The sequence below is a fragment of the Oncorhynchus gorbuscha genome, linkage group LG01 (assembly GCF_021184085.1).
Source record: "Oncorhynchus gorbuscha isolate QuinsamMale2020 ecotype Even-year linkage group LG01, OgorEven_v1.0, whole genome shotgun sequence".
NCBI classification, from domain to species: domain Eukaryota; kingdom Metazoa; phylum Chordata; class Actinopteri; order Salmoniformes; family Salmonidae; genus Oncorhynchus; species Oncorhynchus gorbuscha.
The window spans coordinates 23,089,511-23,218,899 of record NC_060173.1 but is presented as its reverse complement, the minus strand read 5'-3'; the positions used below and the strand labels follow the sequence as shown (position 1 = coordinate 23,218,899).

Sequence of the window (129,389 nt, the reverse complement as noted above, 5' to 3'; positions counted from 1 at the left end):
GCTGCAAATATTGTACTTGTTATAGGTCCCAAGAAACAAAGAGATCTTCTGTTGAATCTGACAATTAATCTTGATTGTTGTACAGTCGTCTCAAATAAAACTGTGAAGGACCTCAGCGTTACTCTGGGCCCTGATCTCTCTTTTGACGAACATATCAAGACTGTTTCAAGAACAGCTTTTTTTCCATCTACATTGCAAAAATCAGAAACTTTCTGTCCAAAATTTATGCAGAAAAATGAATCCATGCTTTTGTCACTTCTAGGTTAGACTACTGTAATGCTCTACTTTCCAGCTACCCGGATAAAGCACTTAATAAAATTCAGTTAGTGCTAAACACGGCTGCTAGAATCTTGACGAGAACCTAAGAATGTTATCATATTACTCCAGTTCTAGCCTTTCTAAACTGGCTTCCTGTTAAAGCAAGGGCTGATTTCAAGGTTTTACTGCTAACCTACAAAACATTACATGGACTTGCTCCTACCTATCTTTCTGATTTGGTCCTGCCGTACATACCTACACGTACACTATGGTCACAAGATGCAGGCCTCCAAACTGTCCCTAGAATTTCTAAGCAAACAGCTGGAGGCAGGGCTTTCTCCTATAGAGCTCTATTTTTATGGAATGGTCTGCCTACCCATGTGAGAGACGCAGACTCTGTCTCAACCTTTAAGTCTTTAATGAAGACTCATCTATTCAGTAGGTCCTATAATTGAGTGTAGTCTGTCCCAGGAGTGTGAAGGTGAACGGAAATGCACTGGAGCAACGAACCGCCCTTGCTGTCTCTGCCTGGCTGGTTTTCCTCTCTCCACTGGGATTCTCTGCCTCGAACCCTATTACAGGGGTTGAGTAACTGGCTTACTGGTGCTCTTCCATGCCATCCCTAGGAGCGGTGCATCACTTCAGTGGGTTGGCGCCCCCCTTGGGATGTGCCGGGGGGAGATCTTTGTGGGCTGTATTCGGCCTTGTCTCAGGATGGTAAGTTAGTGGTTGAAGATATCCCTCTAGTGGTGTGGGGGCTGTTTAGCCCTGTCTGGGGGTATTGTCGGTTGGGGCCACAGTGTCTCCCGACCCCTCCTGTCTCAGCCTACAGTATTTATGCTGCAGTGGTTTATGTGTCGGGGGGCTAGTGTCAGTCTGTTATATCTGGAGTATTTCTCTTGTCTTATCCAGTGTCCTGTGTGAATTTAAGTGTGCTCTCTCTAATTTTCTTTCTTTCTTTCTTTCTCTCTCTCTTCTCTTTCTCTTTTTCTCTCTCTTTCACTTTTTCTCTCTCTCTCTGTCTCTGTCTCTCTGTCTCTGTCTCTGTCTCTGTCTCTGTCTCTGTCTCTGTCTCTCTCTCTCTGGAGGAGGAGGACCTGAGACCTAGGACCATGCCTCAGGAATACCTGGCCTGATGACTCCTTGCTGTCCCCAGTCCACCTGGCCGTGCTGCTGCTCCAGTTTCAACTGTTCTGCCTGCGGCTATGGAACCCTGACATGTTCACCGGATGTGCTACCTGTTCCAGACCTGCTGTCTTCAACTGTCTAGAGACAGCAGGAGCGGTAGAGATTCTCTGAACGATGGGCTATGAAAAGCCAACTGACATTTACTCCTGAGGTGCTGACCTGTTGCACCCTCGACATCCACTGTGATTATTATTATTTGACCACCACAACAGGACTAAGCGGCGTGGTGAAAAGCAGCAGCAGCAACAAAAGCAAGAGAAGCAGAATCTGGACTATACAACTTGGGAAGAGATAGACAGGTGGGCGGTCGACCCAGGGAGAGTGCGGGAGCCCGCCTGGGATTCACTGGAGCAGTGCGAGGAGGGTTATAGGAGAATGGAGTTGGAGAAACGAGCACGGCGGCGCGATAGGAAGCCCGAGAGTCAGCCCCTAAACTGTCTTGGGGGGAGGAACACAGGAATTATGGTGAAGCCAGGTAGGAGACCTGTGCCAACTTCCTGTGCTTACCGGAGAGCGAGAGAGACCGGCAGGCACCGTGTTATGCTGTGGAGTGCACGGTGTCCCCAGTGCGGGTGCATAGCCCGGTGCGGTACATACCAGCTCCTTGTATCGGCCGGGCTAGAGTGGGCATCGAGCCAAGTGCCATGAAGCCGGCTCTACGCATCTGGTCTCCAGTGCGTCTCCTTGGGCCGGCGTACATGGCACCAGCCTTACGCATGGTGTCCCCGGTTCGCCTGCACAGCCCAGTGTGGGCTATTCCACCTCGCCGCACTGGCAGGGCGACCAGGAGCATTCAACCAGGTAAGGTTCGGCAGGCACGGTGCTCAAGAGCTCCAGTGCGCCTGCACGGTCCGGTCTATCCAGTGCCACCTCCACGCACCAGCCCTCCGGTGGCAGCCCCCCGCACCAGGCTTCCTGTGCGTGTCCAGAGCCCAGTACTCCCTGTTCCTCCTCCCCGCACTCACCCTGAGGTGCGTGTCCTCGGCCCAGTACCACCAGCGCCGGCACCACGCACCAGGCCTACAATGTGCCTCGTCTGTCCAGAGCCGCCAGAGTCTCCCGTCTGTCCAGAGCCGCCAGAGTCTCCCGTCTGTCCAGAGCCGCCAGAGTCTCCCGTCTGTCCAGAGCCGCCAGAGTCTCCCGTCTGTCCAGAGCCGCCAGAGTCTCCCGTCTGTCCAGAGCCGCCAGAGTCTCCCGTCTGTCCAGAGCCGCCAGAGTCTCCCGTCTGTCCAGAGCCGCCAGAGTCTCCCGTCTGTCCAGAGCCACCATTGGCAACCATATTTAGGCAGCCATATTCTTTGGGTATTTTGGGGGTGATTGTTTCCTGTCTTTGTGTTTTATGCACCAGTTAGGACTGTTTCGGTTTTCACTTTTATTGTTTTGTAGTTTGTTCATGTGAAGTGTCTCTTTATTAAAGAACCATGAACTTCAACCATAAATTATATTAAATTGGTAGGGAGACGGATGTGGGAAGGCTTGCGATACTGCCTTTGTACCAGGGTGGGAGAAGAGACGGGTTGGTACTGGAACTAATGACGTCATTTTCAGTTTATAACCTGTGGTAACCTGTATCGTGTTCAGTACTCTCGTGAATAAAGGCTGCTATTTGACTTTAAGACCGGGCTCTGTTGATCTCTATAAAATAAGGGTCATACAAATTCTTATGAATTGACAGAGTGTTTAATTTTAATTGGGATTTAAAACAGAGGAATTAAATTCCTGCAACAATTTCAAAAGAACAGAATAGCTTACTCTGTGTTGTCCTTATGTCAGGCCCTGATATGGCTATGCCAAGGATTTCGCTACACCACAAGCATTTTGCTACGCCCACAATAACATCTGCTAAATATGTGTACAGTATGTGACCAATAACATTTGATTTGATATGACTGTGAGCTACACTAGTTAATTAAGCAGACAATATTTGCTTAGAACTCCTTGGCATGATTTAAAAAGTATTTTATAGTATGAAGAATACAATTGAACATAGCTTAATAAAAGAGAAAGGATATTTTCTCCAAACAATTTCAAAGGAAGTGCGCACATGCGGCTATTCTGTGTTGAGCATTAACAAAGAAACAGGTCCTCCTAATAACTTAATTTTGAGTTATTTATGTAACTTCAGTTGTCATACAAACGTTGGTCTATATGTTTAGATTTTTACTACATTCTAAGGCTGCATGATGGTACTCTAATGATGATTTGAAAAAAGTTGCAAGCTGCACAAACTTCAGCAGTCTCTCATTCACAATTTGACAAGCACTTGGTAATATTCTAACCAGGCCTCACATTTTCCTAGTGGCATCCCCCTTGTGTGGCCGTAATGCACACTAAAAAATCCATGCCTTTTGTGGCCAAAGTGGCTGTTGTGCCCTTGGGTTGAATATAATAGGCTAATTATAATTCCCTTCTCCCAGCTGCCATGCTCCAAAACACCTCTCACTCATATGGCTCTCTCAGATGTAGCCAATGCTCATGAGGCGCTCACCTGGAATGCATTTCATTTAGCAGGTGTGCCTTGTTAAAAGTTAATTTGTGGAATTTCTTTCCTTCTTAATACTTTTGAGCCAATCAGTTGTTTTGTTACAAGGTAGGGTGGTATATTTGGTAAAATACCAAATCCATATTATGGCAAGAACAACTCAAATAAGCAAAGAGAAACGACAGTCCATCATTACTTTAAGACATGAAGGCAAGTCAATGCGGAAACATTTCAAGATCTTTGAAAGTTTCTTAAAGTGCAGTTGCAAAAACCATCAAGCGATGTGATGAAACTGGCTCTCATGAGGACCGCCACAGGAAAGGAAGACCCAGATTTACCTCTGCTGCAGATGATACATTCATTAGAGGTAACTGCACCTCAAATTGTAGCCCAAATAAATGCATCACAGAGTTCAATTAACAGACACATCTCAACATCAACTGTTCAGAGACTGTGGGAATCAGGCCTTCATGGTCGAATTGCTGCAAAGAAAAAAGTCCTAAAGGACACCAATAAGAAGAAGAGACTTTCTTGGGCCAAGAAACACAAGCAATGGACATTTGACTGATGGAAATATGTCCTTCGAGTCCAAATTTGAGAGTTTTGGTTCCAACCGCCATGTCTTTGTGAGATGCAGAGTATGTAAACTGATGATCTCTGCATGTGTGGTCCCCACCGTGATGCTTGGAGGAGGAGGTGTGGGGTGCTTTGCTGCAGACACTGTCTGTGATTTATTTAGAATTCAAGGCACACTTAACCAGCAGGGCTACCACAGCATTCTGCAGTGATACTCCATCCCATCTGGTTTGAGCTTAGTGGGACTATCATTTGCTTTTCAACAGGACAATGACCCAAAACACACCTCCAGGCTGTGTAAGGGCTATTTGACCAAGAAGGAGAGGGATGGAGTGCTGCATCAGATGACCTGGCCTCCACAATCACCCAGAACTCAACCCAATTGAGATGGTTTGGGATGAGTTGGACCACAAAGTGAAGGAAAAGCAGCCAACAAGTGCTCAGCATATATAGGAACTCATTCAAGACTGTTGGAAAAGACTGGTTCAAGACTGGTTCAAGACTGGTTGAGAGAATGCCAATAGTGTGCAAAGCTGTCATCAAGGCTATTTTGAAGAATCTGAAATATAAAATACATTTAGATTTGTTTAACACTTTTTTGGTACTACATGATTCCATGTGTGTTATTTAATAGTTTTGATGTCTTTACTATTATTCTACAATGTAGAAAATAGTCCAAATAAAGAAAAATGGTTGAATGAGCAGGTGTGCCCAACGTTTTGACTGGTACTGTATGTGCGAAATGAGTTTTGATTTCGAATGGACTATTAACCTACACCCGTCTAGGAACAGGGGCATGGGGGAAAAAATGTTGTCTACGCACTTAAATTGTGAATGGAGGACACTTTTCCCATTGTTCATTTTCATGACAGCCAGGTAGGCTATGTTCCTTTGTTAAAGCGAAGCAATGTGCTTAATGTTAGGAATGTTTATAAATAAAATGTAGTAGGCCCAGCCTATAGACAGCTGAGATCCTCTTATTTTTAATAGAGGCCATCAAAACTCTGTTTCATTTCGCCCATAGAAATATTGCGCAACATGAGCTCCTGGTGTGAACACCGGGGCCCGACTGCGGTGACGGTCTGCGTTTTCTTTTAAGGCGCAGCACAGCCCGCTGAAGGTGAACACGGGCAGCTTCCCATGTCTCCTCCACTCACCAGTCGTCCACTGCAGGAGCCTCGGTCTGACTCTGATGCCAAGGCGCCAGTACCGGTTGGTACCACAGTAAGCACTGGATGGGAGAGAGGTTAGTGGAGGAGTGGCGAAGCGAGTTATGTGCCATCTAGGCCCAGGGCACGAACACCGCCCACTCTCCCGGCCGGTCCTGGCAATAAGACCGCAGAAACCTGCCCACATCCTGGTTTCCTCTCTCCACTTGCCCATTACTGTCAGAGTGAAACCCCGAAGTAAGGCTGATCGAGACCCCCAGATGTTCCATGAACGCTTTCCAGACCCTAGACGTGAACTGGGGACCTCGATCATACACTATATCCTCAGGCACCCCATAGTGCCGGAAGACGTACATAAACAAGGCCTCCGTAGTCTGTAGGGCCGTAGGCAGACCGGGCAGAGGGAGGAAACGAAAGGACTTAGAGGACCAATCCCCAACGACCAGCTTCTTCGAGAAGAAGGAACAGGGGTGGAGCTTCGGTGGCGTACCAGAGCGCTGAGAGAGCACAGCTCCTATCCCAGCCTCGGTCGCATTCACCTCCACTATGAAGGCCAAAGAGGGGTCCGGATGGGCCAGCACGGGAGCTGAGGAAAACAGAGCACTCAGGTCTGCCTCAGCCGACCACTGCAAACGTACCGGGACCCCCTTCAGCAGTGAGGTAATGGGAGCCGCTACCTGACCAAAACCCTGGATAAATCTCCGGTAGTAGTTGGCAAACCCTAAGAACCGCTGCACCCCCTTGACCGTGGTGGGAGTCGGCCAATTACGTAAGGTTGAAATGCGGTCACTCTCCATCTCCACCCCTGAGGTGGAAATGCGTCAGCCTTGATGTACAGCTCATGCTCCAACAGGCAATCAAGCACCCTGTGCATCAGGGACACATGCTCGGCGTGTCTAGCGGAGTATATCAGAATGTCATCAATATACACCACTACACCCTGCCTGTGCAGGTCCCTGAAAATCTAATCTACAAAGGCTTGGAAGACTGATGGTGCATTCATCAACCTGTACGGCATGACGAGATACTCATAGTGCCCTGAGGTGGTACTGAAAGCCGTCTTCCACTCCTCTCCCTCCCGGATACGCACCAGGTTGTAAGCGCTCCTGAGATCTAGTTTGGTGAAGAAGCGCCCCATGCATTGACTCAATCGCTGTGGCTATGAGCGGTAATGGGTAACTATACCTCACAGTGATCTGGTTCAAACCTCGATAGTCAATACACGGGCGCAGACCTCCCTCCTTCTTCTTCACAAAAAAGAAACTTGAGGAGGCGGGTGAAGTGGAGGACCGAATGTACCCCTGACGCAGGGATACGGAGACATATGTTTCCAAAATTGGCGGGTAGTGGAGACCCTGGTTGTGCTGGTGGAGGCACTGGTAGAACTTCGCTGGAAGTCATGACACACTTCTGTGAAACCATTTAGCAAAATCTTCAATGGTAGCTGGGCAAAATGCCCCTTTCCTAAAAAATGTATTTGATTCATTAACAAAAACTCTGTAGCAATTTATTTTCCTTTATAGTTTGTTACCGTAAGCATGGCCATCATCCAACAATTTTTTTGATCCAAACTGCGTTTTTTTGTGTCAGCAATTAGACATTGATCTTAGATTTGATGACGGATTTCACAGAAGCGTCTTACCCCCATGTTACCCTACACACCCCCCCCCCTAATAATGGAAGTCATTGTCAGTAAAAAGCTGCCCTGCAGGTGGTCTAGCTCCCGCCTATCCTTTATTTGGATTGGTGGATACATCTCATTATTGTAAGCCTTTTTTGTATATTCAATGAGGGCTGTTGACATTAACCGCTTGTATTCAGCAGAGAGAGATGCTATGCTTACTAGCCTCATTTTATGAATTTGCATACTCATCTCTAGACAACTCCGCTACAAATTGTTTTTTTCTCAAAATTGTCGGTATGTCATGTGCCCTACTCATATCCGTAGACTCATAACATAATTTTCCCATGCGCTCTCATTGACATCCATACAAAAACTCTTTGCTTGGTAGGCAAAACAAAAAAGAACGCCACCTGCTGGAGGGGAGACAGATTTTCCTCCAGGTTGAGCCTCTCTCTTCCTCTCTGTTGGAGACAGCTTGTGTCAATTCCTATGACTTTCTGCCTGCAGTAAACCCAGTGTATAATGCTGGAAATAATGGTCAAAGCAAACCCCACAAAAAAACAACCATAATGTCTGACCCAAGTAATGGTAGATAAGATAGGTATGTTGTTTGTATAAAAACATTATGAATCTACCTGAAGTAATCTTTCAAAATAAGCAAAAGCCTAACATGTTAGTATGTGCCCAGGTATCCCCTACATCATTATCTCATTCCCACGTATCCCTTTTTATTTTTATGGGAGAAAACATCTTAGACTAGAGCTGATTAACTTTTTCATTCATTTTTATTGACTGAATCATCTCCCAGCTTCTCTGATAGTCGGGAATTAATTTAGTGATCTTATAAGTGGGTATGATTCTGTAAGTTATCCTTTAAATCAATGATTATTTGTGAGTGTAATCACTTAGCTAGCGCTCAAGCTCCTCTAATCAGGGGAATCATAATAGAGTCTCTCCTCTGAGCTTCACAAAAGGCCCTGATGGCGCTAGGCCTTGGATGTATTTGTTGGTTAGAACCACCCTATTAGGCAGACAATGCAGGTCTTATTTATAATTTCAATGACATAGCCCGATGCTATTTTCTGGGCTTCCTTCGTGAGTAATTGTGTCTGAGGGGGAGAACTGAGGAATATTATTCACACACACACACACACACACGCGCACACGCACACACACACACACACACACACACACACACACACACACACACACACACACACACACACACACACACACACACACACACACACACACACACACACACACACACACACACACACACACACACACACACACACACAAAGCACCCCCAACAATTACACATTCACTCCTCTCAATCTGTTTTCACTTTGATACTTTGTTACAGAAGATGATACTGTATATGACCCCCAAATGATAGTCGTCAAACATAAAATACTTAACTTGATTTTGAATATGGTGCTTGTTTCATTACTAATTAGTATATTTTATTTGTATTCATTTTTCTTTACAGTTCATTAATGCACAGTGATCGTTTCTATACCGTAACAGTATAGCTGAAGTAATTCAAAAGGTGGTCGCTTGAGGGAGGCTTACCGCTCTGGGCCATTTCGAGATAGTTGAAATAATACAGCTTATATGATGCTACAGTAGCTATGGAAGTTGCCAAAGGCTTTTGTTGAGGAATAATAGCTTGAACCACCACATGCACAGGAATACTACTCAGTGTGGCACCACATGCCTTGCTATAGTGGTGTAATAGTACCTCCCTGAGTGTGGCACTTCATGGGCGCTGCATGCTGTTCCCTTGAGGAGGGTGTGGGACAGAGCATCTATAAATGTGCATGAACTACATGAATAGTTCTGAGGTTTAGTCATTCACTTCGGGTTTCAATCATTCCTGGGTTTGTCTGTACCTCCAGGCTCTGATCAGGCCCTACACCCAAACAAGGGCACTGCGTTCATCCACCTCTGGCCTGCTCGCCTCCCTACCACTGAGGAAGTACAGCTCCCGCTCAGCCCAGTCAAAACTGTTCGCTGCCCTGGCCCCCCAATGGTGGAACAAACTCCCTCACGACGCCAGGACAGCGGAGTCAATCACCACCTTCCGGAGACACCTGAAACCCCACCTCTTTAAGGAATACCTAGGATAGGTTAAGTAATCCCTCTCACCCCACCCCCCTAAGTTTTAGATGCACTATTGTTAAGTGACTGTCCCACTGGATGTCATAAGGTGAATGCACCAATTTGTAAGTCGCTCTGGATAAGAGCGTCTGCTAAATGACTTAAATGTAAATGTAATGTAAATGTCTGTCCGTCCTTCCATTCATCCATCCATCCATCCAACCATTTTTTTCTGAATACAGTTAACATTAAGCACACAATGTCAGTAACCCATGGTTACCCTCTCTCTCCTCCGTTATTGTTCCAGACGTCCAAGAAAAGTGTGGTCATTCCCAGGTTGGTGGATTCCTCCTCCACCCCTCACTCCCTCTCTCTCGCCCTTTCTCTCTCTCGGTCTCTCTCGCCTTCTCGCTCTCTCTCACTCTCACTCTCTCTCTCACGCCGACTCTCTCTCTCTCTCTTTTCCCTCTCTCTCTCTCTCTCTCTCTCTCTCTCTCTCTCTCTCTCTCTCTCTCTCTCTCTCTCTCTCTCTCTCTCTCTCTCTCTCTCTCCCTCTCTCTCTCACACACACTCTCAGACACAGGCAGAGCACAGACACAGGTAAATATGCAACACCAGTTTCAACAAGTGGTGCTCCTGTAACATGCTTCGACATTTGCCTTTTTGAAGCTAAAACCGCTTCTATATGAGTGAAGGGAATGGATTTGGTCAATTATTCATTAAGTAAGCATAAAGCTAATGCTGGCTGTTGGCTGGGTATTACCCCTGGTACACTAGGGCTCTCTGTTATTTCTGTTGTGAGAGGGATGATGAAACGTTTTCTCACAGATTTCATATTCATTGCAGGTTTGTTGTTTTTCATGTGTGTGTCTTCAACCTGTTGGTTTTCCATCCCTGCAGGCAGAATCTCAGCCTCACCCCCCTGGGTGTGCCAGTTTGATCTTGTTCGAGTCATCTCTCACACTGACAGTCGCAGTAGTAAATTAATTATGTAATATACATTTTTATTTTAAGGACATTCAGATTTTTTTTTTTTTAACCAGTTGAATAAAGGAAAAATAATTTATTTTTTAAAATCATTCAAAATAAAAAGATTATCATTATGAATATGGAATGAATGTTTGTTATGTTCTCTCTTGCAACCAGTGGGTTAATATAGGAACAATATGCACTCATAAAGTATTCATCATTAATTGATGTAACTAACACAGTGGTAACCTCATAGATCTCATTAGGATGGAGAAGAATCCTAATGAGCCCCCATGTCTCTTCACAGTCCCTAAGACCAGAACAGACTGGGAAACACACAGTACTGCATGGAACTATCTTCCACATCAGGTAACTGAAGCTAGCAGCAAAATCATATTTCAAAAACAGATAAAACAACACCTCATGGCACAATGCGGGCTAGAAGAGACACAAAAATACACACGCATACGCACACACACTCTAACACACACACTTTACACAAACACACTCTAACACACACGCATACACACACACACGCATACGCACACACACTCTAACACACAAGCATACACACACACACTCTAACACACACGCATACGCACACACACTCTAACACACACGCTTTACACAAACACACTCCAACACACACGCATACACACACACACTCTAACACACACGCATACGCACACACACACACTAACACACACGCTTTACACAAACACAGATTGTAAGGTTGTGGTATTTTGGTATTGTGGATTTTATATTGTACATTTGTAATAAGTGACTAATAATGTAATAACATAATATTGTGTGATGTATTGTTTTATGATGTATGCTGTTGTTGTGTTTTGTTGGGATGTAATTGTTTTAACCTTGTTTGGACCCCAGGAAGAGTAGCTTCTGACTTGGCAGCAGCTAATGTGAATCCTAATAAAACCTAAGTACTAGATCCTCTTTTAAAATGTACTGGTCAGGGAGGAGCCCTTGACCCCTGTTCATAAATGTGCACTTGCACACTCCCGGTCATTTAACAATGTTGGAAACTCCATCCAGCCAATGCTTACACTAATCCAATGCTTTTCAATCTGTGACAAGAAATGCAACTTTGAAAGAAAGTGTAACCTATTGGTCAGGGAAGAGTCCTTGTTCCTAAATGTGCACTTGCACACTCCCCATCATGGATTTAACAATGTTGGAAACTCCCTCCAGACAATTCTTACACTAATCCAATGTTTTTCTGTGACAGGATATGTTATTTACAAAGGAAGTGTGGAGAATCGAGACTCACCTCAATAGACAGCGTCCACAACGTGCTGAATGACAACAAGGCATTCAGTTCCACTATACCTTTATCCTCTTATATATTTTGTGTCACTGAAAACACATTTTGCAACATGGAACAGGCCTATGCATAGTCCATATCCACATATTTAGCTATCGCCATGTACTGTAAGAATCAAGAGCCGTAACATTTCTGTGAGGATTTGTATGTGTGCAGATCATAATGTAGGGGTGTTCTGGATTGTGGGTGGGTACACTGGCAGGGGGTAAGGAGCAGTGACAGTGTTGATTGTTAACACTCTGCTGAACACAGCACACAGGCAGCACAGAGATACTGCACAGTTTGCAAATCCCTTTTCTCACTCTGATAATAGGGAACAGGGATATCTAGTCAGCTGCACAACTGATTGCATTCAACCGAACTGTGTCTTCTGCATTTAACCCAACCCCTCTGAATTAGAGAGGTGCAGGGGGCTGCCTTAATCTACATCCATGTCATCGGCGCCTGGGGAGTTGTTGTTTCAGGGTTAACTGCCTTGCTCAAGTGCATAATGGCAGATTTCTTCCACCTAGCCGGCTTGGGATTCAAACCAGCGACCTTTCGGTTATATCTCACAATGCATGTTTTTGTTGTTGCTTGAGGGCCCATTTACAGCAGCCTAACCTTGATTCCCCATTTGCTATTATGCTGTGTATTCATATTGTCTCTACCATTTGTCATATTCCTAGCTTTCCACATCAAATTTAATCTCTGAGTTGAAATGGACTTTGTGCTAGGTTTGTGCTAGGAGAGAGCTGCTTCACTGCTCAACTCCCACTAAGGCTTCGGACTGAAGAGTGGAGATCAATAACTGAGAGTGCTCAATGGTTCATGGTTGTACTTGTGGTTTGTTTATTGTCGCATACGTCTTGACCGCATTGGAACGGACTTGATCCCAGCGGACTTGATCTAAGCATCCTCCAGGCGGTCACATGGGGTGCGAGGATTCTGTCCCCGTGCGCCACGCCCCCGCGCTTGGCGCTGTCCAGCACGCCAGGGCTGAAAGCTGCTGGTAGCGAGCAGCCAGTAACTGCCTGCAGCGGTGGACTGCACGTAGTGCTGAATTGAACCAGCGACAGACAGTCGACAGATCTCACTGGATACTAAGGTGAAAGTTCAGTAGACAAAGATCAATTCATGGAGGAGACATCGTACAAATATGTGACAGCTTTTAGATTTTACCAGACCGGGACATTTTTATTTTGCCTTTCAATGATTTGCTGTCACAATTGAAACTCCTGAACCACTTGGTGGTAGGCTAAAACTTGTTACCACCATGATGTGGGTTATTTTACTGTCTTATTGCCTGACGTTTGTTTTTGGATATAAATCGGATGATCGACTGCCTTTCTTTTATGGGCATGCATTTGAGAACTCGCCGACGGCATCAAAAGTGAACGGACTAAGCATTCCTGTTAAACGCATCAACCCACAAAAATGGTGTCCAGAATCGGGAATGCACTTTAAACTGTATGGAAATGGCAGCGAGGATTTCCACGTCTTTGCCCACCACAAACGGGGAAATATATTACTTAAAACTTCCAAGGTTTTGGACAGGGAAGAGCGTTCCGAATACCTACTGAGAATATGTTTATGTTGCCAAACATGCGTGTCAGCGGACCATGTTGTCTTTGAGGTTGCGTCGGTGAAAGTGGACGTTTTGGACACCAACGACCACGAACCCACTTTTCGCAGTACAGACTTGAAATTAACTTTGAATGACGCGACTCCACTCCGGTCTGTGGTTCACACGGTAAATGCACTTGATGCAGACAGTGGAAAGAACGCAGAGTTGACATACTTCTCCGTTCCCAAAAACGGCAGATTCTACGTGGTACCACGAACGGGTGAAGTTTTACTGGTGGACTCCATACTGGGGCTTCCATCTACAGTCAAGTTCTATGTTTTTGCAAAAGACCACGGTTGGCCCAGCAGAATCAGTAAGGGGGTTGAGGTCACGGTTACCCCACGACAGTGGTGCCCACTGCGCCCAGGCCAGACAGGGGAGTTAGGCCGCCTGGGCAGGGCAGGGCGGATGCAGAGGGCATTGTTGGACTCTGGTACGGTCTTCCTCAATGTATCCGAAGATGTAAGTATCGGTTCAGTCGTTATGAACCTGAGCCCAGCCAGGTTTCAGGCAGCCTCATTTGAGCTGGTTTACCCGGAGACAGATATCACCCCAATCAACGTGGACAAGGAGAGTGGACATATCGCGGTAGCCAGGCGCCTGGACAGGGAGACTGAACCGTTCGTGGAATTTACTGTCAAAATACAAGATCAACAAGGTGTGTACTAAATCTGCACTTTACTGGGTGCTTGTCTTCAGTGCGATATGTGCGGAGTGGTAATGCCCTTATTTAATTGGCAAACGTCTATTACGCATGCATGATGTCACTTTAATAGCGCAGTATTTTACGACTATCTGGGTGGCTGAAATAAAAGTCCCCCTGCAGTCACTATTCCTCAGTAATGCCCCAAAAGAGCATAATGTACATTGGGATAAATAGCCAGGTCAGAAAAAGCTATTAGCGCAGGCTAGCTACAATACATCCAACAGGTACACAAGGTATCCCTTTACCTGCTTCAGTGGGAAAACAACAACAACATGATTTGTAATTATGACATGCTCATACAATAATATGATGTATCTCATGTTTATGGATAACTCTAGCAGCTATTACTTTTTAAAATTAGGGCCAAATAATTATGGTTATTTTAATTAGGGCCAAATATTCTTCTTCTTAAATAGACTCAATTTATGGCTACCATAGACTCTGCTGTAGACTCGGCTGTGAAGTTGTTTCCAACATGAACCATTTCGGAGTGGAGATCCAGTGTGACCCCAATGCTGTCTGCTTCCTTGAGGGCTGGTCTTTTGAGTTTTATTTTCATCACACATCACCCTTTTTGTGTTTAAACACATATTCTGCTGGGTTTTTATTTTGAGTCTGTTTTGCACCAACAATCTTTCACTTATTAGTATGCTATACTGCATGTGGTTTGCTTGTGTTCCATTTTATCCATTTGGCTGTGTGGTGAAGCAGGTAGCTATAGCATGTGGGTCCACAAGGATATTAGTGTGACTTGTGTCACTAAAGCTGTGTGCATGTGGCCCAGTGGCCACTTGTCTACACCCCCAGGCTGTCCTCATTGGGGAACTCTTTGAAGAACCCTTTTTGATTCCAGGTAGAACTCCTTTGGTTCCAGGTAGAACCCTTTTTGGTTACATGTTGAACCATTTCCACAGAAGGTTCTACATGGAACCAAAAAGGGTTCTCCTATTGGGACATCCGAGGAACACTTTTTGAACCCTTTTTTCTACGAGTGTATGTGTAGTCTCTCTCTGTCACCTCTACACCAGTAGCTGGGGAATCGGCATGGGGAGACAGAAGGAGAAGCCAGTGAATTAGGTCATCATGATAGACACTAGTAAGGTGTCATGTTGGAGAGAGGTAGAGAGAACTCTACATTAGTCCTGTGTAAAGATTTAGTTTCCACAAAGGCCATCAGCTTAATAGCTTAGTTTTATTGGAACAGAATGTAAAGTATAAGCTGTTTCTCTTCGACTGTGACTTTTTCCTGCCCCTGTGCTTGAATCAGTTAATGGTATTGGAAGGGGCAGGAGACTGGAGAAGTATTGAGCAAATGGGATAGTCCTCGGTGAGGTGGAAGAGAGGGGATGAGATTGGACTGGAGTGATTCCCTTGTTGGCAGGGTGGTGGTTTTGAGTGGAGCCGTGTCTCAGCTTGTGGTAATCACCAAGGGTCATATGTATTATATCTTCTAACTGTAGGAGTGCTGAATTAAGATCAGTTTTTCCTTCAAGATCAAAATGAATAAGATTACCTGACGAAGATCCATTTTGGATGGAAACATTGTCAATAAAGGAGTGAATTGGGAGCTTTAACAGTGTGCGGGCCTTCTTGTTCTTTACTGGGATCTGATTCTATATTAGCTCTCCATTATCCATATAGCACCTAAGCACAGCCTGCTTTGTCAGAGAACTTCAGCTCTCTAATTCTAGTCAGCCTCTTGTATAGTTGCAAACACATTTGCATGTTCATAATGTGATATGAAATTAATTGGGATGAGACCTGATCTTAATTCCTGTGTAATGTGTGACTCTGGGGCTGTATATTTAATACAGAAAACTATTTCACAATGTCATGCCATCTGCATTTATTACATTTGTAAAGAAATTCAAGATGTGTGTGTGTGCGTCCATGCATGCATGCGGATTTGTGTGTATGCGCACGCCCATGTGTGTGTGTTTGTGTGTGTGTGTGTATGTTTACCTCCCTGTGGTGGGACATAGCTCCTTTCTGCTTGAAGTACATTGTCAATACATTTACAAGCAGTTGCATGTTAGTTTCCACCCAATATATTTCTGCTCTATGTTCTGCTTGGATATTGTCTTTGTCCCAAGTGGCACTCTATTCCTTACATAGAGCTCTATTGGCCTTGGTCCAAAGTAGTGCACACTATAGGGAATAGGGTGCCATTTGGGGCGCACATTTGTCTGTCTGGCTGTGTCAGAGGAACATGCTTCCCTGCAATGCTGTCTCCTCCAATGTACAGCACCACAGCTGCTCCACTGCTCATCTGATGGCCAGGAGAAAGGAGAGGTGTAGCCTAGTTCCATGAGGATGGGTCCAGGGCAGAGGGTTTATTAGACCGAGAAGTTGCATTATTTATGTCCATTATTACAGAAATTGTCAGGCCCAAGACATGGCAGCCAGGGAGGAAGAGAATAGTGACAGTCAGGGGCAAATGCCTCTCTCCTCCTCCTCCTCCTTGGAGGAGTATTCCTAAGGCACAGATTCCCTGCTATGTGCCCATGCACCATGCTGAGTGATAAATGACTACAGTGGTCCTTACAGTAGCCCCAGTCACCACCAGCTGAGGTGGTGTTATGCAAATGACAGGTTTTACCGATGGTGCAGCAGTACAGATCCAGAAGGGCGGGTGGGGGTGTTTGTGCGAGGAGATCCTCTCTGTTGTTTTATTTGTCTAACATTCTAGCTGGCCTTCTGTTCTTTTGGAATGCAGTTGACACCTAAACATAGTTGTTAAGTTAAGGTAGACTCAACGTTATAATGTTGCCACGAGCAGCTCTGTAGATATTGCGATGTGCTTGAACACAGTCACACAGAGTGTCTGGGCATGTGCACGGGTTTGCTTCACCCTGCTACAACGTGGTAGCTACGGGACCATAAAGCAGAAAAGTTTAGCCTCGCGCTTCAATGCGCTTAGTTGTCGCGTAAATCTCGCCGGCCGGCCAGCGATATTCCGGATAAAGATTTTGAAGGGCCACAACCCCTGTCTGTCAATCCAGAAACATCTTTGTTTACTGAGTTTTGTTTTGCCTCAGCTCCACATCCTCGCTGTTGGCATTTCCCCTCTGGGCCAGAATCGATTTGCTGCTATTGATTAAGCAAGCAGGCTTCTGTTCCAGTCACAAAACATTGCTTTAAACACAATTTATGTGTCAGAGAAGGCCTGCCATAGACTGCTACTAATATTTTGCAAACTGGTAAAGAGTTAGGACTGTGATTGAGCGGACCACAGATGTAACTTTCTGGGACCATTTAATGAATCAGAGCCAGGCGTTTCAGACCAGACGAGCCAAGACCAGACTGAGCATAGAAAATTGGTGTTGGCACTCAGACCTACCAAAGGAATCGTCTGGTCTGTGTTTATTTATCTATATTGTGTTGAGTTTCTTTACCTTTTTCCCCCTGAGGTCCAATTAACTGAGTAAAACAATGGTTGCGGCTCAACTTTCAGCCCACGAGAAGAGCTGTTAATTAAAACCTAAATACAGGGTGTATAGACAGCTCTGAAAATTTTTGTTTTGTGAACAAAGAGATTTTGCTGCAGAAAAATTACATGTCTGGCAGAGTTGCTTGGTACAGTATTTCGATAGGAATTTCCGTAAGAGAAAATACATGTAATTGCCATAATGGCATAACATGTTGTAAGGGACTTCTGTCAAAAGATGAACTGGCAGTTTGATTAAAGATTGAAGGAAGAAATTTGAAGCTGGCTCGTGATCAAAACAAAGCAAGGCTGACATGAGTCATCAGTATGCACAGTATTGGCCAGCTTGTTGGTGTGTGTGTGTTTGCAGTTGTTAGAGCATGGCGCTTGTAACGCCAGGGTAGTGGGTTCGTTTCCCGGGACCACCCATACGTAGAATGTATGCACACATGACTGTAAGTCGCTTTGGATAAAAGCGTCCGCTAAATGGCATATATTATTATTATTATTATTATATTAGAAAGAGAGAGAGAGAAGGGGAGAGCCCATGGTGATGTAGCATACCCACAACCCAAGCTGATGTGTGAACAACTCTGTGTCTACTGCTGACTGCTTAGCATTCCATTTGTTGTATTCCCATTACAGTTGGAACATATACTGTATCCTATGTATCCTATCCTATACACCCCCGTGTGTGCTTTAATCCAAGGTTGACAGTATGTCTGTGCATTGTTCTCATCGTGTGGTTCAACATATTGTTCTCTATGGAACAAATTAATGTGGTCCTCCTCTCCATATCGTCAGTGTGGGGGTCCGGCTTCATGCTGTGGACTAATAAGAACATATGGTCTCCACAGTCTTATGATGGTCTGAGAAGGAGGATGGGACAGTAGTGATGGTGGTGGAGTCATTAGTAGTGCTTCCAGTGGACACGCACACACAGACACACACACACACACCAAGCATAATGATCCAGATCTGGGTGTAACTTCCATCTTAGGCTTCTGCAATACAGTACTGTACTTAGAGTTCCTGTGTCACGAATCCCGTTTCCTGAGTCTGTTTTTTTGCCTGTGTTCTGTCCTGGAGTGTTTTTTCCGGCGTCCTGGAACGCACCCTGTCTGGTTGCCGGGCAATGTAGCCAGTTGGGAGTTCTGATTACCCGCACCTGTATCCCATCAGCTATCTGCACACCTGGTCCTGATCATCATCTCTCCTCTTCATAAGCCCGGATCTGACATCCATTCCCTGCCGGATCGTTAGCCATGAACAGTATGTTGTGCCATAGTATCAGCCTCAAGTTGGATAGAATTTGTTTTGTTGTTTTTTACGTATTGCTTGCCTTAAACTTACCTCCGTTTGTTCTGTCTTCAGTTACTCACCCGGATCATTTACCCCATTCCTGCCTGGTCATCGGAGGATTCCGCTACCCCATTGGATCCACCTATTTACTCCCATCAACTCACCACCGCTGCCCGCTATGCCACCTGGATATATCTACCCATTCACATTCACTTGTAAATAAATAATCACCTTCTTCCTACTCTCCTTGTCCTGGTCTGCTTCTGGGTTTGATTTTGAAAGAACGTGACAGAACGATCCGGCCAAGGATGAACCAAGCGGACCTGGACTCCATTTGCCATGCCATTACCCAGCAGGGGAAGACATTGGGACAACACAAGACGGCGCTACAGGAGATATCGGGTTCAATCCAGAACTTCTCTGCTAGCTTGACAAAAATCCAGGATCAGCTCAGTTTGCCGGCGATTCATTCACCACCTGTTTCACCCATCTCACCTGCCGTGTCTGGTGCGGTTTCCTTCCGTGAACCCAAGGTACCGACGCCTGATAAATATGAAGGGGATTTGGGAAGATGTGGTTCGTTTCTTATGCAGTGTGGGTTAGTGTTTGATCTGCAGCCCCTTTCTTACGCCACTGACAAGGCTAGGATAGCCTTTGTTATTGAACTGCTGCGTGGAAGAGCTCTGGAATGGGCTTCAGCCGTTTGGGAACGACAGGAGACCTGCATGGCTTCATACCAGGAGTTCACGGGAGAGATGAGAAAGCTTTTTGACCATCCAGTCCGAGGTAAGGACGCAGCTAAACGTTTGTTCACTCTTCGCCAAGGAGCTCGCAGTGTGGCAGACTTTATGATCGAGTTCAGGACATTGTCTGTGGAGAGTGGTTGGAATGAGGAGTCACTTCAAGCGGCTTTTTTACCAGGGGTTGTCGGAGCAACTCAAGGACGAGCTGATATCCTATCCAGAGCCTAGTGACCTAGACAGCGTGGTCACTTTATCTATTCGGGTAGATAATAGAGTCCGAGAGAGAAGGAGGGAGAATCAGTGGGGCCCATCCAACCAATCAGCAACTCGGTTACCATTCGGTTCAGGAAGTGAACCAGAACGTATTGATCGTTATTCCCCACACGGGGTTAGTGGAGGGGTCCTGCCACCAGATCCTGAACCAATGCAAGTGGGGCGACACGGGCTAACTAAGGAGGAGCGCCAACGTAGACGTGAGACCAACAGTCTCTAATGTGGTAGCTCGGGACATTACATCTCCGCTTGTCCACAGCGCCTGTTAAACTGCCCGGCTCGCTAGTTTTGGGAGGAATTTTAGCGAACCAGTTTCAACCTCTCAAAGATCCTGTCAGACCCCGTTTTCCTGCGACCCTTATGAATGAGGATCAGAGCTTAGAGATGAACGCTTTTATCGATTCAGGTGCCAATGGCAGCTTTATTGATGCCGACTTGGTGGAACAGCTGGGGCTTTCCAAGGAGCAATTGCCGGAAGCCATTGAAGCAACCACTCTGAACGGCAGTAGTCTGGCACGGATCACTATGAGGACTGAACCGGTTAAGATGTTGTTGTCGGGGAATCATTCAGAGTTGATCTCCTTCTTCATTCTGTCCTTGCCCCATGTTCCTATGGTTCTTGGTTACCCCTGGCTGAAGGAACACAATCCCTCGTTTGATTGAGTGACGGGTAAGGTAACTAGTTGGAGCATTGATTGTCATGCTAACTGCCTTAGGACTGCCTGTTCTCCTGCCGTTTCCAGTCAGGTCAGTGACTCTGCTCCTCCTGATTTGTCCCTGGTTCCAGAAACATATCACGAGTTGGGTGAAGTATTCAGTAAACAGAAGGCTCTGTCCCTTCCTCCCCACCGACCTTATGACTGTGCGATTAATCTGTTTCCTGGAGCTGCCTTTCCCAAGGGACGGTTATACAGTATCTCTCGACCTGAACGTGAGGCCTTGGAGACCTACATCAAGGAGTCTCTAGCTGCAGGTCTCATTCGGCCCTCGTCATCACCTCTGGGAGCAGGATTTTTTTTGTGAGCAAGAAGGATGGCTCTCTTTGACCGTGTATTGATTATCGGGGTTTGAATGATATTACGGTCAAGAACAAGTATCCCCTGCCCTTGATGAGCTCGGCTTTTGATTCTTTACAGGGTGCTACAGTTTTTACGAAGCTTGATTTACGTAATGCTTATCATTTGGTTTGGATCAAAGAGGTGGACGAGTGGTTGACTGGGTTCAATACTCCGATGGGACATTTCGAGTACCAGGTGATGCCGTTTGGACTGACCAACGCTCCTGCTGTGTTCCAAAGTATAGTGAATGACGTTCTGAGAGATATGATTGGTATTTTTGTGTTCGTTTACCTGGATGATATCCTCATCTTCACGAAGGAGCTTTCTAGCCACGTTCAGCATGTCAAGTAGGTCCTGCAGCGGTTATTGGAGAACCGTCTGTTCGTGAAGGCTGAGAAGTGCGATTTTTTTTTTTTCTCACACCCACACGACATCCATCCTCGGGTACATCATCTCCAGGGGAGAGATCAAGATGGACCAAGAGAAGGTTCGGGCGGTTCGTGATTGGGTCCAGCCCGGTACGAGATTGCAGCTCCAGAGATTCCTGGGGTTTGCAAATTTTTATCAGAGGTTTATCCGTGATTACAGCCGGGTGGCCGCCCCTTTAACTGTACTGACGTCTTGCACCAGAAAGTTCTGTTGGTCTCCTGAGGCAGACCGAGCATTTCTAGATTTGAAGAGCCGATTCACCAACGCCCGATTCTCTCTCAACCTGACACTTCCCGTCAGTTCGTTGTGGAGGTGGATGCGTCTGATGTGGGGGTGGGCGCCATCCTGTCCCAGCGTAGCTCCACTGACGGTAAACTCCATCCCTGCGCCTTATACTCTTGTCGTCTTTCTCCGGCTGAAAGAAACTATGATGTGGGTAACTGGGAGCTTCTCGCTGTGAAGCTTGCCTTGGAGGAGTGGCGTCACTGGTTGGAGGGAGCAGAGCAACCGTTTGTGGTCTGGACTGACCACAAGAATCTGGCTTACGTGCAATCGGCTAAACGTCTCAACTCCCGTCAGGCCCGGTGGGCTTTGTTTTTTGGACGCTTCAATTTTTCCCTGACGTTCCGACACCAGCATGGCCAGGTGGACTGGGGACAGCAAGGAGTCATCATGTCAGGTCGTCCTGGGGCACGGTCCTTGGGCTCAGGTCCTCCGAGAGAGAGAAAGAAAGAGAGAATTAGAGAGAGCATATGTGGGGTGGCCAGTCCTCTTCGGGCTGTGCCGGGTGGAGATTATAACAGAACATGGCCAAGATGTTCAAATGTTCATAAATGACCAGCATGGTCAAATAATAGTAAGGCAGAACAGTTGAAACTGGAGCAGCAGCATGGCCAGGTGGACTGGGGACAGCAAGGAGTCATCATGTCAGGTAGTCCTGGGGCATGGTCCTAGGGCTCAGGTCAGTTGAAACTGGAGCAGCAGCATGGTCAGGTGGACTGGGGACAGCAAGGAGTCATCATGTCAGGTAGTCCTGGGGCATGGTCCTAGGGCTCAGGTCCTCCGAGAGAGAAAGAAAGAAGGAGAGAATTAGAGAACGCACACTTAGATTCACACAGGACACCGAATAGGACAGGAGAAGTACTCCAGATATAACAAACTGACCGTATTCCTGCCCCCGCTTAAACCGTCGGAGATAGGGTTTGGTTGGCTACAGGGATCTTCCTCTACGGACTGAGTCGAGGAAACTGTCACCGAAGTTCATTGGTCCGTTTGTAGTGGAGAGGATCATTAATCCTGTTGTAGGCCGACTCAAGTTGCCTGCTACACTAAGAGTACATCCCACCTTTCATGTCTCCTGCCTCAAGCCGGTTCTCCTCAGTCCTCTGTTGCCCCCTCGTCCTCCTCCTCCTCGGATGATCGGAGGTGGTCCTGTCTACACCGTGCGCCGCATCATGGACTCCAGGCGGCGGGGTCGAGGGTTCCAGTATTTAGTGGATTGGGAAGGATATGGTCCTGAGGAGAGGAGTTGGATTCCTCGGCGTCAGATCCTTGACGATGACCATGCTTCGTGACTTTTACCGCCTCCACCCTGGCGCTCCGGGTAGTCCGCCCGGTGGCGTTCATCGGAGGGGGGGTACTGTCACAAATCCCGTTTCCTGAGTCTGTTTTTTGCCTGTGTTCTGTCCTGGAGTGTTTGTTCCGCCGTCCTGGAACGCACCCTGTCTGGTTGCCGGGCAATGTAGCCAGTTGGGAGTTCTGATTATCCGCACCTGTATCCCATCAGCTATCTGCACACCTGGTCCTGATCATCATCTCTCCTCTTCATAAGCCCGGACCTGACATCCATTCCCTGCCGGATCGTTAGCCATGAACAGTATGTTGTGCCATAGTATCAGCCTCAAGTTGGATAGAATTTGTTTTGTTGTTTTTTACGTATTGCTTGCCTTAAACTTACCTCCGTTTGTTCTGTCTTCAGTTACTCACCCGGATCATTTACCCCATTCCCGTCTTGTCGGAGGATGATTCTGCTACCCCATTGGATCCACCTATTTACTCCCATCAACATACCACCGCTACGCCACCTGGATATATCTACCCATTCACATTCACTTGTAAATAAATACTCACCTTCTTCCTACTCTCCTTGTCCTGGTCTGCTTCTGCGTTCGATTTTGAAAGAACGTGACATCCTGGTCTTAAGCTCAACACATAATACACTACAGAGATGCTCAGGATAGAAACCATGAGAAATAATTTAAATCAAGTTTTTTCTGTGTCAACGCTTTCGAGAGGTTCAAATTGTTTCACATTGTGACTATTGCACAATATGTGTGGCGTCTAATTACTTGTGCTCTTTGTGCCCCAGGAGGCCAGAGCGATAGCATTTTAATCATTCAATTTTAATCATTAATTGCATGAATGTGTGTTAAGTTGCTTATGGTGGATCTCTTGGGTGCATAACATTCACTGCATCTGTCAAATCCTTAATTTAGTCCCTAAGAATTGTATGGTACTTAATAAAATAATCATACATTTGTCATAATTAAGTCATACTTTTATCACGTTGATATTAAACATTTAATACCAGAAAGTCATGCATTTAAATTGTAAAAAATTAAACACCCCTGATAATGCATTAGTATTGTACTATGAGATATAGGATAATCAAAGATTTGGGGAATTAAGTCCCCTTAATAGTCCTATTTACCATGTAAATCATCATAGATTTCTGTTTTTAATATGTCACTTCTGTCACACTAATATAATCATCCAAGTTAGTGATCAGGGGTGTTAAACGTTGGGTGTTGATACCTCCTCTACTCTCCCGCTGTGTGATGAGCATTGATCTGGTTTAATCACGCTGGCTTCCTACTAATGCAGATTAGGATGTGTGTGGGGAGATGATGGTATACAGCACAGGCTGTTCACTGGATTACATTCAGAAAATGAGGGGTTTATTCCTCACTCCTGTCCCCATTAACAACACTTCTAAACACGCTGCTGTCTTAATGTGTGTGTGTGTGTGTGTGTGTGTAGGGGAGAGGTGTAGAGAGTGTATGTGTCAAATCAAATTTGATTTGCCACATGCTTTGTAAACAACAGGTGAGACTAACAGTGAAATGCTTACTTACGGGCCCTTCCCAACAATGCAGAGAGAAAAATATAAATATCATAGAAAGATAATAACAAAGAAATAAATAAACAATGAGTAACGATAACTTGACTATATACACGGGGTACCAGTACCGAGTTGATGTGCAGGGGGATGTGGTTATTGAGGTAGATATAGGTAGTGATAAAGAGCCTAGGAAACAGAATAGATTATAAATAGTAGCAGCAGCATATGTGATGAGTCAAAATAGAGGCAGTATGCTAGCTAACACCTGTTGTCTTGGTTTGGTAGAGGCAGTATGCAGGCTAACACTTGTTCTCTTGGTTTGGTAGAGGCAGCATGCTAGCTAACACCTGTTGTCTTGGTTTGGTAAAGGCAGCATGCTGGCTAACACCTGTTGTCTTGGTTTGGCAGAGGCAGTATGCTAGCTAACACCTGTTGTCTTGGTTTGGTAGAGGCAGTATGCTAGCTAACGACCCATTATGTTCATTAGGTAGAAGCAGTATGCTAGCTAACACCTGTTGTCTTGGTTTGGTAGAGGCAGCAGGCAAGCTAACACCCGTTGTGTTGTGTCGATTTGTTAGAGGCCTCTCAGTGACTTAGTGTTGGAGTCGGTCGGAGGGTGAGAGAGTTCCAGAGAGGCCACGTCCACTTTTAGAGCAGCCCCATTATTCTCCATTACAATCCCATTCTAGACCTGAGAACACCACTGAGAGTGGATCCTCCAAATTGGCCCCACACTTATCATTACACTCCTATAGCTACCATCACCATCATAACACAAACATGACCCCTCCCTCCAGCACAGCATAGAGCGTGAGCTTTCTGAAGCCTCGAACATAAACAGATAGCCACAGATAGAGGTGAATGGACAAAATAATTCTGCTTTATGAACAACACCCCCAGTTCTGGTTACACAGAGAGAGAGAGAGAGAGAGAGAGAGAGAGAGAGAGAGAGAGAGAGAGAGAGAGAGAGAGAGAGGATGGAGCATGAGACGGAGGGGGATGCTCCCGACCTGGGAATGTCCACACTTTTCCTGGAAGAGAGATGACTATCCTTTTAGCCACAACCCTCTTCTGGCTCTCTGTTGTGAAGTGGCTTTTACAGAGTCTTTTCTTAGAGTTGTATAGTGTTTCTATGAACTCCCCACTGTTCCCAATCCACTTCAGGCCCAATGTGGTGATAACAGCTGGAGGGACGAAAAAGCCTGAAGTGTACAACTATCTCCTTACTGCTAGTGTCCTTTCTCCTCGCAACACACAACAGAAGACAATAAGGAGAGCCCCACAAGGAAAGCAGGATAAGGCTAAAGAATATTTGACGTAACATTAGATTCTGTTATAGAGGATATTGTATATATATATTCCATGTGTGAAGCCATTTAGATTCACTTCTGTGTCACCTAGTCAGCAATGCATTGCATTTAAATGGTGTGTTAGATTGTGTGTGTGCATGCGTGCACACGATTACAGTTAGTGAGTGTGCCTGTGGAGCTCTGTGTGTGTCCGAACTTTGGAAGCCTTGAGCCACTACAGTACAGAGTGCAGAGGACGGATCTTAATAGATTTCAGTCCTCTGAGCTTTCAGTGTGTTGATCCTATGCTGACTGGTCCAGACTCACAGTGCTTTAGGCTCACAGTGGGGGGATTTACAATAGGGTCCCTTTAACACGGCAAACATTTGGTTAATATGTCTTAATTCTTCCCTGCTGCGCTGAAATTCACTTTATACCCACAGACTGCTAAAAAGCACGCCTAAAAGGTCTCTGATGCACCATCGGGTATTTATGTTTGCAGATGCAATTTCTATTAATTTGGTTCCCAATTGATATATTTGTTGCATGTTTTATTTTCCTGCAACGGGCTCGAAGAAGAAGCAGTAGGCAAATCAGTGTGGGGTCCATATTATGTGGAGCCTTTGAAATGACAGAAATTAGATGGTATATCGCAATACAATTCTCTCCTGTGCTGTGTTCGAGTGCTGTCCTGTATTATGTACTATACACAGATCATGTTCACTTGTGTGTGTTCACATGTAGTGTTTTGTTTAGCTGTTCGTGTAGTGCCATAGACTACTTAGGCTGCTCAGTTTCCTTTGTACTGTCCTCTTATACTACTCTGTTCTCTTAGACTTCTCTGCCGTGCATTGCACTCCACATATGAACACACACACACACACACACACACACACACACACACACACACACACACACACACACACACACACACACACACACACACACACACACACACACACACACACACACACACACACACACACACACACACACACACACACACACACACACACACACACACACACATATATCCCTCCTTGTACCGTGGGCAGTCTATGAGAGGAGCACTTGAGAAAACTTTTTTATACCAGCAAGCCACTTAGCAGCTTTATATAGCTACTGCCCAAGGAGAGGATTACCAGCAGGCAGCAACAACACAACATCCCTGCAGGGAGACAGTGGAGGGAACAGCACACTGTGACACTCCCAATGTGTTATACCTGCTATCCAATTTATCACGTTACATTTCATTACAGCCATTTAGCAGATGCTATTTTTCGTTAGATACTGAACAGTAGACCTTATTCATCCGATTGACCTTCAGTTAATACTTTGTATGGGCTTTGTAAATTCAGAGGAGACTTAAATCTGATTAGTCTTACATTCATTTGATTATAGCACTTGGTCTCAATCAGGTGAGATGCTGTGAGGCGAGTTCCAGCCTGAGTGTTTTTATCACTGCTCTTTTTGTGGCTCTATAGATCATAGGAGCCTCATGCACACGTGCACACACACACACACACACACACGACGGCTTTGACACACTCTTCATTATCATTCTAGTCCGGATGGTCTGTAATTATGTGGCTTGGCACTGATTAGACGCTCCATAACAAGCTTATTAAGCCAGCCTTGTAAAATCATCACCACCATTAGCTATAAGAGACATGGCTGGGAAAGGCAGAAACTTGCAAAAGCACTGCACTTTCTCCCCCCGCTTGTCACAACATAATGATATTTAACCAAATGTAAAGTGATTTGTCCTTGATAGAGTGCCTCTTAGACCTTCCAGATCTGAAAAAAATACATATCTATGATCATTGCTCAGCATAAATGGATTCTGGAATTCTTTTTTTACAGTTCTTTAGCTGGCGTAAACTGCCTCTGTCGACATTTCCACAGATACTATCTGAACATTGATGAGTTTCTCTGCCCCCATGATACTGTTCTATTTATCCAAATGAGCTATCGCCTGATCCGCAAGAACTTTTCTCCACAAACAGACTTCAAAGCGCCGGTAGCAAAACTAGATTAATTATCTCCTCTAGCCTCTGCCTTTTAGTTATTATCCCTCTAACAGGGATTTTTCTGCCACTGAAATCCTTGGGTGGGCCGTCTGAGTGTTTTCCTAAGTACAAACAGTGAAAATAAAAGAACGTATAAAAGATAATGGACCTCTATATATATATACTAGCCATCACCGAAAATAAAAGCTAGAGAGTCAGGGAGAATTGAAAATTCCCAAAACAATGAATTTGGCAGTGTAGATAGAACATAGCATTAGCTATTGCAAAATGCATAAAATTGCAAGAACTTAGCTTTAAAATTGCAAAATGTCCTCTCAGCTCCATGGCAGAGGATGTACTGTAGAATCCAGGACATGTTCTTTAAAACGTGGCAACATGACATAATTTGTAGAATTGCAGTAAATTAGCTTAAAAACTCCTAAAATGTCTCTCAGCTTCATTTAGAAATTTGTACAACTGCAGGAAATTTGATTAAAAATGCTAACATTTCTTTACACTGGCAAGACGTGAGCCGTCCGCGCCTTATTTTTATTTGACCTTCATTTAACTAGGCAAGTCAGTTAAGAACAAATTCTTATTTACACTAACGGCCTACCCCGGGCCAAACCCAGACGATGCTGGGCCCATTGTGCGCCGCCCTATGGTACTCACGGCCGGTCGTGATACAGCCTGGGTTCGAACCAGGAACTGTAGTGACGCCTCTGCGCCACTCAGAGCCTGCATTGTTTAAACTCTGCATCGTTGGGAAGGGCTCGTGAGCAAGCATTTCACAGTAAAGTCTACACCAGTCATATTGGCACGTGACAAATAAAATTAGATTTGACTTGCCACACCCTCTTCCACCCCCCCACCACGCCCACTAGCTAAGCCCCTTTTTTTATCCAGATTTTTGTAGTGCTCTAACAATTAAATGACAGATCATACAAACTCATACAGTATACAGTATAATACAGTATAGCACAATGATGTGCCAGGTAACTGTGAGTGACGGAGGGTCAGAGTCAGGTTAGAGCAGACATACAGCTCTTTCTCCTTGGTAAACAACAGCTGTCATGGAAACCAGTAAAGGTGAAAGTCAGTAGCTACTTCCTGCAACAGGAGACCCGTTTATAGCCTGTAGTCAGACAGAGGAGGTTTAAGACAAATCCTCTGTTACCTTTGACCCCGGGATAACGTGCGTGGGAATCTAGCTACCTAACCTTGCTAAGGTGAAACAAAGAACAACTGAGGAGAGTGTGATCGTCCCATAGAGGTGGATTTAATTGATGGCATTTGATGAGTCAATATGTCTATGTCCTAGTCTTAATCTCTCAATATCTGTAAAACGTGCTTAGCATTCAAACTGTTTAATTTCCTGACAATGCCATAACATTCTTGATTATATATTTAGCATACCCATTGTTTGAATGTGCTTTTCTGTCTAGTCCTTCAGTTTCAGCTCTGTGGACCATATCCACATCTCAGACCTTGCATTCTTTCTCTCTCTCTCTCTCTCTCTCTCTCTCTCTTTTTTTCACACTCCCGGCTCCTCCCTGCAGATTGATAATTGGATTGTAGGAATTTTCTTATTCATTCCAGCATGGAAGAAGCATGGCAGTAGCAGTGTTCAGGTGACAAAGAGTCTGTGGACGTAAGGCATTATCGCCAAGCTCCTGGGGGATCACATAGGCTTTGCTGGGTCAGGGCAGATCAGCTCGTGGCTGGGCCAATCTCCCAGGGGAGTCAGGGTTTCAAGAAGTCTGCTGGGCTGGCAGCTGTCCTGAAGTGAAGAACCATCTCCTCACCCTTGTGACATTGTGACATCCATCCTGCAATCCCAGAAAGGCCTTTAATCATGTAGCGCAAGAATCATTCAGAGAACTATATCGGTGATACTGTTGTTATGTAGCCCTAGACTGCACTCATTTTGATGAGCAGTTTACTATGTGTAGCTCATAGAAACAGAATGATTAGAATGGAAATCCCCATCAATTTTCTTTGATGGGTAGACTGGCTTGGGTATTGAGTGTACCCATAAAAAGGCAGTAAAGCGCCTCCCGGGTGGCGCAGTGGTTAAGGGCGCTGTACTGCAGCGCCAGCTGTGCCATCAGAGTCCCTGGGTTCGCGCCCAGGCTCTGTCGTAACTGGCCGCGACTGGGAGGTCTGTGGGGCGACGCACAATTGGCCTAGCGTCGTGCGGGTTAGGGAGGGCTTGGTCGGTCGGGATGTCCTTGTCTCATCGTGCACCAGCGACTCCTGTGGCGGGCCGGGCGCAGTGAGCGCTAACCAAGGTTGCCAGGTACACGGTGTTTCCTCCGGCACATTGGTGCGGCTGGCTTCCGGGTTGGATGTGCGCTGTGTTAAGAACAGTACGGCTGGTTGGCTTGTGTATCGGAGGACGCATGACTTTCAACCTTCGTCTCTCCCGAGCCCGTACGGGAGTTGTAGCGATGAGACAAGATAGTAGCTACTACAACAATTGGATACCACAAAATTGGGGAGAAAAAGAGGTAAAAAAATAAAAATAAAAAGCAGTAAAGCAGGAAGTACAGGATTCTATTTATATGGTCTAGTCTCTTCAGTTGACTCAATATCTCTCTCCTTTCCTGTCCTCAAGGGCCTGACTGGTACCTGACCAAGGTGAAGCTGATGGTGACAGATGTCAACGACAATGTCCCCGAGTGGGCTATGGAGCCATACCCCTACCTGGCCGTGGTGTCCTCCGAGGCCCCCTTGGGGTGCTGGTTTACCTGCTCCATGCCCGCGACGGGGATGAGGGCAGCAATGGCGAGGTGGAGTACTTTCTGGCCGATGGTACGGAAAGCACACATAGACACACACGCGGTGGGCCAAGCCCATCACTTAATGATTCATTAGTATTGTACATAACAAACCAAATATAATAGCATAGTATAACGATAGGCTCTACTGTTAGACCAAAAACACCACGTAATTAGGCTATTTGTTACATTTTTCTCCTTATGAGACCAGAACTCAACTAGGCTAAATATGCTTTGATAGAAACAAAATATGCAACTTACATCATTCAAGAAGAATAAAATCAAAATGCATAAATCCCATGAAAGTGATTGGGATCAAATGGTTGGCATGCAGATGGCTCATGGACGTTTCACCTGTAAAACGTGAACATATTTCTTTCATGATTGACAGTGATGAAAGCCTAATTTATAATAAGGTAGGCCCTTTATGACATGTTATTTGAGCCACTATGTGCATAGACCGTCATTACATTTGCATAATGCATTATAGTATATGTATATTCTAAAATTATATCATACAGTAGACTAATAAAAAGGAAAATGTGCTCTTGTGGCTAATAAAATAGCACTACACCACTGGGTCCAGTCAAGAAATCTGTGGAGCCCCTGCGGGCTGAGGAGGGGGTTCTGGAGTGGGGGGTGGGTTTATCCATCTGCCACTCTTCTCTGACCTGCATGAACTCAGTGTAGATAAAACCCTCACCAAATGACCAGTCAAACCCACCAGTACCACTTTTTGAGGGGATTGACCCACTTCTCTTTCCTCATTCTACTCAAACAGATGTTGAAGATGAATTGTAACTAAGCACTGACATCAGATGAGCCCCAAGTGGTACAATCTAAATGGAAACCAGCAACCACCCGCTTAGAATTTTTAAATCTGATTTAACAATGATTTATATGACTTAATCCTCCAAACATTCCGTGGGTTTAACTCTTCATCTAAAGAGGATGACAGCACTGATCTTGCGCAGCAGCAAAGTCTACTGGCTTACATTTGACCTCGTTCTATACAGTGTGATTGTTGGTAGCCTTGCTGTATGTTACTCTAATGTACTGTCTGTGCATGGATCTACAGCAAGACTAGGATTAGGATGTTGCTACTGTATATGAATACATTAATATGGAAATATTACCCTCAGTCTATTTGTCTAGTCAAGTCAAATCACGTCAAGTCAGGTGAAATATGCCTTTCACATCAATGCCACAACACACAAGAGCTTTACAAATACATCTGCCTGATTGATTCATTAATATATGTATTGCCTGATTGATGTACCTAACAGGTGGTGATGGCTGCTTTGCAGTGGACAAGAAGAGTGGTCACGTCCTGACCACGGGTCTCCCCCTGCAGAGAGACAGGGAGTATCTGCTGAGTGTGGTGGCCTTTGACAGGCTGGGAAGCCGCAGTGCTGGGGCCATGGTGTCGGTCATAGCAGGACCCAGAGCACCACAGTTCACCAACGCGTCCTACGTTATCTCCATACCAGAGAACACCCCAGAGGGACAGTCGTGAGTACTGGGAGTGTATAGGTTTATACACATATGACATAGATATACACTAGCCTGAGTGTCTCACACACACACACACACACACACACACACACACACACACACACACACACACACACACACACACACACACACACACACACACACACACACACACACACACACACACACACACACACACACACACACACACACACACACACACACACACACACACACACACACACACACACACACACACACACACACACACACACACACATTGCAATTAAACTCTGTATGGGGATTAGGGATTTAATTAGAATATCACACATTGCGACATCAGTGAAAACAGCAGGCACAACTTCACTTATTCTGGTCCAGAACTGTAGCCCTATACTATTAGTATAGGGCTATACTATTACTATTACTGTTAATGACATATTTCTGTTTCCTCTAAGCTTCCTGGTGGTGTTGGCCATCTCCTTCCAGAAGCAGCCAATCAGCTACAGCCTGCTGATCAACCCCAGCAGCCTGTTCAGCATGCAGCAGGAGACGGGGGAGATCAGCCTGACCCGCACGCTGGACTATGAGAATGACCAGAGACGATACCTCCTCATGGTCAGGGCCAGTGAGGGTCCAGGGGGCCTCAACAGCGCCATCGAAGTTAGTGATGGAGTGTGTGTGCAATTGGTGTCTGTGGGGTTAAAGGAGGGATGTATGTGTATGTGTGTGCATTTAGCCTCGATTTCCAGACTTCCTCACATTCGATCCAGTGAAGAACGGGACTTGGAAGGAAGGCATTGTGAAACTAGGGATGGTCTGGGCACCTAAATCTCAAATTTGTCACACTACTTTCTTATCTATGTCTCAGTGTAAGTGTTGTATGTACAGTAAAGACTGTCACGAGGTGTCGAGCAAATCTATAGCAACCATGAAGTTGACTCAACCAGACAGCCATCTCCCTATAGAATTCAGCCTGGAAGTCAGTTTGCTTACCAGAATTTATTTAAACCTTCTCAATGATTTAGTAAATGATTTTGTCATCCAATTATCATGTCAGATATTTATTCCACACTCCCCATTTCAGGTAGAAAACAGAACTTTATATCTGACTTGGTCTGTTGGACGTAGAGTGTTGGCTTATAGGAAACCTTTCCAGCTATTTTCAGTGCTATTACTCAGCTGTCACTTCACGCTTTACACTCTGACAGTGAGAGAGAGAGAGAGAGAGAGAGAGAGAGAGAGAGAGAGAGAGAGAGAGAGAGAGAGAGAGAGAGAGAGAGAGAGAGAGAGAGAGAGAGAGAGAGAGAGAGAGAGAGAGAGAGAGAGAGAGAGAGAGAGAGAGAGAGAGAGAGAGAGAGAGAGAGAGAGAGAGAGAGAGAGAGACAGAGAGAGAGAGACAGAGAGAGAGACAGAGAGAGAGAGAGAGAGAGAGAGAGAGAGAGAGAGAGAGAGAGAGAGAGAGAGAGAGAGAGAGAGAGAGAGAGAGAGAGAGAGAGAGAGAGAGAGAGAGAGAGAGAGAGAGAGAGAGAGAGAGAGAGACAGAGAGAGAGAGAGAGAATGGAGCGAGGGACAGAGCGAGTGAGTGAGTACGGGTGCAGCGCTAAGGGCCTAGTTCTGCCAAAAAGACATGTCGGGAACATTTCCATTTTAGAAGCAGAGTTCATGAGCTGGAAGATAAAGGAAATGTTGAGGTGGCAACTTTTAGAAACTAAAGTGCCATTTAGTTTTTCTCCTCCCAGTATGATATTTCAGTAACAATTGACTTATTGTTTACGGGAGACTTGCTAATTTTCCATTTATTTCCCTCTCTTCTCTGTCACCTGTCCCCCTCTTATCTCTCTCTCATTTCCCCATCTCCTCTCCGTCTTGGCTCCCTCCCTTCCAACTCTCCCCATATTATTTTCCTCCTCATCCCCCTCTTCTCTCTCATTTCCCCATCTCCTCTCCCTCTTGGCTCCCTCCCTTCCAACTTTACCCATATTATTTTCCTCCTCATCCCCCTCTTCTCTCTCTCATTTCCCCATCTCCTCTCCCGCTTGGCTCCCTCCCTTACAACTTTCCCCATATTATTTTCCTCCTCATCCCCCTCTTCTCTCTCTCGTTTCCCCTGAACAGGTCCAGGTGGTGATAACGGATGAGAACGACTGTGTCCCAGAATTTCTCCAGTCCATTTACAGTGTTGATGGAGTCTCTGAGACAGTCACCACAGCAACCTCTCTCCTCCAAGGTAAGATGAGAATGCAGCTCTGTCTTCCTAGTGTGTGTTGTGTGCTGTGTGTGTGTGTTTTACTATACCAGAAGTCCTCACAAGAATAGTAAAGAATAGTAAAGGGGAATTCAGACAAGTGAGGACATTTGGCCGGTCCTAAAAAGGACATTTTGGGCTTAGTGGTTAGTTTAGGGTTAGGGTTACAATTAGGGTTAGGGTTGGTAGTTTGGAGTTAGGGTAAGGGTTAGAGTTAGGTTTAAGGTTAGAGAAAATAGGATTTTGAATAGGAATCAATGGTTGCTCCCCAAGAGGTCCTCAAAAGTATACAATGGCGCCGGAAGGGATGGCTGCCGTTTTAAGGACTCCTAACCAATTATGTTATTGTGTGTGTTTTCTTTAACGAGTTTAATTTACAGTGGAGGTCTGTGTCTATTTGTCAGTAACAGCTGGTGCACGAAATCTACAATTAATGAAGTCTCCAATTTTTGCTCGCCTGACGTAGAGTATCTCATGATAAGCTGTTGACCACACTATTTAAAGAGAGTTTTCATCTATATTTTTCGTAGCTGTCTATTTACCACCACACACTGCTGCTGGCACTAAGACCGTACTCAACGAGCTGTATAAGACCTTAAGCAAACAAGAAAATGCCTATCCAGAGGCAGCGCTCCTAGTGGCCGGGGACTTTAATGCAAGGAAACTTAAATCTGTTTACCTAATTTCTACCAGCATGTTACATGTACATCCAGAGGAAAAAAAGACCAGCTTTACTTCACACACAGAGACGCGTACAAAGCTCACCCTCCATTTTGCAAATCTGACCATAACTATCCTCCTGATTCCTGCTTACAAGCAAAAATGAAAGCAGGAAGTACCAGTAACTTGCTCAATACCGAAGTGGTCTGATAACGCAGATGCTAAGGTACAGTGCTGTTTTGCTAGCAAAGACTGGAATATGTTCTGGGATTCTTCCGATGGCATTGAGGACTACACCAAATCAGTCACTTGCTTCATCAGTAAGTGCATCTATGACGTCGTCCCCACAGTGACTGTACATACATACCCAAACCAGAAGCCATGGATTACAGGCAACATCCGCACTGATCTAAAGGCTAGAGCTGCTTCTTTCAAGGAGCGGGACTCTAACCCGGACACATATAAGAAATCCCGCTATGCCCTCAGACGAACCATCAAATAGGCAAAGCATCAATACAGGACTAAGATTGAATTGTACTACTCGTCAGATGTGGCAGGATTTGCAAACTATTACGGACTACAAAGGGAAGCACAGCTGTGAGCTGCCCAGTGACACAAACCTACCAGTAGAGCTAAATTACTTCTATGCTCTTTTCGAGGCAAGCAACACTGAAGCGTGCATGAGAGCACCAGCTGGTCTGGACAACTGTGTGATCACGCTTTTAGTCGTAGCCGATGTGAGTAAGACCTTTAAACAGGTCAACATTCACAAGGCCGCGGGGCCAGATGGATTACCAGGATGTGTACTCCAAACATGCGCTGACCAACTGGCAAGTTTTTTCACTGACATTTTCAACGTGTCCCTGACCGAGACTGTAATACCAACATGTTTCAAGCAGACCACCATAGCCCCTGTGCCCAAGAACACCAAGGTAAGTGCTTTGAAAGTCTGGTCATGGCTCACATCAACACTATTATCTCCAATGTGCATACCGCCCCAACAGATCCACAGCTGATGCAATCTCTGTTGCCCTTTCCCACCTGGACAAAAGGAACACATATGTGAGAATGCTATCCATTGACTACAGCTCAACACCACAGTGCCCACAAAGCGAATCACTAAGCTAAGGACCCTGGGAGAAACAACTCCCTCTGCAACTGGATCCTGGACCTCCTGATGAGCCTCTCCCAGGTGGTAAGGGTAGGTAACATCACATCTGCCATGCTGATACTCAACACGGGGGCCCCTCAGGGGTGCATGCTCAGCCAAGCACGACTCCAACACCACCATCAAGTTTGCCGATGACACAACAGTGGTAGGCCTGATCACCGACAACGATGAGACAGCCTATAGAGAGGAGGTTGGAGACCTGGCAGTGTGGTGCCAGGATTACAACCTCTCCCTCAACGTGATCAAGACAAAGGAGCTGATTGTGAACTACAGGAAAAGGAGGGCCGAGCACGCCCCCACTCTCATCGACGGGACTGTAGTGGAGCAGGTTGAGAGCTTCAAGTTCGTTGGTGTCCACATCACTGACAAACTGTCATGGTCCAAACACACCAAGACAGTTGTGATGAGGGCACCACAATGCCTTTTCCCCCTCAGGAGACTGAAACGATTTGGCATGGGTCCTCAGATCCTCAAAAAGTTATACAGCTGCACAATTGAGAGCATCCTGACTGGTTGCATCACCGCCTGCTATGGCAACTGCTCGGCTTCTGACCGCAAGGCACTACAGAGGGTAGTACGTACGGCCCAGTACGTCACTGGGGCCTAGCTTCCTGCCATCCAGGACCTCTATACCAGGCGGTGTTAGAGGAAGGCCTTAAAAATATGCCAAAACTCCAGCCACCCTAGTCATACCCTGTTCACTCTGCTACTGCACGGCAAGCGGTACCGAAGCGCCAAGTCTAGGTCCAAGAGGCTTCTAAACAGCTTCAACCCCCAAGACTTCTGAACAGCTAACCAAAAGGCTACCCAGACTATTTTTACACTGCTGCTACTCTCTGTTTATTATCTATGCATTATCTATGCATAGTCACTTTTACTCTACCTACATGTACATATTACCCTAATTACCTTGACTAACCTGTGGAGCCGCACATTGACTCTGTACCAGTACCCCCTGTATATAGCCTCCACATTGACTCTGTACCAGTACCCCCTGTATATAGCCTCCACATTGACTCTGTACCAGTACCCCCTGTATATAGCCTCCACATTGACTCTGTACCAGTACCCCTGTATATAGCCTCCACATTGACTCTGTACCAGTACCCCTGTATATAGCCTCCACATTGACTCTGTACCAGTACCCCTGTATATAGCCTCCACATTGACTCTGTACCAGTACCCCCTGTATATAGCCTCCACATTGACTCTGTACCAGTACCCCCTGTATATAGCCTCCACATTGACTCTGTACCAGTACCCCCTGTATATAGCCTCCACATTGACTCTGTACCAGTACCCCCTGTATATAGCCTCCACATTGACTCTGTACCAGTACCCCCTGTATATAGCCTCCACATTGACTCTGTACCAGTACCCCTGTATATAGCCTCCACATTGACTCTGTACCAGTACCCCCTGTATATAGCCTCCACATTGACTCTGTACCAGTACCCCCTGTATATAGCCTACACATTGACTCTGTACCAGTACCCCCTGTATATAGCCTCCACATTGACTCTGTACCAGTACCCCCTGTATATAGCCTACACATTGACTCTGTACCAGTACCCCCTGTATATAGCCTCCACATTGACTCTGTACCAGTACCCCCTGTATATAGCCTCCACATTGACTCTGTACCAGTACCCCCTGTATATAGCCTCCACATTGACTCTGTACCAGTACCCCTGTATATAGCCTCCACATTGACTCTGTACCAGTACCCCCTGTATATAGCCTCCACATTGACTCTGTACCAGTACCCCTGTATATAGCCTCCACATTGACTCTGTACCAGTACCCCCTGTATATAGCCTCCACATTGACTCTGTACCAGTACCCCTGTATATAGCCTCCACATTGACTCTGTACCAGTACCCCTGTATATAGCCTCCACATTGACTCTGTACCAGTACCCCTGTATATAGCCTCCACATTGACTCTGTACCAGTACCCCCTGTATATAGCCTCCACATTGACTCTGTACCAGTACCCCCTGTATATAGCCTCCACATTGACTCTGTACCAGTACCCCCTGTATATAGCCTCCACATTGACTCTGTACCAGTACCCCCTGTATATAGCCTCCACATTGACTCTGTACCAGTACCCCCTGTATATAGCCTCCACATTGACTCTGTACCAGTACCCCTGTATATAGCCTCCACATTGACTCTGTACCAGTACCCCTGTATATAGCCTCCACATTGACTCTGTACCAGTACCCCTGTATATAGCCTCCACATTGACTCTGTACCAGTACCCCCTGTATATAGCCTCCACATTGACTCTGTACCAGTACCCCTGTATATAGCCTCCACATTGACTCTGTACCAGTACCCCCTGTATATAGCCTCCACATTGACTCTGTACCAGTACCCCCTGTATATAGCCTCCACATTGACTCTGTACCAGTACCCCTGTATATAGCCTCCACATTGACTCTGTACCAGTACCCCCTGTATATAGCCTCCACATTGACTCTGTACCAGTACCCCCTGTATATAGCCTCCACATTGACTCTGTACCAGTACCCCTGTATATAGCCTACACATTGACTCTGTACCAGTACCCCCTGTATATAGCCTCCACATTGACTCTGTACCAGTACCCCCTGTATATAGCCTCCACATTGACTCTGTACCAGTACCCCCTGTATATAGCCTCCACATTGACTCTGTACCAGTACCCCCTGTATATAGCCTCCACATTGACTCTGTACCAGTACCCCCTGTATATAGCCTCCACATTGACTCTGTACCAGTACCCCTGTATATAGCCTCCACATTGACTCTGTACCAGTACCCCTGTATATAGCCTCCACATTGACTCTGTACCAGTACCCCCTGTATATAGCCTCCACATTGACTCTGTACCAGTACCCCCTGTATATAGCCTCCACATTGACTCTGTACCAGTACCCCCTGTATATAGCCTCCACATTGACTCTGTACCAGTACCCCCTGTATATAGCCTCCACATTGACTCTGTACCAGTACCCCTGTATATAGCCTCCACATTGACTCTGTACCAGTACCCCCTGTATATAGCCTCCACATTGACTCTGTACCAGTACCCCCTGTATATAGCCTCCACATTGACTCTGTACCAGTACCCCCTGTATATAGCCTCCACATTGACTCTGTACCAGTACCCCTGTATATAGCCTCCACATTGACTCTGTACCAGTACCCCCTGTATATAGCCTCCACATTGACTCTGTACCAGTACCCCTGTATATAGCCTCCACATTGACTCTGTACCAGTACCCCCTGTATATAGCCTCCACATTGACTCTGTACCAGTACCCCTGTATATAGCCTCCACATTGACTCTGTACCAGTACCCCCTGTATATAGCCTCCACATTGACTCTGTACCAGTACCCCCTGTATATAGCCTCCACATTGACTCTGTACCAGTACCCCCTGTATATAGCCTCCACATTGACTCTGTACCAGTACCCCCTGTATATAGCCTCCACATTGACTCTGTACCAGTACCCCCTGTATATAGCCTCCACATTGACTCTGTACCAGTACCCCCTGTATATAGCCTCCACATTGACTCTGTACCAGTACCCCCTGTATATAGCCTCCACATTGACTCTGTACCAGTACCCCCTGTATATAGCCTAGCTACTGTTATTTTATTGTCGCTCTTTAATTATTAGTAATTTTTCCGATTGTTTCCCCCCCTCATTTTTGAATTGTTTTTCTTTTTTTCTTCATTTATTGTTTACTTCAATTTAACTAGTAAATACTTTCTTATCACTTATTTTTTTCTTAAACCTGCATTGTTGGTAAGCATTTCTATAACATGTGCGCTGGGACTCGAGAAGCAAGTTCAGGGAGTGAGTGTTTTAATAAATAAATGCAACATGAAACAAAACAAGAAACGCTAACAACGCACAGACATGACACAGGAACAGAAACAATAATGCCTGGGGAAGGAACCAAAGGGAGTGACATATATAGGGAAGGTAATCAGGGAGGTGATGGAGTCCAGGTGAGTGTCATTATGCGCAGATGTGCGTAACAATGGTGACAGGTGTATGCCATAACGAGCAGCCTGGTGACCTAAACACCTGTTGTAGACCTTACAATTAATTATTCTGAAATGATTCTGTTGTTACAGTAATAAATAGATGCTAGCATGCAGCTCTGCCGACATATGCCAACAGATTCATCAGATTTCTGTTCCAGACTGTGACCTTAGAGACCAGGGTCATGTTCATTTGGGCACACCATAGAAAAACATATTGCAACGGAAACCGAAATGTGTGTTTCTTATTGGAAATGTTCAGCTAGTGCACTCTTGTTTTCAGTACTTTTTCTCAGATTTGGTGCCAAATAAATACAACACTTCTGTACCTCTGCCGCAGTGTTAGCCAGTGACTGTGACTCTGGGTTGAATGCGGAGCTCACCTACTACACTCTAAGCCCAGACTTCAGCATTTCTCCCCACGGAACCATCTTCCCTGCGGGCCGTCTGGACTACGAGAGGCCCAACCACCTGTATGAGTTTGTGGTGATGGCTGTGGATAATGGGGAGGAGCCTCACTCGGGCACCGCCACCATCCGCATCCGCATGGCCAACATCAACGACCAGGCCCCAGAGTTCTCCCAGACTGTGTGAGTGAATATGCAGGTCTACTGTACACTACAAACCCCATAACCTCTTCCCCCTACATCAGTAGACCATACTATACTTTAAGATTTCATTAGATTCCCCATCATCTGTTGCAAAAGCATTAGCTACCCTCCCTAAAGCATAACAAAATACAGAATAACAATTGAACTACAACCCCCCTCCTCCTCCATCAGGCTTGAACTACAACCCCCTCCTCCTCCATCAGTATTGAAATAACCCCCCCCCTCCGCTCCATCAGTAGTCCAGTTTAGCAGGATAATCCCTCTCCCATCCTCTCATTTTAGCTGTATGGTGAAGAGTTCTTCTGTAATATAGTAGTAACGACAGATTTAAAAGATCAGTTGATACACTTGTTACTAATATTTTATGTTGAACCTTTATTTGACTAGGTAAGTCAGTTAAGAACAGATTCTAATTTACAATGACAGCCTACCTGGGAACAGTGGGTTAACTGCCTTTTTCAGGGGCTGAATGACAGATTTTTACCTTGTCAGCTAGGGGGATTCGATCCAGCAACCTTTCGGTTACTGGCCAAAATGCTCTAACCACTAGGTTACCTGCCGCACCAATATACTGCACATAATTATACCTAACAAACATCACACAGTGTAACGGGATTCTCCCTGTGAAGGAGAGGCGGACCAAAAGGCAGCGTGGTTATAATTCATGGTTCTTTAATAATGAAACTATACATGAATAAACTACAAAACAAGAAACGTGAAAACCCCAAACAGTCCCATATGGTACAAACACTGACACAGGAGACAACCACCCACAACACCCAACACAAAACAGGCTACCTAAATATGGCTCCCAATCAGAGACAATGACTAACACCTGCTTCTGATTGAGAACCATATCAGGCCCAAACACAGAAACAGACAAACAAGACATTCAACATAGAATGCCCACTCAGATCACACCCTGACCAAACAAAACATAGAAACATACAAAGCAAACTGGTCAGGGTGTGACACACAGATTACACCCTACCCAATTGAGAGGTAATACCATACAGGTATCTTAGAATCAAAATGAGCGAACCATGTGTAAAGTGGGTGAAGGTGTTTTTGGAAAGCTGACAGGGAGGAGGGTGACAGTTTTTGACGATTTTCATATCTGTTGGCTGCATTAACTCTTCTGAGTGACTCAGGTCTTGTACTGTCAGTCATGTGCCAGAGAACTTCGCTAGAGCGCCAGCACATCTAAGATGCCCTCTCATGTCTAAGTGTTAGGTATCAGACTGAACCGACAGACAGGGTAAGTTTTGTGTGGTATCGTCTCCTTAGATCAGCGAGAAAGAGGAAGAAATACATTGAGGATAGGAGGAGTGATACTCAGCGGAGAAATGCTTGAGCAGTCCCGTCTAGAGGCGCGTGAAGTGCCCTTTGAGCCGGATGACAGATTACAGGTCACTCATGTTGCCACGGCGACTGTCACAACTGGCGGAGATGAATCGCCCATCAGCGTTCTTCTGAAAACCATCAATCACATCGGAGACACACAAACAAACACACACACAGGTTCTGCTGACGAGTCAACTTAAACTCACTCAAACTCTGCCACTCTTCTTACATTCTTACATTATACTCCTGTCTATTATTTCTCTCTCTCTCTCTCCCTCCATCTCTCTCCCCCTCTCTCTCTCTCTCTCTCTCTTTCTATACCTCTGTACCTCTCTCTCTTCCACATATCACTGCCCATGTCATTTAACTTTTACGTTTTTTCTCCTCCTCTTAAGCATGGCTTTCCCACCAACCCCCTCTCCACCCTCTCTCCAATCCTCTACCAAACAAGTGAACAAGCCTCTCTACCCAAACATCCCACTTCACCAGTCTATTAGTCTCTTGTTCCTGGCTTGGCTATCCCAGTTTCCAACACCACACAGCAAGCAAATCACTGTTGACATTTTAAAAGGCACTGATCAAATGTCACAGAGCGGGCTGGCACTGTGAAAAGGATGAGTTAAACATCCCAGCAAACATGATAATTTGTCTTTGGCCGGCTCATAGTAGGGGTTAAATCAAAGTGGCAGGTGAAGCCAGGCTCATAACTCTGCTGATTCTTTGACTATGTGCTTGATACAGTCTGTACAGTACACGGCGTGTGTGTGTGTGTGTGTGTGTGTGCATGCGTGAATCTCCACACACAGACAGACATCTTTAAGATTATCCTCCAACGGGACATTTAAAACTGTAATATCTTATGTTTCACTGAGTTGTGGCTGAATGACGACACGGATAATATAGAACTGCCAGGGTTTCCCGTGCATCAGCAGGATAGAACAGCTAAGTCTGGTGTGCCTAACAGCTGATGCGCGATGTCTAATATTTAAAAAATCTTGAGGTATTGCTCGCCTGAGGTAGACTATCTCATGATAAGCTGTAGACCATGCTATCTACCAAGAGTGTTTTCATCTATATAGCCGTCTATTTACCACCACAGACGGATGCTGGCACTAAGACCTCACTCAACGAGATGTATAAGGTCATAAGCAAACAAGAACATGCTCACCCAGAAGAGGTGCGCCTAGTGACCGGGGACCTTAATGCAGGGAAACTTCAATCCGATTTACCTCGTTTCTATGAGCATGTCACATGTGCAACCAGAGGGGAAAAAAACTCTCGATCATCTTTACTCCACACACAGAGATGCATACAATGCTCTCCCTCGCCCTCCATTTGGCAAATCTGACCATAATTCTATCCTCCTGATTCCTACTTACAAGCAAAAACTAAAGCAGGAAGTACCAGTGACACGCTCAATAGGGAAGTGGTCCGATGACGTGGATGCTAAGCTACAGGACTGTTTTGCTAGCACAGACTGGAATATGTTCCGGCATTCATACAATGGCAGTGAGGAGTATACCACCTCAGTTACTGGCTTCATCAGTAAGTTCATCGACGACTTCGTCCCCATAGTGACCGTGCGTGCATATCCTAACCAGAAGCCATGGTTACTGGCAACATCCACACTGAGCGAAAGGGGAGAGGAGTGGGACACTAATTCAGACGCTTATAAGAAATCCCACCATGCCCTCAAGGGCTCGGACACTCATCGGATGTGGCAGGGCTCACAAACTATTACGGACTACAAAGGGAAACCCAGCCGTGAGCTGCTCAGTGACGTGAGCCTAGTGTACCAGACGAGCTAAATGCCTATTATGCACGCTTCGAGGCAAGCAACACTGAAACATGCATGAGAGCACCAGCTGTTCTGGACAACTGTGAGATCACGCTCTCCATAGCTGATGTGAGTAAGACCTTTAAACAGGTCAACATTCACAAGACCGTGGCGCCAGATGGATTATCAGGACATGTACTCAGAACAAGCGCTGACCAACTGGCAAGTGTCTCCACTGACATTTTCAACCTCTCCCTGACCGAGTCTGTAATACGTACATGTTTCAAGCAGACAACCATTATCCCTGTGCCCAAGAAAGCGAAGGTAACCTGCCTAAATGACTACCGTTGCGTAGCACTCACGTCGGTAGCCATGAAATGCTTTGAAAGACTGGCCAGGACTCATATCAACCATATCATCACGGAAACCCTAGACCCACTCCAATTTGCATACCGCCCAACAGATTGACAGTTGACTCAATCTCAATCTCAGTCCACACTGCCCTTTCCCACCTAGACAAAAGGAACACCTATGTGAGAATGCCGTTCATTGACTACAGCTCAGCGTTCAACATCATAGTGCCCACCAAGCTCATCACTAAGCTAAGGACACTGGGACTGAACACCTCAGTCTGTAACTGGATCCTGGACTTCCTGACGGGCCGCCCCCAGGTGGTAAGGGTAGGCAACAACACATCTGCAACGCAGATCCTCAACACAGGGGCCCCTCAAGGGGGCATTCTTTGTCCCCTCCTGTACTCCTTGTTCACACACGACTGCGTGGCCAAGCACGACTCCAGAACCATCATTAAGTTTGCTGATGACACAACAGTCGTAGGCAACTATGAGACAGCCTATAGGGAGGAGGTCAGAGACCTGGCAGTGTGGGGCCAGGACAACAACCTCTCCCTCAATGTGAATAAGACAAAGGAGCTGATCATGGACTACAAGAAAAGGAGGGCAGAACAGGTTGCCATTAACATCCACAGGGCTGGATTGAGGCAGGTCGAGAGTTTCAGGTTCCCTGCTGTCCACATCACCAACAAACTATCATGGTCCAAACACACCAAGACAGTCGTGATGAGGGCACGACAACACCTTTTCCCCCCCAGAAGACTGAAAAGATTTGGCATGGGTCCCTAGATCCTCAAAAAGTTCTACAGCTGCACCATGGAGAAAATCCTTACCGGTTGCATCACTGCCTGGTATGGCAACTGCTCGGCATCTGACAGTAAGGCGCTACAGATGGTAGAGCGTACAGCCCAGTACATCACTGGGGCAAAGCTTCCTGACATCCAGGACCTACAGTGCATACTAGGCGGTGTCAGAGGCCCAAATAATTGACCCCTCCCCCCGCCCTTTGTTTTTATACTGCTGCTACTCGCGGTTTACTATCTACGTATTGTCACTTTCCCCTACCTACATGTACAAATTTTTACTTTAGTTTATTTAGTAAATATTTTCTATTACTCTATTTCTTGAACTGCATTGTTGGTTAAGGGTATGTAAGTAAGCATTTCATGGTATGGTCTACACCTGTTGTATTTGGTGCATGTGACAAACCTATTTGATTTGATATGATGTATGTGTTCAATCAGGCCTGTTTGCTATTGTCTGTATTGTTGTTGTACAAATAATGATTTTCTCCTATCCCTCACCAGCTATCGGACCTTTGTCTCTGAGGATGCAGGCCCCAACACTCTCGTTGCCACGGTACTGGCTAAGGACCCAGATGGTGATGGAATAGTGTACTCAATTACAGCTGGCAACGAGGAGGGTAACTTTGTCATCGACAGCCAGAAAGGTGACACTTATTTGTTACTTTATAATTTACATTTAAAATGTTCTCCTTGGGCTTTCATAGCATTCCTAATATACAGGTATAACTCTTGCCCATACGTGTCCTTGCTTATTAACAGAATGAGCCCTATGTTGTATGTGGAAAGATTTGTACTTATTTTATGCTGTGTCAATACTTTTGGCACTCAAGGTTGATGAAAATGCAGCAATTTCAATAGAAGCGCAGTCTGTTTGTTATTGAAGTCATAAATATAAAGAACTACATTACTGTATTTACCAACATATACTGAACATAAATATAAACACAATATGTAAAGTGCTGGTCCCATGTTTCATGAGCTATATAAAAGATCACACACATTTTCCATATGCACAAAAAGCTAATTTCTTTCAAATGTTGTGCACAAATTTGTTAACATCCCTGTTAGTGGGCATTTCTCCATTGCCAAGATAATCCATCAAGCTGACAGGTGTGGTATATCAAGAAGCTGATTAAACAGCATCATCATTACACAGGTGCACCATGTGCTGTGGAAAATAAAAGGCCACTAAAATGTGCCATTTTTGTCACACAACACAATGAGCTGTTGCCAGATAATTTAATGTAAATTTCTCTACCATAAGCCTCCTCCAATGTCATTTTAGAGAATTTGGCATTACGCCCAACCGGTGACAATACAATTTATTTGATTTGATGTTGCGTTAATATTTTTGTTCAGGGTAGTTTATTCTCTCATATAGAAAATAGTTCTCTGCTGAGTACTCTGTATTTTGTGGCTGTGCAATCTGTCAGTCTTTATTCACCCTCTGATCCGTAACCAGCAGGACATTTGTCAGACTGGGTGACATTTGTCAACCAACCCTTTCAATTCAATTTCACATGAGTTGCTCAATCATAGCTCACAATCTACAGCTTCTACACTGCCAGCCCCCATCTTCGAGTTTACCCCTCTTTTCTCCTCTCCTCTGTCCTCCCTTTCTCACTGATCTTAAAGATTATGCCAAAGGCAGGCAGCTGTAGGTTAATAGGAGAACAGATAGCCAGGGAGCCACCACAGTTGTGTCTTATTGAAATTATACATTACATGTTATTTCAAGTGAGCACTTTAAATAGGGTAGACCAGAACATCAATGTGTCTTTTTTTGTCTTATTTTTCTTATTTTCTTTGTTGTTGAATTTATAACAGCTTTTTGGTGGAAACATACAGTATGGGAAAAAAACAACATGAGACCGGAGAAATATATTATATCATTAATAGTTTTGTATCTAGACATTTTCGATTAACATTCATTGTCTGTATAAGCAGAGACCTCTTTCTCCACAGACAATGAGAGAGAAATAAGTAGACTACAGTCAGAACGAGTGGAGTGAAAGAACACCTGTCCCATTTGGGTGCATGCTTGTTGTCTTTAATCAGGAGGAACAGTGAGAGATGAATGATACCACAACAAGAGCAAAAAGTCCTGTCCTGTTCTCTCTCTCTCTCTCTCTCTCTCTCTCTCTCTCTCTCTCTTACCTCAGTGAGATTTCCCCAGATCACAAGTAGCTCATCTTGCACCCATTGATGTTGGTGTTGACAGAGAGAACAGTTGACTCAGATGCTGTTCTCCTTTAATCTGTTATTTCATATAATATATATTATATATAAATATATATATATATATGCCATTTAGCAGACGCTTTTATCCAAAGCGACTTACAGTCATGTGTGCATACATTCTACGTATGGGTGGTCCCGGGGATCGAACCCACTACCCTGGCGTTACAAGCGCCATGCTCTACCAACTGAGCTACAGAAGGACCACTGAAGGATCATCCTTCCTGTTATGCAAAAGCAAGACAAGGGGAGAATAATCAAACGTGCATTCGTGCTGCCTGGTTTCTAGCCTTGGGAATGAGAACCTTTTCCCAGCTGAGCAGGGTGACAGTACAGTTGGGGGCATTCAAATCAAATCAAATCAAATCAAATTTATTTATATAGCCCTTCGTACGTCAGCTGATATCTCAAAGTGCTGTACAGAAACCCAGCCTAAAACCCCAAACAGCAAACAATGCAGGTGTAAAAGCACGGTGGCTAGGAAAAACTCCCTAGAAAGGCCAAAACCTAGGAAGAAACCTAGAGAGGAACCGGGCTATGTGGGGTGGCCAGTCCTCTTCTGGCTGTGCCGGGTAGAGATTATAACAGAACATGACCAAGATGTTCAAATGTTCATAAATGACCAGCATGGTCAAATAATAATAAGGCAGAACAGTTGAAACTGGAGCAGCAGCACAGTCAGGTGGACTGGGGACAGCAAGGAGCCATCATGTCAGGTAGTCCTGGGGCACGGTCCTAGGGCTCAGGTCCTCCGAGAGAGAGAAAGAAAGAGAGAATTAGAGAGAGCATATGTGGGGTGGCCAGTCCTCTTCCGGCTGTGCCGGGTGGAGATTATAACAGAACGTGGCCAAGATGTTCAAATGTTCATAAATGACCAGCATGGTTGAATAATAGTAAGGCAGAACAGTTGAAACTGGAGCAGGAGCATGGCCAGGTGGACTGGGGACAGCAAGGAGTCCTCATGTCAGGTAGTCCTGGGACATGGTCCTAGGGCCCAGGCCAGTTGAAACTGGAGCAGCAGCATGGCCAGGTGGACTGGGGACAGCAAGGAGTCATCATGTCAGGTAGTCCTGGGGCATGGTTCTAGGGCTCAGGTCCTCCGAGAGAGAGAAAGAAAGAGAGAAGGAGAGAATTAGAGAACGCACACTTAGATTTACACAGGACACCGAATAGGACAGGAGAAGTACTCCAGATAAACAAACTGACCCTAGCCCCCGACACATAAACTACTGCAGCATAAATACTGGAGGCTGAGACAGGAGGGGTCAGGAGACACTGTGGCCCCATCCGAGGACACCCCGGACAGGGCCAAACAGGAAGGATATAACCCCACCCACTTTGCCAAAGCACAGCCCCCACACCACTAGAGGGAAATCTTCAACCACCAACTTACCATCCTGAGACAAGGCCGAGTATAGCCCACAAAGATCTCCGACACGGTACAACCCAAGGGGGGAACCCAGACAGGCCGACCACAACAGTGAATCAACCCACCCAGGTGACGCACCCCCCCCAGGGACGGCACGAGAGAGCCCCAGCAAGCCAGTGACTCAGCCCCCGTAACAGGGCTAGAGGCAGAGAATCCCAGTGGAAAAAGGGGAACCGGCCAGGCAGAGACAGCAAGGGCGGTTCGTTGCTCCAGAGCCTTTCCGTTCACCTTCCCACTCCTGGGCCAGACTACACTCAATCATATGACCCACTGAAGAGATGAGTCTTCAGTAAAGACTTAAAGGTTGAGACCGAGTTTGCGTCTCTGACATGGGTAGGCAGACCGTTCCATAAAAATGGAGCTCTATAGGAGAAAGCCCTGCCTCCAGCTGTTTGCTTAGAAATTCTAGGGACAATTAGGAGGCCTGCGTCTTGTGACAGTAGCGTACGTATAGGTATGTACGGCAGGACCAAATCAGAGAGGTAGGTAGGAGCAAGCCCATGTAATGCTTTGTAGGTTAGCAGTAAAACCTTGAAATCAGCCCTTGCTTTGACAGGAAGCCAGTGTAGAGAGGCTAGCACTGGAGTAATATGATCAAATTTTTTGGTTCTAGTCAGGATTCTAGCTGTTTAGCACTAACTGAAGTTTATTTAGTGCTTTATCCGGGTAGCCGGAAAATAGAGCATTGCAGTAGTCTAACCTAGAAGTGACAAAAGCATGGATTAATTTTTCTGCATCATTTTTGGACAGAAAGTTTCTGATTTTTGCAATGTTACGTAGATGGAAAAAAGCTGTCCTCGAAATGGTCTTGATGTGTTCTTCAAAAGAGAGATCAGGGTCCAGAGTAACGCCGAGGTCCTTCACAGTTTTATTTGAGACGACTGTACAACCATTAAGATTAATTGTCAGATTCAACAGAAGATCTCTTTGTTTCTTGGGACCTAGAACAAGCATCTCTGTTTTGTCCGAGTTTAATAGTAGAAAGTTTGCAGCCATCCACTTCCTTATGTCTGAAACACATGCTTCTAGCGAGGGCAATTTTGGTGCTTCACCATGTTTCATTGAAATGTACAGCTGTGTGTCATCCGCATAGCAGTGAAAGTTTACATTATGTTTTCGAATAACATCCCCAAGAGGTAAAATATATAGTGAAAACAATAGTGGTCCTAAAACAGAACCTTGAGGAACACCGAAATGTACAGTTGATTTGTCAGAGGACAAACCATTCACAGAGACAAACTGATATCTTTCCGACAGATAAGACCTAAACCAGGCCAGAACATGTCCGTGTAGACCAATTTGGGTTTCCAATCTCTCCAAAAGAATGTGGTGATCGATGGTATCAAAAGCAGCACTAAGGTCTAGGAGCACGAGGACAGATGCAGAGCCTCGGTCAGTGCTATGATGGGGTCTAAAACCAGACTGAAGCATTTCGTATACATTGTTTGTCTTCAGGAAGGCAGTGAGTTGCTGCGCAACAGCCTTCTCTAAAATCTTTGAGAGGAATGGAAGATTCGATATAGGCCGATAGTTTTTTATATTTTCTGGGTCAAGTTGATCTGTTCTGAAATGCAATAGAAAAACATGTGGTTAAAAAATGGATGTAACTGCACCATCAGGGGTATATTTAACCTCTCTGGGATATGTGGGATGCTAGCATCCCACCTGGCCAAAAGCCAGGGAAAATGCAGAGTGCCAAATTCAAATAAATTACTATAAAAATCAAACTGTCATGAAATCACACATGTAAGATACAAATTAAAGCTACACTTGTTGTGAATCCAGCCATCATGTCAGATTTCAAAAAGGCTTTTTGGCGAAAGCAAACGATGCTATTATCTAAGGATAGCACCTCAGTAAACAAAGAGAGAAAAGCATATTTCAACCTTGCAGGCGCGACACAAAACTCAGAATAAAATATATAATTAATTCCTTACCTTGGATGAGCTTCTTTTGTTGGCAATATGTCCTATAAGCATCACAAATGGTCCTTTTGTTTGATTAATTCCGTCGATATATATCCAAAATGTCCATTTATTTGGCGTGTTTGATCCAGAAAAACACCGGTTCCAACTTGCGCAACGTGACTACAAAATATCTCAAAAGTTACCTGTAAACTTGGCCAGAACTACTTTTGTAATACAACTTTAGGTATTTTTTAAAAGTAAATAATCGATCAAATTTAAGACAGGATGATCTGTGTTCAATACAGGAGGAAAACAAACTGTAGCTAGCTATCTGGTCACGTGCCTCTATCTAACAGTACACTACAAGTGACCCTCGTTCTGAACAGGGCTACTTTCATCACACCAAGGAAAAACCTCGACCAATTTCCAAAGACTGGTGACATCCAGTGGAAGCGGTAGGAACTGCAAGAAGGTCCCTTAGAAATCTGGATTCCCAATGAAAAACCATTGAAAGGAGAGTGACCTAAAAAAAACCCATCTGAATGGTTGGTCCTCGGGATTTCGCCTGCTAAATAAGTTCTGTTATACTCACAGACATGATTCAAACAGTCTTAGAAACCTCAGAGTGTTTTCCATCCAAATATACTAATAATATGCATATATTATCTTCTCGGGATGAGTAGCAGGCAGTTTAATTTGTGCATGCATTTCATCCGGATGTGAAAATACTGCCCCCTGTCACCAAGAAGTTAAGAGATGTATTTCATGCAGCAAAACTAAAAAGTAACTTTTTAATACCATCAACAGTAGGTGGGGGGTCCTTTGCAAAGGTTGTAATGGTACTCTGGTCTCTCATCTTTTTAGGGTTGATCCGTCTGCGCTTCACCCCCGCTCCCAAGCTGCAGGGCCTGGAGTACGTCCTCAATATAACAGCTACAGACGACAATGCCTCCGGGGGGCCACACCCACTCTCTGCCACTGCCTGGGTCATAGTGGGCGTTGATGATGTCAACAACAACAAACCCGTCTTTGAGATGGTGAGAAAAAAGCCTTGTGGATGAATCCTTTACATGGCGCAACAGCAGTAGTAAAATAATTGTCTTCTAGGTAGCCTTCGATGTCTTAGTCTGTCTGTCTGTCTGACCGCCTCTCTCTCACTCTCTCTCACTTCCCTCGTCTCCCTACAGTATCCCCTTATGTTTCCCCCAGAGCTCTGATTAGTGTGTCCAGCCGTCCACCCATGCTATCTTTAGGTATTCCACAGGGATTTGAATTCATTGATGAAAAAAGTACTGTATCATCATGATATACTATACGTGTCAAATTAACTTCCTCCTTAATTAGGTCTGCGACGTGTTCATAAAGTCCATGAAGTTATGCAGTCCAGCGGCTGGCTGGAAGGTGTCGAGTTGAGAGGTCTCTCTCTCTCTCTCTCTCTCTCTCTCTCTCTCTCTCTCTCTCTCTCATTCTCTGTGGGGTGTCTGTGCTTTTCTTTGGGCAATGTAACTATTGGTCCAATAACGGTACTCTGAGAGAGTATTTGGCTTGTATGTGTGTTAATTAAGCAGAGGTCTCTCTGGGGCAGACTGATCAAGGGATAAAGTAAACAGGATACCAGGGAAAGACAGGGTGGGCGTTGCAATGTTTAGCTGAGGTTTGATGCGGTGGTGGACCTTCAAACAAAGGAATATCATTGCTCTATTCTCCATCCTATCAAGTGTACTGTACAAATGTAGACATAGACTACATTGAGTAGTTTAGAACTATCAGTTTTAACTTATTATTCCCCCTTTCTCTCTCTCTCTCTCTCTCTCTCTCTCTCTCTCTCTCTCTCTCTCTCTCTCTCTCACACACACACACACACACACACACACACACACACACACACACACACACACACACACACACACACACACACACACACACACACACACACACACACACACACACACACACACACACACACACACACCCTTCCTCCCTCTCTCAGTGTCAGCAATACAGGGAGCAGGCGTCCGTGTTGGAGAACCAGCCCACAGGAACCTTCGTATTACAAGTGCACGCGGTGGATGCAGACGAGGGGGCCAATGGGAAGGTCAAGTACGGCCTGATGCACAGAGACAGCGCCATACCTGCCTTCAGAGTCCACCCTGACACAGGTAGGTACAGTCGGCAAGGATCCCACAGTCCAGTTAGCCGTGGTGGTACTTTTAAAAAAACAAAATTTTACCCCCTTTTCTCCCCAATTTCGTGGTATCCAATTGTTAGTAGCTACTATCTTATCTCGTCGCTACAACTCCCGTACGGGCTCGGGAGAGACGAAGGTCGAAAGTCATGCACAGCGCGCATCCAACCCGGAAGCCAGCCGCACCAATGTGTTGGAGGCGCCCGGACCGCCACAGGAGTCGCTGGTGCGCGATGAGTCAAGGATATCCCTACCGGCCAAACCCTCCCTAACCCAGACGACGCTAGGCCAATTGTGCATCGCCCCACGGACCTCGCGGTCGGTTGCGACAGAGCCTGGGCGCGAACCCAGAGTTTCTGGTGGCACAGCCCTTAACCACTGCGCCACCCAGGAGGCCACCGTGGTGGTATTTGTTGAGATAGCCATAGACCCATAGCCACAGCCCCATAGACCCATAGTCACAGCCCCATAGACCCCGTAGTCACAGCCCCATAGACATAGCCGTAGCCATAGTCAAGCAGGATGTGAGCATACGTATTGGGATTACAACATGACAGCTGAAACTGACCTGAAAAAGAACTGGTAAAAATGTATCAGAATCTACAATTCCCATGCAGTCTTCACACTCTTCATTAAAGAATAATGCTAGCGTCCGATAACTGACCTCTTATACCTGTACAGGAATCCAAAGAGCCCCATTGAAATGAAGTGTAACACCTCATACTTTATTTATGTCCTACAACCATGTTTTGTATAATACTGTGTTAATTATAAATCATTTCAGGATAAGTATAACAATATGTTAATCAATAATGTCATGACAAATAGAGCTATTATATTAACAAGCCACTCTACGACCTTGAGTTTTTCCTGACCACATGAGCTGACCATGAAAAATCAAACTTAAGGACTGAAATTGTTGTCTAAAACTAGTGCCCAGACTTTTTCCTCAATTTCATGGCCACATAGTTACCACAGGAAAACTCAAGGGGTCTAGTCATGACCTTTGGCCTCTGACCTCAGGTGTGATCGTGACAGCACGGCGGTTCGACCGGGAGCGTCAGAGAGAGTACTCCATCACGGTGACGGCTACAGACTGGGCTGAGGAGCCCCTTATAGGGATCTGTCAGCTCAACGTCATCATCCTGGACCAGAATGACAACAGCCCCAAGTTTGAGAACCTACGCTACGAGTGTGAGTGTCGTAGTAAGCATATGATAATACATAATATGATTATAATATTAATAATACATATGGTTTATGGCAGACTAATCATTCATTTTAATGATATAGACTATTAACCAAAGCTATTCGAAAAGGGTTTATGTACGTTATGCGTAGTTCCTTTTTACTTTTCATCATAATGTTGCCATTATGTCTTTAACTGTATTGCCATACATAAAGATGTAAACATACATAAACACACTTAAGTATGTAAACAATTGATTTGTGGTCTATTGATTCAGTCTGTGACCGACCGTGACCTTGCTCCAGAGTGTTGAGCATATTATTTTGTCTGTTACTGTCTCTCATAGATTTTCTGAGAGAGGACACAATGATCGGCACCAGTTTCCTGCGTGTGGCGGCACATGACGACGACTTTGGTACCAACGCTGCCGTCACCTACTCCATATCCCAGGAGCAGCCTGAGTACCTGAGGGTCAACCCTGTTACCGGATGGGTGTACGTCAACCAGCCCATATCACAGGTCAGTCAATCAGATGTCAACCATTCAGTCAACCAGCCCATATCACAGGAGCAGCCTGAGTACCTGAGGGTCAACCCTGTTACCGGCTGGGTGTACGTCAACCAGCCCATATCACAGGTCAGTCAATCAGATGTCAACCATTCAGTCAACCAGCCCATATCCCAGGAGCGGCCTGAGTACCTGAGGGTCAACCCTGTTACCGGCTGGGTGTACATCAACCAGCCCATATCACAGGTCAGTCAATCAGATGTCAACCATTCAGTCAACCAGCCCATATCCCAGGAGCAGCCTGAGTACCTGAGGGTCAACCCTGTTACCGGCTGGGTGTACGTCAACCAGCCCATATCACAGGTCAGTCAATCAGATGTCAACCATTCAGTCAACCAGCCCATATCCCAGGAGCGGCCTGGGTACCTGAGGGTCAACCCTGTTACCGGCTGGGTGTACGTCAACCAGCCCATATCACAGGTCAGTCAATCAGATGTCAACCATTCAGTCAACCAGCCCATATCCCAGGAGCAGCCTGAGTACCTGAGGGTCAACCCTGTTACCGGCTGGGTGTACGTCAACCAGCCCATATCACAGGTCAGTCAATCAGATGTCAACCATTCAGTCAACCAGCCCATATCCCAGGAGCGGCCTGAGTACCTGAGGGTCAACCCTGTTACCGGCTGGGTGTACGTCAACCAGCCCATATCACAGGTCAGTCAATCAGATGTCAACCATTCAGTCAACCAGCCCATATCCCAGGAGCAGCCTGAGTACCTGAGGGTCAACCCTGTTACCGGCTGGGTGTACGTCAACCAGCCCATATCACAGGTCAGTCAATCAGATGTCAACCATTCAGTCAATCAGCCCATATCCCAGGAGCGGCCTGAGTACCTGAGGGTCAACCCTGTTACCGGCTGGGTGTACGTCAACCAGCCCATATCACAGGTCAGTCAATCAGATGTCAACCATTCAGTCAACCAGCCCATATCCCAGGAGCAGCCTGAGTACCTGAGGGTCAACCCTGTTACCGGCTGGGTGTACGTCAACCAGCCCATATCACAGGTCAGCCAATCAGATGTCAACCATTCAGTCAACCAGCCCATATCCCAGGAGCAGCCTGAGTACCTGAGGGTCAACCCTGTTACCGGCTGGGTGTACGTCAACCAGCCCATATCACAGGTCAGTCAATCAGATGTCAACCATTCAGTCAACCAGCCCATATCACAGGTCAGTCATTCAGCCGGTCAACCAGCATCTTGCTCAAGCACAGTAAAATTGATCAGTGCAGGTGATACAGCTATATAGCAGTATAAAATACAGTGCCATAAACTTACTGGACCATGTCAGGCCTAATGAACTAAATTAACCCTATTTCAGACAGCATCATATTTCCTTGGTATTGTTTTGACTTCAGAGGTCCCACATTACCCGGGAGATTATGGCCACGGACGGGGGGAACCGCAGCACATCTGTAGAGATGTCTGTGACCATTACCAATGTGAAGAACCAGCCCCCGCAGTGGGAAAAGGACAGCTACAGCGTGGTCATCCCAGAGAACACTGCCAGGGATACTCCCATTGTGGTGCGTGGAACAGTCCGGGTACCAGCCTGGGTGGCATGGGAAGCCAATCTCATTATGGCATATGGGGGTACCTTTTTTTAGCTATTTGGTTTGCTGGCTGCATACACGTTAGTACATTTTTTGCAGAAATGTTCATTACTTTTTTTAGTTGATTACATTTTCGGTTGCACGCTCTGATTGAATCAATAAGCACTAATTGACTTGACAATGAGCGCTAATTGTTGCTCCACAAACAAATTACCTCAATATTATACCGAAGTGTATAAGATTGTATAACATTGAATGTGTTTGTCATATTTACCCCCCCAAAAAGATTGTTTGCCTTCTGTTTTTGTCAGACGATCAAAGCAACCTCGTTGCTAGGCGACCCCAGGGTGACCTATAACCTGGAGGAGGGTGTGGTCCCGGAGACTAACATGCCCGTGCGCTTCTACCTGTCGCCCAATCGCGAGGATGGCTCAGCCTCCATCCTGGTTTCGGAGCCGCTGGACTACGAGACCACGCCCAGTTTCTCCCTGAGGGTGCGGGCTCAGAACTTAGCAGCGGTACCACTGGCTGCATTCACCACCATCTATGTCAACGTCACAGGTAGGTCTCAACTCAGACAACCTGCAAATGCCCCATCACCAGGGGGCAAATCCTAACTTCCACTTAACGTAATTGATCATGAATTGATGTCACTGGGAGACTAAGTGAAAATGTCACTTCAGAGGAAGTTAAAGCAGCCCCTGGGTGAATTGTAAGCATTCATTATTGTCTTCTGTTGACATTGATCCATGACTCATACGTTATTTTTTTCTCAGCTATAATTATATAACATTATTCTTTGAAATCTGTAATTGTATACATCCATTAGCACAAAGTCAGTGAAAAGCTTAAATACCGAACAGAGTTTAATGGCTGTGATAGTACAAAACTGAGGATGGATCAACAACATTGTAGTTACTCCACAATACTAACCTAATTGACAGTATAAAAAGAAAGAAGCTTGTACAGAATACTAATATTCCAAAAGATGCATCCTGTTTGCAACAGGGCACTGAAGTAATATTGCAAAACATGGCAAAGCAATGAACTGTTTGTCCTGAATACAACGTGTTATGTTTGTGCAAATACAATACAACACGTTACTGAGTACCCACTCTCCATATTTTCAAGTGTAGTGGTGGCTGCATCATGTTATGGGCACGCTTGGAAATGTTATGGACGGTGGAGTTTTGGGGATAAAAAATAAATGGAATGGAGCTAAGCACAGGCAAATTCTATAAGAAAACCTGGTTCAGTCTGCTTTTCACCAGACACTGGGAGATTAATTCACATTTCATCAGGACGGTAACATGAAACACAAGGCCAAAACTACACTGGGGTTGCTTACCAAGAAGACAGTGAATGTTCCGAGTTATAGTTCCGAGTTATAGTTTTGGCTTAAATCTGCTTGAAAATCTATGGCAAGACTTGAAAATGGTTGTCTAGCAATGATCAACAAGCAATTTGACAGTTTGAAAATAATATTGGCCAAAAATTGTACAATCTAGGTGTGCCAAGCTCTTAGAGACTTATCAAGAAAGACTCAGCTATAATCACTGCCAAATATGATTCTAACATGTATTAACTCTGTGGTCACTTATATTAATGAGATATTTCTGTATTAAATTTCAATAAATGTGTAAACATTTCTAAAAACATGTTTTCATTTTGTCATTATGGGGTATTTTGTGTAGATGAGTGAGAATTATAACACAACAAAATGTGCAATATGTCAAGGGATGTACATTATTTCTGAAGACACTGTAAGTCATATTGGAATGTAATGTTCAGTCAATTGAGTTATATTTGTAGGCTACACTGTCTGTAATTGTTGCCTCAATATATTTCATGATGTGTAACAACATGTGCGCAATGATGTGCCAAATGAGTCTGTGATTAAGTGCATTATTAATTGGGTAAGCATTAGAATAAGCCGCCTCAATATTTGCAGCCCCTCTATGAGCTGATCCATCATCAGTGTTGTGAAATAATTGCAATGTTCAGGTAAGATTTGAATGGAGAAAGCTGATCAGAGACCAGCGCTGCCTTTCTTTCGATCCTATCAGTATTGGCACATGTTTTGGGAAATGCATGTTACACCTTCAGCCTTTATAGGAAATTTGCATTGTTAAAACACTCAAAAGCCTAAATTCCATTGCTATCGGGAAACCGGGCCCTGGTAACTTCACCAGTATATCCAAACATTTGGGGGTACAGAAAGAAAGGAAAAGTGATGGCTTCATCTTCAGGAGATCAATGATCATAGCAATGAATGAATGACAGATATCTTGCACATAGTCAAAACCAACCTGACATTTTTAAAGAGACAATGTACAATTATCAATGTAATGCGTCTCAGTAGGAAAATAGTGCTTTTACACAATGTAGAAACCTGATATTCCACAAATGACTTTGTAAGTTCAATGACAGGTACAGTACAGTATCAACATTTTAGCCATAATAATTGAATGTATTTACAGTGTTACATATTAGGTTCTAGGGCACAACATGTGATTAGCTAGAATTCATATAGGGCCAATATAGACTGTATCTCTATCAATTAAAACAATCATATTTTCTGGGGCTCCTAAATTCCGTGGTGTTCCTAACTTATTTAAGTTGGGAGCACTGGCTACCAAATAATTCTGTTTTCAATCTTGTCTCTTAGATGTGAACGACAATGTTCCATTCTTCACCTCCTCCATCTATGAGGCTTCAGTGACGGAGGGAGCCAAGGTGGGGACCATGGTCCTCCAGGTGTCTGCTCAAGACAAGGACCTGGCTTTCAATGGACAGGTGAGTTGCACATCTGCAACATCTAACACAGCACAACACAACATCCATTGACCCATCCATAACTTAATATCACATAGCTGTGGTGGTCAAGTAGTTGGGACTGTGTGTTATTCTGCCTGTGTGGCTTTGACCATACGACTGTGAAGGAGAACTTATATAAGGATTATGTTGCAGTGACTCTAGTTTCTATGAACAGTCGTGTGCCTCATGGGTAGAACAATTACTCTCCCGCACTCATGATTACTACAGTACGGTTTATCGTTGGCGTTTCCATCGGTTGCAGTGACTACAAGGATGTGATAGAATGCTATAAGGCATCCATATCAGGAACTCATCAGATTTCTGTAATGTGTTCACTTCATCATTAATTGTACTCTGTCGTGCCCCTATAGATCACTTACTCCCTCTTGAGTGACAGTAGTGGAGACCACCGTCTATTTCGTGTAGATCCAGAGCTGGGCTCCATTTATACAGAGGCTGTGTTTGACCGCGAGGCGCAGGGATCCTACCTACTGGAGGTTCAGTCTGAAGACGGCATGGAGTCAGCAAGGCCTGGGAGGAACAAACAGCCCAACTCTGGTGAGGGCTGGTAGTAAGAGGAGGAAGGGAAGCGCTACTAAGGTACACAATAGTACATTTTGGTCGATAGAAGGTGCTCTTTGGTAAAAGGGGTAAATTGGTCATCAAAAAGAAAGGAGGACCAAGGCACTCTTTTCTGGTGAGGGCTGGGTTGTATTTATTAGGCCACAACGTAGCAAAAAGGTTTGCAACGGTTAACAAAAATGAGTTTCTACGTTCACTTACTCCCTCCCTGTTTCAGTCAGTTTTTTCCAGTTTGGTATACAGTATGTGACCGACCTGCTGAGACAGCAAGGGCAGTTCGTTGCTCCAGTGCCTTTCCGTTCACCTTCACACTGGGACAGACTACATTCAATCAAAGGACCTACTGAAGAGATGAGTCTTCAATAAAGACTTAAAGGTTGAGACTTAGTCTGCGTCTCTCACATGGGTAGGCAGACCATTCCGTGGTTGTTTGCTTAGAAATTCTAGGGACAGTTAGGAGGCCTGCGTCTTGTGACCATAGCGTATGTGTAGGTATGTACGGCAGGACCAAATCGAAAATATAGGTAGGAGCAAGCCCATGTAATGCTTTGTAGGTTAGCAGTGAAACCTTGAAATCAGCCCTTGACTTAACAGGAAGCCAGTGTAGAGAGGCTAGAACTGGAGTAATATGATCAAGTTCTTAGGTTCTCGTCAAGATTCTAGCAGCCGTGTTTAGCACTAACTGAAGTTAATTTAGTGCTTTATCCGGTTAGCCGGGAAGTAGAGCATTGCAGTTGTCTAACCTCGGCGTGATAGAAGCATGGATTAATTTTCTGCATAATATTTGGACAGAATTTTCTGATTTTTGCAATGTTATGTAGATGGAAAAAAGCTGTTCTTGAAATAGTCTTTATATGTTTGTCAAAAGAGAGATCAGGGTCCAGACTAACGCCGAGGTCCTTCACAGTTTAATTTGAGACGACTGTACAACCATCAATATTAATTGTCAGATTCAACAGAAGATCTCTTTGTTTCTTGGGACCTATGGCAAGTATCTCTGTTTTTTCCTATTTTAAAAGTAGAAAATTTGCTGCCATCCACTTCCTTATGTCTGAAACACAGGCTTCCAGCGAGGGGAATTTTGGGGCTTCACCATGTTTCATCGAAATGTAAAGCTGTGTGTCGTCCACATAGCAGTGAAAGTTAACATTATGTTTCAGAATGACATCACCAAGAGGTAAAATATATAATGAAAACAATAGTCGTCCTAAAATGGGACCTTGAGGAACACTGAACGTTACAGTTGATTTGTCAGAGGACAAACCATCCACAGAGACAACCTGATATATTTCCGACAGAGAAGATCTAAACCAGGCCAGAACGTGTCCGTGTAGACCAATTTGGGTTTCCAATCTCTCCAAAAGAATGTGGTGCCATCAAAAGCAGTACTAAGGTCTAGGAGCACAAGGACAGATGCAGAGCCTCGATCTGACGCCATTAAAAGGTCATTTACCACCTTCACAAGTGCAGTCTCAGTGCTATGATGGGGTCTAAAACCATACTGAAGCATTTCGTATACATTGTCTGTCTTCAGGAAGGCAGGTGATTTGCCGTGCAACAGCTTTTTTTTCAGAGGAATGGGAAATTCGATATAGGCCGATAGTTTTTTATATATTCTGAGTCAATGTTTGGCTTTTTCAAGAGAGGCTTTATTACTGCCACTTTTAGTGAGTTTGGTACACATCCGGTGGATAGAGAGCCGTTTATTATGTTCAACATAGGAGGGCCAAGCACAGGAAGCAGCTCTTTCAGTAGGTTAGTTGGAATAGGGTACAGTATGCAGATTGATGAAAATAATCATTGCCTCTAAATCTTTATTGTGTCAAGAGATATAGTACTAATACACTTGAGTGTCTCCCTTGATCCTAAGTCCTGGCAGAGTTGTGCAGACTCAGGACAACTGAGCTTTGGAGGAATACGCAAATTTAAAGAGGAGTCTGTAATTTGCTTTCTAATAATCATGATATATAGCCTTCATTTGTCAGAACAAGAATAGACTGACGAGTTTCAGAAGAAAGTTCTTTGTTTCTGGACATTTTGAGCCTGTAATTGAACCCACTAATGCTGATGCTCCAGATACTCAACTAGTCTAAAGAAGGCCAGTTTTATTGCTTCATTAATCAGCACAACAGTTTTCAGCTGTGCTAACATAATTGCAAAAGGGTTTTCTAATGATCAAAGAACCTTTTACAATGATAAATATGGATTTACTAACACAACGTGCCATTGGAACACAGGAGTGATGGTTGCTGATAATGGGCCTCTGTACGCCTACGTAGATATTCCATAAAAGCTGTTTCCAGCTACAATAGTCATTTACAACATTATCAATGTCTACACTGTCTTTCTGATCGATTTGATGTTATTTTAATGGACAAAAAAATGCTTTTCTTTCAAAAACAGGGACATTTCTAAATGATCCCAAACTTTTGAATGGTAGTGTATATTATTTTATTTTGTACTTTCCCCCCTTTTTCTCCCCAATTTCATAATATCCAATTGGTAGTTACAGTTTTGTCCTATCGCTGCAACTCCCATATGGACTCGGGAGAGGTGAAGGTTGAGAGCCATGCGTCTTCCGAAACACGACCCTGTCAAGCCACACTGCTTCTTGACACTCTGCTTGCTTAACCTGGAACCCAGCCGCACCAATGTGTTGGAGGAAACACCGTATAACTGGTGACGGAAGTCAGCTTGCAGGCACCCGGACCACCACAAGGAGTCGCTAGAGCGCGTTGGGACAAGGACATCCCGTCCGGCCAAACCCTTGCCTATCGTGGATGACGCTGGCCCAATTGTGCGTCGCCTCATGGGTCTCCCAGTCATGGCCGGCTGTGATACAAAAGCAGGGTGTTCTACCTGAGAATTTTAGAACTTGGACACTGTGTCATTGGCCTAACGTTATATCCTAATTTGACATTGGTGCAGGTCATGTTGTTCTTCACATCTCTGATAAACACAAACTATATCAAATGAAATAAATGTTTATTTGTTACATGCACAGGATACAGAAGGTGTAAACGGTACCGTGAAATGGTTACTTGCATAGTGGAGTCTTTTTTTTTGACATGTAACTAGCTAAACAATTAACCATAATCCCAACTCATAATGTTACTACCCTGCATGAATGTACACATACAGCAGCTAAAGCTAACCAACTACTAGGTTCAATGTTAGCTAGCTAGCTAACATTAGGCTATAACTAGCAATGCAAATGGCTCTGAGATACAAATAATATTACGACACAGATCATACACATAACGTTAGCTAGCAAGCCAGCCAGCTAAGGTTAGCTAGCTACTTAACAGTACGCTTTAACTTGCAATGAAATTGACTGTCTGACAAAATTAGAATGCATAATATAATATCTAGCTAGACTCTCTTACCGTATACACGTTTGGAACGCTTTTCCCTCCCTGTCAGAGATGCCATGGTTGCCCGTAGTTTAATGTTGAAATCCGTAGATAGATGTTTCATTCAACACAGCCTTCTGTGTTCTCATTTTCTACATCTCCTTAGCGATCATACTTTGCTTCCACTGGGTAATCCACTGATTTCAAAACTTGATCCTCCAGAAGGCGGAGCGCCTTAGCAACACATTTGCTGTTGTTAGTGATACCTTTCAGAAATGCAACGGTAGAAAGGATTACCCACACATACTGAGCAGCTGATGTTAGCTATAGACAGAAGTGTACTACATGGCAGACCAATTTGAACAAGATGGAGGGAAAGTTGAAGCATACCTAATGAATTTACAGTTAACTAAAATGTACACTTAATCCAGAGTAAACTAATATATATATTGAATTTATTATACAAGAGACAAAATCCACAAATTCTGCAGCACAACGGCAGAGCCATGTCCTAGGTGTAAAATGAATATATGACTTAATAATCTATGCTTTCTGGGAATGCTATAAGGTCCAGAAGTTTTGGGTAGCTCAGTTGGTAGAGCATGGCGCTTGTAACGCCAGGGTAGTGGGTTCGATCCCCGGGACCACCCATACGTAGAACACATGACTGTAAGTCGCTTTGGATAAAAGCGTCTGCTAAATGGCATATATAGAAAATTGGCTGTCAGAAGTATTACAATGTAACATACTTTTAATCTGTCTCTGCATATTTCAAGACATGGCACATGGGGGTATAGTGAGATACCCAATGGGCTGGAGGATTCTCTTCTCATCCCTCATCTGGAAAAAAACGTAAATCAATCAAAACTAAAAATGAATTCATGCATTATGCACATTGTTTTACAAAGACAAGAATTGCCTAGTGCATTCTATTCATTTGACTCCTGCAAGAACAAGCGTAATCAGACAGCCTCTTGTCTCTTCCCTATAGAAAAATATACTGTGAGCGTTGTGGTACATCGTTTTACAAAATATTTTTGAATTTCTCAATTGACTATTCAGAAATCAGAATTTCTGTTTGGCTTGGTCCTACATGATGACAGAATGCATTCTGTTTTGGTATCGCAGGTAATGTTATAAGAAGGTTTGCGTTACGGGTGAGGGGTTTTTAACAAATGTTTGTGGAGAAGGTATTAGGGGTAAGGGTGAACAGCAAAGCCTTCTCTTTAGGGGATGTGAGGGGGCTGCTTAGCATTTCCAAATGAACCTTAGCGCTGTGTTAGCGCTGTCTTCTACCACATATCTGCACCAGCAGAAGGGCTCATCTCCTTAGTAAATACTACCTGTCTGTCGTGTTTACCCCCGGAAGGAGGGAGGGAGGGAGAGAGTGCAGGGGAATGCAGACAGAAAAATAGCAGTACATGGCCATGTTCCTACCTACTGAGCCTACCACATCTGCCAAACACGTCACAAAATGTATTTAGCTAAATATATCTATGTACGACTTAAAAAGAAGGAATGTTGTGAAAAGGGAACCAGACAGACAGAGATGTAAACACTTGCCATCCCAGAGGAGAAGTGGATAGGTTCTTCAACTTTTTTTTATTTCAGAAAAGTCTGTTCCTCGGGGAAGTTTTTTGCTGCCAAAATGTTGGCTAAAACAGTGAACCATCTACCCTGGTTGAATAATTTCTGTAATCCCGAACACCTTGTTGACAATAACATTATTTCTGATTTGCATGTCAAGTAAGGCACATTACATTAGGTTAAGTGCTTCGCTCCCCACAAGAGTGTAATTGGCTCACACTGACTGACAACATCCTCTGATGAAAAGAGGGATTGGAAGAGATGGAAAGAGAAGTGTAAGGACGAGATGAGAGAGAGGAGGATGACAGAGCGAGTTGTAGCTGTATGGTGTTTAATCTCTCTCTTGCTTGTCATTCTTCTTGCAGACACCGCATATGTGCGGGTTTTCATCAGCGACGTGAACGATAACAAACCTGTCTTTGCTCAGCGCCTCTATGAAGTTGGGGTTGACGAGGATGCAGATGTCGGCCTGGCTGTTGTCTCTGTCAGTGCTAATGACGAAGATGAAGGTATGGAAGGAAGGATGAGGAAGAAAGAGAGAGAGCAGCGAAGCCCAAGAATTTCCACCCGTGATGGCACATTTGCACTAATGGCAGTGAAATTAGTGAATGTGTAACATGTATTTTTTCTCAGGAGTGCATGTTAAGCCAGTGAGGCAGGTAACCTGGCACAGATATAACATTTCATGAGAAACCTGAGGGAAAAGTAAAATATTCACATTCTGTGCATGTCTAAAACTGTCATTGGTAAGACATTAGACTTTGGGCAGAGGTAACTGTCAATCACAGAATTACATTTTTCCCAAACCTGTGGGCAGTGAAGGGTTAAAATGTTCCAAAATGACACACCACAAGTGCCATCACCCCATCTGGATGTAGCTCTGCTGGAATCATGCTGAGACGAGATAAGCTGAGCACCATGCTACATTAAGACGCAGTCATTTAATAGTCAAGTAATGCAACACTACATATGTTCTAAAAAGACAGACACACTTCTCCTGCACAGTACAGTAGGTGGGTGGGATTTCTTGTGATAAACCAGTTTATCCCCTGTACAGCGGCAACACTGTGTAATATCAGCTATGTTTTGGGTTGTTAATCAAGTATTTATCGCAAGCGGGGGTTGGTGCTGCTTAGTTTATAGGGTAGCCTATTTAGCACTAGCTGCAACCAAGCCAAGATGAACAACCAGACAACACCAGCCCCCAGCATTTAAAGGAGCCTAAACCCAATCTGTCTTTTTTTTATCCACACATGGGCTCAACTGCAGTAGAAGCTTATAGGAAAGCCCTGGGGGAGCGCTTTGTCTGCTGATTTATGTTAATAGCAGAGATTAGACTAGTATTTTCATTGGGCTTGTAGCTCCTTTAACACAACAGACTGGTTTAAAGGGGAGTCATGAAATATCCATGGGACTATTTTATCTGGCTAAATTAGCCCACAGGACAGTCTCCATGGACACACACTGGAGATCTACTTCCTCATTGATTTCTCAACCCTCATAGTGACATACAGATGTAGGATCTTAATTTGACCTATATTGTTCCAGCAAAATAATCTGTCAGCAACAGGATTTTAACGTTTAGTCCATAATGTTGCTTGATCGGTGGTTAGCTGGCCAAAACTAGGCTACATGAAAAGTGCTATACTGTAGTACTCAACCTGTCTCGAGTCTGGTCTCAAGACCACATTTTGAGTGTCTTGGTCTTGTCTCAGTGTCAGATACTTTTGTACTTGGTCTTGACTCGGTCTCGGACAGTGAGGACTCGTCATTTCTTCCAGAGACCACCCGAGACCAGCAGAGTAAAAAACGTGTAATTATCAACTTCCATTCAGTAAGCGCATAAAACCGCTTTACCAGGCCAAATATATACAATTCTTTCTTGAAACATTAATACCTGCAGTCTTTATATCTAGTATAGACATGTTTGCTCAGTGGCGAACCTATTGGACCTAGGCCTTCAGTGGCGAACCTATTGGACCTAGGCCTTCAGTGGCGAACCTATTGGACCTAGGCCTTCAGTGGCGAACCCATTGGACCTAGGCCTTCAGTGGCAAACCTATTGGACCTAGGCCTTCAGTGGCGAACCTATTGGACCTAGGCCTTCAGTGGCAAACCTATTGGACCTAGGCCTTCAGTGCGTGACAGGTTTGTGATGCTGAAAGGACAGCAACGGTAATACCAGCGTACTCATTTCAGAAAGTGCACTTTTTATAAAACACAGTGCTAGTGGCATAGTGGAGGCTATACGCAGGTATAAACCCTATACCCTATTTTTTTATGGGTATTGCTTGTAGTCACTTAATCCCCACTAATTAGTTATCAAAGTAGTGTAGTGGAGGTTTATGACTTATCAATTATGTAGTACAACATAGAAATCATGCACAAAGCAGCCTACACAATTGCAAACCATGTAAAATATATTCACATGCACACCGCACACAGCCTAGTTTCAACTGACTATCATCTGCAGGCAGCAAGAGCACACAGTTCTCAACTGGTTTTGACATGGAGCAGCTCACAGAAGAATGACATCGGTAGCCTGCAGGGTAGGTAGGAAAGATGTTTCAACTCATGATATCTACCAGTAAATACTAACTAATGTAACAATGGGTATGTAAACCAGGTATTGAAAACGTTTGATCTTAAGTCTTGGTTGGTGCTGTAGGCTTTTTGTGATGCGCAATTCAGTCATCATGCCCTGTTTGCATCAGGGGCGTAGGCATAGGTGGGCCTGGGTGGACACAGACCCACCCACTGGGGAGCCAGGTCTAACAAATCTGATTGAGAAAAAACAAAAAAGAATACATTATTATTACAAAAATACTCAATTTTCCCAGACCTCCAAATGGTTCCATGACGTGGTTTAAGCATTGTTGTGGACTTCAAACATCAAATTACAATAAAAAAATATATAAAAAATCTTTAGAAAGTGTGATTTTGAGAGTGCAAATCTGAAAAATATTTAAGAAAACTAATAAAAAAACAGGAACTTTTCACAAAATGTGCCTTTCTTTCGTTGGGCATGCTTTTTGGGAAATTTTGTCATGTGCTGCATTTGCTATAGGGCAATTGTTTACCTTTTGTTCGTGACACTTTGATATCTTGATAATATGCAGCTGTTTAAAAGGCAAATATACAAATGTAACAACAACAAAATGGGCACCCCGCCACTGTTATGGTTAAAATCTGAGGGGTGGGACTAGAGAAATATAACCATTCTCAGTTTAGTAGACAGAGCTACAGTATGGATGCAAGGACTGATCATCCATGATATGAAAATTATTGTTTTAACCATGTTATGAAGCTATAAAGTGTTTGTTTACATTTACAATGATTACAAACATTGGAGTAAAACAAGCTATATATTTTGGGTTCGCATGGATTGTGACAGTTGAACTAAGCTCATGAGGCATTTATAAGTTATATTCTTCAAGAATCAATGGATATAAAGTACCAGTCAAAAGTTTAGACACAACCAGGGTTTTTCTTTATTTTTTAAAACTATTTTCTACATTGTAGAATAACAGTGAAGACATCAACACTATGAAATAACACTGGCTCTCATTAGGACCACCACAGGAAAGGAAGACCCAGAGTTATCTCTGCTGCAGAGGATAAATTAATTACCAGTCTCAGAAATTGCAGCCCAAATAAATGCTTCACTGAGTTCAAGTAACAGCAGCATCTCAACACCAACTGTTCAGAGGCTGCGTGAATCAGGATCATGATCAAATTGCTGCAAAGAAACCACTATTAAAGGACACCAATAATAAGACTGGTGGAAATCTGTCCTTTGGTCTGATGAGTCCAATTTTGAGATTTTTGGTTCCAACCGCTGTGTTTTTGTGAGACGCATAGTATGTGAATGGATGATCTCCGCATGTGTGGTTTCCACCGTGAAGCATGGAGGAGGTGGTGAGATGGTGTGGGGGTGCTTTGCTGGTGACTCTGTCAGTGATTTATTTAGAATTCAAGGCACACTTAACCAGCATGGCTACCACAGCATCCGCAGTGAAACACCATTCCATCTGGTTTGCTCTTAGTAGGTCTATCATTTGTTTTTCAACAGGACAATGACCCAACACACCTCTAAACTGTGTAATGGCTATTTGACCAAGAAGAAGAGTGATGGAGAGCTGCATCAGATGACCTGGCCCCCAAAATCACCTAACCTCAACTCAATTCAGATGGTTTGGGATGAGTTGGACAGCAGAATGAAGGAAAAGCACCCAAAATGTGCTCAGCATATGTGGGAACTCCTTCAAGACTGCTGGAAAAGCATTCCAGGTGAAGCTGGTTAAGAGAATGCCGAGAGAGCGCAATGCTGTCATCAATGCAAAGGGTGGCTACTTTGAAGAATCTAAAATATATATTTCTTTGTTTACTAAATGATTCCATATGTGCTATGTCAGTGTTGATGTCTTCACTATTATTCTACAATGTAGAAAATAGTAAAAAATTAAGAAAAACCCTTGAGTAGGTGTGTCCAAACTTTTGACTGGTACTGTATATACAGTTGAATTCGGATGTTTACAAACACCTTAGCCAAATACATTTATACTCAGTTTTTCACAATTCCTGACATTTAATCCTAGTAAAAATTCCCTCTCTTAAGTCAGTTAGGATCACCACTTTATTTTAAGAATGTGAAATGCCAGAATAATAGTAGAGAATGATTTAGGTAGGTAGAAAGGTAGAATGGTGGTGATGTGGACGCCAAGGAACTTTAAATAAAATGTATTTATAAAGCCCTTAGCTGATATCTCAAAGTGCTGTACAGAAACACAGCCTAAAACCTCACACAGCAAGCAATGCAGGTGTAGAAGCACAGTGGCTAGGAAAAACTCCCTAGAAAGGCCAGAACCTAGGAAGAAACCTAGAGAGGAACCAGGCTATGAGGGGTGGCCAGTCCTCTTCTGTCTGTGCCGGGTGGAGATTATAACAGAACATGGCCAAGATGTTCAAATGTTCATAGATGTTCATTTATTTCAGCTTTTATTTCTTTCATCACATTCCCAGTGGGTCAGAAGTTTACATACACTCAATTAGTATTTGGTAGCATTGCCTTTAAATTGTTTAACTTGGGTCAAACGTTTCGGGTAGCCTTCCATAAGCTTCCCACTATAAGTTGGGTGAATTTTGGCCCATTCCTCCTGACAGAGCTGGTGGAGTCAGGTTGATAGGCCTTCTTGCTCTCACACACTTTTTCAGTACTGCCCACAAATGTTCTATAGGCTTGAGGTCAGGGCTTTGTGATGGCCACTCCAATACCTTGACTTTGTTGTCCTTAAGCCTTTATGCCACAACATTGGAAGTATGCTTGGGGTCATTGTCCATTTGGAAGACCCATTTGCGACCAAGCTTTAAGTTCCCGACTGATGTCTTGAGATGTTGCTTCAATATATCCACATATTTTTCCGTCCTCATGATTCCATCTATTTTGTGATGTGCACCAGTCCCTCTTGCAGCAAAGCACCCCCACAACGTGATGCAACGAGTTTTAATGACTCCAAGTGTATGTGAACTTCTGACTTCAACTGTATGTACTGAGGCTGCATATGAAAGATGTTCCTTGTATGAAGCACTGCTTTTGGACAGAGCACTATGGTGCAAACAAGTATTGTACTAAGTAAGGAATAGGGCGCCATAGGGCGCCATTTCAGACTTGCCCAATGTCTCAGTACAGCATCTAAAACTCCATCCCCCAGAATCCCCTCTTAAATTCCCTGGTCCCTCCCCAGGTGCCAATGCCAAGTTGCGCTACCAGATAACTTCGGGCAACACAGGGGGGGTGTTTGACATGGAGCCTGAGGTGGGAACCATCTTTGTCGCCCAGCCTCTGGACTACGAGCAGCAGAAGAGGTACAAGCTGCTGGTGCTGGCATCGGACGGGAAGTGGGAGGACTATGCCGCCGTGGTGGTCAACGTGGTCAACAAGAATGACGAGGCGCCCGTCTTCTCCATGAATGAGTACTATGGCTCAGTGACAGAGGAGCTAGATGGCTCACCGGTCTTTGTGCTCCAGGTGTGTGTTCTTTCTCTAACCTGGGTGCCAGTCTGTTTCTGTTTGAGCGGTCAGGTACCGAGGCTCAATCAACCATGTCAAATGCATGCTTCTGTATACTAACTTTATATATGCTAGCTATAGCTAATAACTACATGTCACTCTACAAGTTATTTCTGTCTCTAGCCTGGGTGTCTTTCTGTTTCTGCTTGAATCAAAACATAGTTTTGTTCATGGACAAGGCAGGGATTCATTTTGAATGCACAAACAGTCAGCTAGCCAGGATAATCTTTATCAAGCATAAATATCAAATACTGGCTTCTGTATGTCATGCATGTACATGACAAGTCTGCTATCCATTACATAAACAATGGATGTAAAGATAGATTGATGGGATGCTTGCTTAGAAAGACAGGCACACGGATGCACACACACACACACACACACACACACACACACACACACACACACACACACACACACACACACACACACACACACACACACACACACACACACACACACACACACACACACACACACACACACACACACACACACACACACACACACACACACACACACACACACACACACACACACACACTCTTAGATGGGGATTGCTGATGAGTTGTGTGTCTCACCAGGTGACGGCCATGGACCCAGACAAGGATGCAGACCAGGACGCCGTCCGCTACTCTCTCCATGGTCAGGGGGCGGACTCTCAGTTTATGATTAATGAGAACACGGGGGAGATGTATGCCCAGAAGACGCTGGACCGCGAGGAGCGGGCTGTGTGGCGCTTCGTGGTCCTGGCCACGGACGAGAAAGGGGAGGGTCTCACCGGCTTCACTGACGTCATCATCAACGTATGGGACATCAATGACAACGAGCCCACTTTCACCTGCGCACCCGATGGCTGCCACGGCAACGTAGCCGAGAACTCACCCCCAGGAACTTTTGTCATGGAGATGACGGCGGAAGACCTTGACGACACGGCAGTGGGTCAGAACGCCATCCTCACCTATCGTATCATCAAGAACGCCCGTGACACGGATTCTGAGGAACTATTTACAATCGACACTAGTACGGGCACCATCTCCGTGGTGACCGGCGGGCTGGACAGGGAGGTGGCAGAGCGGCACCAGCTGGTGGTCGAAGCCAGGGATGGAGGGGGCATGGTGGGTACAGCTACCGCCACTATCATCATCATGGACCTGAACGACCATACCCCCCGTTTCAAAGATGAGTGGTGTGGGGCTCGTGTGTCTGAGAGCAGTCCTCCAGACTCAACCGTGCTGGAGCTGGAAGCTGTGGACCCAGACTCTGGCCCTCACGGCCTGCTGGGCTTCAGTGTGGTGGCGGGGGACCAGTGGGAGAGGTTCTACATGGTGAGCCACAGAGCAGAGCAGTCTGGGAGTCTGAAGCTGAGGAAGGGGCTGGACTATGAGAGGCCCGGAGAGCAGCGCTTCAACCTCACCATCCAGGTGGAGGACTCTGAATTTCCAGCCTCATCCACTGCATCATCCAGGTGCTGGATGAGAACGACCACATCCCTGAGTTCACCACCACCTTCTACCCCCTCGCTCCTCTAGTGGAGGATGTTGCCGTGGGAACCAGCATCACCCAGGTGATGGCCAATGACTCAGACTCTGACCTGAATGGGGAAATAGTCTACAGCATCTCCCCGGAGTCAGACCCGTACGATAATTTTATAGTGGACCGAGACGGCATTGTGACCGTGACCCGTCCGCTGGACAGAGAGACAATGCCCGAGTACCAGCTGGTTGTCATGGCGACAGACCGCGGGAGTCTGCCGTTGACAGGGAGCGCCACGATCCAGCTGAGCCTGCTCGATGTTAATGACAATGGGCCAGAGCTGGAGGTGGCCTACACCCCTGTCCTCTGGGAGAACAGCCCTGCTCCACAGCTGGTGTGGCTCAACCAGACCTCCACGCTGCTCCACGTTATCGACAGGGACTCCCCAGAGAATGGGCCTCCCTTCTCCCTCGCCCTTCCCAGTCTTTACGCCCCCGACTTCCACCTACAGGACCATGGCAATGGCACGGCAACGCTCACCGCACTGCGCCGCTTCGACCGTGAGCGCCAGAGGGAGTTCCTCCTGCCCGTGGTCATGACGGACAGCGGCCGTCCGCCAATGACGGTCACCAACACGCTCACCATCACCGTGGGCGACCAGAATGACAACGCCCACCAGGAGGGAGAGAAGGAGATTTACTTTCACAGCCGGAGGGGTGAGTCCCAACTTTCCATCAACTTTTAGACATTCGTATTCACGAAGCCTCTAAGAGTAGGTGTGCTGATCTAGGATAAAGTCCCCCCTTTTATTCTTCATGATTTAAAAGGCAACACTAAGATTCTTTGTGAATATGGACCCAGGCCTTTCCCCAAGTTAGCACAGCATGGCGGTGCTCTTTCTGTCTTTCTGTGTACCTATTCTGTATTGTCTGAATTAGTAATTGATACACCCAGGGCAAATATTCGGGCTTAAGAACATTCGACCCCCACACACTCTCTCCACTCTGCTAATTGTATCTGGCCCTGATGTTAACTTGACCATTATAAGATCTGTGGTGTTCCTCAGGTGTGATTGTTAGGCCCATTAAAGTTCTGATCATAGACCTGGATTTTTTAGTTTTCAGTAATTGTATGAGACACTGCAGCAGCTTGACTCATACAGGCCCTGGTTGTTTACCCAGCTGCAGTACGCTGGCACTGGGGCTCGATAATAACATAATCCATAGAGAGATAGCCCTGACTTCCTTAAGCTCTCAGCGCTCCTTGCATCTCAAGTACTGGAAGCCTATTCAACCCAGACAGTGGGACTTCACACTCATGAACAGAATAGGAAGAACAGAAACAGCAGAATCACCGAACAGCAGATAAGAAAACGGCTGAAGATTAGCGGCCTGGGGCCTCTATCACTTTCGGTTTGGGAACCATTGTTTTCAGACAAAATCAAAGTCTTTGTGTGCGCTGGACAGGAAGGATGCAGACTACTTCGCTGGGCAAGGTCTATGCCCCTGATCAAGATGATTGGGACAACAAGACCTACACCTTAGACGCAGGAGGAATGAGGTAGGTGTTATGTTTGTCTGTAACCAGCGTGAGTCATAACAGGACAGTTAATCAGTTAAACAGTTAACATATGACAGATGCAAATATGTATCCCTATAAATATGACCTTCAGCTACTTTTACTCAAAGTCTCAGAGTCAAATCAAATGAAATGTGATTTGTCAGATGCTTGGTAAAGAACAGGTGTAGACTAACAGTGAAATGCTTACTTATGAGCCCTTCCCAACGATGCAGAGAGAAAAATAAAGAAATAATAGAAATATAGAAAGATAATAGCATGAGGAATAAATACACAATGTGTAACAATATCTTGGCTATATACACAGGGTACCAGTACCGAGTTGATGTGCAGGGGTACGAGGTAATTTAGATAGATATATACATATAAATAGGGATAAAGTGACTAGGCTGCAAGAGAGACAATAAACAGTAACAGTCAAAGAAAGTCAAAGAAATGGAAAGGATGGAGGATATTACCACATTTCCTACTTGACCAACAAGTGCCTCTTGTTCAACATGCACTTAACTCTAATTGCTCCTGTAAGTCGCTCTGGATAAGAGCATTTGCTAAATGACAAAAATGTCAAATGTTAATGTAATCAGAGCAATCAGTGGATGCATTTGTATCATGTCAACTGGTGGACTCTCTGGGGAACAAGGTTCAAGAATATTTACACCAAGATTGTTTGCAATTTTGCATCTAACACTGTCAGGGAACAGAAGAAAAAAAATCCCAATTGCGTATTTTACACATTCCTGTTTTATTCATATGCCAATCCTGACCTGTTTCTATGACTACCGAGCTCCTTTGGTGGAGATGTAAACAAAATAGCATTTACCTCCCAGCAGAAACAAAACAGTTGTTATTTCCGTTAATTTCCTTTGGTAGTCCAATCAGGTTGTAAGACTAAATGATTGATTAGGGGAATAGGAACACAAAATGGAATAAAACATGGAATAAACACTTAAATCGCTTGTCCATGTCCAATAAGAAACATTTATTTCCATTTCCTGTTGTATTTTTAAATATTTTCCATTGCATGCCCTTAATGAATACTACCCAGTCTTTTCCACCACATTTATGTCCTCCCCTACAGGTATTTCACTCTAAACAGGAGTTCAGGCCACCTGGCCATCAGACAGAACACCCTAGCAGGGAGCTACTATCTCAGAGTGGGAGTGTCGGACGGGGTGTGGCCAGACGTGGTGTCTGGGGTCACAGTTCACGTCCGGGAGCTAGAGGACATGGCCATCCACTCGTCAGCCTCCCTGCGTCTGACCGGTAAGCTACTGCAGCATGACATCTTACTTATCTATTCTACAGTTTATGTCATGATTCGTGATTACACTCTTAGAAAAAAAGGTGCTGTCTAGAACCGAAAAGGGTTCTTCATTGTCCCAATAAGGTTCCTAGTAAAACCCTTTTTGGTTCCAGGTGGAACACTTTTGGATTCTATGTAGAACCCTTTCAACACATCGTTCAGCAATTAGAGTCATGCTTCTTCAGCTGCTGTTACTCCACAGCAGGGATGCTCTATATGAGATGATGAGTCTGAACCTGTCAACATGAATAACTTTTTCCATTTGTTTTCCTTTCTCTTGCACTCTATCGCTCATCTTTCCGCCCACACCAACCGTCAGGCTTTTTATTTTACTTCGTTGTGTTGTTGGAGAGATAGACAATGTAGCTTTCGAGACATATAACAGGTTGTGATATTAATTCATGGTAATCAGCTGCTGCTCTCTGGATTAAAATAGAAGAAAGAAGAATGAGTAAAAAATGTTTTTAAATGAATGAATTAAAAAACATACAGAACCCTGTAGACTTACAGTATACACCTTAAAATAGAGAGTATCTCTGGATCTAGAACTGGTACTTTTAAATCTGAGGCTAAACTGTGAGTCAGTAAATTCAATGGATTGGATTTATGTTAATCTTTAACAAAAGATCCAAGCGATTTATGTCGAATTGGGGGAGCTCACCTTTTCACCTTTACAAGCTGTGAGGTATGCAAATTTATTAGCATAACCTATAGTCGCTATCACTTCAAGCAGCAGTGTGTATCACACCTCAGGTGCTTTTTTTCACAAACATATGAAGTTTAATGTCTTGGTCTTTTGGCTCTCTGGGCAAATCCTAAATGTAAAGGTCAATTTCAAAACTGCCAGGTTAGTCCTTGACATTTGAAAATCCATTTTATGAATAGACTGCAAGGCTATTAGGCATGCCAGGGCATCAATTTCACTTTGTAGAGATTAAAGAGGACTTTTTCCATCCTCTCCGATATTATTAGAAGAGACGCATTGCATTGCTAATGCTTCAACCTCTAAATCTATTTGACAGTGAGGCCGTCAATGTTTTATACTGGAGCCAAGAATCGGTCTCAGTGGAAATAATAATAAAGTTAAATAGTTTCATTACATGGGTGAGTGAATCAATGTGAGGCCAGTATAGATCAATTCTATTTGCTAATTGAACCAAAACTGAGTTCACTTTGATCAACTTCTCCTGTCAGTAAATAGTGAATGTTCTTGAGGTTCTAATGCCTGAGGTGTGTTTCTGTCTTTGTGTGTGTGTGCCTGTGTGTGTGTGCATATGTGTGTGTTTTTCCGCCTTCTGCAGGCATCACTGCCAGAGAGTTTATTGAGTCCCGGGTGGACGAGAGGAGTCGACAGGATATGTTCAGGAGCTTCCTGTCTGAACACCTGTCCATCAGATCAGGCACAATCAACGTCTTCAGCCTGACAGACGTTAGACCGAAGACGCTGGACGTGCGCTTCTCTGTGCACAGCGATGGCTACCTGCGTCCAGAGAAACTGCACGGATACCTGGCGGCGCATAGAAAGAAGGTACACGCCTCAATGTTTTCCCATCTTGAAGATAGGGATCTTAGCTCATACATCTCTGGGTGCAGAGCTTGGTGTTGTCGATATTGTTTCTTTATCAGCTAAGAGGTGCAATGTACATTCATATTTTTTTCAATAATGTTGTTCACACCAACTCTCCCTGTTCTGTGTTCATAACTGCTTCCTTACTCATTCTCTCTCTCCCTCACCTCATTCCCTATATCTCTCCATCCCTCTTTCACTCTCTCGCCGACCCTCCTTTCTCTGTCTATCTCATTTCTCATTCATTTATTGAAAATAAATCTGCCATTTTGGAGATGTACTCATTTCTTTATAAGTAAATATTTGTATGCGTGAGGAGTATCAGCCAGGCTCATCCCTCTCTGTCCTCCCTTACTTCCCTTACCCTCTTCTATCTATCTATCTATCTATCTATCTATCTATCTATCTATCTATCTATCTATCTATCTATCTATCTATCTATCTATCTATCTATCTATCTATCTATCTATCTATCTACTCCTCCCCTCTCTCTCCCTATTTCACTCTCCCGCTCTCTCTCTCTTTCCATCTCTCTCTCCCTCTCCCCCTCTCTCTCTCTTTCCATCTCTCTCTCCCTCTCCCCCCTCTCTCTCGCTCTCTCCAACTCTCTCTCCCTTTCTCTTTCTCTCTCCCTCTCTCTCCTTCCCTCTCTCTCTTTCTCTCCATCTCTCTCTATCCCCCTCTTTTTCTTCCCACCAACCCCTCTCTCTGTCCCTCTCCTCAGCTGCAGTCTCTGCTGCGGGTGAACGTGTCCCAAGTAGAGGTGGATGAGTGTGTGTACACAGACTGCAGGCCGGGTGGCGGCTGCTCCACACAGCTCAGCGTCAGTGACATACCCACCCTGGTCGATGCCGGGAACATAGCACTGGTGTCTGTTACGATGATGTCCTCTGCACGGTGTGGCTGCTCTGCCAGGGACCGGATCCATCAAGCTTGTTCCTCCTACCTCACAAACCCCTGCTTCAATGGAGGCACCTGCATGGATACCCTCAGTGGGTACAGGTGAGCAGAGAGCAGGGACCAAAGCAATACCATTACCTGAGGACTATGTGAACTGGGTTTTGTTCATTAGGGCACATCGCAGCAGAAAACACAAATAACAGTGTCTTATTGGACACGTGCAGATAGTTCCTAATTTTTTCACTCTATTTCGGACCCTTTTCTTCCACTTTAACTCTACCGAACACGATCGTATCCTGTCTTTATTGTAATTAATTTATTACACAAGATAAAGATCCTTCCATCAGAGACAATTGAGAGATAATTAAGAGAAGGTGATAGAAATAGTCAGGAGGAAATCTAGACACAGATGGTGATGTGGAGAAAATTATACCATAATCAGAAATAACACCAATCTGAATAAATTAGAGTAGAAGAATGACAATAAATTCAGGGTAAAAAAATCTATAGTTTGATGATAAATTGCCTCATAATTATATACTAGAGCCTTGAATGCTAAGCATATAAAGCAGTCAGAAATCCATTTATAGAAAGTACAAGGCCCCATGTGGGTGTATCACAGAGGAAATAGCATGGAGCTAATTTGATGATGAGAATTGGTAGGATTTAAGAAATGTGGGCCAGTGAAATTACAACAAGCACTACACACCCCTCTCCCAAGTGCTGACAACTTTTCAGAATCCCACTTAATACCATTTACATGAGCATGTAAAGTTAAATAAGGCAAACAGACGTCTGCCTTAAGACCTTAGAACATGACCATCACACTCATGGGGTGTGTCCCAGAGCCCTATGGCACTAGTCAAAAGCATGCTGCAGTCTGCAGTCTTGTGAGAGAGCCCTTGTCAGAATATAGATGCTGCTATATAACCCAATGTGTATTCAGAATGTGTGTGAAAAATCAAATTTTAGGCCAATCCCATGTCGAGAGAGCTTAATAGCCAGTCTGAGACATTGGCCTTATCAGATCGTGTCAGCCAGAGGAAGAAACACGCCCTGTGCTCTGGAGTCTGGATTGGCATTGCTCTCTGGAGTCACATGGAGAATGCCTGGGAAGATCTGTTATGTGTGTGTGTGTGTGTATGTGTGTGTGTACGTGTATGTATGTGCAGGCACAAACATGTGTGCATGCTTTCTCCATGTATGTATGTGTGTGTACATACATCACAGAATCATCCCCTGTCTCTCTCTGTATGGATCAGTATTCCTGACATGTCTTGGCCCTCTGCAGAATAAACAGAGTTGGAGATGCTGACAGAAAGAGAAAACAGCCCCTAACTGTACATAGCAGAGCCATCCACTCAGATACAACGCCACATGAAAATAGATGGCTCTGACATTATCTACCAAGCCCAGTTAGTCACACATCACGTTTCGCCAGGGGTCTGAGAATATTCTGTCCTGTGTATTTCTCGGTATATCAAGGCATTTATTTGATTACTGTTTACGGCTAGTAGGTATGCAGATTCACTAGAGGAGGCATATACAATAAAGAAGTGGCGGAATAACGTGAAGAAGTGGAGGAATAGCATGAAGAAGTGGAGGAATAACATGAAGAAGTGGAGGAATAACATGAAGTGGAGGAATAACATGAAGAAGTGGAGGAATAACATGAAGTGGAGGAATAACATGAAGAAGTGGAGGAATAACATGAAAGTGGAGGAATAACGTGAAGAAGTGGAGGAATAACATGAAGAAGTGGAGGAATAACATGAAGTGGAGGAATAACGTGAAGAAGTGGAGGAATAACATGAAGAAGTGGAGGAATAACATGAAGTGGAGGAATAACATGAAGTGGAGGAATAGCATGAAGAAGTGGAGGAATAGCATGAAGAAGTGGAGGAATAACATGAAGTGGAGGAATAACATGAAGTGGAGGAATAGCATGAAGTGGAGGAATAGCATGAAGAAGTGGAGGAATAACATGAAGTGGAGGAATAACATGAAGTGGAGGAATAGCATGAAGAAGTGGAGGAATAGCATGAAGGGGAGGAATAGCATGAAGAAGTGGAGGAATAGCATGAAGAAGTGGAGGAATAACATGAAGACGTGGAGGAATAGCATGAAGAAGTGGAGGAATAACATGAATAAGTGGAGGAATAACATGAAGAAGTGGAGGAATAGCATGAAGTGGAGGAATAGCATGAAGTGGAGGAATAACATGAAGAAGTGGAGGAATAGCATAAAGAAGTGGAGGAATAACATGAAGAAGTGGAGGAATAACATGAAGAAGTGGAGGAATAACATGAAGAAGTGGAGGAATAACATGAAGAAGTGGAGGAATAGCATGAAGTGGAGGAATAGCATGAAGTGGAGGAATAACATGAAGTGGAGGAATAACATGAAGTGGAGGAATAGCATGAAGAAGTGGAGGAATAACATGAAGTGGAGGAATAACATGAAGTGGAGGAATAACATGAAAGTGGAGGAATAATGTGAAGAAGTGGAGGAATAACATGAAGAAGTGGAGGAATAACATGAAGTGGAGGAATAACGTGAAGAAGTGGAGGAATAACATGAAGAAGTGGAGGAATAACATGAAGTGGAGGAATAACATGAAGTGGAGGAATAGCATGAAGAAGTGGAGGAATAGCATGAAGAAGTGGAGGAATAACATGAAGAAGTGGAGGAATAACATGAAGTGGAGGAATAACATGAAGTGGAGGAATAACATGAAGTGGAGGAATAGCATGAAGAAGTGGAGGAATAGCATGAAGGGGAGGAATAGCATGAAGAAGTGGAGGAATAACATGAAGAAGTGGAGGAATAACATGAAGAAGTGGAGGAATAACATGAAGAAGTGGAGGAATAGCATGAAGTGGAGGAATAGCATGAAGAAGTGGAGGAATAGCATGAAGTGGAGGAATAGCATGAAGAAGTGGAGGAATAGCATGAAGAAGTGGAGGAATAACATGAAGAAGTGGAGGAATAACATGGAGGAAGTGGAGGAAAAACATGAAGAAGTGGAGGAATAACATGAAGAAGTGGAGGAATAGCATGAAGAAGTGGAGGAATAGCATGAAGAAGTGGAGGAATAGCATGAAGAAATAGCATGAAGAAGTGAAGCATGAAGAAGTGGAGGAATAGCATGAAGAAGTGGAGGAATAGCATGAAGAAGTGGAGGAATAACATGAAGAAGTGGAGGAATAGCATGAAGAAGTGGAGGAATAGCATGAAGAAGTGGAGGAATAGCATGAAGAAGTGGAGGAATAGCATGAAGAAGTGGAGGAATAGCATGAAGAAGTGGAGGAATAACATGAAGAAGTGGAGGAATAACATGAAGAAGTGGAGGAATAGCATGAAGAAGTGGAGGAATAACATGAAGAAGTGGAGGAATAACATGAAGAAGTGGAGGAATAACATGAAGAAGTGGAGGAATAACATGAAGAAGTGGAGGAATAACATGAAGAAGTGGAGGAATAACATGAAGAAATGGAGGAATAGCATGAAGAAGTGGAGGAATAACATGAAGAAGTGGAGGAATAACATGAAGAAGTGGAGGAATAGCATGAAGTGGAGGAATAGCATGAAGAAGTGGAGGAATAGCATGAAGTGGAGGAATAGCATGAAGAAGTGGAGGAATAGCATGAAGTGGAGGAATAACATGAAGAAGTGGAGGAATAACATGGAGAAGTGGAGGAAAAACATGAAGTGGAGGAATAGCATGAAGAAGTGGAGGAATAGCATGAAGAAGTGGAGGAATAGCATGAAGAAGTGGAGGAATAGCATGAAGAAGTGGAGGAATAGCATGAAGAAGTGGAGGAATAGCATGAAGAAGTGGAGGAATAGCATGAAGAAGTGGAGGAATAGCATGAAGAAGTGGAGGAATATCGTGAAGAAGTGGAGGAATAGCGTGAAGAAGTGGAGGAATAACATGAAGAAGTGGAGGAATAGCGTGAAGAAGTGGAGGAATATCGTGAAGAAGTGGAGGAATATTGTGAAGAAGTGGAGGAATAGCGTGAAGAAATGGAGGAATAGCATGAAGAAATGGTCAGAACCGGTGAAACGCGGAAACAGAACTTGAGAAAGTAGGGAGACGGGAAAACACTCTGGTAAAGACCTGCCAAGACAAGAACTGGCAACAGACAAACACAGGTATAAATACACTGGGGATAATGAGGAAGATTGGCGACACCTGGAGGGGTGTGGAGACAAGTACAAAGACAGGTGAAACAGATCTGGGTGTGACAGGCGGTCCAACTCATCACAAATCATCTCAATTGGGTTGAGGTCGGGTGATTGTGAAGGCCAGGTCATCTGATGCAGCACTCCATCACTCTCCTTCTTGGTTAGCGTTTACACAGCCTGGAGGTGTTGGGTCATTGTCCTGTTAAAAAACAAATGATAGTCCTAATAAGCACAAACCAGATGGGATGGCATATAGCTACAGAATGCTGTGGTAGCCATGCTGGTTTCATAGTTTTGATGTCTTCACTATTATTCTACAATGTGGTAAATAGTAAAAATAAAGTAGAAAACTCGAATGAGTAGGTGTGTCCAAACCTTTGACTGGTACATGTTATTCAATCATTGCACCAACACTGTTCGAGTGCGTCAATGAGTGTTTGTGTAGCCAGGCGCTAAAATAGAACTTGGTTCTATTTGTGACGCTTGAACACTGCAAGTCCCGCCTCTCCCATCTCCTCATTGGTTTTTAGGAGCATATACCCACTTGCCATCTCCCCATTGGTTTTTAGGAGCACATACCCATTGGTGATTTAAAAAGGAACTTAGGTCCACACTCCAGGCCAGTTGGTAGTGGTAATGCACCTTAAAGTTGGTTGCCAACCACCATATAAAGTCCAAAGTATAAGAAGAAGCCTGAAACGAATTTGATGCACCCTTTTATCAGTGGAATAATCACCCTTTTATCTGTGGATTAATTGTCGGAGTAGAGGACCTTACCTTCATTTCAGGTCAAATAAAAAACCAATGTTTATATCCCAAGACAAATTAGCTAGCGACAGCTAGCTAGCTAGCTAAATTACCATAAATGTTTAATGTTTTTCGACCTGTCCCCAAATTAATATAGTTGGCTCACTTAAACATTTGGAGCTAAACATTAAACACTTCGAAATTTAAAGTTTGCAAACAACTTCTAAATTTGATGTTTGAGAAAAAATGTATGAACGTCTAATTCTAGAGCTAGTTGGGAGGAATACCATGAAGAAGTGGAGGAATAACATGAAGAAGCACTCTAGCTGATTTATCTGTGATTACTTCTCCTTTCCCTTCCTTTGCCTTGATTACAGACTCTTCTGTGGACCACTGCTAGCTTAACACACACATACACTTCACCATGCCAGGGAATCTGCACAGCAGAGTAATGGGTCGGAAACAAGGAGATATTGAGAATCAGTGATACTGTAGGGTACCTAGAAAAGTATTAATCATGTTCGAACAAAACGATCGGATGTGCTGCTGAGCGGTTGTTTTTCAGCAACAAAGCCTGTGTTGAGGCTCACAGGCTGAACAATGTGATAAGGATATCTAATGTATTAAATGCAGTATTTTCATATGTACTTGATGTGTTTCATGCCTAATGCACTAGCAGCTACTGTATGTGGTGTGTTTTATTAGTCCTATTCTCCTGTCTGTTGTCATTTATAAACATAGTCACATCCCACAGCACTTTACACAGAGATATATGACAGTAGAGACAGCCCCATCATAATGTTTCAATAGGGAAAAAATCACTGTTAATGTTCTCTGGGCTGCTTTTGTTTCATGCCACCACAGGTGCCAGTGCCCACCGCAGCATGAGGGTCCTGAATGCCAGCAGACGAGGCGAAGTTTCCTTGGCAACGGCTATGCCTGGTTTCCTCCCATAAGGCCGTGCTTTGATAGCCATCTTTCCCTGGAGTTCATCACAGAGGCTGAGGACGGCCTGCTACTCTACAGCGGGCCCCTGGCCACCCTGCAGCCTGGAGACCCAGAAGACTACATGGCTATAGGTAGGGTAATGTGTTACCCACCCAGGATTTGAACACTGGTCATGGAGATCACAAAAGCCCTTTGAGCTAAATCCTAGGAATTAACTGGAAGCTACTGTAACTCTGGATTTTAGGTCTCAGGCAAGGTTACTCATCATTTTAGGATTTGAACTTGGGTCGTCTGCGTGCCTCAATATGACACGTTAGCCCGCTGAGCTAAGCGATGGGCATTAGCTTACTTGTTTTTTCGGGGGGATATAAGCAAGGTTATTCATCAGGCTAGTATTGTTTAACAAACCACCTCTGTTGCACAATGGCAAATGTATACTGTCGCTGCCTCCCAGTCCAACCAAGGTGCATGAATTGAATAACAAACTGGATGTCTGGGAGATATTCAGCATGATTTGCATTTATTGGGTTGCTTAGTCATACAGTTTGAGTCAAGCCACTCAAACTAAAACAATGTAGCCTTGTTTATTGATTGACTTTTTCATCATTGTAGACCAAAATAATGGTCCATACCTTTGGAATGAACTGTATATATACAGTTTCATGTAATGTATGTACATTTGTATGAATGTACTATTTGACACTGAACAACATCCCTCTAAGAGTATCAGAAGAGCATCCTACACCACTGTTGAACTTTGACCCTTTAAGTCTGTAGGTGGAATGGCATGTTGATGATGCTGATATTGATGACCTCTCTTTTCCCTTCAGAGCTGATTGGTGGAACACCCAGTCTGAAGATCAACCACGGGTCTGGGACCCTGGTCCTGCAGTTGCAGGGCAATATGGTTGTGTCTGACAGACGCTGGCACCGACTGAGTATGTGTTGGGTTGGAGAGAAAGTACAATCTCACAGAGGAGCGGCACTCAGTGGGCTGCCCGGAGTCAGAAACCCCTAGGTTCTGGGCTCGAGGCAGGTGGCGACTCTGGAACTTAACAGAAACAGAGTTTAGATCTCGAACAGGGAATAACAGAAAATCCGAAACAGAGTTTATTCAAGAAACGGGAATAACAGTCTGTAGAGGGAATAACAAGAAGCGGCCACAGACTGCAGGTCGCCCGGGTGAGGCGCAGGCCGTAGTTGACAGAGACACCTGCTCACAGCATCTGATGAAGGCAAAACACGACAGGACAGGCGATACACAATCACAGCAAAAACACGACAGGACAGGGTGAAAGGACAGCATGGTGAATACAAGGAACCGACGGGACAGGAACGGAACACAAAGGAATAAATAGGGACTCTAATCAGGGAAAGGATCGGGAACAGGTGTTAGAAGCAACAGTAAAGTAAATGGACTATTAGATGTATTCAACACATTCTTTCATGTTTGTGTGTGTGTGTGTGTGTGTGTGTGTGTGTGTGTGTGTGTGTGTGTGTGTGTGTGTGTGTGTGTGTGTGTGTGTGTGTGTGTGTGTGTGTGTGTGTGTGTGTGTGTGTGTGTGTGTGTGTGTGTGTGTGTGTGTGTGTGTGTGTGTGTGTGTGTGTGTGTGTGTGTGTGAGTACGCGCAGACACAGAAACACACACACAGACACATGTTCTTAACCTTGCTCCTGTTTTCAGGATGTGCATTTCACCTTGGACCGCTGCTCCAGTGCTATTGTTATGGAAACTGAGGGTGTGGACAGTTGGGCCATGACTGAGGACCGCTCCTCCTGTGAGGTCAGAGGAGTCACGCCTAATAGGGACAGGTAATGTCCTCCACAGAACCCCGCCCCTTGGGACGTCGCACCAATCACACCTGCTAGCCAGCCAAGGCATTGTGGATGGACACAATGATTCCTCTGAAAAGCATAACAAAAACGAATAACCTCTATCCATCCATGATTATCTGTGATCACGCTAGCATCCACATTCATGTAGAAGTGTTCAGAAACATATTATATTCTTATATACAGTAAAAGTGATTTCAAAATGACACATTACAATATTTACAATTCATTTATATTGGGCACAACATAATCTAAAACAAACCAAAATAAACTGCAAATACATCCAACAAGTGTGTAGTCACCAGTTTGATGGAATCATTCTCTCAACCAGCTTCACCTGAAATGCTTTTCCGATGGCCTTGAATGAGTTTCCACATGCTTTTCTTTCACTCTGCTATCCAACTCACCCAAACAATCTCAATTGGGTTGAGGATGGGTGATTGTGGAGGCCAGGTCATCTGATGCAGCTCTCCATCACTCTCCTTCTTGGTCAATTAGCCCTTACACAGCCTGGAGGTGTGTTGGGTCATTGTCCTGTTGACCAACAAATTATAGTCCTACTAAGCGCAAACCAGATGGAATGGTGTATCACTAACCCTGCTGGTTAAATGTGCCTTGAACTCAAAATAAATCACAGACGGTGTCACCAGCAAAGCACCCCACACCATCATACCTCTTCCTCCATGCTTCACAGTGGGAACCACACATTCAGAGATCATCCATTCACCTGCTCTGCGTCTCACAAAGACACAGCGGTTGGAACCAAAAATCTCAAATTTGGACTCATCAGACCAAATTACAGTTTTCCACCAGTCTAATGTTCATTGCTCGTGTTTCTTATCCCAAGCAAGTCTCTTCTTATTTTTGGTGTCCGCTAGTAGTGGTTTCTTTGCAGCAATTTGACCATGAAGGCCTGATTCACACAGTCTCCTCTGAACAGTTGATGTTGATATGTTTCTGTTACTTGAATTCTGTGAAGCATTTATTTGGGCTGCAATCTGAGATGCAGTTAACTCTAATGCACTTATCCTCTGCAGCAGAGGTGACTCTGCGTCTTCCTTTCCTGTGGCGGTCCTCATGAGAGCCAGTTTCATCACGGGTCTTGATGGTTTTTGCAACTGCACTTGAAGAAAGTTTCAAAGTTATTGACATTTTCTGGATTGACCGAATTTCATGTCTTAAAGTAATGATGGACTGTCATTTCTCTTTGCTTATTTGAGCTGTTCTTGTCATAATATGGACTTGGTGTTTTACCAAATAGGGCTATCTTCTGTATACCACCCCTACCTTGTCACAACACAACTGATAGGCTCAAGCGCATTAAGAAGGAAAGAAATTACACAAATGAACTTTTAACAAGGCACACCTGTTAAATAAAATGCATTCCAGGTGACTACCTCATGAAGCTGGTTGAGAGAATGCCAAGAGTGTGCAAAGCTGTCAAGGCAAAGGGTGGCTACTTTGAAGAATCTCAAATATAAAATATATTTTGATTTGTTTAACACTTTTTGGGTTATTACATGATTCCATGTGTGTTATTTCATAGTTTTGATGTCTTGATGAGTAGGTGTGTCCAAACTTTTGACTGGTACTGTAAGTTCATTTGCCGAATAGTTATGGCACATTCAAATATGGGGACAAGAACATAAAGTGCTTTCATTTCTAAACGGTAAAACAGATATGTATGAAAATACCCTCAAACAAAAAGTGACATTCTGTACTTTCGCCTCATATGAAACATTTGATCTCAAAATCTAAAATGCTGAGTATAGAGCCCAAAAAAACATTTTAGCTTCACTGTCCAAATAAATACGCAGGTGAGTGTATACCATATGTATATTGCGAATAAACAAACTTAAACTTGAAGGATAGATAGCTGGATGGACGGATGGAATGGTCAGACATTGACAGTGAAATGTGTCCTCCACAGGTACCTGAATGTGAGTCAGGTGTTGCAGCTAGGTGGGGTCAACGAGAACATGTCCTATGAGTATCCCCAGCTACAGCAAAAGCACTTCAATGGTTGTCTGCGCAACCTGGTTGTAGACAGTAAGGTAAGACACAAAAGACTACAGCTCTGCCCTAACACCCTAACAAGAAAATAGTCTACCTCTCTAACTCCATCTTGGCTCTAAACATTGCAGTTTTATTTATTTTCTCACACCTTGGTCTGTTTGGTTGACTCGCTGGAAGATGTTTTTAAAAACGGGAGTTCAAGAGGAATGTAAATGTGAGCTCAAGGCTAAACTGGGAGTATCTTCTGAATGCTGATGTCTCTGTCATCACATTCCACTTTAGTCAGACTATATCACTGCTGTCAGACAGGTTACATGTACTGGTGCAAGATATTCTCCTTCAAGTTCTTTCTCTCATTTATGCCCATGATCTTTGCACCTCTCTACTTTAGGCTTCAGAAAAGGATGTATTATGCATTATTGAAGATACACCTAAAATATCATGCCATCTCTCTCTCCCTTATTCTTTTCTCTCTCTCGCCCTCAATTTGTATTTTTTTACTCTTCCTCTCTCTTCCTCTCTCTCCCTCCACATATCTCTCTCGCCTTCCCTCATTGCTCCCCCCCTCTCTCTTCCCTCTGCTCCAGATCTATGACCTTGGCTCTCCCTCGGCATCCTCCAGCACTGCCCCAGGCTGCTCTCTGACTGATGGGAACTGTATGAACATGGGTGTACCAGTCTGTGGCTCCAGGGGGCACTGTAATGGGCAGTGGGACTCCTTCAGCTGCCAGTGTGGGCCCGGGTACACAGGGATCCACTGTGAAGATGGTATGTCTTTAGAGAATTAACAGTCAGATTATAACAGGTGTTGTTTCTGGGTATCATGAGGTGGAGTGGACTGCATTGCATAGCAGAGTCCTAATATGATCTAAACGACATACAGTTGAAGTTGGATGTTTACATACTCTTAAGTCGGTTAGGACATCTACTGTGTGCATGACACAAGTCATTTTTCTAACAATTGTTTACAGATAGTGAATTATTAGTGAAATAATCTATCACAATTCCAGTGGGTCAGAGGTTTACATACACTAAATTGACTGTGCCTTTAAACAGCTTTGAAAATATATATATTTTTAAATGTACCCCTTTTTCTCCCCAATTTCGTAGTATCCAATTATTAGTAGTTACTATTTTGTCTCATCGCTACAACTACTGTACGGGCTCGGGAGAGACGCAGGTCGAAAGTCATGCGTCCTCCGAAACACAACCCAACCAAGCCGCAATGCTTCTTAACACAGCGCGCATCCAACCCGGAAGCCACAGAAGTCACTGGTGCGTGATGAGACAAGGATATCCCTACCGGCCAAACCCTCCCTAACCTGGACAACGCTAGGCCAATTGTGCAACGCCCCACGGACCTCCCGGTCGCGGCCGGCTGCGACAGAGCCGAACCAAGAGTCTCTGGTGGCACAGCTAGTGCTGCGATGCAGTGCCCTAGATCACTGCACTACCTGGTAGGCCCTTAATTGACATCATTTGAGTCAATTGGAGGTGTACCTGTGGAAGGCCTACCTTCAAACTCAGTGCCTCTTTGCTTGACATCATGGGAAAATCTTTAAAAAATCAGCCAAGCCCTCAGAAAACAAATTGTAGACCTCCACAAGTCTGATTCAAACTTGGGAGCAATTTCCAAATGCCTGAAGGTACCACGTACAGATGAACGAATGTAAACACCATGGGACCACACTGCTATCATACCACTCAGGAAGGAGATGCGTTCTTTCTCCTAGAGATGAACGTACTTTGGTGCAAATAAATCCCAGAACGACAGCAAAGGACATTGTGAAGATGCTGGAGGGAAACGTGTACAAAAGTATCTATATCCGCAGTAAAACGAGTCCTATGTCGACATAACCTGAAAGGCCACTCGGAAAGGAAGAAGTCACTGCTCCAAAACCGCCATAAAAAAGCCAGACTACGGTTTACGTCTGCACATGGGGACAAAGATTGTACTTTAGGGAGAAATGTCCTCTGGTCTGATGAAACAAAAATAGAACTGTTTGGCCATAATGACCATTGTTATGTTTGGAGGAAAAAGGGGGAGGGTTGCAAGCCGAAGAACACCATCCCATCCGTAAAGCACAGGGGTGGCAGCATCATGTTGTGGGGGTGCAGGAGGGACTGGTGCACTTCACAAAATAAATGGCATCATGAGGAAAGAAAATTATGTGGATATATTAAAGCAACATCTCAAGACATCAGTCAGGAAGTTAAAGCTTGGTCGCAAATGGATCTTCCAAATGGACAATGATCCCAAGCATACTTCCAATGTTGAGGCAAAATGGCTTAAGGACAGCAAAGTCAAGGTATTGGAGTGGCCATCACAAAGCCCTGACCTCAATCCTATAGAACATTTGTGGGCAGAACTGAAAAAGCGTGTGCGAGCAATGAGGCCTATAAACCTGACTCAGTTACACCAGCTCTCTGAGGAGGAATGGGCAAAAATTCACCCAACTTATTGTGGGAAGCTTGAGGAAGGCTACCCGAAACGTATGACCCAAGTTAAACAATTTAAAGGCAATGCTACCAAATGCTGATTGAGTGTATGTAAACTTCTGTATGTAAACTTCCCACTGGGAATGTGATGAAATAAATAAAAGCTGAAATAAATCATTATCTCTACTATTATTCTAACATTTCACATTCTTAAAATAAAGTGGCGATCCTAACTGACGTAAGACAGGGAATTTTGACTAGGATTAAATGTCAAAGTTGTATTTGAAACTTCCAACTTCAACTGTAGCTCTGAAGGTTTGGAGCTCTTGTTAGCTTCAAGATGTAACTATTTTTATATTATCCTATCTTTTGGAATGTAAATTTGTCTGAAGGCTTTACATGCATGACTCACACGTAAGATGACTGTGTCTGGCTCCTTTCACATGTGAATTGTCTCGTATTGTCTACTGAGTGCATACAATAGTGGGTACAGTATAATTAATTAATTGTATTGTATTTGAATCCCTCATGGTATCTCTATTCAACTCGTATGTTTTTCTCTCTTCAACTGACAGAAGTTCCAGAGTTTTCCTTCAATGGAAGGAGCCATGTCCAGTACCAGGTGGGCTGGTCACTCCCCGCTCGTCACTCCATCTTTCAGCTCCAGGTGCGAACCCACACCCCCAGCGGTGTCCTCCTCAGCCTCCTCTCGCAGGAGCAGAATGAATACTTACGTCTGGAGGTGAGTCTTGTATTTGTATTTGTTATGGATCCACATTAGCTGCTGCCAAGGGTCCAGCAACATAAGACAGTTTAAAATACTACATGACGTTACATTTCATAACACCTTACCCAACACATTCAGTGTGTTCCCTCAGGCCACCACTCCACCACAACATATTTACAATACAACACCCATATGCACGTGTGTGTAGAGTGCGTGTCTTATCATGTGCCTGTCTGTGTCTCTTCACAGTCCCTGCTGTTCCATCAGGTGTAACTTTATTTGGTTTTTAAAAATTTGATTCTACTGCTTGCCTGAATTACTTGATGTGGAATAGAGATCCATGTAGTCATGGCTCTATGTAGTACTGTGACACTTCCATAGTCTGTTCTTGACTTGGGGAATGTGAAGAGACCTTTGGTGGCATGTTTTGTGGGGTATGCATGGTGTTTTAATTTTTTATTTATTTAACCTTTATTTAACCAGGTAAGCTAGTTGAGAACAAGTTCTCAATTACAAATGCGATCTGGCCAAGATAAAGCAAAGTAGTGTGACACAGACAACAACACAGAGTTACACATGGAGTAAACAATAAACAAGCCAATAACACAGTTGAAAAAAGAAAGTCTATATACAGTGTTTGCAAAAGGTATGAGGAGGTAGGCAATAAATAGGCCATAGGAGCGAATAATTACAATTTAGCAGATTAATTAACACTGGAGTGATAAATGAGCATATGATGATGTGCAAGTAGAGATACTGGTGTGCAGAAAAGTAAATAAAATAAAACCAGTATGGGGATGAGGTAGGTAGATTGGGTGGGCAATTTACAGATGGACTATGTATAGCTTCAGCAATCGGTAAGCTGCTCAGATAGCTGATGTTTAAAGTTGGTGAGGGAAATAAGTCTCTTTTCTAACCCTCTCGATTTTTGCAATTCGTTCCAGTCACTGGCAGCAGAGAACTGGAAGGAAAGGCGGCCAAATGAGGTGTTGGCTTTGGTGATGATCAGTGAGATATACCTGCTGGAACGTGTGCTACGGGTGGGTGTTATCGTGACCAGTGAACTGAGATAAGGCAGAGCTTTACCTAGCATAGACTTATAGATAACCTGAATATGGCGATGAATATGTAGCGAGGGCCAGCCGACTAGAGCATACAGGTCGCAGTGGTGGGTGGTATAAGGTGATTTGGCAACAAAACGGATGGCACTGTGATAGACTGCATCCAGTTTGCTGAGTAGAGTATTGGAAGCGATTTTGTAGATGACATCACCGAAGTCGAGGATCGGTAGGATAGTCAGTTTTACCAGGATAAGTTTGGCGGCGTGAGTGAAGAAGGCTTTGTTGCGAAATAGAAAGCCGATTCTAGAATTGATTTTGGATTGGAGATGTTTAATATGAGTCTGGAAGGAGAGTTTACAGTCTAAACAGACACCTAGGTATTTATAGTTGTCCACATATTCTAGGTCGGATCCGTCCAGGGTGGCGATGCTAGTTGGGTGGGCGGGTGCGGGCAGCGAACAGTTGAAAAGCATTCATTTGGTTTTACAAGCGTTTTAAGAGCCGTTGGAGGCCACGGAAGGAGTGTTGTATGGCATTGAAGCTCGTTTGGAGGTTAGTTAGCACAGTGTCCAAGGAAAGGCCAGAAGTATACAGAATGGTGTCGTCTCCGTAGAGGTGGATCAGGGAATCGCCCGCAGCAAGAGTGACATCATTGATATATACAGAGAAAAGAGTGCGCCCGAGAATTGAACTCTGTGGTACCCCCATAGAGATTGCCAGAGGTCCGGACAACATGCCCTCCGATTTGACACACTGAACTCTGTCTACAAAGTAGTTGGTGAAGCACTCATTAGAAAAACCAAGGCTATTGAGTCTGCCGATAAGAATATGGTTGACAAAGTCGAAAGCCTTGGCCAGGTCAATGGTCGATGAAGACGGCTGCACAGTACTGTCTTTTATCGATGGCGTTTATATCGTTTAGTACCTTGAGCGTGGCTGAGGTGAACCCGTGACCGGCTCGGAAACCGGATTGCACAGCAGAGAAGGTACGGTGGGATTCGAAATGGTCAGTGATTTGTTTATTAACCTCTTTGCGATAGGGGGCAGAATTTTCACTTTTGGATAAATAGTGTGCCCAATTTCAACTTCCTGCTACTCATGCCAAGAATATAAGATATGCATATTATTAGTAGATTTGGACAGAAAACACTCTGAAGTTTCTAAAACTGTTTGAATCATGCTTGCTGTAGAAACAGAACATATGTAGCAGGCAAAACCCTGAGGAAAGCCATTCAGAATTATTTTTATTTTGAGGTCACTGTCTATTCAATGAGTTTCATTGGGAAATTAGATTTCTAAGGCACTTGTTTGCAGTTCCTACCGCTTCCACTGGATGTCACAAGTCTTTGGAAATTGGTTGAGGTTATTCCTTTGTGTAATGAAGAAGTACGGCCATCTTGGATCAGGGTAACGTTATGTGTACTGTTTGAGAGTTGCACAAGACTAGAAAAGTAGCGTTAGTTTGTGATCCTCCTGTATTGAAAACAGATAGACCCGTCTTCAATTTGATCGATTATTAACGTTTAAAAATACCTAAAGTTGTATTACAAAAGTAGTTTGAAATGTTTTGGCAAGGTTTACAGGTAAATTTTGAGATATTTCATAGTGACGTTGCGCAAATTGGAAGCTGTTTTTTTCCGGATCAAACGCGCCAAATAAATTGACATTTTGGATATATACAGTGCCTTGCGAAAGTATTCGGCCCCCTTGAACTTTGCGACCTTTTGCACATTTCAGGCTTCATACATAAAGATATAAAAATGTATTTTTTTGTGAAGAATCAACAACAAGTGGGACACAATCATGAAGTGGAATGACATTTATTGGATATTTCAAACTTTTTTAACAAATAAAAAACTGAAAAATTGGGCGTGCCAAATTATTCAGCCCCTTTACTTTCAGTGCAGCAAACTCTCTGCAGAAATTCAGTGAGGATCTCTGAATGATTCAATGACCTAAATGACTAATGATGATAAATACAATCCACCTGTGTGTAATCAAGTCTCCGTATAAATGCACCTGCACTGTGATAGTCTCAGAGGTCCGTTAAAAGTGCAGAGAGCATCATGAAGAACAAGGAACACACCAGGCAGGTCCGAGATACTGTTGTGAAGAAGTTTAAAGCCGGATTTGGATACAAAAAGATTTCCCAAGCTTTAAAAATCCCAAGGAGCACTGTGCAAGCGATAATATTGAAATGGAAGGAGTATCAGACCACTGCAAATCTACCAAGACCTTGCCGTCCCTCTAAACTTTCAGCTCATACAAGGAGAAGACTGATCAGAGATGCAGCCAAGAGGTCCATGATCACTCTGCATGAACTGCAGAGATCTACAGCTGAGGTGGGAGACTCTGTCCATAGGACAACAATCAGTCGTATATTGCACAAATCTGGCCTTTATGGAAGAGTGGCAAGAAGAAAGCCATTTCTTAAAGATATACATAAAAAGTGTCATTTAAAGTTTGCCAAAAGCCACCTGGGAGACACACCAAACATGTGGAAGAAGGTGCTCTGGTCAGATGAAACCAAAATTGAACTTTTTGGCAACAATGCAAAACGTTATGTTTGGCGTAAAAGCAACACAGCTCATCACCCTGAAAACACCATCCCCACTGTCAAACATGGTGGTGGCAGCATCATGGTTTGGGCCTGCTTTTCTTCAGCAGGGACAGGGAAGATGGTTAAAATTGATGGAAGATGGATGGAGCCAAATACAGGACCATTCTGGAAGATAACCTGATGGAGTCTGCAAAAGACCTGAGACTGGGATGGAGATTTGTCTTCCAACAATGATCCAAGACATAAAGCAAAATCTACAATGGAATGGTTCAGAAATAAACATATCCAGGTGTTAGAATGGCCAAGTCAAAGTCCAAACCTGAATCCAATTGAGAATCTGTGGAAAGAACTGAAAACTGCTGTTCACAAATGCTCTCCATCCAACCTCACTGAGCTCGAGCTGTTTTGCAAGGAGGAATGGGAAAAAAATTCAGTCTCTCGATGTGCAAAACTGATAGAGACATACCCCAAGCGACTTACAGCTGGAATCGCAGCAAATATTGGCGCTACAAAGTATTAACTTAAGGGGGCTGAATATTTTTGCACGCCCAATTTTTCAGTTTTTGATTTGTTAAAAAAAGTTTGAAATATCCAATAAATGTTGTTCCACTTCATGATTGTGTCCCACTTGTTGTTGATTCTTCACAAAAAAATACAGTTTTATATCTTTATGTTTGAAGCCTGAAATGTGGCAAAAGGTCGCAAAGTTCAAGGGGGCCGAATACTTTCGCAAGGCACTGTATCAACGGAATTAATCGAACAAAAGGACTATTTGTGATGTTTATGGGACATATTGGAGTGCCATCAAAAGAAGGTTGTCAAAGGTAAGGCATGATTTATATTTTATTTCTACGTTTTGTGTGGTTTATTGTTGTGCTATCATCAGATAATAGCTTCCTATGCTTTCGCTGAAAAGCCTTGTTGAAATCTGACATGTTGGCTGGATTCACAACGAGTGTAGCTTTAATTTGGTATCTTACATGTGCGATTTAATGAAAGTTTGAATTTTATAGTATTTTATTTTAATTTGTCGCTCTGTATTTTCCCTGGCAATTGGCCAGGTGGGACATTTGCGTCCCGCCTATCCCAGAGAGGCTTTCGAAGACTTTAGATAGGCAGGGCATGATGGAAATAGGTCTGTAACAGTTTGGCTCTAGGGTTTCACCCCCTTCGAAGAGTGGGATGACCGCGGCAGCATTCCAATCTTTGAGCATCTCGGACGATACGAAAGAGAGTTTGAACAGGCTGGTAATAGGGGTTGCAACAATGACGGCTGATAATTTTAGAGAGGGTCCAGATTGTCTAGCCCAGCTGATTTGTACGGGTCCAGGTTTTGCAGCTCTTTCAGAACATTTGCTATCTGGATTTGGGTGAAGGAGAAGCTGGGGAGGCTTGGGTGAGTAGCTGCTGGGGGGGGAGGCTGTTGGACAGGGTTGGAGTAGCCAGGAGGAAGGCATGGCAGCCGTTACCCTCTTGCAGCTCCCCCCCTACTTTGTGCAATTTCCGCCTGAAGACATACCCAAATCTAACAGCCTGTAGAAGCACGGTGGCTAGGAAAAAGTCCCTAGAGAGGCAAAAACCTAGGAAGAAACCTAGAGAGGAACCAGGTTATGAGGGGTGGCCAGTCCTCTTCTGGCTGTGGAGATAACAGTGGTTGTAGAGGGTGCAACAGGACAGCACCTCAAGTAAAAATGAACAGTTTAGGGTTCCATAGCCGCAGGCAGAACAGTTGAAACTGGAACAGCGGCAAGGCCAGGTGGACTGGGGACAGCAAGGAGTCATCATGCCAGGTAGTCCTGACGCATGGTCCAAGGGCTCAGGTCCTCCAAGAGAGAGAAAGAGAATTAGAGAGAGCATACTTAAATTCACACAGGACACCGGATAAGACTCCCATTCGGAGTCAGTTTCACTGTGAAAGAAAATGTTCAGTTAAAATAGTTTCACATATGAGCCCTGTATCAACAGGTATAATAAACAGATATATAGAGAGTTGAAGGTTGAATATATTATTATTACCTGCTAGATCTACTGTCTCTTTTATATTATGACATTTCAGCTAGATCTACTGTCTCTATTATATTATGACAGACCAGCTAGATCAACTGTCTTTATTATATTACAACAGACCAGCTGTATCTACTGTCTCCATTTCACTTTGGCCATTGATGTGGTCCTGCCCTCTCCTCAACAGCCTCAAATAGGCTATTTCATGTGGGTTGGGGTGGGGCAGCAGACACACACATCTCACATTTCATGGCATTACATGTTTATATATTGCTTCTAAAATAAAAAATAAAAATCACAAATAATATTTTATATGATTAATTTCAAACAAGGGCATTAGCATGATAAGAACTTACCAGTCCAAAACGATGTCCTCTCCCGTTCAAAAAATATTCCTCCACAATCGCTAAATGAAGTGTCCTACAACAATCTTTGTCTCAACTTCCCAATCAATTTATTCTAAAGTTGTGTGTACATCTGTATATCTAGGTTTGACTTAGTCGCCATAATGATTGCTATATAAACAGCTGAATCTGCGCGTTCACCAAACAATGCAATGCGTAATTTGTGTGTTCTCCTTCCGGTATGAAAATTCAATAGCGCATGACTCTCTTTACGCTGGAGCTTACTACATGGGTTGGTCTTGCAACACATAAACATGGCGTATTACGGTTTAGCTCAGCTCATTGGCTATCTACCCAGCTAGATTTCAAGACGATCAGTGGTCATTGGATTAAAAGACAGTCAATCAGCGAAACAGCGGGGAAATCATTCGTGCACAATGATGTCATTACTTGTTGTCTTCAAATCGGTTTCTTTCAGTCAATACGTACCACGAAATGGTCCATCAGGTTTGATTGTGTTACAACCAAACCAGTTGATTGCAGTGAAACCAAACATGACTGGAAAAGTCACGTTCTGTGTGGGTTATTTACCTGGAATGTGTCGTCGTCAAATGGAATGAGATGGAATTCACAACACAAGCGGTTCACAAAATGTTTCGTGTTAGGCTATAAAAACGGATTTTATCAAACAAAAGATCATTCATTGAGTAACAGTGAGCATTGGAATTGCAAACAGGCGAAGACCATCAAAGGTAAACTATTTATTTTATTGCAGTTTGTGATTTTGTTGCGCCTGTGCTGGTTGAAATAGTTTTTGGGGTGGGGCTCTATGCTCAGATAACCCCATCGTATTCTTTCACAGTAAATCCTTTTTTGAATCTGACAACGCAGTTGGATTAGCAAGATTCTAGGCTTTCGATACATGTGAGAAACTTGTATTTTAATGAATGTTTAATATGACTATTTATGTAGCGATCACCGTATGTTGTGGAATTTCAGCCCGCTAGCGGGTTCCGTGCACAGAGAGGTTAAGAAATGCTTATTGAAATTTTCGATTATCATGGATTTATCGGTGGTGACCGTGTTACCTAGCCTCAGTGCAGTGGGCAGCTGGGAGGTGGTGCTCTTGTTCTCTGTTACGTTCCCCAGTTTCTGTGTTGTAGTTTGTATTTTAGTGTGTGTTTCAGGAGATGGCTTCCTGAATTCTCCCCAAGCAGCTGATTGGTCAGCCCCATTGATCATTGGAGCTGACCCCGCCCCCTCGTCAATATACAGCTGTATCCGATTCGACTCCTTCTGAAGCTATAGAAAAGCCAGTGATCTGTCCAGGAAAAAGATCATTGCTGGGAGGTCATTGCTGAAAGATGATTGCTGAGAGAGGAGGTTGATGGCTGAGGGTTATATCATGTTGGTTGTTGCTAACAGAGTTATTATGTACTATGTTAGTTGTTGTTGGGAGCAGCTTTGGTATGTGCTGTGTTTCCTGCTTTGTCAGAGCTTCTTTAATGTCCTGAGTTAGTATTTTCTCAGTTTTTGTTGTGAAGTTTGTATTGTGTTTAATTTGTTCCCAGGGGGAAGGGGAAGCTGTGCTTAGGCAAGAGGCCCGCGGGCATACATATACCCTTGGGTATTCACTGTCTAGGCACACTCGGTAAGACCTGGGTGGACCACCCACTGTATTTAGGTTAGGCCACCAGGTGGTGCCAAATTGGGTAAGTAGTGGGTAGGCAGGTAAGGTAGTAGAGGGGGCTTTGAGATTTACTTTCTTTGCTTTGGTTCCGTCCAGCCCCGTTTCCCCATATTACCGTGTGACGGAATAATTTCCTAGTAAACAGTAAATTCTCTACCTTTTGTCATCCTTACTCGCACCTACAGTCCATAACTCTTTCACTTCACGGAGAGTTGAGTTGTAGCAGGGTGTTACATTCCCTCTTCATAGAGGCGTGCGTAACATTCTCCATGGACTTTACAGTGTCCCAAAAAGGAGGTAGGATGAGGGTACGGCTGAAGGCGATCAAAACTGGTCGCCTACAGCGTTGGGGACAAATAATAAAAGGAGCAGATTTCTGGGTGTGGTAGAATAGATTCAGGGCATAATGTGCAGCGGAGGTAAGCGGAGGTAAGCCCAGGCACTGAGTGATGATGAGAGGTTGTATCTCTGGACATGCTGGTTATAATGGGTGAGGTCACCGCATGTGTGGGAGGAGGGACAGGTGTGATGAGTGGAACTAGGGGCTCCATTCTAAACTAAAGCAATGATAAGTAACCTAAACAACAATATACAAGGCATATTGACATTTGAGAGAGACATACAGCTAGGCCTAAAGTAGTCGCAGGTGTTGATTAGGAGAGCTAGCTAGACAACGGGTGAGACAACAGCAGTGGGTTCTACCCGTGTTTGGGTGGAGTCCGGGTGAACAACTGAGTAGTCCGGGAGGTGGGCTACGTTGTAGTAGAGAGACAGTCCGATACTGGTGGGCTAGCGAGTATTATCCAGGCAAAAAAAAGTGCTGGTATCTGTGAAGGTAAAGGCCGCTAGCAGTGGCTAACAATGAATAAATAGCTTGTAGCTAATTAGCTGGTTAGCTTCTGATGGCTAGGTGGTTCTTGCTATAAAGGTCTAAAAATGTAAAATAATAGAGGTTCCATATCTCACTGGGTGAGGCAGGTTACCGGAAGGTATTATTTAATTGAAATGGAAAAGAGATTGAAAATAAAATGTAAATATATACATATATAAAAGGCTTTACTCAAGGCCAGTGGCATGTCATTAGTAAAGATTTTAAAAATGGGCCTAGACAGCTGCCCTGGGGAATTCCTAATTCTACCTGGATTATGTTTGAGAGGCTTCCATTAAAGAACACCCTCTGTGATCTGTTAGACAGGCAACTCTTTATCCACAATATAGCAGGGGGTGTAAAGCTATAACACATACTTTTTCCAAAAGCAGACTATGATCGATAATGTCAAAAGCTGCACTGAAGTCAAAAGAAAGAGCTCCCACAATCATTTTATCATCAATTTCTCTCAGCTATTCATCAATAATTTGTGTAAGTGCTGTGCTTGTTGAATGTTCGTCAACAAGCATTAGTTAGATTGCACACAGGTGGACATTATTTAACCTGTTGCGACGAGCAATCCCGTATCCGGGATCCTATTTATAGCCTCAAGCTCATTACCATAATGCAAGCTCATTACCATAATGCAACGATTTTATTCATGAAAATCGCAAATTAAATAAAATAAATATATTAGCTCTCAAGCTTAGCCTTTGTTAACAACACTGTCATCTCAGATTTTCAAAATATGCTTTTGAACCATAGCTAAACAAGCATTTGTGTAAGAGTATTGATAGCTAGCATAGCATTAAGCCTAGCATTCAGCATGCAACATTTTCATAAAAACAAGAAAAGCATTCAAATAAAATAATTTACCTTTGAAGAACTTCCGATGTTTTCAATGAGGAGACTCTCCGTTAGATAGCAAATGTTCAGTTTTTCCAAAGATATTATTTGTGTAGGACAAATTGCTCCGTTGGGGAAACGACAGAAAGTGCAGGCTCATTCCTGGCGCATTCACAGCCATATAAGGAGACATTGGAACACTGTCACGCCTTGGTCATTGTATCTTGTGTTTTTGTTATATGTTTGGGTAGGCCAGGGTGTGACATGGGTTTATATGTTGTATTTCGTATTGGGGTTTGTATTAATTGGGAGTGTGTATTAGTAGGGGTGTGTCTAGTTAGGCTTGGCTGCCTGAGGCGATTCCTAATTGGAGTCAGCTGATTCTCGTTGTCTCGGATTGGGAACCGTATTTAGGCAGCCTGAGTGCGCGTTGTATTTCGTGGGTGATTGTACCTGTCTTAGTGTTAGTCACCAGATAGGCTGTATTAGTTTCACTCGTTTGTTGTTTTTGTATTTTCAGTTATTTCATGTACCGCATTATTCTTCATTAAAAGTCATGAGTAACCTACACGCTGCATTTCGGTCTGACTCTCTACAAACAACAGACGAAGTTCATTACAAACACAGCGCATTCAAAATCTGAACCATTTCCTGTATGAAATTGCATCTTGGTTTCGCCTGTAGCGTTAGTTCTGGGGCACTCACAGATAATATCTTTGCAGTTTTGGAAACGTCAGTTTTTTCTTTCCAAAACTGTCAATTACATGCATAGTCGAGCATCTTTTCGTGACGAAATATCTTGTTTAAAATGGGAACATTTTTTATCCAAAAATTAAAAGAGCGCCCCCTAACTCGAAGAAGTTAAGTGTCACATGATCTTTCACATGATCTCAGTATATATACACCTGTTCTGAAAGGCCCCAGAGTCTGCAACACCACTAAACAAGGGGCACCACCAAGCAAGCGGCACCATGAAGACCAAGGAGCTCTCCAAACAGGTCAGAGACAAAGTTGTGGAGAAGTACAGATCAGGGTTGGGTTATAAAAAAATATCCAAAACTTTGAACATCCCACAGTGCACTATTAAATCCATTATTACAAAATGGAAAGAATATGGCACCACAACAAACCTGCCAAGAGAGGGCCGCCCACCAAAACTCACGGACCAGGCAAGGAGGGCATTAATCAGAGAAGCAACAAAGAGAGCAAAGATAACCTTGAAGGAGCTGCAAATGTCCACAGCGGAGATTAGAGTATCTGTCCATGGGACCACTTTTCTGTAAACCCCAGCTCTGTAAGCCGTACACTCCACAGAGCTGGGCTTTACAGAAGTGTGGCCAGAAAAAAAAATATTGCTTAAAGAAAGAAATAAGCAAACACATTTGGTCTTCGCCAAAAGGCATGTGGGAGACTCCCTAAACATATGGAAGACGGTACTCTGGTCAGATGAGACTAAAATTGAGGTTTTTGGCCATCAAGAAAAACGCTATGTATGGTGCAAACCCAACATCACCCCCACAGTAAATTACGATGGTGGCAACATCATGCTGTGGGGATGTTTTTCATCAGCAGGGACTGGGAAACTGGTCAGAATTGAAGAAATGTTGGATGGCGCTAAATACAGGGAAATTCTTGAGCGAAACCTGTTTCAGTCTTCCAGAGATTTGAAACTGGGATGGAGGTTCACCTTCAAGCAGGACAATGACCCTAAGCATATTGCTAAAGCAACACTCGAGTGGTTTAAGGGGAAACATTTAAATGTCTTGGAATGCCCTAGTCAAAGCCCAGACCTCAATCCAATTGAGAATCTGTGCTATGACTTAAAGATTGCTGTACACCAGCAGAACCCATCCAACTTGAAGGAGCTGGAGCAGTTTTGCCTTGAAGAATGTGCAAAAATCCTAGTGGTAGATGTGCCAAGCTTACAGAGACATACCCCAAGAGACGTGTCAAGTTTTCCATTTTTTTGGTTTTATTTCTTCTTTGTTTAACCATTAAAAAATATTTTGCATCTTCAAAGTGGTAGGCATGGTGTGCAAATCAAATGACAGAATAGGAAAAATGCCAAGGGGGGTGAATGCTTTCGCAAGACACTGTATCTGGTCAAACTAAAAATGTTTTCAATTAGTTTCCTAAGGGTTGGTAACAGCCTGATTGGTCGGCTATTTGAGCCAGTAACGGGGGCTTTACTATTCTTGGGTAGCAGAATTAATTCCGTTTCTCTCCAGGACTGAGGGCACACACTTTATAGGAGGCTTAGATTAAAGATATGGCAAATAGGAGTGTCAATATCATCGGCTATTACCCTCAGTAATTTTGCATCCAAATTGTCAGACCCTGGTGGCTTGTCATTGTTGACAGACAACAATATTTTTTTCACTTCTTTACAGAATTGACAAATTACAGTTCTTTCATCATTTGATCAGTTATACTCGGATGTGTAGTGTTAGCGTTTGTTGCTGGCATGTCATTCCTATGTTAGCTAATCTTGCCAATGAGAAAATAATTCAAGTAGTTTAGTGATGAATGAGCCATCTGATTCAATGACTGATTGAGCTGAGATTGCCTTTTTGCCCAACATTTCATTTAAGGTGCTCCAAAGCGTTTTTCTACCATTCTTTATGTCATTTATCTTTGTTTCATAGTGTAGTTTCTTTTTATTCAGTTAAGTCACATGATTTCTCAATTTGCAATGTGTATGGTTTTTAAAATTATTTATTATTTCACCTTTATTTAACCAGGTAGGCCAGTTGAGAACAAGTTCTCATTTACAACTGCGATGTGGCTAAGATAAAACAAAGCAGTGCGACACAAACAACAACGCAGAGTTACACATGGAATAAACAAACATACAGTCAATAACACAATAGAAAAGTCTATATACAGTATGTGCAAATGAGGTAAGATTAGGGAGGTAAGGCAATAAATAGGCCGTAGTGGCGAAGTAATTACAATTTAGCAATTAAACACTGGAGTGATAGATGTGCAGAAGATGAATATGCAAGTAGAGATACTGGGGTGCAAGGAGAAAAAAAGAAGAACATGGGGATGAGGTAGTTGGGTGGGTTATTTACAGATGAGCTACGTACAGGTGCAATGATCTGTAAGCTGCTCTAACTGCTGATGCTTTAAGGGAGATATGAGTCTCCAGCTTCAGTGATTTTTGTAATTTGTTCCAGTCATTGACAGCAGAGAACTGGTAGGAAAGGCAGCCAAAGGAGGAATTGGCTTTGGGGGTGACCAGTGAAATATACCTATTGAACATGTGCTACGGGTGGGTGCTGCTATCGTGACCAGTGAGCTAAGATAAGGTTTACCTAGCAAAGACTTATAGATGACCTGGAGGCAGTGGGTTTGGCAACAAATTGGTAGCGAGGGCCAGCCAATGAGAGCATACAGTTCGCAGTGGTGGGTAGTATATGGGTGGTTGGTGACAAAACGGATGGCACTCTGATAGACTCCATCCAATTTAACCGTAGGCTTTCAACCGTAGGCTTGACTTCTTAACAGTGGAGTGAGTAATAGCAGGCTTGGAAGACTTGGTGGCTAATATATGTATGTTCGGAGTATACTTATATTGCCTTAGGGTTGTTTTGAGATGTGCCTATGGAACATTACAGAACAGTTTTCAGGGTTATTTCAGTGTCTAGTGTCTACTGTCTCGTGATGAGCACATCTCTCCTTCAGTATTAGGGTATAGGAAAGTGGGTAGCTGTTATTAGTTGGACGTAAGAGCTGTATTCAGTGGAAAGAGACAATTCTGTCTTTCTCCTTCAAGCTATTATTGAGAGCTTTTTCAGTGGATTGCTCGAATTTTCAGTGGATTGCTCGAATTGTGTACTGTTTGAACTTGAAAACATGAAGTGGCATTTTCAATTAGTGTTTGCTACTTCATAAGGCTCTTCTCTGTCTGGCTTTGCCAGGAAAATAGAACACATTTTCTGAGTGTGAATGCCATTTCTGTGGAGATAGGATGTTGGGGTTCAATGGATGTAGGAGCTTTTGGCCTCTGAGTGACAGTGTGTCCACAACACCTGGCAGGAGACTGCTCGGCTAGCGTCTGTCACGCAAGAACACCTACCCAAACAGGTCAGCTGTTTCCACTGCTCTATCCTACTATTGCTTCCTCGTGACAAACATATCTCTCCAACAGCTTGTTGGTGTCAGAGAGAGCACCAACATTCAGTCTCACTGCTATAGCACTGCTATTGCTCCTCTTGGAATATCTGAGTCAGTGTAGCAGCAACCCCCATCTACCCTTCTCTACCTACCAGCCCCATATATCAAAACCTTGGGACTATAAGGTTCTGTCTGCAAAATAATGATTATGAGATAATTGGCTTTAAAGTTCCGAACCCTAATTGGTTTGAATGGAGTCAGCAATTTTTGTCTTGTATTCTTTTGAACTTAACAACATGAATTTGGGTATTTAGAGTACTATATAGGTAGAGATCATTGAACAGAAGAAGGCTATATCAATAATAACATTTTGACAAAAATGTATTTATCTTTGAGTCCGCGTTGAGTCGGCGAACTGTTTAAAAACGCTAGTTTTCTGGCAAAAGCAGCATACTCTGTCTGAAGCATTTGTTTAGGAAAGCATCAGAGCTCTCTGATAGACACTTGAGTGTGGATCCTGACAACAAGACCAATTTACATGGCTGTCTCTCAGAACCTCAGCCTGCTTGCTCTGATGGGTAAGAAGGGGTGGAAATGGAGGATGATGCTCATGCTGAATGAATAACTAGACATTAACAAGGTTACCGGGGACTGTCGAGTTTTAGGTCTCTGAAACATTTTCTACTTCCTGTTGATGTGTCTTTATCTTTACATAATGGCATCCTTCAACGTGTTTTTAAAACCCACAGGGTTGCTTTATTTTGTTGAGTGTTAGTCTAAAGGTGTACATCAATCCATAGGGGTCCGGGGGGGAATAGAATGTTGGCATTATGATCTGATGACAATGCTGAGGGAGCAATAGTTAAAACAAGCTGTGCTATATTGCTGCATATATTAAAACACAGTATTGAATTATCTCTGCTCCACAGTTTCCAATTAGGGGATGGACATGTACAAACTGCAGTTGTAGCAGCCAGCAGCCCCCCTCAGCCCTATTTCCAGCGCAGTGTGTTTGCTCAGCCTTAGCTGCTGTGGATAATTGTTGTCTGTGATATTCTCCCTCTGGACTAAATTAATTGATGTCCGTGGCAGTTTTGTAAAGCATGATCAAATACAATGGGTTTAATTGAATTGAAAATAGGAAATTGCCTTCTTAATTGTACATTGCCATTTTTGAACTGCAAGTTTTAAAGGCGAACTCTGTGATTTTTATAGCCATTTTGGATTATTTAATTTCATTGATATATTCTGCATATTTCAGATGTTTCAGGGGCTACTGGCTGTCTTTTACAACATGGGTGACAGACCCTACAACCTCACGCTGCCCTTCTATCGCCTTGACAATGGAGAATGGCATGAGGTGGAGCTTGATCGTCATGGCAAAGAATTCACCCTTCAATTGGACGGTGGCGGTGGAAGGCGGGAGGTTACGGGCGCTCCTGGGCGGAGTCAGGAGATAGTCATCGACCAATCAGTGGTGATGCTGGGAAACTCCTTCCCCTCAGGACACAACCACAGCTTCCTAGGTATGGTACTTGTACTGCCATCTGTTACTGACCATTAGTACTGTCCCCTGGTACTGCCCCCTGGAACAGCCCTCTAATACTGTACTATCCACCTAACTTCCAATAGCGTAGCACACACCCATCCAACCCCCACAAGGCTGGGGGCCCACAAACTTTGGGGGCTCAGGGGCCCTCCTTTTATTTCATGTCATAATAAATGTTAAAAATTACACAAATTAGCTTTAAAACTGCTAAATTCTCTCTCAGCCTCATGGACAGAATGTGTAGAATAAAAGGAAATTAGCTCAGATTCTTGAAAGTCGGGACAATCCTTGTCCAGAAGGGAAACTTTATTTGTATAGTTGTATTGTGTAGCATTATTTGAGCTTAACATGTACATTTAGTGGAATATTATACATTTATTGTACATTTTTATATCGGCCCTTTCCACACATAGAGCAAAGGATCACATTTTCAAACTCTTCAATTTTTTTTATATTAACTGAAAAATAAATATTATGTAATTTCTTGCAATGGCCCTCTGTTGCTTTAAAGAATATTTCTGTCAAAACTGTGATTCCTAAAAGATGTGTCCGAGATTTGCCAAGAGTGTGCAAGCTGTCATCAAGGCAAAGGGTGGCTACTTTGAAGAATCTGAAATGTAAAATATATTTAGATTTGTTCAACACTTTTTTTGGTTACTACATGATTCTATATGTGTTATTTCATAGTTCTGATGTCTTCACTGTTATTCTACAATGTAGAAAATTGTAAAAAGAAAAACCTTGGAATGAGTAGGTGTCTAAACTTTTGACAGGTACGGTATATATTACACATTTTATTAAAATTAAGTTAAATATTTGAAAAGTTGAGATTGTCCCATCGTTCAAGAATCCCTGACCTCTAAAACAGCATGAGATTAGCTATAATACTGCACATTTTTGTCCCTACTCCATGTAAGGAGAAACCCCCACCCCCTCTGTATAAATGTGTTTCGCCTCTCCCTCCCAGAGGCTGGCCAGCCAAACTAGCGGAGTAAATATCCTTCAAAACAGGGCTCGCACTGACAGCTAAGCCCTGGGCTGTGTGTGTGTGTGTGTGTGTGGGGGGGGGGGGGGTCTTCTATTCCTGTGTGTTCATGTGTCTCTGTCCCTTCATGAAACTTACTTAAATGCTTTTTGCCTTAGGCCTGGTGTGTATGAATGTCACTTATATTGCTGTCTTATCTCTCTTTCCCTCTCTTGTGTTTTTCCTCCAGGATGTCTGCGAGACCTAAGGCTGAATGGGCGGCCCATGCCCATTGCCAAGCAGCCCTCTGTGGGGTCTGAGGGGCTCCAGGTGGTCACTTCTCAAGGGGTCTCCCCAGGCTGCCCCTCAGATGCCTGCAGGAAACACCAGTGCTCTCCCCCCTTCATCTGCATGGACCTCTGGAGGAAACACGAGTGCAGGTACATAAATGGCAGCAGGAAATCATGTAAGGAAAAACTCTGGACTATAACTGAGGGCCAGCATTTTCCAGGTGAGGTCACATGCTCAGGAAGAACTCTAGGGCCTGGTCATTGGTTATAGACCACAACTCCTTGAATTATGCCACACTGGCCATTCACTGTCCCAGTATAACAAAGAGACACTAACTTCTCTTCAAGCAGAAAACATCCCCCCAGACAAAGACACGTCAGTTGTACCTGGACTAGGTATGTAGCAGCTTAACAACTGGACAAGGCTTAGTAGTCTACTGCATGGCCTGTTTTGACCTGTCCTGAACGTTACAACCTTGGCCAGGTCAGACAGGGACAACCATCTTTTGTCTTTCTCTCTTCTCTTTCTCTCTGTCTTTCTAGCTCTTTTGAGAATCCTAGCCGTGTGTCAACCTGAGCTGAATAAAGCCCTGTTCTAATCATGGTGACAGGGAGTGTTTTGGCAGCAGTGTCTTTAAACACCCCAGGACTCCAGTGTTTCCTGTCGTACTGACTGGGATCAGAGCGTGTAAAACTACTCCAAAAGCCTTTCATCATTATGGGATGTCCACACAGGGTACTAAGCTTGGAGAGACTATCTTCAGGAGCGGCGGAAATATACTGACAGAAATGAGGACATGGAACAACAAGGCTACTGTTACTGAGAGTGCTTTGCTTAATGACCTAAGTGTATGGAAACTTCCGACTTCAACTGTATTTCTGAAACGACAACATTGTATCAGATATAGCTATCAGAAACAATACACTCTTAGACAAAAGGGTAATTTAGCTGTCCCCACCTTTTTTGGTTCCATGTAGAACCCTCTGTGGAAAGGATTCTACATAGAACCCAAAATGGTTCTAACTGGAACCAAAAAGTGTTCTTCAAATGTTTATCCTATGGGGACAACTGAAGAATCCTTTTAGGTTCTACATAGCACCTTTTTTTCTAAGGGTGTACCTATAGATTTTCACAGTGCCAGGTTGGCTATTCCCTTATATAAAAAATATAAAAAAATAAAATCCAATGATAGCCTAATCAGTCACCACAACCTCTTCATCATTTGCATCTCCACAGGTGCCCCCCTGGTCACATGATGAAGAAGAATGCCTCGGGCAAGGTCTGCGTCTACACGCTGTGCGCCAGCAGGCCCTGTCGCCATGGCACCTGTGTGGCCCACTCCCCCTCCAAGTACTCGTGTCACTGCTCGGAGGGCTATCGCGGGCTCCACTGTGAGGTCTCTCTGGCACTGTACCACAACGACGACAGCAACACGCTGAGCCTCAGCTCTGCGTTTGCCATCAGTATCTGTGTCCTGGCCTTCCTAGGTAGCTATATGGACTATGTCATCTACTACCTGTGGTGACCATACCATCTTTCTTCCTCACTCTCTCGTCTGGTTTCATCTAGTTCAATCTGATTTAATCTGGTTTTGGTTGTTCCCAAGGCTGGAATTCAATGGAACACACCATATTAACGTTTATGCAGTGTCTTTATTTTTAAACTGGGTACACAGATTTCTAGATCTAAGAACTGAATGCTTCAACCTGTGAGACATGTCTACCTGGTAATAGATTCTTGCAGTACCCAAATCATCTGGGATTGATTTTCGCCTTGGGAAAACGAGATACTGCACTGGAATGTGGGTTCGATGGTATTGAGCCCCAAGTGTTTTGTTAGTTTGGGCCTCAGGGTCTGTGAGTAGGCTCAGTCATTGTGGCTGCAAAGGTCCTGGCTAGAAACATTGATTTTGTCGACTGTGAGCCACAAGAGAAAACTCTGAAAGCTTTCACTGGGTCACAGGTCAAAGGTTTTGGGGGGCCCTTCAGTCATCCCCTCCTCACATCTATTTTGTCCTGATGTTTGTGATATAAATTCAGACTTGTATTTGTCATCCTCCTTTGTCTTTCCTTTTTATCTGTCCGACTTGTTTTATCTCGTCTGTTTGTCATTCCAGTTCCGTTATGTCTGTTTTTATCTCTCCCTCCGTATTTCTTTGTCAATTACTTTCTTCTCCATTCTTCCTTTAACCTAAATGTGTCCATGTCTAGCTCATTCCACCAATTCAGTGCCTTTTGAGAAGGGTAAATTGGTCAAACAAAAACTCTGTTGAAATTGGGTGAAATCATTCTGCTACAAAGAGCAGTTCTTTCTTCATAAAAAAACACATTTTCCCAATCTCAAGAGCACCAAATAAAGAACCAGTGTTGACGATTTCTTTGTAAATCAACCATAAATCCCCTTGTGACAGGCGGAATGGAAACTTGTGTGCAACAGGGAGTGGCAATTGAATGCAAGCTTCACAAAAAGAAGACATGGTTATTAAAACATTTCTAGTCTGTCTACATGGGTAACAGGGTTGAGGTGTTATGCCTGACCAGCTCAGTTTTCCACCAAAAAAGTGTAGAACCAGTTCACCTGCTTTTATACTATGGTTTGACTATTAGATGTTCAATGTTTCTATTGAAATAAATATTTAAAAAGGAATAGTTTTACCATATATATAAAAAAAAGAATTCAGTTCACATAACATGGCCGACCCAAAAATGAGGGAGAGATGTAAATTAATCACTAATCACATGAAATAAATAATAATCTACGTAAATTACTTTGTCAAAGCAACAAAATAACTAGGGCTTTACAATGATGGTGAAACAGGGTTGATGAAGGGAATTTTAGCAAGCCTTTACTCATATAAAAAAATCTGATTGATTTAATTATTTATGTTGTCTACATTAAAGGGCATTTCATTTAATATAACAGGCTGTAAAATTCAATATTTGTGCACAATTTCTGTTTAATATATAAAAGAGATGCAAAAGACACACATTTCATGGAACAACCCCTTTGTTTCTGACACGTAGTAAGCTGTGTTTTGTGTCCAGTACAGAGGGCTATCTCTCCATGGAGCTACTACTATACAGTTTATGAGGCTCTCTGTCACCAACAGGGTTATAAAATGGTCTGACGATTCAATACACTGTCTCTACTAGCGCTATAACTGACTCCAAAACCCAACACCTTCCTGGGGCATTTGGCTGGTGAATTGCAACATCAGTTATTTTGACACGCTGGCTCCCTGAGAGAAAACGATACTTCAGTTTTATAATGAATACAAAGATAACAAACTGAGGCCTTGGCATCATTTTTGAACATTGATGTGTTGAATGTGTAAATGAAACTGCCTGGTGCTGTCATGTAAGGTACCTAGTTGCTACAGTTACTTTAGTTCCTGGCATTTATAAGCTGCACTCAAACCTTTGATCTCCAGATGAATTAGCCTATTTCTTCAATATATATCAAATGAGAGGTCGCCAAGAGTTTATATGAACTTTTCTCCAACCGTCTCTGTAACAGGAAATACAGTACAGTAGCTAGCAACACTTGTCTGTCTCTTACAAGACTCAGGCTACAGTTCTTAGACTGGGGCCGTCTTTAACAGGATAACACGGTTGAAGGTCCTTTCATGAACTGTTAAAGTTGTCATGGCGACCACCTCATCCTCCTCCCTTTACGTCATAACTGAGAGAAGACGAGGCTTGGTGGAGATGACAGAGTTGTGTCTGTGTGCATGCATGCGCGTGTGTTTGTGTGCGCATGTGTTCGTGTGCCTGCAAGTGACAAACACGCCTCATAGGCCCAGACAGACTGCGACACCGGGAGAAGCCGCACACACATTACACACAACACACACTAAGTCGGGGTGAAGTCACGCTGCTAAATTAAACTGGAACTCTCTGTCTCTGCTCCTCTGCCTCAAACTCCATTAAAAGTGATCATCCATAATTCAGATTGACATAACCCATCAGACTGGCTGATTGCCGAGTTCAACTTTTGCTACAGACAGAACCAGAGACGAGCACATTTGGGCAATATAAGTATGCTTCATTAAGCCTGTTAAATGGGTTTGAAATTCAAAATTTAAAAGCTTTATTGTCCATCACAATTACATTTTTACTGTTGTGTTGTTGGATTTGATATTCAATGAAGAAGAAAATATTAAATTGCCTTTCCATATAGAATGGGAATGGATGTAAATAGTCGTAAAAGTGCCTGTATTTTTGTATTAGAACATACTTTCCCTAATAAAGCCTTCTCACACCATTTCTATTCTCTCATCTGTCTTCAATTTATGTCCTTCTCCTTGCAATGTATATTTTCTCTCCATTTTCTATGTTGTATATCATTGAGTTTCTGACACATGCATAACTGTTTCATGTGTACATCATTCCGATTTATCCATGTCATACCCTTCATGTTACTATAAACATTCAAACCAACATCCCAAGACCACCATGGCTGGTGGATAACCTCAAAGCAGCAGCATGTGGATTGATGGATAGGAGCTGTGTAAGGTCTCCAGCCTGAGTTATATTGATATATTTGAAGATATCATAACACGACCACTGCACATCTCTGTGTGCGTTTTCATCGGAATCTGTATGTGTGCGTATGCACATGTGTGTTCTTCATTTTCAGTGGCTTGGTGCGTGTGTGTGCGTCCATTTCTCTGTGTGTGTAGTAAAGCCCCACTGATGGGTGTGTTGACTGATTGGCACATAGAAGTGTGGAGCTAGTAATACTGTGGTTGAGTGGAGGTCTGAGTACTGCTGGTAATATTGTGGTTGAGTGGAGGTCTGAGTACTGCTGGTAATACTGTGGTTGAGTGGAGGTCTGAGTACTGCTGGTAATACTGTGGTTGAGTGGAGGTCTGAGTACTGCTGGTAATACTGTGGTTGAGGGGAGGTCTGAGTACTGCTGGTAATACTGTGGTTGAGTGGAGGTCTGAGTACTGCTGGTAATACTGTGGTTGAGTGGAGGTCTGAGTACTGCTGGTAATACTGTGGTTGAGTGGAGGTCTGAGTACTGCTGGTAATACTGTGGTTGAGTGGAGGTCTGAGTACTGCTGGTAATACTGTGGTTGAGTGGAGGTCTGAGTACTGCTGGTAATACTGTGGTTGAGTGGAGGTCTGAGTACTGCTGGTAATACTGTGGTTGAGTGGAGGTCTGAGTACTGCTGGTAATACTGTGGTTGAGTGGAGGTCTGAGTACTGCTGGTAATACTGTGGTTGAGGGGAGGTCTGAGTACTGCTGGTAATACTGTGGTTGAGGGGAGGTCTGAGTACTGCTGGTAATACTGTGGTTGAGGGGAGGTCTGAGTACTGCTGGTAATACTGTGGTTGAGGGGAGGTCTGAGTACTGCTGGTAATACTGTGGTTGAGTGGAGGTCTGAGTACTGCTGGTAATACTGTGGTTGAGGGGAGGTCTGAGTACTGCTGGTAATACTGTGGTTGAGGGGAGGTCTGAGTACTGCTGGTAATACTGTGGTTGAGGGGAGGTCTGAGTACTGCTGGTAATACTGTGGTTGAGGGGAGGTCTGAGTACTGCTGGTAATACTGTGGTCTGAGTACTGCTGGTAATACTGTGGTTGAGGGGAGGTCTGAGTACTGCTGGTAATACTGTGGTTGAGGGGAGGTCTGAGTACTGCTGGTAATACTGTGGTTGAGGGGAGGTCTGAGTACTGCTGGTAATACTGTGGTTGAGGGAGGTCTGAGTACTGCTGGTAATACTGTGGTTGAGTGGAGGTCTGAGTACTGCTGGTAATACTGTGGTTGAGTGGAGGTCTGAGTACTGCTGGTAATACTGTGGTTGAGGGGAGGTCTGAGTACTGCTGGTAATACTGTGGTTGAGGGAGGTCTGAGTACTGCTGGTAATACTGTGGTTGAGGGGTGGTCTGAGTACTGCTGGTAATACTGTGGTTGAGGGGAGGTCTGAGTACTGCTGGTAATACTGTGGTTGAGGGAGGTCTGAGTACTGCTGGTAATACTGTGGTTGAGGGAGGTCTGAGTACTGCTGGTAATACTGTGGTTGAGGGGAGGTCTGAGTACTGCTGGTAATACTGTGGTTGAGGGGAGGTCTGAGTACTGCTGGTAATACTGTGGTTGAGTGGAGGTCTGAGTACTGCTGGTAATACTGTGGTTGAGGGGAGGTCTGAGTACTGCTGGTAATACTGTGGTTGAGGGGAGGTCTGAGTACTGCTGGTAATACTGTGGTTGAGGGGAGGTCTGAGTACTGCTGGTAATACTGTGGTTGAGGGAGGTCTGAGTACTGCTGGTAATACTGTGGTTGAGGGAGGTCTGAGTACTGCTGGTAATACTGTGGTTGAGGGGAGGTCTGAGTACTGCTGGTAATACTGTGGTTGAGGGGAGGTCTGAGTACTGCTGGTAATACTGTGGTTGAGGGAGGTCTGAGTACTGCTGGTAATACTGTGGTTGAGGGGGAGGTCTGAGTACTGCTGGTAATACTGTGGTTGAGGGGAGGTCTGAGTACTGCTGGTAATACTGTGGTTGAGGGGAGGTCTGAGTACTGCTGGTAATACTGTGGTTGAGGGGAGGTCTGAGTACTGCTGGTAATACTGTGGTTGAGTGGAGGTCTGAGTACTGCTGGTAATACTGTGGTTGAGTGGAGGTCTGAGTACTGCTGGTAATACTGTGGTTGAGGGGAGGTCTGAGTACTGCTGGTAATACTGTGGTTGAGGGGAGGTCTGAGTACTGCTGGTAATACTGTGGTTGAGGGGAGGTCTGAGTACTGCTGGTAATACTGTGGTTGAGTGGAGGTCTGAGTACTGCTGGTAATACTGTGGCTGGGGGGAGGTCTGAGTACTGCTGGTAATACTGTGGCTGAGGGGGAGGTCTGAGTACTGCTGGTAATACTGTGGTTGAGTGGAGGTCTGAGTACTGCTGGTAATACTGTGGTTGAGTGGAGGTCTGAGTACTGCTGGTAATACTGTGGCTGAGGGGGAGGTCTGAGTACTGCTGGTAATACTGTGGCTGAGGGGGAGGTCTGATAATAGAACTGGTAAGTACATATGGCTGAGAGGAGGTCTGAGTACTGCTGGTAATACTGTGGTCTGAGTACTGCTCATCTGGATTCCTCTGCGTGTTTCTCTGGATCTGTACAGCACAGTGGAGGGGATGGAGCAAGGTTAGCTGATCAATAGAACTCTACAGTACATATACCTCTAGCACACACTGAGCAGGCCTGGGGAAGCTTAGCTGATCAACAGAACTCTACAGTACATATACCTCCAGCACACACTGAGCAGGCCTGGGGGAGGTTAGCTGATCAATAGAACTCTACAGTACATATATCTCCAGCACACACTGAGCAGGCCTGGGGAAGGTTAGCTGATCAATAGAACTCTACAGTACATATATCTCCAGCACACACTGAGCAGGCCTGGGGGAGGTTAGCTGATCAATAGAACTCTACAGTACATATATCTCCAGCACACACTGAGCAGGCCTGGGGAAGGTTAGCTGATCAATAGAACTCTACAGTACATATACCTCCAGCACACACTGAGCAGGCCTGGGGAAGGTTAGCTGATCAATAGAACTCTACAGTACATATACCTCCAGCACACACTGAGCAGGCCTGGGGAAGGTTAGCTGATCAATAGAACTCTACAGTACATATACCTCCAGCACACACTGAGCAGGCCTGGGGAAGGTTAGCTGATCAATAGAACTCTACAGTACATATACCTCCAGCACACACTGAGCAGGCCTGGGGGAGGTTAGCTGATCAATAGAACTCTACAGTACATATACCTCCAGCACACACTGAGCAGGCCTGGGGGAGGTTAGCTGATCAATAGAACTCTACAGTACATATACCTCCAGCACACACTGAGCAGGCCTGGGGAAGGTTAGCTGGACCTTTACCTTTTTACATTGAGCCTTTTTCTAATCAACATTTTGTTTTTGTTTTTTAAATGGTTGATTTGAAAACATATTCAGTTGAGTGACCTTGATGAGTGTGATATGGGTTCAGTAAACCATTACTTCAGTCTACTGTGATTACCGCAATGCACTTTATCAAAGAATCCTCAATTATTAAATTGAAAAACGGATGCTTCCAAACCTATTGCACAAGCAAAGCACAATAGAAAAGATGCCAGTTCTGGTGCATCACCTTTTAGTGTGAGAGATTAAAGCCATACGGAGACAAGGAGAGCGGAAAGAAACACAGATAGTCAAACAAGAATGAGTGAGAGAATGAGAGAGATAAAGAAATGAGAAACGAAGCGAGAGACAAAGAGGGATGGCAGACAGGAGAAGAAATATTGGTTGAGATGAATTCACTTTAAAGGTCAGTGCAGCATACTGTATATTTCAACACATAATAGATGTGATTGAAGTCAGTACTTCAGCAGCATTCCTACAACGCTCTCACAACGTTCCAGGGAGTGCAGGTTCTGTGAACGGGGTTGAGTGTTTTAAGGGGTGTCATCTTTGATAGGATAGAAAACACTACAGAAGAATGCATCTCTAGTACTTTGCTTTACAGGATTGGATAAATGCAGATTAGCAATGTGATGGAAAGACAACAAACCCTGACCATTCCCAATGTTGCTTTTTTTACAAAGAAAGGCTGGTATTGAGAGTTATTGTGTATCTCATATCTGGGTGTAAAGTGTCAATTTGTGTTGTTGGCTCATCTGTCTGACATGTTGTACCCTAAGAACTGAGGCACAAAATGTGCTTATCGGGTACCACACCCCTCTCCCCCATTCACAGTCCATTTTAACTTCATTATTACAAATCGTTGCTGACTGTCTGGGACACTGATTTATTTCTAGTGTTTTTAATTGATAGAACATTGTGTGAAGATGACTACACCTGTCCCTGTCCTAACTTGCTCTATGGCGACCCCCCCCCCCAGTGCTGATGCTGGGCCTGCTCCTCTACTCCTGCTGGAGGAGACACAAGGGCCTGAAGGAGAGCGTCTACCACGTATCAGCACACCACGGAGAATGGGAGGACATCCGAGAGAACGTGCTCAACTATGATGAGGAGGGCGGAGGGGAGCAGGACCAGGTACAGATAGAGACACTGAATCCCAAATCAAGCCAGCATCCCTGGTTGCCCCCATAGGCACTTGTGTAAAACAAACATGATGGGATCGGTTTAAACAGTTTGATAATTGCTTCCCCCTACCTTCTGATAGGCTGGGTGAAGCTTACACCTATCCAGAATACAGGAGTGCCTATAGTGTGTAGGAGCTAGAAGATTATTGGGAATTCAAGGAGACACTGGTATTCAGACAGAGGAAGTAAAGCAGGACCAGGTACCATACAGCTACTGCTATTTATTTTGTATTTTTTTTATTTATTTAACCTTTATTTAACCAGGTAGGCTAGTTGAGAACAAGTTCTCATTTGCAACTGCGACCTGGCCAAGATAAAACATAGCAGTGTGAACAGACAACACAGAGTTACACATGGAGTAAACAATTAACAAGTCAATAACACAGTAGAAAAAAGGGAGTCTATATACATTGTGTGCAAAAGGCATGAGGAGGTAGGCGAATAATTACAATTTTGCAGATTAACACTGGAGTGATAAATGATCAGATGGTCATGTACAGGTAGAGATATTGGTGTGCAAAAGAGCAGAAAAGTAAATAAATAAAAACAGTATGGGGATGAGGTAGGTAAAAATGGGTGGGCTATTTACCGATAGACTATGTACAGCTGCAGTGATCGGTTAGCTGCTCAGATAGCAGATGTTTGAAGTTGGTGAGGGAGATAAGTCTCCAACTTCAGCGATTTTTGCAATTTGTTCCAGTCACAGGCAGCAGAGACCTGGAATGAAAGGCGGCCAAATGAGGTGTTGGCTTTAGAGATGATCAGTGAGATACACCTGCTGGAGCGCGTGCTACGGGTGGGTGTTACCATCGTGACCAGTGAACTGAGATAAGGCGGAGCTTTACCTAGCATGGACTTGTAGATGACCTGGAGCCAGTGGGTCTGGCGACGAATATGTAGCGAGGGCCAGCCGACTAGAGCATACAGGTCGCAGTGGTGGGTGGTATAAGGTGCATTAGTGACAAAACGGATGGCACTGTGATAAACTGCATCCAGTTTACGGAGTAGAGTGTTGGAAGCAATTTTGTAGATGACATTACCAAAGTCGAGGATCGGTAGGATAGTCAGTTTTACTAGGGTAAGTTTGGCGGCGTGAGTGAAGGAGGCTTTGTTGCGGAATAGAAAGCCGACTCTAGATTTTATTTTCAGTTGGAGATGTTTGATATGAGTCTGGAAGGAGAGTTTGCAGTCTAGCCAGACTCCTAGGTACTTATAGATGTCCACATATTCTGGGTCGGAACCATCCAGGGTGGTGATGCTAGTCGGGCATGCGGGTGCAGGCAGCGAACGGTTGAAAAGCATGCATTTGGTTTTACTAGCATTTAAGAGCAGTTGGAAGCCACGGAAGGAGTGTTGTATGGCATTGAAGCTCGTTTGGAGGTTAGATAGCACAGTGTCCAAGGACGGGCCGGAAGTATATAGAATGGTGTCGTCTGCGTAGAGGTTTAGACAGGACACGGACAGTAGAGGAAAAGTCTATCCTTCAACACAGCACAACTACCAATATCTTATAAGTCAATGTAGTGGTCGTGTGAGTCAATAGTATGGCTCATAAGACCACTACAATACAGTAGAGTAGAATCCAATTTGATTGATTCCCTTAGGGCAATTAGTATCACAGCTACAGCTATGCATCCGACACACACCTGTACAACAACTCACACAGGAGAAACGATACAAATCATAGATAAACACAAACAATATAAACCAAGGAAGAATGGGAAGATATTCACAGTTTACATAGTGAGTGTTAGTTTGGTAGCACAGCTAGGGGAGGACTGGTGTTGGAAGATGCTTGGAAATGAACACCAAACTAATGATCCTAGGAGATTCAATTAGGAGAAATTATGTGAGTAGATACTTTAGAGAATGATAGCGGCCAAAAGACTGTATTAGCATGTGCAGCGCGTTTGAGGGCTCCCACTATTTTAATCTAGTCAACTAGGTCGGACTTCCAACTCCACTGCTTGATCCCTCCTGGTGATGTTGTTGGTGTCATGTCCAACCGGTTCATCAGAAGGGATCAGCCAATCGTGAAGAATAAAATGGGGCTACTTCAAAATGGAGAGAACCTCAATGGCACTTCCCATGCTGTGACAGACGCTATAAATAGCACCGATACAAAGATGAGTTCTTGTATTTATCTCTACGGTAGATGCCATTAGTCCTTAATGCCTGTATTTGTTTAATTGCGCTGGTAATAGCACTTTTACCCACATTAATCAGACAATTAATTACAGGTTTAGCCAATTAATGGGGCTGTTGCTGCCAACGTTGGCACTTGGGCCGCATGTCTTTTACTTAGGTAGAAATAAAAAGCATCGCAGACTGGCATTTTTCATAGACAAATATGATTATAAATGTATGTCCTGCTGTTGAGTGTTTTCTATTAGTCTATTGGTCTTTATAAACAGCTCATCTCTAATCAACTATCTCATCTTCTTCTTAATCTCCCTCTCTCTCTCTCTCCCTCCCTCTCTCTCTCTCTCTCTGTTTCTGTCTCTCTCCCTCTCTTTATCTCCCTCCCTCTCTCTCTATCTGTCTCCCTCCCTCTCTCTTTATCTCTCTCTCTCTCTCTCTCTCTGTGTCTCTGTATCTCTCTCTCTCTGTGTCGCTGTATCTCTCTCTCTCTCTGTATCTCTCTCTCTCTCTCTCTGTGTGTCTCAGGAGGTTAGGAAGTGCAGCTCAGTTTCCACCTCATTTTGTGGGCAGTGAGCACATAGCCTGTCTTCTCTTGAGAGCCATGTCTGCCTACGGCGGCCTTTCTCAATAGCAAGTCTATGCTCACTGAGTCTGTACATAGTCAAAGCTTTCCTTTTGGGTCAGTCACAGTGGTCAGGTATTCTGCCGCTGTGTACTCTTTGTTAGGGCCAAATAGCATTCTAGTTTGCTCTGTTTTTTTGTAAATTCTTTCCAATGTGTCAAGTAATTCTCTTTTTGTTTTCTCATGATTTGGTTAGCTCTAATTGTGCTGCTGTCCTGGGGCTCTGTAGGGTGTGTTTGCCCCAGGACCAGCTTGCTTGGGGGACTCTTCTCCAGGTTCATCTCTCTGTAGGTGATGGCTTTGTTATGGAAAGTTTGGGAATTGCTTCCTTTTAGGTGGTTATAGTATTTAACGACTCTTTTCTGGGTTTTGATCATTAGTGGGTATCGGCCTAATTCTGCTCTACATGCATTATTTGGTGTTGTACGTTGTACACAGAGGATATTTTTGCAGAATTCTGCATGCAGAGTCTCAATCTGGTGTTTGCTCTCTCTCTCTCTCTCTCTCTCTCTCTCTCTCTCTCTCTCTCTCTCTCTCTCTCTCTCTCTCTCTCTCTCTCTCTCTCTCACTGTGTTTCTCTGTATCTCTCTCTCTCTCTCTGTGTGTCTCTGTATCTCTCCCTCTCTCTGTGTCTCTGTATCTCTCTCTCTCTCTGTGTCTCTGTATCTCACTCTCTCTGTGCATCTCTGTATCTCTCTCTCTGTGTGTCTCTGTATCTCTCCCTCTCTCTGTGTCTCTGTATCTCACTCTCTCTGTGCGTCTCTGTGTCTCTCTCTCCCTCCCTCCCTCCAGAATGTCTTCAACATGGTGGAGTTACAGAGGTCTCTGCAGCCCAGCCCAGCCCAGTCACTGAGATACAGCTACCCACAATGCATAATCTCCTACCCTCAGACGACCAAGCCACCGGACACCAAGAATGGGACAAAACCAAAAGGATCAAACGAACCCAGAATCGGCAGCACAGCGATCGCCCTGCGTCTGGCCCACCCTCCGTCCGGGTCTGCTACCCTCCCCTCTCCCCTCGCCATGCGGCAATCCCATAAGTCCCTGTCCTTCTCCAGTCAGGACCTGGCCCGCTACCTGTGTGAGATCATAAGGGACACGGACCATCCCCTGGGGGACAACCCTGGCTTCATGACCTCACAGCGTCGCCTGTCCAATAGGGGGAGGCATGGTGGTCTAGTTGTGCGCTCACTTAGCTCCCTCAGTGCTGGAGGTCAGGGGTCAGAGGTTAGGGTTCAGGGGAATCAGGAGAGCCTGGAGCGTCAGAGAGCCCAGAGCCCACGGCTGGACAGGCTCAAAGCCCTGCGAGCTGTAGTCAGTGAGCTCAGAGTGGATGCTGCTGTAGACTGCTGCCACCAAGAGCACAGAGGGACAGAAGGACAAAGTGAAGTAGAGGGAGACCAGGGGGCAGGCCAACTGTGAGAAGAGAATGAGATTGGAGTTGTGCAATTTTTAAATCGATTGATCCAAAGATGGGGGGGAAAAAAAACAAATAAGAACAAATAGTTGAGAAATGTACATTTCTGATTTGTAATCCATTTGTAAAGTATTTTATGGGTGGATTGTGGCAAAAATGTGATGCATCTTTGATGTGACTGGTTGTAAAATCTATCTGGAAAAGCAGCACCATTTTCTTGGCAATGCCCTGTCTATACCCCACAAAAATATATGTAAAAGAAGGCTAAATGAATCTAGATTTTAAATAGGGTTCCTTTTTTGTTGTTGATAATTATCGTAATATAATGTCTGTGAGAAAAAAATATTTTGTTTGTTTTGTTTTGATTTAATGCCTTTTAAATACATGAAAATCTTTGATAAAGAAATCAGAAAAACATTTAGAGATGTATGTCTGTGATAATGAGCCATTGCTATCTTTGAGGTTCATTTTTGTGATACATTTTTTATTTCAGATTTTTACCAACCAATTTTCATTATCAAAAGCTATGTTTGGTAAATGCATGCCTCTATTCCTCAGCAATTTAAGTATATCACTGCACTACCTCTTATTTACTGATTCATAATAGCGCCTAAATATTATATGCAATTAAAACCCACTTGTCTAGACTGGAAAGTGTGTGGGTTGAGAACCAGGACCAGTATGTACCAATATCCTGACTATGACTACTTCACTCCACTGAGTATTGTCTCTCAAGCTCCTCATCAATCATGTGCACACAGGTGCTGTTGACCTGGTTAGAACTCTGAAATTCAGTTGAAAAAGTTGTTTAAAAAATGCTACAAAAAGGTAGCATAGCATCCAACTCAAGATGGACAATGTAAGAAACAAGAAAACACACATCCACCACACAACGTTGCTCCAAAGGTTTTAAAATTACTCAAATGTCCAACGTGTGACTCTAGCAGTTAGCAACAGGCTACAGTACATTTAAATATGATCATGATGAGGATGGTAATGATGATGATCAGTTCATTCCTGCTCCAGAATGAATCATTCATATCCTGTACCCAAACCTTGCTGACCCTTTTGGAGTTCTCTGACGTGTACTTAAAGAGTATGTAGCTCCTGCAGACTGACCTCTTCAATACTTAATTGCACTGCGTGACTTCAGTTAAATAGCAGTGAAATTGGAGCTTTCATAAGGAAAGGAAGCAGTGCTGCTTTTATAGAAATATAATTAGTAGAAGGTACCAAGCCCTTACATGTGCCGTCTAGACATGTAACACGTGCTTATCCATGTCAGTGATGTCACACATACTGGCCTTGTGTTGAAACATGTATAGACCCATAAGTCTTGGAGCCAAACAAATATAAATAGCATCTTCAAGTTCAAACATGAAATCAAATCCATTTTCACATGCCCCGAATATACAACAGGTGCGTGTGTGTGTGTGTGTGTGTGTGCTTGCATGTTTGTGCCAGTGTAACAGAATAATTTTAAACCGTCCCCTCGCCCATACCCGGGCGCGAACCAGGGACCTTCTGCACACATCAACAACAGTCACCCTCGAAGCATCGTTACCCATCGCTCCACAAAAGCCGCGGCCCTTGCAGAGCAAGGGGAACTACTACTTCAAGGTCTCAGAGCAAGTGACGTAAGCGATTGAAACGCTATTTAGCGCAAACCGCTAACTAAGCTAGCCGTTTCACATCCGTTACACTCACCCCCCTTTTGACCTTCCTCCTTTTTCCGCAGCAACCAGTAATCCGGGTCAACAGCATCAATGTAACAGTATAATTTTAAACCGTCCCCTCGCCCATACCCGGGCGCGAACCAGGGACCTTCTGCACACATCAACAACAGTCACCCATGAAGCATCGTTACCCATCGCTCCACAAAAGCCGCAGCCCTTGGAGAGCAAGGGGAACTACTACTTCAAGGTCTCAGAGCAAGTGACGTAACCGATTGAAACGCTATTTAGCGCACACCGCTAACTAAGCTAGCCGTTTCACATCCGTTACACCAGCATTACATACAGTGGGGCAAAAAAGTATTTAGTCAGCCACCAATTGTGCAAGTTATTCCACTTAAAAAGATGAGAGAGGCCTCATTAAAAATCCTACAATGTGATTTTCTGGATTTTTTTATCATTTTGTCTGTCATAGTTGAAGTGTACCAGTGATGAAAATTACAGGCCTCTCTCACCTTTTCAAGTGGGAGAACTTGCACAATTGGTGGCTGACTAAATACTTTTTGCCCCTCTGTATATCCCCAGGCTATGGATCCAGGGATGAGACATTATGGAGGACCCCTCTGTATATCCCCAGGCTATGGATCCAGGGATGAGACATTATGGAGGACCCCTCTGTATGAGACATTATGGAGGACCCCTCTGTATATCCCCAGGCTATGGATCCAGGGATGAGACATTATGGAGGACCCCTCTGTATATCCCCAGGCTATGGATCCAGGGATGAGACATTATGGAGGACCCCTCTGTATATCCCCAGGCTATGGATCCAGGGATGAGACATTATGGAGGACCCCTCTGTATATCCCCAGGCTATGGATCCAGGGATGAGACATCCCCAGGCTATCCAGGGATGAGACATTATGGAGGACCCTCTGTATATCCCCAGGCTATGGACCCAGGGATGAGACATTATGGAGGACCCCTCTGTATATCCCCAGGCTATGGATCCAGGGATGAGACATTATGGAGGACCCCTCTGTATATCCCCAGGCTATGGATCCAGGGATGAGACATTATGGAGGACCCCTCTGTCAGTCGTACCAAAAGTGGGATGCTTGTCAGCTCCACTAACAAACGGACTCGTCCTCCTGCCCACGATCCCCGATGCAAATGCGGGACATGTCTTCTGACAGATCGACACAGCAACACAACAACACAGTGGCCTTCCCGTGAAATGCTTACTTACAAGCCCTTAACCAACAATACAGTTTTAAGAAATATTTACGAAATAAACTAAAGTAAAAAAATATTTAAAAAAATAAAATAAAAATAAAATAAAGAGGCCATATGGTACCGAGTCAATGTGCGAGGGTGGAGGTTAGTCGAGGTAATTTGCACATGTAGGTGGGGGTAAAGTGACTATGCATAGATAATAAACCGAGTATCAGCAGAGTAAAAACAAAGTGTGTGGAGGGGGTCAATGCAAATAGTCCGGGTGGCCATTGGATTAATTGTTCAGCAGTCTTATGGTTTGGGGGTAGAAGCTGTTAAGGAGTCTTTTGGACCTAATTTTGGTTTTCCTCCCAATTTTTTGGGCCTTCCTCCCAAGACTTAAGTAGCTGTTTGTAACATAAGCTTTGCTTCTCCACACATTGGAACCTGTATTTCTGTACCAAGCAGTCTTCTGTCTTGATCTCAGTCTTGAATACACCTAGTACCACATCCCCATCTAGTGGTGACTTCCTAGAATTGCATTTCCTCATGATTTTTTTCTTCCATAAATGTAGTTCTCCAATTGAACACTACAGGGCAGTGCTAGTCCATAAACTAGACAGCTGGGTCAGGAAAGAGCCTGGAACAGGAACAAAACACATGTTTCACGAAATGTTTAAATGATGCATGTACAGAAAGAAATGGCTACACAAAAGCATATTTTTTAATTTAAAGCCATCTTATCAGATCCAAATGGTTTCATTCAAAATGTTTATGTCAACACCAATTGGTGGTGTTCCATACTGTAGGCCTCCAGATGCATACCAGGATGTCTCTTAAAACAGTTCAATTGATCCATCAGAAAGGGGCAAAATCTTGGTCTCTCAAGCGATGCAGCGAATCTACCAAGCTAATGAGATCTCAGTGAAGAATGGATAGGGAGAAGAGAGAGAAGTGTGAGAGGGGAAGTGGGGAGGTAGGGTATGGAGGCAGCTGCTTGATGTGAAAGCTGGAGATTGTGGGAATGAGCAGTGACAGAGCCAGAGTCCTAGCCCCAGCCAGTCAGTCAATCGTCACTCCCACAGACGGTGTGCCCACTACTCACCCCTGTGTCATCACACTGTGTGTGTGTGTGTGTGTTTCTGTCTGTGCCTGTTTGTGTGTGTGCGCTTGCATGTTTGTGCCTGCAAATGTTTACATACTATATCCCCAGGCTATGGATCCAGGGATGAGCCATTATGGAGGACCCCTCTGTATATCCCCAGGCTATGGATCCAGGGATGAGACATTATGGAGGACCCCTCTGTATATCCCCAGGCTATGGATCCAGGGATGAGACATTATGGAGGACCCCTCTGTATATCCCCAGGCTATGGATCCAGGGATGAGACATTATGGAGGACCCTCTGTATATCCCCAGGCTATGGATCCAGGGATGAGACATTATGGAGGACCCCTCTGTATATCCCCAGGCTATGGATCCAGGGATGAGACATTATGGAGGACCCCTCTGTATATCCCCAGGCTATGGATCCAGGGATGAGACATTATGGAGGACCCCTCTGTATATCCCCAGGCTATGGATCCAGGGATGAGACATTATGGAGGACCCTTCTGTATATCCCCAGGCTATGGATCCAGGGATGAGACATTATGGAGGACCCCTCTGTCAGTCGTGCCAAAAGTGGGATGCGTGTCAGCTCCACTAACAAACGGACTCGTCCTCCTGCCCACGTTCCTGGCTGCAAATGCTGGACATGTCTTCTGACAGATCGACACAGCGACACAACAACACAGTGACATCACAGCGGACAGACAGAACACAAGCAGTCAGGTGAGGTGTGGGGGGGCCACAGGCAAGAGACGGGAGGGTGAGTGAAAGCACTCTGATGTCAACACAGCTGGAGATAACTACTATCCCTGCACCTTACTGACATCCCTTTGTTCCCATAGGACAAGCCCATTATCAACAGGTTTTCATCTTACAAAATATAATTTGTGAATGCTGGGTAACATATAATGATACATAATAATTGAGGGTGTTTTCTTTGTATGGAGTGTATAAGAGGACAGACAGAGGTAATCTATAGAGATTGTAATTCTTCCTTTCTATACTGTACCTGTGTGTAATTCTGGACTACGTCTACAGATGGCAGTCTAATCCACATCTGAGGAGTGTCACACCACTGGTCTGTGCTCACCTCAATGTCCTCAATGTTCTTTCATCTTCAATACCTTACCTGTGTGGTTCAGCTCTAACATTCACTCTGCTCTGCAATGTTGTACCAACGATGTCGGAATGTTGTAGAAATGTTGTCTGTAGAAATGTGCTGTCTACCGTTGGAGTTATTGGGATTGTCTAATGACACAAACCTGATTGATTCTAGAAGAAAGGTTGTATTGATTCTATCTCCTAGCCGTGAATAATCCATGAGTTAGCATTCACCTCTGTTGTAAAACCACCTCTGCATTTCCCCACCATTCTCAAGAGTTTATCATTGTCTCCTTTTCCAACGCTTCTTCAGATTCCTCCAGATTCCTTCATTACTATGAAAGTGGTGCAGTCTAAGTTCCATGTGTCTGTCTGTCTGTGAGAATGTGAGAGACTCTGTTGTCAAGTTTCATAAGAACACATTGGCGTCGAATGTGAGACATTCCGTTGTCTCATGTAACTTACCATTTTGTGGATTCGCAGCACAGTCAACCCGTCATGGAAGAAGAGGAGGGAGGAAAGGAGAGGAAGAGAGGAGAGGACAAGCAGTTGGGCCTGACAGATGGGCTTAGTGAGTGAATCATTGACAGGGTCATGCTAACGGATGCTGTGCCCATCAACAGCTCAAAGCCCCCGTGATGAATTACTGCAGACAAACAATGCTGACTGAGCAAATGTGCTTTTAACAAAGTCAGGCCAAATATTACAGCTTCTTTGGAAGAAGACTAAGGGAGCGAGAAAGAAATCTAAAGACCACGGTAGTACTGAACTCACCTGTTCTTAGTTGGTAGAGTCTAACTAGTGGTGCAAATGATTCATTTTGTAAAAAACAAAACAGGAAGGAGTGTGTGTGTGTGTGGGCATTAGAGAGAGTGTTATTCATTCATATCTAATGAAATAGAATGAAACATCACAATCCTAATTCTGTTCCTAAAAATAGAGGTAGAAAGCCCCTTCTACTTAATCTCTCTTCACGCTTCCTGACCTTTGTCTGTCCTTGTTCCTCATCCTTCAGACTGTTTTGCACGTTGTTTCCTCTCTTCATGACAAGCCAGTGCTACACCACATTCAGGGATAAACAATGGCTCTGGCCCTACAGGGATCAATGCCAGTTCCCTCAGAGTGAGTGTCTCATTCCTTCAAGAGATGACTTGGATAAATGACATGGTCCATATGTCTCAGCAGCATCCTCTCTCCAGACTACTACTGAGGGAGCCCTGCCCTGACTACAAGCCTGCCTGCAGCCTCTTTTGTTTCAACATCAAGCGGGAGTTACATGGTGACATAACACAATCACACAGGCATAGCTAAAGTCCCAATAATATGTCTACGGCAAACTCCAGTCTTGTATTTCATTGATATTACAAATTGCGAAAAAACGTTATTAATTGTGCATTTTTAAGCAATGTCTCTATGTGGATGCTTTATGAATCTCACTGAACGTCTGTGTGCTGTGTGCTGACCCTTCCGTGTCCCAGGCGTTTCCTCACCTGTCAGAAACAGCCGGCTGCAGACAGGGATGGCATGACCGGTGGGCAGGGGGCTATGGAGGACGGGTCAGCAGCGACAGACAGACAGACAGACAGGCAGGCAGGCAGGCAGGCAGGCAGGCAGGCACGCAGGCACGCACGCACACACACACACACACACACACACACACACACACACACACACACACATACACAAGGAATCACACACACACACACACACACACACACCAGGTGGCGAATCACTGGCAGACACACACGGATCACCACACAAGACAAGGACTGCCCGTTCCATGATCTCGCCATCACGGTTGACAACTCCATTGTGTCCTCCTCCCAGAGCGCCAAGAACCTTGGCGTGATCCTGGCGTCGTTCTCACATCAAGGCGGTGGCCACACCCTGCTCGTTCTCACACACATCCGCACATACACACAGGTCCTAATCATTACATACATACATAACATCCACATACATACATACATACATACATGGTGCTTGCCTACATACATACATACATACATACATACAGCTACAGTACATACATACATACATGCGGAAGGAATCTCCCAGTAACAGGCTGCCCGAGACTTAAATGTAATGTAAATGTAATGTCAGCCCACCTCATCTGACGACAGGGGGCCACATTAATGAAAAAAATTGTTTTAAATAGTCCACATTATTTACTGTATTTACTTGTATTTATTCAGGGGAGCCCAAATGAGACCATTCTCTCATTTTCAATGGTGCCCTGAGGACAAAAACTCCATCAACACAACAACTAAAATATAAAAAACTGTTCTAAATGAGGTTATTACAAAAGTTCTAATAATCAATTGAAACAATTGCACACTTCAGTGAACTCATTTAACACAGTTTTAAACTTCCCTATTGGCACCTGGGAATCCAGATGTAATTTAACTCCAATTGGGAGTTCATTTAAATTCTTTCAACATGAGATAAAATGGGTGTCACCGTCATCATGTTACATGTTACACGTATTGTTTTAAACATAGCCCTGTACCTTTTAGGGTCATTTGTCTGACTAGTTATCCCAACACAACCCCCCTGCACCCACATCACTTCATGTGACATTTTGAGTTCCACAGGAGATGTGTGTTGTCAATTGTAATGCTGGCAGGGTCACAGACTGCAGTATGAACTGTTGGAAGAAGGGACACGGAGAGAAAACAATATCCTATCAGATCAATACAGGACACAGATCTACAGCGATAGGTCATTGGCTGCTGTCAATCCATTGTGTTTGTCATGTGGTCATTATCTGCCCTTCACTGTGTGTCTCCACGCTGGACAAACAAGCAGGGTGGGTGAGGTTGGAGATTTGTAAACCCAATCTTCACCAAAGTAACTCAGTTCAATCAAAGCTACATTACATGCTCTTAGAAAACAAGTAGCTACCTAGAATCATAAAAAAAGGTCCCTGGCTGTCTCTGTAGGTGAACCTTTCGGGTTCCAAGTAGAATCTTAACACCAAAAGGTTCTTTGTGAATTCTTTGTTGGGTAAAAATGCTCAAACTGCAAGCGAAAGTATTCTACCCTAAACCAAGAACGGTTTTGTCTACCTACAGGAACAACAATCAAATCAAATTGTATTGGTCACATACACATGGTTAGCAGATTGTTAATGCGAGTGTAGCGAAATGCTTGCGCTTCTAGTTCCGACAGTGCAGTAATATCTAACAAGTAATCTAACAAATTCACAACGACAACCTTATTCACAATGTATGGGAAGGAATAAGAATAGATACATATAAATATATGGATGCGTGATTGACGTGTGGCAGAGGCAAGATGCAATAGATGGTATAGAATACAGCATATACATATGAGATGGGTAATGTAGGATATGTAAACATTATAAAAGTGGCATTATTTAAAGTGACTAGTTATATTTTCATTAAATCCATTTATTAAAGTGGCCAGTGATTTGAGTCTGTATGTTGGAAGCAGTCTCTCTATGTTAGTGATGGCTGTTTAACAGTCTGATGGCCTTGAGATAGAAGCTGTTGTTCAGTCTCTCGGTCACAGCTTTGAATCACCGGTACTGACCTCGCCTTTTGGAAGATAGCGGGGTGAACAGGCAGTGGATCGGGTGGTTGTTGTCCTTGATGATCTTTTTGGCCTTCCTGTGACATCGGGTGCTGTAAGTGTCCTGGAGGGCAGGTAGTTTGACCCTGGTGATACGTTGTGCAGACCGCACTGCCCTCTGGAGAGTCTTGCGGTTGAGGGTGGTGCAGTTGCCGTACCAGGCAGTGACACAGCCCGACAGGATGCTCTCGATTGTGCATATGTAAAATGTTGTGGGGGTTTTAGGTGACATGTCAAATTTCTTCAGCGTCCTGAGGCTATTGCGCCTTCTTCAACACATTGTCTGTGTGGGTGTGATTTGTACGCAGAGGAACTTAAAACTTTCCATCTTCTCCACTACTGTCCCATCGATGTGGATGGGGGGGTGCTGCCTCTGCTGTTTCCCGAAGTCCACAATCATCTCCTTTGTTTTGTTGACGTTGAGTGAGAGGTTATTTTCCCCTTGTGGGGCCCCAGTGTTAAGGATCAGAGGGGTGGAGATGTTGTTTCCTAACTTCACCAACTGAGGTGGCCCGTCAGAAAGGTTTGTAGGCCTCCTTGATTGCACACGCTTTTTCAGTTCTGCCCACATATTTTCTTTGTGATGGCCACTCAAATACCTGGACTTTGCTTTCCTTAAGCCATTTTGTATGTGACCCCAAGTATGCTTGGGGTCATTGTCCATTTGGAAGAACTATTTGCAACCAAGCTTTAACTTGTCTTGAGATGTTGCTTCAATATATCCACGTAATTTTCTGTCCTCATGAAGCCATCTATTTAGTGAAGTGCACCAGTCCCTCCTGCAGCAAGGCACCCCCACAACATAATGCTGCCACCCCCGTGCTTCACGGTTGGGATGGTGTTCTTTGGCTTAAAAGCCTCCCGCTTTTTCCTCCAAACATAACAAAGGTCATTATGGTCAAACAGTTCTATTTTTGTTTCATCTGACCAAAAGATTGTTCTCCTAAAAAGTACAATCTTTG

At 44.2% G+C, this 129,389-nt stretch overlaps 2 protein-coding genes across 2 annotated transcripts; both read left to right on the top strand.

Annotated features, from left to right (window-relative positions):
• Positions 1 to 21,000: 21,000 nt before the first annotated feature.
• Positions 21,001 to 84,165, top strand: LOC124040854 (neural-cadherin-like). Its single transcript, XM_046357990.1, is given in 26 exon segments — positions 21,001 to 21,173; positions 21,286 to 21,344; positions 30,303 to 30,488; positions 31,741 to 31,966; positions 32,407 to 32,611; positions 34,067 to 34,178; positions 40,414 to 40,663; positions 45,466 to 45,608; positions 51,403 to 51,575; positions 52,529 to 52,697; positions 53,747 to 53,917; positions 54,259 to 54,431; positions 55,837 to 56,004; positions 56,343 to 56,592; positions 58,700 to 58,827; positions 59,220 to 59,406; positions 64,736 to 64,879; positions 70,115 to 70,398; positions 71,025 to 71,880; positions 71,883 to 72,632; positions 73,383 to 73,476; positions 74,573 to 74,757; positions 76,099 to 76,325; positions 77,089 to 77,366; positions 83,064 to 83,278; positions 83,978 to 84,165. Coding segments are annotated over 26 exon segments (5,994 nt in total).
• Positions 84,166 to 84,543: 378 nt separating this feature from the next.
• Positions 84,544 to 120,380, top strand: LOC124034879 (neural-cadherin-like). The gene is made up of 10 exons (XM_046348287.1): positions 84,544 to 84,556; positions 84,832 to 84,959; positions 86,911 to 87,034; positions 87,584 to 87,764; positions 90,011 to 90,177; positions 104,916 to 105,180; positions 106,418 to 106,607; positions 107,695 to 107,945; positions 115,345 to 115,499; positions 119,106 to 120,380. Exons 2-10 carry the CDS (start codon positions 84,874 to 84,876, stop codon positions 119,736 to 119,738), a joined length of 2,052 nt encoding a protein of 683 aa, XP_046204243.1. The 5' UTR covers positions 84,544 to 84,556; positions 84,832 to 84,873; the 3' UTR covers positions 119,739 to 120,380.
• The last annotated feature ends 9,009 nt before the right edge of the window (positions 120,381 to 129,389 follow it).

What these genes read in the sequence shown, in the direction of transcription:
- LOC124034879 (XM_046348287.1), top strand. Translation starts at nt 84,874, where the DNA reads ATGGAAACTGAGGGTGTGGACAGTTGGGCCATGACTGAGGACCGCTCC. An exon ending in GTCACGCCTAATAGGGACAG is followed by an intron (nt 84,960 to 86,910) that starts GTAATGTCCTCC and finishes TGTCCTCCACAG; the next exon opens with GTACCTGAATGTGAGTCAGG. An exon ending in ACCTGGTTGTAGACAGTAAG is followed by an intron (nt 87,035 to 87,583) that starts GTAAGACACAAA and finishes CCTCTGCTCCAG; the next exon opens with ATCTATGACCTTGGCTCTCC.